Genomic DNA, 144,179 nt, shown 5'->3' on the forward strand with positions numbered 1-144,179 from the left:
AGGAAGCTAAAGGGATGCAGCAAGAAGGTGGAAAATGTTCTGGGTCCACATTGCACCTGCCCATGGTTGAGGACCCTTGTCTGAGGTCTGTTTGTGCCCTTTGGGGAAATAACCTGGGTTAACCCTGGGTACAATTACCACACTGAGAGAACAGCAAATTGTCCTCATTATCAGTGCAGAAACAGTCAGGGAGCAGTGAGGGCAGAGACCAGCTCTCAGAAGGCAGAGAGGACGATCTACTGACAGGAGATTTCCAAGACAGCAAGCAACAAAGGTGACTTAGTTACGCTGTTTGACACCATACTGTACATTTTACTTTTCACATGCTTACAGCCTGACCCTTTCTTGCTTAGAGGGAGAGAAATAAAGCCTAATTGTCTCGAAAACAGAAAGCTTAGTTGGAAAAAGTCAGACTCGCGGCATGTGACTGCCTGTTGCTTCACTTTTTGCTGAAATCTGAATCTCCAGAGCAAGCAGGGTGGCAGCGACCCTGTACCTGTTTTGCAGCTAAGCCCTGTCCCTGCAAGCCGTGGGGTGCTGCCCTGTCCAGGAGGGCAGGCTGGTGCCAGTGGTGCACCAGGGCCTGGAAGTGCTGTGGCTCTGCCTGAGGGTCCTCCGCCTTCTTTCTCCTCTCCTTAATTTTAACGTTTTGCTCCCCTCTTTAATTAATTACTTAATTAATTAATTTCTAGCATGGCCTCCTGCCAGGCCAGCCCTCTCTTCAGGGAGAGCTGGGCAAGGTCAGGCCATGCCCTCTGCAAGTGGCCATGGGAAGGCAGTGGTGGGTGCCAGCAGCTAATGAGTGCCTCGGGGAGTTATCTTTTGTTGATTTAGATGCCCTAATTATATTCTTGGCTCTGCTTAGTGTTCTTGGCCGTGGGCAGGAATGTGAACAGATACGAGCAGATCCTTCCTTCAGCCAGGGTGTCACCAGCCAGCTGCAGGAGAGCAGGAAGGGACAGCCACGTTGTCCCCAGCCCATGCAGGGGCCTCTGAGGGCTCCCTGGACCACCCCACACCGAAGACCTGGTGAAACACAGCTGCCGCTCCCAACCGCACTGCGGATGAGACAGTGCACACCCCACAGAGAGCTGCTGCCCAGAGCAGCCTAAAGTTGAAAATAAAACATAACTTGGGCGTTTTGTGGCCCAGCATGAGGACAACAGAGGCAGCAGAGTCCTTGGTACTCAGCCACAGGTGTGAGCAAAGCCCCACCACCATGCCTGACCATGAAAATTCCATATTAGCAAGTCATGGAGGCTTTGTAGAAATAAAGAGCTTGTCCCGCGTTGTTTTATGGATACCCTTGGATTTCATTAACTTCAAGTTAAAGCCTTACAGTTGGCAGCATCACACTCATGGTTCAAAAACATCTTGTGTGTTGAATTAATTTCTCACCAGGAGGTGTATTTTGCTTGTTCCACATGAGAAGAGTATTTTAGACCATGTTAGATTGCAAGAATTAATAACACAGAAGCAATCAGAATCATATGCAAACTGTTAGAACTTTACTTAAAGTAATTAGAATATGAAAGCTATTGGACAGTATTGGAGCACAGATCTCTCCGCCCCCCCTCCAAAAAGAAAGCATAGGACATTCTTTTTAACAATGCAAAAACATACATCTCTGTTAAATACATAAACAGCACTCATTTTTAATGCAACACGTATTTTTATACCGTTGACCATAGCAGTCATTTAAAAATGTACAAAGTTTTTGCCTTCATTGGTTTCTTTAGAGTTTACAGAAAACCCACATGTTTAAAGCAAAGCAAAATGTCCGTTAAAAAAACAAACTGGTAGCTTTAGTAGGTGTACAACTTACAGAAAACAATGCTTATTTTGAAAGGAATCAGTTGGAATTCTGTAAGCATGACAGAAAATGATGCATGAGGTAACATTTCTTTTAAAATCTAGGATCCCTGTACTATAGTTCCAAATAGTGCTCTGACTTGACACATACAGTCCTTGGAAAATTGACTTGTTTAAATAGTCAAGGATTGCTATGAGGAACGCTGCTTTGTATAAAGACTGCTTTATCCTGAAAGACACTGAAAGAATCTGAATCTGATAGTGAAAGATATTCAGAAAGAAATGAAAAGCAAGCGATACCTCTAAGGTGGAATATCCATCTGCCTAGTTCTCAGATATACCTTCAAATTATAAAAACAAACTGAAAAAGAAAAAAAAGAGAGAGAGAGAGACAAGAAAGAGAAGGAGAAAGAAAAAAATAAAAAGAGAAAAAAAGAAAAAGATGATGAGAAAAAATGAAATGAAAAAGAAAAAAGAAAAAGAAGATGAGAAAAAAAAGGAAATGAAAAAGAAAAAAAAAAAAAAAAAGGAAAAGGAAAAGCTTTTGCTTTATGCAAAGTTGGCCTTAATCCCAGTGCAAACACAGCATTCCCTAAAAGGTGGCCAGCTAGTGCTCTTGTCTCTTTCTACGTTGCAAACCTGCCAAGAACAGAACAAAACTTTGTCCTACAGAATAGGGGTCTAGGGTCTGGTGGGGAAAACACGAGGCCCCCAAACATTCTCCCCTTCTTTCCCGAGCAAAGATCTTCAGATGTTGTGCTGCCCTTTTTTAGGATGCTGCTTCAAGACACTGCTCCCCACTCCCAATTTCTGAAGTATTTCCATGAAACCAAAAACAAGTCAATTTTAGAGAACCCAAAGGCACAATTAGAACATGCAAGTATCAGTTTAATAGGCATTTATGTGGCTCTGTTCCCTGCAGTATCCAAGCATTTTTCACAAGCATCAATAAATCCTATCCTTAGAGCATCTCTTGGAGATCAGAGAACCTGCTATCCTTGTTATTATTACTTTACAACTGATGCAGTCTTCAACCTCACACGATGTGGTCAAAGCCATCTTGAGCCTCTGTTCTGAAACGGCATCTCCTTTGAGATACTTTCTAGGGGGTACTTGTATTCAATCTGGCTCTCCTCCAAGATGATTCCCTGCTGTGAAGACAAAATAGTTCTCATCTTCTGCTCTGCCCTGTAAGTTTTGCTCAGCTTTAGAGTTTCTTTCTGGAGTGACCTTGTGGCTGGCCCTGCTCAAATATGTGACAATGAGGAGAGTAGGATGCATGAAGCTTTCTTCTTCATCCACTGCAAAAGGTGTGACAAAGTCTTTTGTGTTCCTAGCACTATGAAGTTCAGTTCTATCTAGTGCCAGCAATGCTGCCTGGGAACTTTAAAGGTGAGTGAACTTTTCACTGAAGATGACGAATGAAGGAGTCACAGTTCTGGCTGCCCACTCATATGGTCCTTGCAGGATAATGCCAAGTGTGTGGTGCTTCAAAAAGACATCTCAGTCATTTGTTAGCAGCCATCTCTCCCCACTTACACAGGCTCTGTCACTCATTCCTCCATACTCACTCACTCACTCATGCTCCTCCTTGGGCACTTCCAGAAACTTCTTGTCCAATATAGATTCCGAAACAAGAGTTTCTCAAAGCTTGGGAGGCTGCTAGGCTGTGCTGCCCAAGCACTGTTAAAATGCATTTCCATCTATCCCACCAAACCGAATAAAGCCCTTGGTCCCCAGTGTGGATTTCTGCTGCTCATGGTGTTAAGATGCGCTGCCAGCGTCACAGCACAAATAAAAGCAGCACTGGGGGATCAGACACTGGCTTCAGTCCCATCTCCATGTCCGTCAGCAACAGGCAAGGTCTATTTTTTCCCCCTTGGAAGAGCCAGCTCTAGGGAGGATCGCTGCTGCCAGCTCACTGGTACTGGTGGAATGACAACCTATCTGACAGCATCTTTCTAAAGGAGCTTTGTGCCTCCTGCCTCGGGTCACCCTCCCACTTGGCAGGCAAGCTCTGAGGTCCTCCAGCCATGCCTGCGCCTCCTACCAAAAACCCGCTGTAGGCTCTTGGCTTCAAGAAAAAAGGCAGAGGCAGCAACACCAAAACCTGATCTAAAATATTAGAGCAGTGAGGCCAATGCTCTGAATCACCAAACCTTGACACGGTCTAAGCTTGACCACCTTTATGGTGGCAGTGGGAGATGCTGTTCGGTTTAAAAGCACAGGCTGAGTCCCCCCCTTGTGCGTTTGCTTTGTAATAGTATACAGAGTTGTGCACGTAGATTTTTATTAAACCTAAAGTAGGTGAAGCGTGCTTCGAACTGTGTTATTTTAATAGTGATTAGGTTTATTTAGAAAAGCTTGTTCATGTCACCTACAAAAATGCATATGCACCTTCAGCTTTTTGGAGCTTTTGCGATTTTGAGGCATTTGCAAGATCTGTGAATAAAATCAGCTAATCTAAGTAATCAGTAAATTTATTGCCTCTAGCATACTAATTGTTTCATTACAACTTACAAAGGACTCTTCATTTATTGTAATAGCGCATAAAAGCAGAGTTACATTAGTGCTGTCTTGGAGAGCAAACTAAAAAGTTCATGCTCTGTTTTCTGTATGCATACACATACTCTGCTTTCCACCCAGGCAGTATACTCTTTAAAAGCTAATGCGCTTTTTTTTTTTTCCTTTTTTTTTTTTTTCAATTTTTGTTTTGTTTTTCTCTTGTGTTCTTGCTGAATTATGAATAAAGCTGTTGCTTCAATTTTAAAATACATCCTTTCTTAAGAGGGGATTTATGTGCTCTCATTTGTAGATAGGCCAAGCTGTTTTATTACATAAATTTATGTATTTACTCTGCATTACCTTGATTGCAAAGGGGAGTTATCAGAAGGGATAGCTTTTTTATTGTGCTGAATGATGCACATGAAAAGAGGGATAGGAGGAAATGTGATGTATGCAGCTGCTTGCTGGTTTCAGGCTTTTGTATTTAGAGAGTTAATTGTAAAAGTGCAGTGCAGTACTCAAATATTTTGTCTGCATATACAATAGCTTATTTTTGCTCTGCCCTCACTGTGGGCTCCCAAAGGGTAGGAGGGTACTTTAAAGTTGGCTCTACAATATGAAGGTTTTGTCATCTGCAGAAGAATCTGTGAAGCTCAGATTTTGGCTTAGCTATCTGCATTGTAGAGCCCTGGTGGGCACAGTTTCTCAGCCCTGAACCGAAACCCTAAAAAAAAAAAAAAAAAAAAAAGAAAAGTCTCAAGTCCCTTAAGATGAAGGGACCTTACTAGCTTCTATCTAACCCCAAGGCAGGGTCATTTTAGACATCAGATCAGGTTGCTCAAGTCCAGCTGAATTTTAAACTTAATAGAGCGTCTCTGTTAATTGGTCTCTCCAACGCATCAGGCTATATTTTTAGGTTTGAAATACATTGTCTTACACTTGTCATTGCTTCAAACTATCACAGGCTGCAGTGCTAGTTTTGCTGTAAGAGTTGGGATCCTGGTGCTATGAAATCATTAGAAGGACGAAAAGTGGCCCAAGTTAAGTAGTGAACTTGAATTAATTCTGTTAATTCTTGATTTTAAATAAAGACCACCCCCCAATTCCTTCTGTTTCTTGACTCTCCTTTTCAGCTTAGCAAATGAAAAATAAAAACAGTTCATCAACAAAGTTTTGTTTTAAGCTACTTTTTAATCACTGCATTACTTGACATTCAGCATGAAGATTACAATTTTCTTCTCAAAACGCCTATAGACAAAATAAACCTAGCAGGAGCCTTCAGAAGGAAATAAGGAAAAGTCCAAAGATGCTGAACTAGGAATGAGAGAAAAAAAATGATGAGCTAAAAGTAACAAGTTGGTATGAGCAGTGACAAGGTTTGGTAATGCCAAGGAAAATTTTCCCCTTGTGGTTGCAAAGACAAAAAAGCACCTAAAAATACACCACAGTCTTTTTGTTCTACTGACTGAGCGTGAACACCTTGGTTATGGCATATTGAGATGTAAGATCCCTCTTTAACCATAGAGTTAACTTGCACAAGCAGCAGAAAACATGCCCTTCTGCTTGTGTACGTGATCCAAGCTGAGGTTAAAGCTCAGCTCTCTGCCCCTGTATTTTGTCTTTGGCCTTTTTGTTCAGAATGTGCAAATCATCGAGAAGTCTGGCAATGATTTTGCTGACGAGTGTATCCGCGCACTAAAACGTGAACTTGCATCTCTGAAGTAAACCCACACAAGCTGCCCCCAGATTACCCGAGCCCCAGCTCCCTAGGCAGCCCGCATCCTCTCTCTGCTCTGTCACACTCTTGTAGGTCAAGCCCACGCTTGGCCTGAGCTTGTTCCTGAGCTAACTAACGTATGTGCCTCATATCATGAGGCTGCACCAGCAGGCAGTCCCACAAAGTGTGCTGCTGCACATTTGCAGAGCAAGCGTGGAGGCCACCCTCCTGCGAGCACCCAGCAGGAGGCTGAAAACTGCCTGCCTGCCCCGGTACTGCTTGAGGGACCTTGCCCTGGCTTGCAAATACCACATTCTGCACGTGCACATAGTTAGGCTGGAATTTGGGAAATACCAAATACCAAAACTGTGATGATTTCCTCTTTGTTTAACCAATGTTTGGGTGACATCTGCCCAGTTGCCCAGTTACTGCCAGTTACTCAGATCCAGTAAGAAGTGTAAAGCCTCCTCTTTGCATGTCATAAAACCTGCATATTGGTTTATTTCTGCTGGAATAATCCTCAAAGACGTTTTCATACTCCACTGAGGACTCCTCCACTCTCAGAAACCAAAATACTTAAAAGCTGTGTCTTATTTACACGTTACTTCTCACCCTTCGGTTCCTCTCTAGTGCAGTTATATGTCAGTAGTCACTGCTCTGCTGTTTTCTGCTGATCAATCGTGTTCCACACCATGCTGTTGGCTTTAGGCTGGATATGCCACATCCATAAGCTTTTCCAAGTTTTCCCCTTCTTTCCCATTTTAGCTTACTGACTGAAATCCTGGTTTATCTTACTGGTATTGTGCCCGTTGAAAGGTTGTTGAAATTACTCTTTCATGTAGCTTGAAACTGCAATTTTTCACACAGCCTAGTATTAGTCCCTCATTAAGATGTTTATGCTTGAATCTTTGTTCCAACAAACTATATACAGCCAGTAATAAAAATATGTGCATAAAACTCTCATACACACACACACACACACACATATACATACGCTTATATATATAAGATATATATACATATATATATGCATGGCTTTCTAAGACACTAATGGCTACTGAAACTATGCTCAGGTAACACCCAGCTGCACTCAAATCCCTGCCGACTGCACCACATCCACACAACCCCAGTGGGAGACAGAGTCAATGCTGCTGCCTTTCCAGTCCCCGCCCTGCCCTGCATTTTGCCAAGGACCCGTCTGTGGGCAGCGGGGTGCAGGACGCCCCCCGACACCCTGCAGAATCGCACCTTGCAGCCCAGAGCATGGCCGTGCCCGCTCCAAGCGCCTTGGCCTGAAAGCATCCTTTCACCCTTCTTTTTAAGCACAAGGCGCCAGCCCACAAAAAAAGGAGCTCTCCCCTTCAAAAGACTCCTGTCTGTGCGCCATGGCCTGTCCTGAATGCGCTGCATTCAGCAGCTCACCCTCTGTCTCCAGCTGCTGTCTGTCTGCCACGATTCGGCAAAAACCGAGCAAGAGCCAGGTATAAATCTCTCCCGGTCAAGGGAAATATTTAGCAGCAAAAATTAGTAGGAAACAAAAGACTTCTGTTACTCACCCAATCCTCTCGCCCAGTGTAGCTCTAGCTAAGGAGCAGGCAACTTAGCGCTCGCACCCCGGGCGGCCGTGCAAGAGGGATGGGGAGGCCTGGGAGCCAGCTGATGTGCCCGCGCAGCCTCAAGCACTGGCCAGGACATGCAGAACCTGTTTCATCGAGTCCATCGCTTGGTAAGTGTGAGAGGGGAGGATAAAAGAAAATAGTTTTCTCAACAGCTAAGTCTGCAAAAGGAAAGCTCGGACAAGTTAACACAATTTTAGGTGTGCATTAAGGGTTTAGGAACATCAACCCACAACTTATCAGTGTCCCTTTTACTTCCTGCTGTGTGGCATGTTCTCCCACGGTCTAAAATTTAAGATGTGGGATGCAGATCAACTTTGTTCCTCTTTTTATTGTCACTTCGTTTCTATAGTTCAGAAATTCTCAATAAAGTCTGGATAGGCTAAGCTGCCACATGAACTCACTGAGGTGACCACGCTCTGGCTCTCTGAAGCAGGAACTTATCAGGTATCTGTAATTTCATAATCCATCACACAGATAGCAATTTCAGGAGCAGTCCTGCAGAGGAGCCAGCTAAGCCATTTTACAGTAATTGAGGACATCCCTTTGGGCAGGAAGGGGAAAGCACGTTCACAGGGACCCGCCTGGCAGCGACACTCGCATGGGCAAGGCTCCAGCACATTGGGTGGTGGGTTCAGCTGAGCCAGGTGAGGCAGCATGTGCCCTGCATCGGCCCCCCAGAGCTCCCAACCTGCCAGCCAGCTGAACCTACCCCTGGAGAGGTCACCAAAGACCTTGAAGATGTTACCCACAGGGAGCACCAGCTGATGCTGGGGTGCACGGAGCTGCATGTGAACGCGCCTTCAGGCTGAGGCTGCCACCTGCAGCAGAGTGAGCATCGCTCGGGCACTGAGTTCCCACATGGAGCTGCTCGTTGCTGAAACATCAGCCTATTTGGCAAACCCAAAAGAGCAATGTAAAGAAATACACAACACACAGGAAGCAGAAGTAAATGTTATACAAGCATCCTCATGGGGCTGCCTGAATATCTGCCCAAATCCTATCACTCCTGTACTCATTTGTTATTTTGCAAAATACAGGAATATTAAATATTACCCATAAAATTGAAAAATTGACTTTTACTATTCCATTAGTTCAGTACTCTATGACGAAAAATTTATTTTTTGATGTTCAGTTTTCTATCTAAAACAAGTTTCAGTGTTTCACCTAATTTGTTTTCAAATTCTTACTTTTGGGTAAAATAATTACCTTGAAACCAATGGTAATGAAACGGTAATGCTTAGAATTCTTCAAAAATACTGCTGTTTAAATTTCAGTAACCTATCAAAAGAAATATTACACAAATATAGTTTCTTGCTTTATCTCTATACTTCCTGAAAATCTGTGTGTTGTGGATTTGGATACAAATGTGCTAGAGGAATCAAAATGATATGAATAGAGAAGACATTAAATGGCCACCGTGATCTGTAACAGTCTACATACTTGTTATATACACATGACCATTTGAGAGTCTGTATTCATGAATGCTTGTGTATACAGTCTGCATACTGCAAAAGTTCATTTGTCTGAGGGTTTTTTTGTCTTTTTTTTTATTTTATTTTTTTTTTTTTGGTTGGTTGGTTTGTTTAATCTACTGTGAGAAACAATGAGAACAACCTTGTGGTGGCACAGAAGATGTGAGGCTACTAGGTTTAGTCTTGCCTCTTAGTGCCACTGCTAATTAACCACAAACTGATTTTTCAAGTCTGCCATTCAATGTCATCACTTCTAAGTCTTTTCTCACCGCATTTCTGCATGTAAAAAATCGGTACAAATGTTTAAAATAAAGCTCATTGATACAATGCCTTTCATTATAGCCATACCTGGTTACTATCCAACTCTGTAGTGTTTTAGAGACATTTTTAGCTGAACTTGGAAAAATAGGAAATGTATTCTAGCTTAAAATAAATATACATAATATACAATATATATATTTATACACATGTGTATGTATATATACACATATATTGATACAACATTGAAAGTAATGCCTAGTTCTGATCAGTTCTCTGAGTGCTGGGAGTACCTGGCAAATAATCCAGAAACTGAAGTTGTCCACAATTAAATAATCATTCCCACAACTTAGAAAAATATATTTTTACTTAATAAAGTTTAAATTAACTGACTTGCAGATATAGTATGTAGGATAACGGTATCCAAACTCAGGCATGGTTACAGCTGAAAGAACCCAAGCTACTACAAACTGGTAACAGGAATGCTGCCCCGCAGCCAGACACAAACCAGCAGAGGAGTACAAACTGCTCCTGCAGCCACCATTGGTGGCACCCAAACCATCTCTGGTTCAGTGACCTCTTAACACAGGCTTCACTTCCACCTGACACAGATTGACCATCCAACCTCATGCTCTCCTATTTAAGGCCCAATTAAACTGCACAGTGCCTGCCTTGTTTGCAAAGTGCAGTGCTTGCTGGTTTGAGCAGCTTTCTGCTTCCATGACACTGCTGTATTGAGAGCTAACAAGCGATCATGGTCCCTAATTAAGGACTTGGAGGATCATCAGTACATGAGCTTCGCCATACTGATTTTGATCTACTGCATAGGTAAATACATCATAGCAAAACATACATAGAAGTGTGTGTGTATATATATACTTATATATATATACATGTACGTGTGAGCATGTGTACATAACCAAATAAAGACCTTCATGGAACTATGTGTAGTAATGCAATATACCATGGTATCCTGCATAAGTTATCTGTTGTTTGTTTTTAAATATATAGGCACCAGAAATAAGTCTAGAGTAAATAATCCTTTAAAAATTAAAGTTAAATCAGTGGACAAGAACTTTGGTAAAGCTTGTCAATTTTTTATTTTTTTTTTAATTTAAATACAGTCAAATTCTATCATTTGCTATTACCCTCTTCACAAGAGGAAAGTGCATTTTTTTTTCCCTAAAGAGACCTATATAACACGGTGCTTAACTATTCAAGAAGACTCTGAATTATAAATTTACATTTTTCAACAGATTTCTATCTTTCAGACGGAATGAAAGGTAAATAGAGTTCTTGTCCTGTGTGTATTTTATTTATTGTATGCATATATATATAAATATATATATGTATGACTCTGTTTATGTATCTGTGTGTGTATATACACAACCACACACTTTTAACAGGAGAGAGGAGCCTGTTTTTCTCCACTTTCCATGCGGAGACTTACACGTTCCTCCCTGTGTTGTACCCTGTGCAGTATAAGCTCTAGTGACGAGGCCAAACAAAAGATATAGTTCACCATAGTATATTAGTTTATGTAGCAAAGTCATTTTCAAGCAAGTAAAATAAAGCTCTGTATTCCAAACTTCTTTTCCTTAACATTTCTCATGAAGAAAAGGAAGGAAAAAGAAAGGGGAGGGAGTAGGATTATGGCAGTAGCACTGAGCCAGTGGCACTCGTGTGCGTGCACACACGCGCACGCATACACACACAGCAGGGCTTTGGTTGACAAATGCAGATTGTCCAGAGAAGGTGGATGCATAAGTAAGGAAGACTCTACAGCGATGCAATTGTATCTTTTATGTCTGCATGGAGTGAGAAAACAAATTCAATTGAAAAAGAAAAAGCAAAGACCTCTTTTTAGGTCCCTCATCAGTGTGAGCATACTCAGTATGCTAGAGAATTTATCTGAAACCTTTTAAATCAAGGCCTCTTTATTACAAAAATAAAAACAAACAAACAAAAAAGTATGAGAGACAACAAGATGCTGAAGTATCACTCCAATCGTCCCTGTAGAGAACAATTGCATCCCATTTATTATTCATTCTCTTCTCTCATTTCTACGATGTCTGTCATTTCCTCCGTGTGAGGCATGTCGGTCATAGCAGAGTCTTCGCCTTCTGCAGCTGTTTCATTCTCATTCCGCTTCTTTTTCTAGATTGAAACAACCATGCATAAACATACAAATATGTTGTTTGTGAACACAGGCTTACAAACTTTGGGCACCAGGAGAAGCAAGGTAGGAGTAATGTATTTTTTAGAGTATACTCTAAACAGCTAGAACACTTGTGTCATGTTCCTGGTTTGTCGCTAACAAGTTGTCTTAACTTAGAAGGTTTCCATAACCTTTCTGGGCTCAGCTTTCTCCTTTCTAACATGAATGCAATGATGGAGGCACTTCTTATGCTAAGTGACATCCAAGACAGGCTTCAGTGTGACTGGAGGGAAGAAAGCATCTGGAATCTTTTACATCACAGACTTTTTATTATAAAAAAAGAAAAGCAAACAAAATATCAGAGAAGATAAGTTGCTTTAGGGGGAAAGAGAGAGGTGGCTTCTTAATTTTTCAAATGTCAAACTTCAGGAATTTTTCAAGAAGTGAGCATTCTGGCCTTTCTTGCTATTGCTGGATCCACTGCGAGTCCCCACCCCAAAGACTAGTAATATTAGAATATTTTTGGAGAGCAAGAATGGGAGGGCATTCAAGAGTCCTATGATTCATCCAGGATGTCCTGGATTAGTAAAGCTAAGAGGTATTTAGTCCCGCTACAAAACAAATTGAAGCATCTGTTCCTTATTATACATTCTTCAGCAGGCTGACTAGTCTTACAGACAACACTTGTAAAACTGACAAAATAAACCCCACAGGTATTACTGATTCAGCAGAGTTGCGCATATCAGAATTACAAAGTTTCAGAGGTGTCTACACAACACTTGGTTTACAGCTCTCAAATGCTGCCCATTTATTGCCACTTTAGGTGAAAACAAGTTGAGCCGTACAGCTACTAATTGGCTTTGCCACTGTCACATTGGCTGTTGAGATGATGGTGTCAGTTACATACTAATTCCAATAAGGAAATAAATTAGGTTGGCAGAGCAATTACTAGTACTGCCTGCAAAAAATTAAGCACAATGTCCCTTGCCAGAAACACTCTTTGAGCTACCGCTGTAACAAACAATCAGAAGGTCAGTCTGAACAAATATATGGTGTGAAACCACAGGCCAAGAATAGCTTTTTCAAAGTGTTCAGGCTCTTTGGTGCTCAAGAAAAATGTAACAGACTAATCATGACAGAGATCAAGGTCTTCTATTTTCTTATGCACCTTGTGCAGGATGGTCAGTAAAGAAAGTGGGGATGCTGGGGAGTTACATTTCAAAAATGTACTTTTAGTCTGAAATAAAGTCCACCATCAACTGCTTTCACCAGATCCTGCAGAGCCTACTTCTCACCTGTTTCCGATAGACGTAACAGGCTGCTATTGCAACCATGGTGGATTCTCCCACAAAACCTGCTAGAAGGGATCCTACTCCAAGAGTGGCTCCATGAACTCTGTCGGTAGCACAAAAAAAAAAATAAATAAAAAATTAGTCATGATTGTGTGACAACACCTGATTCAAAATTGTATTTCCAGTGGTATATAGAATCAATCTGTTGTTATAAGTATTTCTTTCAAAGACATAATGTACTGGCAAAGAGAGTGACTAGTATTTTAAAGGACTTACTTTGTTTATTAACGTGCTTCACTATTTAGTAAAAGAAACATATCCTGAATCAAATTTTGGAGTAAGAAAAGCTGAACATAGAATTTAAAGTCTGTGTACAGAGTGCACAGACTGCTACAGAAAGGATCCTTTAACATTATAAACAAGATATTCTTCTATTAGATTTCTTAACAGTGCATTTAATAGAATGGAAATAAATTCTCGTAGGACAGATTTTTGCCTCACTGACATTTGTGCATTTTTTCAGAAGGGGCATCGATATCTTGACTGCCTACAGCAAAGTATCACCTGTAAATTTGTAGATGTTTCTTTTCCAGATATTGCCACTGTTTAGGCTTTATATTATACTTAGTATTTGGGGAAAATGTTCTGAGTTGGACAAATTCAGCTACAAAGTGATAGGAAACAGGAACGAAGAGAAGAGCAATTCCATCATCTCTATGGAGAGGAGAGAGATTTACCCCAAGTAAGGCAGAACAATGAGACTAGTGATGAGGACGATGATCCGCAGCACTGAGCTGGGTGCCAGCACAAACGTCTTCTTTAGAGTCATCAGCCAACCAGTTAAGTGTGCTCTGACTGTCACTGTTCATGAACAGAGGAAGGGGAAAAAGGGACACAAGAGTAGCAATCGTCAGTCATCTCATGTGAAAGTTTTTTCGTACAGAGAGTACTGTTCAGAAATACACGTCATGAAACTTGTTTTTGGTAACTCTGCACACTGGGAAACCCTACTAGAAATAAAGAAGATTTCATGCCCAAATTGCTTAAACTTTCTGATTTTTGAAAAAAGCCATTTATAGACAGCAACCCTTCATGGGAGCCATTCCCTTAGAAACAATTTATTAGGCAGTCCATTTTGATCTATGCTACACTACATCAAGTAGCATTTGTTTACAGCAGTTAGAAATTTTTTGAGGGGATACATTTTGAACACTGCTGCCAAGCTCGTCTCTCTCCTGAATAGGGGCATTTACTTTTATTCTGTTTATGCTGTGATGATATCTGGAAGTGTCACTCAGACTGGCAGCTGAAGGGGAGACTGCTGGAGGCAATGCTCTTGTGCAGTTAGTCCTTGATGCCATATTGAAGTTACTCACAGCCTCAGTAGCGGAACCACGGGTGCTTGTATGTGCTATAGCACCGTGCTGTTGATGTGTGTGTTCTTGGTCAACCCCAATAGGCAGAATTCAGGTTTTACTTTGGACAGTCAGAGGTCTGCCTAAGACAGACTGCTCTTACTGCAACCTTTGTAGCCTGACTGCTGATGGAAATAGTCTTGGTCTATACCGACTTTGATGAAAATGGTTCTTATTATGTATGCTGGGTATGCACTTAGCCACTCTTACATGTACAGCCAAGTCAGACCCTATGACCACACCTCAAAGTTGCATTTGCTTGGAGTTTACAGAGTATTTGTTTTCTTGTTTTTACCTGGAACTGGAAAGAAGGAGAAGATGCGCAAAGGAACGACGCATAGCTCTGCAAAAGCGAAGTCTACTCCGATTATGTCAACTAAAATCTTCTCTGACACGTTTGGTGTCCAAAACATCACAAAACAGAGCTAGGAAGGAGAGCCAGAAGAACAAAATTAAGAAAGGTTTACATTTCAGAACAGAAGTACAATAAAAGACAGGATCTTCTCATCTAAAACATTTCTTTACTCTACTGATGAATCATTTTTGGTATTAAATGAAGGAAGAAGATGGATACAAAGTAAAAATAATAAAAAAAATTAAATTTACCTTTCTACTATAGCATGAAAGGATTAAGGTTTTCACCATCACTAAATCAGGCATATTTTATCGTTAACTTTTAATCACCCTCTTCAACTGTTATCCAGGGCTTTTGCCTCTTTGCACAAAGACCAATGAAAGAAAATAAAACTTACATGTTAAGCAACAGTTCTGACTCAACAGGTTATGAAGCAGACACAGTAAAAAATAACACACATATGTAAGCCTAACAGAATATTGGTTTGCTGTGCTTGGATTCTAATGATTCAGATGTTATGGTTCAGTCTGACTGTCACCAATAAGCAATTGGACATAGGGTTTTAAAAGACTCTTCAGAGAGCCACCTGAACCACCACCAATTCCCGACTTCAGCTTAAATCGAGGGTGCTGAACCCTACAAAACTTACAACCAACTTTATTGTTCTCAACAAAAAGTGGAAAACAGATTCTTACTTATCTCAGATCAATCAAAAATAGTAGAAAATAAACAATAGCATACAAAGCTCATAAACAGAATGAATTTGTGTTAAGAAATGTATTCAAAGCAATGTTTTTGCAACAATTTAAACAAGTTTTCAATTATTTAAATTTAGTAAGACTCTAATGTACATACAGTGTATGTATGCTCAGTTTGCGTTCAAAGACACAGACCACATAAGTGTACATAAGAACCATGTTCATTTCAGAAGCATTTCATGCTCTTCGGGTTCCTCCCATATGCATATATACTTTTTTTTTTATGGTGCCTGCAAATAGTTGCACTTGAATGGTCTTACAAAAACAGTAACGAGCTTGATTTTTACAGGACTTGTGCTGGTTGAGATACTCATACTCCTAAACAGATTATCAAATGTTTTTGTAACTAGAGATTTTAACTACTCCGACGTGCAGAGATTTGATCTAAATCCAAGATTAGGAGGTTAAACACAGTGCTGATACTAGTACCATTAGTATGTAATACACATAGCCATGCAGACATGGTGCCCTCAAGGCCAGAAATCCACCAGATCCTGTCATTTGGAGTGTGCTGTTTAGTCTATACACGAAAGAAAACCTCCATAAAAAGCCTGCAAGAAGTAATACAGCTGTAGTACGTGCCATTTAATCTTTGGGTCAATCCTAGGTCCGTGCTTCAGTCCAGGCTGAGGGACCTCTTGGCAGCTGGTGGTTCCAGCTTTGGTTTGAGGCCCTCACCACGGACCAGTACCAACAGCCCTTGCAGGACTTTCTTCTGCAAGAAGGGATGCCAGAGTTCGAGTATAAATCCCTACTCTTTGATATTTAATGCGTTTTGCCAATTAAAAAGCAATTTATTCCTGTTATTTTCCCAGTAAAACAGATGTTAATGAAGCAAGTTGAGTGAAGAGGGCAAAACTCAGACTGATAAATGCTCTATTATTCCTCTGTCACATTATAAGCCAGTGTACCAGGTAAATTATGCACATCAGCACTCTTATTTTTAATCCTATAAACTAATATCATACTATCTAGCTCTTTTCTTACTGTCCAGGTGTTACAACCATACACGTTCAGATGGCTTTTAAAGCTGGTCTTTGAAATCCTACCACCTCCACGACAGCTGGTATTTCACTCCTGTTCTTTGGTCGTATGCCAGAGATTGTCCTCTCTGTTTAGCCTAAAAGTATCCAGGCCACAGAAGTTTCTCAAGGTCTGTCACGGAGCAACCTGTGGGAGGTCTCCCATTCTGCCAGCCAATGCAGTGAACAAAACACTTCATGTTCCTGCCAAAACAGTATTTAGCTTTTCTCCCTATTTCTTAGGGTAAGAAACAATTCTTATTCTCATTTTACTTTATTACTTTGAAGCTATCTTGCAGTGTACTTCCCTTGCCTAGCCAGAGAACAGTATGTGGAAGAAGGTAAGAGTAAAAGGCAAATGAGCTGAGCAAATTTTTTTTCTTCAGTCAGCATTTCTCTCCCCCTGCCAAACTACTGGTATAGGGCACAACTGAAGTGCAGGGGACACTCCAGAGCAGAGAAGGTTGTATGGTTGAGGATCCAATTATTAAAAAGTAACTGTATAGGGCAGAGCAAATTCTTTCACTGCCACAGACATCATTAGGCAGATTGCAGTCATTTACACAAGCTACCATAGAGGGAGTATTTCGTCAGATCTATTTACAAAGTCCAATTAAAAAAGAAAATAAATAAATAAATATGTCCACTCTTCAACTGCAATTTGCTGTTTTCATGAAAACGAAGACCTTTATGCTGCTTGTACTACCCTATGCCACTAGCAACCTACCAAGCAGTGTGGTTACCCCCACTGCAAGACTCCATACATTTATGCTAAATAGCTAAGTTTGTTCACTGCTAGCAAACAGCAAATACAGCAGTCCTTCCTTCTTTGAACAGGTATTTGAAACAGCATGTGTGGTTAGGCCAACAAACAAGTGACCAAAAGCATTACTCTCCATCCTGTTTTCTTTGAAGTTAAAGCTTGTTTCTGGCCTCTGCAGGAACAGACTCAGTCTGCAGCCAACTCAGACAGAAGGAATGCCAGTTTGCCAATCAGGGGTAATGACTTACACCCAGCTGGTATGCAGGCATCCCGCCTCAGCTGTTGCAAACTACAGTCCCACCCCCATCAGCAGAGCCAGTGCTGGTAAATGGCTTCAAAGAGCACTTCTAATACAGCAGTTGGTGGGTAAGGATCATAGTGGTTGCTACCCTCGTGAACAAGCAGTTTCAGAAGGTGAGCTAAGGTAGCAGGAGGGCAGCCTATCTATTTCTCAGCATGCTTCTATTTGTTGTTTTTTTTTTTTGTTTTGTTTTTAATGTTGATGGCTAATTTCACTTTGCTAAGAGATTCCTCTATGTCATCTTATGAGCAGATGATTTCCTCATTACCAACAGGGAACAAAGCTTTAAGAAAATAAATTAATGCTGTGTATTATGGAAAACCTCTGCAATTTTTTTCTAGAACACTTGAAGTCTGGGAAGTTTCTGTATTATATCAAAGACATTCAAAACATAGTGCAAGAAATTAAACCCTGCTTCAGGTAAACAGTAACACTCTATATACAGAGTAGGCAAGGTATTTTGTCTACTCATTTGTCTGCAGACAAGATATGTTAAAGTAGGATGGAGTCATAGTTTTTTTGTGATGCTGGGAGTTGTGATTATGTTGGTAAAGAGTAAATAATTCTCAGAAAGCAAAGTGGAGAAGAGAGCCGTATAATAAATGATGCAAGTAGCCAGTGAAACAGCGTGGTCCATCCAACTGGGGATGGGATCTTCTGGAGGAAGCAGTTACAGCTCCTTGGGGCTCAGATCAGGAAATACTTTAGGGAACAGATTTACAACCTGTATTTCTCCCATCCTTCTCTTAGGTAAGCATTCTGGTTAACTCCTTCCCCCCACCCCCCTTATGCCTCTCTGTGTATGTCTGCAAAGTTAAAAATAGAATAAACAGGCTTGGGTAAGGTTACATTTATAGCTTCATTTAATCTAATCAAGAGGTGAAGATGAAACATTAAGAGCTTTGGCACAGACTAGCAACGTCCATATTTACACCCTGCAGCTTCAGGCTGTGACGGCAGTTGACTACAATGCCTATGTACAGTAATGAATGTCGTACTTAGGAACTTACCAGCTGAACATCTTAATGCTTTGGAAGTAAGGATTTTTCTTGTGGAATTCTAGCAATGGAAATGACTTCATTTATTTATTTTTTCTCTTATGGTATGAGCAAAGGATGATATTAAAGCTTTTTATCATTTAAATGGACCTTCAACTAAGAAGTGACAAGCACTTCAAAAGTATAGGAAAGAGATACAGGCAGAAGCACAGAACACTAGAGAATATGCAGGTCTGAGTACATGTGGTAGCATTTATTATGGTATTATCTCTGTATGAACATTAGTCTGAAAATTTCTGAAAATGTTTTAATCATTTGAACCAATCTGAATGGTTGCGCTATTGGGTAATGTATCTTTAACTGGTCTAGGGCGGTGAAATTTGAAAGACTCGATTAAAAATGTCAACTTAGAGCTGCCTGAGAGTCAGTACAGCTGTTCTAGATGAGATCAAAGTTCCAGCTAGATTAGTGTTGTCCTCTGGGTTAAGTGTTGCTGGGGGTTGCCTGAGGAAAGGGCACAGAGGGTGGGGAAAGAGCAGAATACATGTAGGAGATGTCCTTCCCCCAAAGTATGGTCTGAGCTGCTGGCAGCTACAGCTTTAGGCATTCCTTACTTAGGCAAGGTATTTCCAGAAGTACATTTGACAGCAGTGATGTACCTTTATCCCATGCAGCATTATGTTGTGTATACAAAATACCTAATATTGGTGGTTTTTTTTTTTGTTTTGTTTTTTTTTTTTTTTTTTGTTTGTTTTTTCAATTCAATTGTGCATTTAAAAAAAAAAAAAAAAAGGACAAGCAAACAAAAATCAAGCCCTTTCAGTAATGACTTGGACTCTCTCATTAGGCACCTGTGCTTATTTCCATGTGGAACCTTGCTCTTTTCAGCTTGCAAAATCACTGTCCAGGCATACTGGAAGATGACACATCAAAACTTCTGCTGTCAACAAGCCTGACAGAATGCATGGAATTTTTATTGCAGCAGGGGGAGTACAATGCTGCTAGTGCCCAAACTTACCTTTAACCTCTTCTTAAGCATGCTACATGTATGTGACTTGCATAAATTACTGACAAAAGACTGTTTATGATACTCTGTCAGATGCTGCGTGCACAAGTTCTCTTGTTTTCAAGAGCTACCAGCATTTGGCCTTTTCAGAGGTCTTATGTCTCCTGGAAGCTATTTCCGTTCATTCCTGTTGCTGACAGGGGCTACTAAACCTCAGAGACCCACTGCATAATGCATGATAATATGTTATGTTAATACACACTATTGCCATGTGTGTAGTAATCTGCAGGGTGCTAGATTAATTTGCTTTTAGGCATTTGTGGAGAGCTGTGTGTCTTTTGGGACATTCACTGATAAATATAAGGATAAGAGTATTCTAGTGAGCTATGAACAGTATAGTACTGCTAGGCTTCAGTGCAACCTTTAGTTGGAAAAAACAACGCTTGATGACACAGACATAAGACTCTTTCTCAGAAAGAGGCTATGAAATCTAAAATAAGTATTTTTTCAAAAAATGGATTATATATACACCAGCCTGGAATGAGAAAGGAAACATCTGCTCAGTGTTGTTTTGAAGCAGAAAAATGAATTGTGTTTCATCACGGAAGTATGTTTCGCAGGTTAACTATTCCATCCCCGGTTAAATATGTTATCCCTATCACTTTCTTGAACTTGATATGTTTGCAGAAGTGGGGCTGTCTGAGGAAGGTGTTTAACTGTCCAAATACTGTTCTATGTATATTTTGAAGATTTAAGGAATTTAACCCAAACCTTGTTCATGACCTCTTGTGACCTCTTATGGTACGAGACACCCAGTGAGGGCTGAATAAATGTACTTTACAACTTATTATGCATTTCAGCTTTGAATTGTATCTTTGATTTTTTTTGGACCAATATTAGTTAAATTTATCAATTTTATTAATATGGAAGAATGCCACATGTTTTTTGACTTTTGAAGTGTGCAATAAACAGATCTAAAAGGTACCCAGAGTCTTACATAGTCCGATCTCCTGAACTACTAAACATCTCCATGGCCTCTGCCTTTCTCATACAAACAGAGCTTCTATAATTGTATCTCATTACAGAGCCCGTATCACTCTTAAGGGATGAGCTGTTCTTGTAGATATGTTTGCAGTCAAAAGAATGTCCTGTTCCAACTCGAATCTGTGTGAATAAACTGGAGTTGACTCCTCTGATCAACATTTAATTTGCAAGATTTTGGGGGGTAAAAAAAAAAAACAAAACAATTTTGAGCTTAGTGCTGTTCTTCTGGCCATTATAAATCTATACCTTCACTGACCTTGAAACTTTAGTCCTCTAAATGACTGTGTACCAGGACTTGTTTCAAAAATTAACTCTAGCATCTTAACATTACAGAAAATAGCACTCTTCTTCTGTATGTTTATCATGGACAGTAAAAAAAAAAAATTAACTACTAGTACTGAAGCAATGGCATTAGTTACTGTTAATTAGTTACACCCATCTTCCAAGCTATAGTTGGAATGTGTTTTCATGTTGAATGTAGCTATGCAACAGAATACAATTTCCTAATACCTCCTGAAGCACTCATTCTACTATGCAGTTTCTCAAGTAGTTGAACAACATGAAAAATATTCAATGGGATTCTTATAAAGAAAAAAGAAACCCAACCACTTATCGATTTACAAATAAAGACTTATAAAGGTTTTCATGTTTTACTGTGGTCAAAACATTTATATATTTCATTATAAAGACATTATTCCCTGTTGACAGGAAATCATGAGTGAGTTTAAGATGAAAATAATGAAGTGGGAAAAGCCTCCTGTCTTTACAGGCTTGTTTTTCAAGCATACAGCTACAAGCCATCATCAAATTCTTTGGAAGTTGTGCAGAAATTTCTGTGCATGGTACAAGATCAGAGGCCAATGTCACTGGCTTGCTATGGAAGCTTGTTGCATACCAAACCTGGGCTCCTAACAGAACAGGCCTGCAGAATCCTATCCCATGCGGGCTGCACGTCATGTTAGAAAGCAGTTTTCACCCAGCCCCTGCAGTTTTGAGGGGTTCTCTGATGCCTTTTAGGAAAAAGAAAGTGTGATCAGTCCAAAGGGAGGTGATTAAGCTTCTCTTTTTAAAACAAGCTGTTGGGATACAGCATGGTGATATGCTCACATGTCTTTTAATTCTGAAGTGGACTGGAGGGTTGGTCATTTTCTTCAGTATAATTTTCAAGCCCTGATTGGGTAAAGCTCGAAGGAAGATCTGCCCTGACCTCACAGCTGACCTGCTTTGAGCCAGAGGCTGGGCCGGATGAACTCCTGAGGGCTTTCCAACATGACTAATCCCGTGATCCTATGAAGCGAAAAGCCTCAGATCTGTGTGCAGTAAAAATGTCAGACCACAGACATATCTGAAAGCTGTTTATCAGAATGGTAATGACTTGGATCACAAAGACATTCCCTTATAGCAATTACCCCTCAGGTACCTGCAGGTCAGTATAGTTTTCTGTGAATTTTGTTTTCTGTGAAGGGTGTTGTAAAGCAGAAATCAGCTGTCATAAAATTTGCCAAGCAGCAGGGGGAGCAAAAGAAACCAGACCCTGCCTGCAGGAAAACTGTAACTTCACATCTAACCCTGGAAATAATTGATTTCTGCAGATTTAAGTCTACCCCTGCCTCCCCCAACTTTTCTTATAATTCAGAGCGATGAAGCACATCGTTCTTCAGAAATAAAGCTAGGTCCAGCAGCTGCACAATACACTGATCCTCTGACAGCATTAAGATGATGGCACATGCACTTCCCCACCAACTGCTGCTGAAAATACTTGGGTAGTATTTTTCAGGCAGGGTTGGGTCACTGCAGCATTTAGGATAGTCATTGTATCGGCCTGTTGAATCCTGCTGTAGTTTTTACAGAGTGCAGAATGATTTACCAGGCATAGCGACGCTTTAAGAAAGCTTGAACAAACCAAAGCTGGCAGATTCCTAGACTCTCTGAATACTTTTGACACAACTTAGCCATTTTCTTCTGTCCGAAATTTTCTGCAGCACTTGCTGCTTCCTATCATGGTTACAATGCTTGAGCAGAAACATGCTGCAGGGACAATTTTTGACCCTTCCTTTTCTGCTTGCTCCAGCCATTCATGCAGAATAGACTCTTTGTGTGAAACCTGAACAATGATGAAGAAGACATCAGTCTCCACTTCACTGAACCAAACAGAAATCCTTTGTTCCAGAACAAAAGCTCAGTGCGGTACCATGGATGGGACAAGGCCCTTGGCTTGCTTGTGAGGATTTTATAAAGTCAGCTTCTGGTGGTCCAACATCTTCCTGAGTAGGCAGGAATGCTTCTGTTCATGTTGTCTGAAATGATCTTTACTGAAGCAGGAACTAAACCTGACTGAAAAGGTAAAAACCTTCTTGAGTGACTGTCAGCCAATATGTCATTTCCAAATTGTTATATTTGTGCCAGCAGCCTGAAGATAAAAAAAAAATCTGGGAGTTCAAAGATCAAAATTAAAAGCAGTGAAAACAAACTCATTCACTGGATGGATGGCATTATTCTGAAAGCTGTCCTTGGCATGCATATAATGGTTGATAGTAAAGTAAAAAGAATGTGGATTTTGTCTTAAAATTTGTCTTTTTTTTTTTTTTTTTTTTTTTTAGTGTAAAGATCCTAGATAGGATATGTGATGTTTTCTCAATATAATGAGGCTGTAATTAAGCCATTGATGAAATAAGGCAGGGGAGTGTGGGGGAAATCTGTTCCTTTTTTTTTTTATTGCCTTTTTTTGTATACTCATTAGAGATAATGATGATGAACCCAGTCACCCAGAGAATTTCAGATACTGGCACTGTCAGCAGCTGGGGTTGTGTCCTCCGAGAGGGACCTGGTTCTTACTGTGACATTTCTTCCTGTGGATTTTACTGCCTCAGTTCTATTAGCCCATGACTCGTAGTAAAGCCCGGTTGCAACCGTTGATAAAAAAGCAATGCAGAGACTTAAGATGAAGGCCACCAATAAAAGATAGGAAAAAAATGAATGAACCTTGAACAAAGTGGCCTCTACAATGGCTTAAACTTTTGGCTGCTTTTCATCACACTGGAAGTTGCAGGTACATACAGTGGCAGCAAAATGTGATTCTGACGTACATTTCCCTTCATTCATCTTTAAACTTGGGATCAAAAACTAACTGGAAAGTTGAGTAACACTGCACAGTACTTTGATTCTACAGAAAATGTAATGTTCCTTCAAGCCACTCACTAACCATGACTAAGTCCTGGTTTGTTATAAGAAGGTACTCCTGAAAGCAAGCAATAAAACATGGGAACAACTATCCAGAATGGAGAAAAACACTGCAGTGGCTCTTTAGCAGTATGTAGTGGCAATTAATTATTCTCCCAAGCAGAGAAGAAGATATCTGGGGAAAATCTGTTAAGGAGAGTTGTAAGCATGACCTTGGACAGCGGAAGATGAACCACTACTTTAATCTGGACAAACCAGACAATGTACTATGAAGTGCAATTACTGTACATTTTGTGCAAGAGGAATAGGGATAAGAAATATTAAACTATGATTTGATAGTGTGATGCATTGAAAAAAAATAATTATTTTTCAAGCTATCTACAGTCAGCTTCTACAGAGTAATTTGTGCTGTGTAATGTTATAATTTGGGTCAAGCATAGCGGACACTGATAATCTCACAGATTTTACTGCCTGCATGAAAGAAATCAACGTAAGTGACTCCTGTCTTCCGTGGTGCAGCCAACCTGTTTCTTCTAGTAAGACAGAAACTACAGAGTAGTCAAACCCTAATAATAGGAGAGACTAATATGGTTTGTAAATGAGTGTCTCATTCCGTTCCATTTTTTCAGGAAGAATGTAGAGAATCTAAAAGGCCAAGGAAGTTTAACTACTGTATTTTCTTTTCAGACTCTGGTGCTACTCCCTCAATCATGACTCATAAACTCATGAAAAAATGAGGCTTTGTCAACTTCGGTCAAGTTGGAAGTACCTGTTCAGCTGCTGGGCTCTCTTGCACCTTCACTGCAGAAAGACTACATCCTTGTCTTTCTCTTTAGCATTAAATATCTTCATATCTTCCTTCCCTCCACCTTTCTCAATTCCTCACTTGGCCCTAGTGGGCCATCTTCTGAATGTCTCACATCAGTCAGCTACACAAGAGTGGAGATGGGCTAGTGGGAAGGTTTCAACACTGCATACAGGTTAGGAGTAAAGCACTAAAAAGGAGGAATGCCTAAAATAAGGACCTCAGCAACCACGGCTTTGTTCTGAAAATGCTTTCTTCATCTTGTGAACTGAAAAAACAGCATTAGGAGCCTGGAATATATGTAACTAATAAAATGATAGAAGTTGCAATGACTGGGCAGTTTTCTCTGGTAGTAACCCTCTGCCAAACAGAGGAAAACTGTGGCATGAGCCTCAGAGAAATAGAAACAGTAGCCCTTGTATTCCTTTACAGCACCTGAATCATTTGAAACCATGCCAGTGAGGCATCAGATATTTGCCTGAACGACTTTTGTGTGAGAAGGATGAAGGAATAATGGAATAAGAGCCCTGACAGTCTCTTGCATTGGTCAGAATTTGCAAATCACTTTGCTCTACTCCAGATTGATCTTTACCAAACTTAATCAATTGTGTATATGGAAACTTCCTCACTCTGCTAAAATGCACAAAGGTGAGGGCATAAATTCCAGCATTTCTGTTTCTTTTTGGTACCTGACAGTCTAATAGTGATTTCACAAAAATGGTGGTAACTGACCTTATCTTCTTTAGGAAAGGGAAAAAACAAAATAAAACAAAACACATTTTTGGTGAAAGTATGTTCCATATACACTGCTTGTAGCAAATACTATTTTAAAATACTTCTTTGCACACCCTCTGGCTACAGTGATGATGCCTGAGGCAGCTAAAAATTAAAGCTAATCTCCTGCGAGGTCCTGAATGCAATTTACTGTCTCTCAGCCTTGAAATAAGACCTTTCAGGTATTTGGTCTTCAAAGATGAAAAGAAAGCAAAGTTCACAATGCTTTTGTGGGTATCGTGACTCATTAAATGCATTCACAGTGGCTAAATGTCAGTCTTTGTGTGATTCCAGACATCAAGCACCAAGAGATGCACACTGCAGGGAACTGCAGCGCAGTTGTACTGAACTATGGACACTCCTCTTCTGCCTCCACGAGGTTTCATGAGTGAAACTTTTACATGTTCCTTGGTGTTTCTCGATATACAACCTTAAGTCATGTTACCAGTAACACAAGCTAAGGATGCCTAGTAAGACATCAGTCAGTCTCACTGCAGAGACACAAATGGCTTTAACTCCTGTCCTTTACCAACAAGTGCTTTATGTTTCACAGTTTAATAGGAAAACGTAGCTGGAAACATCAAATACACTAGTTTCTTACATATACAAGAGCTCTACTCTGTATACTTCATAATGTGGAAAATAAAAGGTAAAAGCAGAAGCCTATATGAAATGGTGTATTTATTAAACTACAGATTGAAAATTTGAGAAAACTGAAAACCAGGTAGTTCTTGGTGCACCTCACAGGAAAAGATCAGCTGCAGGACTGATGCCTGGGAATCCAACTGGATATTAAACATCTATTAATAAAAAAAATCTGGTATATGCAAATAATCAGAGTGGGACCTGGTCAATAAAACAATACTACTGCAGTGATATACTGAATTGGTATGAGTTGATATGAGCCCACTGAGTTCACCCACGTGGGCTCCAATTTTATCAGTGCCTACGTTTTAGTGGCTGGTGAAGCCTTGCTGATCAAGGACAGTGGAGTCAGCAGATGGCATCTACTTGGCACTCCACAGTTCCTAGATGGGCAAAACCAAATCCAAAGAAGAGGACAAAAAGTTGGGCATCTGGAGTTTCCTTTTAGACAAGGCTTCTCAGCTTGAATGAAACATGGCTGCTTCTCTTCCACAGCAATTGGTTCCAAATCTTTCGGAATTAAGAGAGAAGCAGAAAGCAGCAACTACTGAGTCCTGTATTCTGTACTTTAATTCTTTTATGTAGGGATTTTTTTGTTGTTACACTACCTGCCTTATTCTTGATTAGGGTTTTCTTCTTGTCTCCTAGGTGCTTGTTGCTTAATTATGATAACCAAGAAGATGATGACTGGAGATTAGTCAAATGATAGGACAGTCCACAATAAACTGTCATCAAATGGCACAGAGAATTTCTTTCTCCCCTCTTCAGAGCTGAAACTACATTATCCCATCACAGGGACCTAGCAAAAGAAATCCTGTGGAGCCCCTTCTGCCGTTTTAAGGGGTCTTTCTACTGGATCTTGCAGTTAAAGACCCTGCGGTCCCCAGAGGTCTGTCCCATTTCTCTGTTCATGGGCAGGGTGGAAATAAGAGATGCACAGGCAAACATGTTAAATGTTGCATTTTAAAACCTCTGATGGCTATGTCATAATATCATAATATTTATACTTATAATTGCATATAACTACAATTCTACATATAATTATATTGTATAATTGTATATAACATATAATTATATACAAGAAATACATATTTATAATTATATGCACTGTATGTTACATTACATAAAAAGTGAAGAGAAGTACCAGCTGATGGCAGTTTATGCTGCTATGCTACCAGTTATGAGCACTAGAGAGCGGACACAATGCTTGCTGCTCTTCCTAAGGGGCTCCTAACTTCCAGCAAATGAAAGAAACAGACAGTTGCCAATAGTAGCTCCTTAAATTATAGATGCTGATCAGCAAGAGCCCTTAGAGATCATTAAGCATTTTTCCCTATCAAAAGACTAATCTCAGATACGAATCTAAATGTTACGTTTTTTACAAAATTAATGAAATATTTTATTCTAGAATACAAAAAAGGTGGCCTAGTATATGATGTAGAATGTAATACTGAAAGTATTACATTTTAAAGCTATTATTAGACTCCTCAAGTATGAACAAACCTGGCTGTTCAAACAAAAGGTGACATCCTGACATATATTGATACACACATCTTCAGCTCTCAGGCCCAAGCATATGAGCCAATAACCCAACCAGCCGTTTGCTCCTAAGTATACTAAATTTAAACTTCCATCACAATTTAAATCTAATGCAGGTTACCTATCATTTGAATTTGGTTGTCATGACTCAATTGCTACATATCAATTTGTACAGCTTAAGTGCCTGAGCCTTCATGAAACTTCATGGCAATTTTTTCCAAAATAAAAAATGGATTTAAGAGTTTTGTTAGTTTGTGACTTATAGCAAGTAAATCTGAAATGTGTAAGCTTTGCATAAAACACAATACATATATGTGTGTAAATCCGAAAACTTCCTCCCTCTATCTTTTAGCCTCCTAGAACAAAATGGAATGAAGAACCAAAGGTCAAGCTTAAACATCAGAATTGTGTTTCTTAAGTGGTGACTGCTAATTAAACATACTATGGAGTACTTATGCGATTAGCTTCTCCCCTTACTCGCCCTTGTTATTCACAAAATCTACTGTTTTCCCTGTTTGTCCCTATCTGCGTCCACATAAAAAAATTCAAAGCAGCACTGACATCATTTTTATAATAGCACTGGTGCTATTATACTTAAAGCTGTAAAGAGCTGTGAGCTGTTTCTAATAAAACAAACGTTAAAACTGATACTGCTCAGCTCTCCTGCTGTGCATTAATTTGGTGACAGACAGATGAATGTGGCATGGTGTGCACAGCATGCCACCCTTGGCACCTTAAGCCTGTAATATTGGTAAGGAAAAAAATGAGGTAAAAAAAACACATAAAGTGCTCAAGAATGTAAAGATGCAACTGGCAGTATGTCTTAGTTAATGGGAACCATGCAGCTGCCGTATAGGAACCATACTGTTGCTATTCTGAGAAAAACCCTTGCTGAAGACTAGTCCATTTGCTGTTACTACTGCTGTGTAAGTCAGGGTTGCTTTAAATAGCTCACTTGTCACATAGCCCCCTCTACACACATCTCACAAGAGAATGCTCTCTCCGACAGAGCAAAGCTTTACTGCAGTGGAGAAGTGCAGTAATTTACCACTTGGAAAAAATATCTGGGGATTTCTAAATGTACTGAGGCTGACACATCCTACAACTGAAGGATGTGTGGTACAAGTGGTTCGTTCTCAGGGGTCTGTGTCTTCACTTAGTTTACAATTCTACAGTGACCTCAGAGCTGACGCCTAGGGTCATCTAAATAGGTCAATCACTAAATCAAAATGTTCAGCTCTTCAACAGCCTTATCTAGCAATGGCAGTAAGACTGGTATTTGGAGCAATAGCTCAAATACAGAAAGAGGCATTTTTGCCTGAAGTGTCTTATGACAATGAAATAATAAATAATGGCACGTGGTGAGTAAATTATGAAGCATATCTTATCTTCTAAAATAAGAACCAACCACTTAACTGTATGAGCAAAATTCTTCAGCTGAGTCCCTCCCATCTGATACATAAATTTTACATTCAATTTCATAGCTGCACAAAATATGACTGTTGGAAGGAGTCACTGCTTGCTTACAACCAAAACCACATCAATATGACTAATCATATCAGCTCTCTTACATATTGGAAGTCCAATTACTTCTATTTCCAGCCTTTAAATAAAATGGCTTATCTAGAATTTTTTCACTAAGCAATACAGCTATTTTCCATTTTTTTTGAAAAAGCACTTTTAATACCAGCCTGATGCTTCAAAATCACAAGACAGTACATATGATCACACTCAGCAGAACACATTTGCACGCTGCCCAGTCAGCTTGGCTAGGCTCAAGTGCAGCCTTTCATATCCTATGAAGATTTAATAATAAAAAAAAAACAAACAACAAAGTTATGTTTCTTAACAGAACTATGCATATTTTCTTCTTTCTGGACAAATATTGTCACCATCAAGGGTCAAATAATGCATCTGCTGTAGTAGGTTTGGAGTCTACAAAATAGCAGGTCTCCAATGACTGGGAGGTTTCCCAGGGTTTTACACTGCATGACTGCTGCTCATATTAAAAGTTTGATTACTATCCTTTTATCTATTCATCTTCTGGAATCCTTCTATAGATCATCCACTGAAGAATGGATTCATATGACAAGTCAAAGTATCAGTCTTGTTTTCATCTCTTGGCCAGTCTGGATGCCTGTTTCCCACTTTCCCTCTCATCCTGACCAACAGGATGTTATTAACAGTGATGCCACTAGTCTGACTGCTGTCCATTGCAATAGAGCCTCTTCAGGAAAACAAAGTAATCACTGATGGTCATGGGAGCTCAGCTATGGTGGTCATCTGATCTAGTTGTAACAGAAAGAAATTTGAAGTCCAGTTCCTTACAACCTATAGCACATAACTTGAGTCGTACCAACTTCCACAGAGGTTGTGCAATGAAGCATTTCTATGATTCTATGATGCAACTCCCGGCCCCTGAACCAAAGTGTTTAGAGCTCCTGTGTCTACTTTTCCCCTCTGTCCACTGACAAGTAATCCTATTAATCTGTCACTACTATGCAAAAACAGACAGGACAGAAAAATCTTGGGACCTCAACAGCACTTCTGGAATTTCAGTGCAGATGAATCTCTCAGGATAAGCTTAAGAAAAAACCACCCTTGAGAGTAATATGGAGAGCTTTTGAAAAAATATCCTGTAAAGTCATACAAAAGCCTAACAGTTGTGATTAAAAATTATTCTGCACAGAGAGGTGCTGGTAATGTGAGAAGCTCATGACCTACCAGAAGTCAAGTATGTTAAGTGCCCATAAGGGTTAAGAAACCCATCAGTTCAGAGAAGGCTTTGAGATTGAAGTAGCATTCTCAGAAAAAAAAATATATATATTAAGAGGAAAGCTTTCCCCTTTGTGATCTCTGGAAACACTAACTGACTTCCAGGGAGGCTCCAGCTATAGAGAACACATCTTTGGCCTGGTCCACCAACAAGAGAAAACCTCAAGGTGTGTGATGGGAAATGACACAATAGCTCCACGAAATCTTCAGACAATGGCCAGTTCAGTGGAGAAATATGCCTTTGTCCATTACATGCTGTAGAAAATGCAAGTTAGAGCCAGAGCTATTGCTTTCTAAGCTAGGTGAAAAAAGAGTCAAGCTTAACTCTAGGAAATGGACAAAGATGCCATATTGGCTCATGCCATCCTGTGTTTGATGGGGGCCAGCTGTAGCTGGCTGGGGAAGAATATAGGAAATAAAGGACAGAAGAAATCTCTGAATTCAGCTACTGATGGATTGAGTTGCTTCATTTCAACTATGAAATGGGCACTGCCCACCAGCCCCATCTGAACCTGCCAAGGCCCAGGCTCCCACAGCAGCCCCAGGGCCACCAGCCCCTGCCCCAGTGAGGCCGCAGCAGGGTCGGGATCCAACTCTCCACAGCCCTGCCCTGCCCGGCCATGGCCCCTGCCCAGCTGGGCCCATGCCTGGACCTACGGGCCTGGCCTCAGCCTGGTCCCAGCCCCATGGAGGTGCCCCTTGCCCAAGGCTGCAGCTGTCCCAGTGCCCCCGATGCCCTGGTTCTGGTGGGGCACTGGGCTACCCAGGGAGACCCTGATGTCCCTGACAGCCTAGATCCATGGTGCCCTGACAGGAAGCAGTTCAGGACTTCCTAGGACACCATGCACAGATCTGAAATCTCTGTCATGGACAGAGGTACACAAGTCCAAGCAAAGAGGGAAGGTGATGGCTTTACTAGGTACCAGTACTAATGTAAATCTATCCTTGCATTACTATGGTTATCATCTGCTCCATTATTTGCTGTTATACTCACTCACACACCCTGTGTGGTTTTTCTTCCACAACTACCCATTTGTTGCTAGACTTGTGCAGAAACAGTTTTCTTAAAGATGTACTATGTGACTGTGCACAAGCTGATCATTTGGAAATGCTGCAGATTCAGCAAAATGTCATCCTTAGGCCTAAACACAACCCAGGCTTGTGGTCTGCACATATTTGTGTCTGTATTACTTCTCATTTAACATGAAAAAAACATCCCTCCGATCCTCCTTCAGAGCAAAACTCAATAGTCGTCTCATGTGATTTTCCTTCCTCTCGAATTCCACAGCAATCTCCAACAAACTGGCAGCAGGCGCTGATTTCAGCTGGCACTCTCAGAGCATATGCAGCAGTTCAGCATTCTGCTGTACCTGTGCCCAACTACAGACTTCACAGATGAATTAAACAAAAAAAAAAAAAAAAAAAAAAAAAGCCTCTGATTTCCTACCTCTAATTCTGCACATACATGGGTACATAGCACCTGACAGACCCTATTCATAGGATATCACAGTTTAATCTATATGACCTGAATTGGATAGATTAAAACAAAACAACAAAACAAAAACTGTGATACTGTAGTAATTTTAAAATGTTTGGTTATTTTCAACTTGCTTGTTATAAAGCAATGAAAATTGAATGGAAGGTTTAAAGGAGGACTAAAATGAAAAGGATTATAAATATTCCCCATAGTATTCAGGCCTTGAGTTATGGTTACAGAATCAATTTCCCTTTACACTTTTTTTAATGTTAGAGTAGGTACTTCTAACTGAAATATCAGAATTGATCTCTCTGGATGGAGTATAATCACCCACACAAACCTAGCAGACTACAGAACTCAGACATCAGTTCTTGCAATTCTGCCCAGCTTAGATATGACTTTAGATCCTTTTGACAGAGTCAGCACCATCTCTGAGATTGCCCTTGTTAGCTCATTTTGAGAATAAACAAAACCAGCTTGCATGAAAGCAGCCCTAGCGTGGAAGACTAGTGCCCTGTGAGACAGCAGGGAATGGCTACAGTAGTTTCAACATATGCTGCCCTTCCCATTATTCACAGCCAATTACGGATGCCAGGGGACAGGCTTTCATGCCATTTCTCAAGAGACAAATGCATTTTTTCATTTTCCTGATGAGCCATTTATCAAAAGTTTTGTTCAATAGAGAAAAGGAAAAAGAAAAGCAGATCTCTAGTATCTCTTTGCATATGGAGGCTGACGTGAAATGAAAAATAGTGAGAGGAATTAAACAAAATATCTCTAGCCCATAAGATACCTACTCTGAGTTAATGACAGATGATTTTCTTAGTACTTGAGTATTATGATCACATACCCTCGCCCTGATAAAAGCAACAGACTTCATCAGAAAACTCACCTTTCTTGAACTGTTAGTGCTTTTATCATTAGATATAGGAGATAATTTCCTGGTTTATATGAAAGACAGACAGTTGGAACAAAGGTTTCTTACCGTTAAGGACAAAGCCATGCAAACAAAAGTGAACTTCTTGATATGTGTCGCTGTGACAGTGCTGTTGGTGTTCACCAGTTTATTGCTGGGGTTATTCTACGGTGAGAGAAAGAGATAACAAGCATTAGTGTGGCTCCAGACTACTGGGAAGCTGACAGCACCAGGGTCATTCTGTTGTATCTGACTGTGTGTATACACGTCTTTCTTTGCTTGTTTGCTTTTTCATCTAGAGCTTTCTGAGTAAATATTTTCTGCTTAAACTGATGGTAACTCCTCCTATGGTCACTGATGGCTGAGTAATCTCCCTAGTTTTCTAAGGAGTAAGTCCTATTTAACAAATCCAGCTTTGGAAAAGAATTGTAACTCTTTCTAAGGAAACACCATGTGATTTTTTTAACCTTAAAGTCCATAGCATGTTTTCACAGGAAAAATAGGATTCCATTCTCTTTTACCACAGAGTGGTACCAAATCCATATACACGTGTAAACACCCTTACTGATCCAATTAGCCAAGCAGGTAATATAAACAAAGCTTCTGGAACAGCTGGCTCTGTTAATGTAGTTTAATGAACAGAACATAATTAGGACTATTAGATGTTCCACCTTGAACGTGAGCCCTGTACTCATGTACACATGGCAGCTAAGTTTTACTTACAACAACAAAAACTCTTCTCCAAATGTCTAATGTACCAAATGAAGCTGAAGATTTAAAATTACCCTCAGGGAACACATTAACACAAACCAGATGGTCTGTGAAAGAAAAGGAAAGGATATCAAAAGCAGGGCACCATTAGGAGCCCTATAGCAATAGGTTGTTGGGTCATGTACCTGCATTTATCCCAGGGATGTTTGAGACACACCTGGCCGTGACCAAACGGGTAAGAATGGTACTATGAGATGTAGTACCACATTTATTCATCCTTAATGTAGCTCAAGTAGAACAGCAGTACCTGACACATGGTCATCGTACCTTACTAAAGTTACTTGTAAGAAATAGGAACTTGCACAAACACATCTTGGGAATGGACAAAATGAACATAAGCTCTGTGAATGGTACACCATTTCATACACATTTGAGTAGTTGATGGAACTTCGAAACGTAAAGCTATTGTGGCGATCAGTGCAGTGATGGCACATGACAACTTTACCATCTCAACTAAAAACCTGCTTGGAAGCTTCGGTGCATGAAAATGCTTGACCTTTGCATAGAGGCAAGCCAACTTAGAAGGAAGCTACTTCCAAGTCTTCCCTTTTTGGGAACAAGTTAATAAAACTTTCTGTAAACATTTTTTTATTACTATATGATTATTTCTTGTGTTTTTGAAGAAATACTTTCTTACTGTTAGCTTTTATGTAAATGAGGATGGGCCTTGCTTACTTCATTCATCAAGGTTTAAACAAACTGCTGTTTGTTTAACAGCTCCTTTCTCATAAGGCTAAAATGACAGGAAAAAAAGGCACATCTCAATCCAAGCATGTAAAAAGGCTGTGATGAAGGAGAAAGAGCTCTCATTCATTTCTATCTTGCTGCTTCTAACACTGTCCTTGTTTGGCTCTGCCCTTCACCCTAACTCTTAACCACATACTCTTTATTCCCATCTCTTGCACGCTGCTTAGTTCTTGAAACAAAACACCATGCAGATTACAGAGTAAAGAAGTATCCATTCCCATCTATTCATCAGTTCAATAGCGTTCACAACTCCTCTCATAGTCAGTCAACTGTTCGCTCTGAAACAAGTGGCACAGTCCTTTAAGAATAATGGCATTATCACTACATAAAATAGCAAACAAAGTACAGAACTAGAGCATTCCTGTTTCGTTTTAGCAAATCAGGAGAACCCTTAAACTGAGGGCAACTACTAGGCCATGAGGTTGCTCTGGACACAGAGTTGCATAAAACACTGAAGCATGACTCAGAATCTCTTGTAGAAACGTGATCTCTTACAAATGTGAATTTAAAAGTGAATTTCCCTTTGAAGACAAGAATCTCACTTGTCCAGTATAGGCATTGAAGAAGGGCATACTTTCTGGATCCCAAATCCCATCAGTCTGTTAAGGCAATTCAGTGTGCCTCTGATGGCCATCTGCATTACCAGTTTTCTGAATGACTGACAAAAGAAAACGTTCACATACATGCAAACTGTTTCAACATCTGAGAATCAAAACAGGTTTTATGAAGTCTGAAAATAAAAGGAGGTTCTATCTCTGAGCAAAGCTTAGTTTAAGGAAACAAAGCTTGTGAAAGGCCTAGTGACACATGAATGATGCATGACCAGGTGTGAAACACTTCTCACAGCAATCTAGAAAAAGCACTGTTTCTGGTCTGGTATTTATTGTCTGAAAGGCACAAGTGACTGCCAGAAAGAGATACCCTTTATACTGTTGCTACTGCAGTTAGCACATTTTAAGCCAAGTTATTCTTAAAACATGCAACTAAAACCACTATTCCATACATTTTTGGCAATTAGATCATTGGCACCTATCTGTGCCTTATCCTAACGTTTTCTTCCTCACATTTATTCCTCCAGAGCAGACAAATAACGGTCTAATCCTGCCACCATCTAAGTCAGTAGTGCATTTTCTACCAGGTAAGTGAGACCTGCATTTAAGTCTCTTTATTACTGTTAATTTCACAAGGCAGTAGTTTGAAAGAGATATGCATTTGATTGTAGCTCTTAACACATGTGGTCAGCAGCTGTGTTTCCTGTTCCAACCCATTTTTACCTTGCAGTCTATTAATTCAGCATTCTGCAGTTTCTTTTCAGCAGCATGACCTCTGAGAAGGTCTCTGTGTTGTCTTGTACCTGAGATGTCAATTCAGCTGTATACAGGCAAGTTAGGAACTTATGACTAATGCAACTTTTTTATTTTATTTTAAATTTTCCTTGGAAGTACTGTGGATCAAATCAAAACGGTCTTGCTTCAGCTAAGTATATTCCTGAGCAAGCAAGCATTATTTTTTCATTAATATTTGGAACCAGAAAGTTCAGTTGACATAACTAATTGGTAAATAAAGAGAAGGAGGGAAGATAGCATTTGACATTTGAACTAGACTATCATAGGACATCACTGTTCTTCACACAACATATGGGCTAGTGAGTATCAATTTGAAAACAGAGCAAAACAGAGTCTAAACAAAATTAACTTTGGTTATATTTTTACTCAGCACACAATTCCAGAAGCAGTCCTTGCATTCTTATGTAATTACATGATTTGGCAACAAAAATCTTCATAGACTTGGTCAGCTAAGTCAATACTTCTAAAATAAGAGATTATCTGTGTTTACTGTTATTGGAAGGAATAACCTTTTGTTAAATATTAATATAAGCAAAAGAACCCAAACTCATGTCAGAGATAACACAGAATCTAAAGAACAGGCTGTCTCTGGAGCAAAGACATGAGCTCTTGCATTTTGTATACTTCGTGAGACCTCATTTCATTAGCTATGAAGCTATGTCACAGTAAGTGAGGATTTTTTTTAAATCCTTAAAACAATAGCATCTGTCTATTCAAAAGGTAGCTTAATACCTTGCAACACAGAGTTAAAGTTAAAATCATAAATTAGACAACAGCTTGAAGCCACTGAAAAAATAATTAATTTAAACTAGGATTTTAAGAAAACCTTATCAATGGGACAAGGAGCAATAGGTATCAAACACAAAAGTAGAGAGAAACAAAACTATAGGTGACCATTAGTACAGCCCTATTTAATCTTTGGTTGTTCTATTTTTTTTTTAAAGAATCTATTACACATATTTACAGAGACATGAACTATCTTTCTTCATCTTTGTTTGGCAGAAATTACTCTGATATCACTGAAGCTTCCCTCAGATTAAAATGTTGTAACAGAGAGAAAGAGGAGGATCATGGATGTGAAATCACACTAGTGGTATTTACTACACTCCTAACATGGGCACTCACCTTGTCAAAAGCTGGGTATACTGCTCTAATTTCTGTCAGCCAGCCGTACGGCATGTGTCCCACAGGATAGGTAGCTGTCAGAATTGCCACTGCCTATGAAAAATTACAAGGAAACGCAAACTTCAAATCTTTGAACAGAACAGTTAAACTAACGCGGTATGCTATTTTCCATGAATACTGCCAAATGGACCTTGATGCAATGAGAAACGATGCAGGAAACTGTAAGCTCTTTGCTTCAGGACCACTGTCAGAGCAGCCATCATTCTGCTAGGCACTTGAAGCTTAGGAAATATATCATGCAATAGCGCTACATTACTCAGCTTTGCCATTTCACTGTCATGCTGATACTCTGGGATGATAGCTACCTTGAGTTGGTGTGTGCCCCTCGTTCTGCTGAATACCTCCCTCCCACATTTCTCCCAGGTTATTTTATCTAGAGACACCTGAGCAGCAGAATGCATTATGGCTCATATTCTAAGAGCCCTTCATCATATTTCATAAACGTAGATACATTTGACTTGGTTATTTGTATGTAAAATGCTTTAAGTATGACTGATTCTAAAGCAGTAGGTCTCCGTGGCTGACTGACTGGGTTTCAAACTGACTGCTATGGGGTCGGAGGCACTTATAAGACAAACAAAAACACTCTCCCAACTTTGGTGCTAATCAATTAAAAGCAAAAAACAGACAAAATCAATTCCAGATGACCATTTTGATAATGAGAAACAACTCACTATCTGCAAGTTAAACTAGGTTCCTTTTGCATTTTCACAAGTACAGACAAGAGATACATCAGACATTAAAAAGTCCATATATTCATGCAACAAGTTAATTTGCACCCTGTGCTGTTTAAAAAAACAGCATGGTAAAAAACAGTCAGATCTACAGAGTGGACCGGAATAGAGGCGGAAAGATATTCTCTGCTAACCTTCTACTGTAAATGATGTTTAATGAAACTTGAAAGAGTAATTGGTTCAAAGAAAATAAATTGGAATTTTAAAACTGTACCCTTTTAAAATGCAATTTCCCCTCCTTATTGCTCTATTTTCATCAGAATTTCTATCTATATGAAAGCTAATGAGATTAAAATGAGGAATAAATAAAAGAAGAATATGAAAGATACTGAAGTTTCATTTATTTACATGATGAAGTCCAATAAGACTGTGTAGATGCAGTAACCATTAAAGAAAACAATAATTCATGATCTAATTTGGTATGCTAAATTCCACTTGGATTAAATTACTGAGTTTTTAACACTGATCATTCTTCTTGTAATTTTCACCTGATTGATGGAATCCCAAACTACATCCATGAAAGTTTTTCTAAATGTCTAGAACAGAAGTATTTGACATGGAGAAGAAAACTCCCCATGAAAATCAACACCAAAAAAAATCACCATAATTGTGCTGGCAGTCTGAAGAGGAGCTGTGGGAGTAGGTCAGTGCAAGTGGACTTAATGTCCTCATGAAGATGCTACAGCCCAGCTCTTCAAAGGCACATCCTGGACACACTGAAATTTGCTTACAGCGTTGAACAGGAGAACTATAAAACTCCTGTCTATAGTGATGTTCCAGACACTGATGTTATCTGTGTTGCCTGTACCTCCTTTTACAGAGGCAATTAGTTCATAAATCAGGGAAAGCTGAAATGTGACAACTAATGTTAGTGTATAAAGACCAGCAAATCACCAACTATGACATGTATATGGAGACAGCCTAATAGCAACAAAATGCAACAGGCTAGTCATGAAACATGATGCATCTAAAGTCAGGTATCAACAAGAAATGCACAATTGATCTCTGCTAACCTGCTCTGCCTCCCCTTGTACCAAGACTGCTACTTAACACATAGACTAATCCCTGATTTACACATGTCGAAGTGCTAGGTTTCCTAAATTTTCTCTCCACAGTTGCTGTAGTCACTGGTAACTTTTGAGTGAGTGAAATATGTGGTATCATGTATAACAAATTATTAGCTTTGCTGAGAAAATACTTGTTAGGCATCAGCAGTTTCAATTTTCCTTTTCATTTAGTATCTTATGGCTTTGTTTTTCATAGAGAAAAAAGGTGAGAGATTTGCTAATGGCTATGTGGATCTACACCTCATCCCACTAAAACTGGCAGCAAGGGTCCCTCGAACTTCTTAAGAGAATAGGTCAGCTCCTGATGAGCATTTGGTGAAGGCTTTGCATTACAAACAGAAGTCCTGCTACCATCAGCTGTAGGAGACCACATGCTACAGCTGAATATCCTCCAGAGAAACAAGGTACACTGCATATCCCAGCCACGAGACAGATGTTCTTTATGTGCTTCCTCATGTTTTCTGCCCTATTCTGTGTAATGCACTGGATTCTAGCAGCAGTATTGTTTCACATCTATTTGCATAGCCGTAAATATATATGACACAGAACAGCAGCACATGCGACTACTGATGACTGTCCTAAAATCTCTGGGATTTGAATGCTCCAGCACATACCCATATGTAGAGCTTGAAATCATGGGATGCCAGAACTGTTCAGTGAAAAAAATCTACCGGTCTTGTTAAGGGTGAGATGCCTGGTAAAAATGCCCACGTTAAGACTCTGAACAATCTTCTTCTAAGGATAAAGAAATCACTAAAAAGCAATTTATTTAGGACATTTTTTTCTTGCCAGTATGGCTGAGAAGAGAAACACAGAGGCAACTCCATGTAAATGATCGTTTACTGACTTTCTCACCTCTGTGGCCGAAGAACTGCCACCTAGGTCCCGGGAAACAAAAAGGTTGACAATGGGCCTACTTATTCGCTGAGTTGCCAAAATTAATGCCAAAGGCCACCAGAAGCTCAGCATCTTCCTTATTGTAGCCTCTCCCTGCAACACGGGAAAACAAACAAATAAACAAAAATAAATAAATAAATAGCTTCAGAAAGAAATAAGTTGAACTGAATCAAAAGTACAGAGAAAGCATTTCTGCTTTTCCCACCCACCATCAGTTTGGTACATTCATTTCAATACGCTTCAATAGCAGAAGGCTAAAATATTTCCTCCTTTTCACCTATAGAAATATTGATTCAAAATATATATCATATATATTATATTATAATATAATATAATTCTGGACAGGTTGGAGAGCTGGGCGATCACCAACCGCATGAAGTTCAATAAGAGCAAGTGCCGGGTCCTGCACCTGGGACGGGGAAACCCTGGCTGCATGTACAGACTGGGCGATGAGGCGCTGGAGAGCAGCCTAGAAGAGAGGGATCTGGGGGCTGTGGTAGACAGCAAGTTGAATATGAGCCAGCAGTGTGCCCTGGCAGCCAGGAGGGCCAATCGTGTCCTGGGGTGCATCAAGCACGGCATCGCTAGTAGGTCAAGGGAGGTGATTGTCCTGCTCTACTCTGCGCTGGTGCGGCCTCACCTCGAGTACTGTGTGCAGTTCTGGGCACCACAGTATAAAAAGGACATGAAACTGTTGGAAAGTGTCCAGAGGAGGGCTACGAAGATGGTGAAAGGCCTTGAGGGGAAGACGTACGAGGAACGGCTGAGGTCACTGGGCCTGTTCAGCCTGGAGAAGAGGAGGCTGAGGGGAGACCTCATCACAGTCTACAACTTCCTCGTAAGGGGGTGTCGAGAGGCAGGAGACCTTTTCTCCATTAACACCAGTGACAGGACCCGCGGGAACGGGGTTAAGCTGAGGCAGGGGAAATTTAGGCTGGACGTCAGGAGGGGGTTCTTCACAGAGAGGGTGGTTACACACTGGAACAGGCTCCCCAGGGAAGTGGTCACTGCACCGAGCCTGTCTGAATTTAAGAAGAGATTGGACTGTGCACTTAGGCACATGGTCTGAACTTCTGGGTAGACCTGTGCGGTGTCAAGAGTTGGACTTGATGATCCTTAAGGGTCCCTTCCAACTCAGGATATTCTATGATTCTATGATATATTTTGAAAAGTATATTTCATCTACAGTAAGACTGATTCAAAAGACTGTGTCATGGATCTCAATAAACAATGCATAAGGTATCTGCATAACATGTTCTGGCTACTAGACAAAGGAACGTGAAAGCCAATGTAACATTCAGAGAAAATGAGGAGTTTTGAGACATTCTTCCCTGTGAAATAAAGCGTCCACTTAGTTCATTCTGTGCTGTCTCACAGCACCAAAAGGAGAGAGCTCAGCACTGAGATGCTAAGTAGACAGCGCATCAATAGCACCTAAAGCACTGCCTCATGTGCTCCGTAGCTGTAATGGTTTCCATCATGCCTGTTTAAACGATGTTTTTTCCTTGCAGGATGGAGAAAGCAGGCCCTTCATTCACAGTGGTTTAATAGAGCCTTATAACACAAAAAGAAAGTTTATTTAATCAAAAAAATCACCATGTATTAAGCCATACCCCCATTTCAGGCCCACTTCTGTCAGGAATGACATCATGTATGTTCCTGTAGTATCCCAGGCATAGTGTGGTACATCGGACAAGTGCTCCCATGTAGAGTGACAAGATTGGGATCAAGAGAGGCTCCCTGCACTCCAAGTGACTGTGAAGCAAAATGGCTACAAAAACAACCTGCAAAACAAACAAATAAAAGATTAGTAGTTTGTCTGTCTGTTTCTTCAGGGCCAATGTGTCCCCTGGCTGACTCCATGCTAGTGCATTTGAGCCAACAACCACGCGTGACTACAGTATCTGACTTGTAGCATTTAGAAACTTCAGTTCCCCCCTGCATTCAGTCATACAAATGAGAAGAACAAGAGTTAATATTATACAGAAGTTATATAAAAAGTACTTGAAGGTATGGGCAGGTGTCAGACTAGGGGCCATAAATAGGAGGCTGGCATGCAAGCTTGGCAAAGTCTGGCAGCAAGCACATGGTTGAGAGTCACTCTTCCCAGGAGAATGTGGTATGCTGATACAGACTGAGGCTGGAGACGTCCTTCTAGGTTCAGCTTCCAAGCCCTGCTTTCTTTTTTGGGGGCGGAGCAGGAATTAAATAGCCAGATGTCTTAAAGTATTCACTTCAGCATTTAGAAGCAGTCTTAATTTATCCTGATTTTGTACTTTTTGAGTGCAATTTCAGTATTTCTTCATTCTTTCTTGAGCTAAGTGCCATATTGATGTAACCAAAAAGGACTTTTTGGCTCATGAACAGCTTATAATTCAAACATTTAAAATTAAATGCTCAGTCCAGAAAATGAAAGGAATTGATTAATACAATATAATTCTTTTTCATTAAGTAAAGAGCTGACAGTATGTCTGTTAAATTCCAAGTGTCTCTGGATGATGGGCACAACTGGGAAACTAACTGTGTACAGTTTTGTGAACAGCAGCATCAGGAATAACGCTGCCAGGACAAGCCGGCATTCAAGTGAGTTCCAAGAAATACATTGTTCAGGGGCAGGTTCCCTCTTTCATTGCTAGAGCTTAAGAAATACTTAAATCACACTGTGAAAATGTTTATTAGGGAGGCCACGCTGTTTGATAGGATTTGCAAAACAGCTCATTTGAACTCCACAAAAGAATCCTTCTTCATTAAACAGAAGTAAAGTCAGCCACAAAATGTGTACATGAAGCTATCCAAGGAGAATTATCTACTGCCTGTGCACCTATTGCCTATGTAGGGAGTACATGTAGGTGTAGGCAGCTCTGGGCTAGGGAGAACCACAAATTTTTGTCTTCTGGTTTTACGCTTGCTCTGTTGCGATATTTTATTACAGGCTGGAGACAAGATGACAGGTGTCTTATTCTTCACAAGTTTGGCACCCCACTCACCAGCCACCATGAAAAGGGCATGCGTACCATGGCCAAAATAGGAATTCCAGCTTCTGTATTTAGGTGTAAATGACCTGACATGCATCTAAGGTCAGCAAACTTTGTAGGTCACATCAGAAGAAGAGCAGAGCCTGGGTGTTAAAGTCATTTAAAGTAATTGGTATTATCTTCAGGGATTTAATGCAGTATTGTAAAGGGACAGACATGCCAAACATAGAATAGCAGCTGACTGAATGGTTTAACCCGGTTTATAGTTTGCTCCTACTTTGTGTGAGGGAAATGGTACAGAAAATTGAACTAAGTGCTGTTGACTTCTTATTTCCTTTGATGTTGTCCTATTATTATAGTCTTTCTTGCCCAGTTATTACCTCAGCTGGTAATGAGGCAGCACTGTAACTGCTCTGCAGGCTCTGGGATCTTCCATTCATAACATGGTCATAAATACTTCAAAAAGAGGGCTCTGTGTTGGTTCTCAAATGGTACAACACTGGCCATCAGCAATGCATATGAATATTGTTTTACAAGCATGTCCCATGCAAAGCAACAGGACATTTAACACCTCCCTCACAAACGTAAATTCAACATTGGGTCTTCCCTCTATCACCCAGAGAGTATCACCACAGATATAGCTTCTGCTTCAGATCCAAGTCTTCAGCTTTTGGTCCAGTAACAAGAACAGTGCTATACCGGCACTCAGAAGATGGTTTACACCCCTGCATTTCAGCAGATTAGACATCATGTGCAAAACTGACAAGTGGGCTGGAGAATCAAGCCTTAGCTTCCCTGCCTACACTCCCCACTCCAGATTTCATTGCAACTGTGTGAAGTGTGGGGGAGAATGTACACAGGGGAGAAAGGTCTCTATCAAAGTACTGCCTCAGTTGGTGGCAGTCATCAATCCTTCTGGCTGACTTCTCTTTCCCCCAGGTGTACATGTGTATATATAGCTTGATTCTCAGCCATTGTAGCACAGTGTCTGGAAGCGCCAGAAGATATGTCCCTAACCCAAACAGTCCTGGCTCCTTCTCCTGTCATTGCTTCACGACTGACTTGATCCAGTCAAGTGAGACCAGCCTAAATCACAAATGTCAGCAAAGAGTGGGGAAACTACCAGAGAACAGTGCACAAGATTATTTTCTCTGGTGTGCTGTCCATGACAGAGAGAGAAGGCAGTCTCTGTGCAAAAGCATTACTGTTTAGGAAAGCATCGAGTCCATAACACAATTGAAAGAGTGACTGCCAAGAGGAGGCATTACCTGAGCTATGACATCTGAGATGGAGGCACATCCCACCAGGAAACTGTACTTGTGTTTCAGCAGAATCCCAGCATGGGTCCATGCCTGAAAAAAAAAGGCAGAACAGAATGTGTGATTATGGTATTTGTTAAGGATTTCAGGTCCCAGAATGATGTTTTTTATACAAAAAACTTACACAGCTTTTTTACACCAGCAGCACCTGGTGTGAACCTGGGCAAATGTTAAGCAAGTAGGGCAGAGAAAGCACTACTGCATTTAGTTCCTCTTTGCCCGGGCTGGCAGGAAGAATGGGAATAATTTTACAGATTGCATAGACATTTCTGAGCAGGATAGCCAATAAGAGTGTTCCTTCTATACAGATGCTGCAGAGGTTATCATACTAAATATTCTAAGGGAAAAATGTTTCCTGTCATTCACCAGTTGAATGCACCTCAGAAGTGTATTCATACGCTATATTGAGCCCTGTCTTAAAAAGAAAACGATCCAACTTCTTTTCACTGTCAGCTACTGTGTTAAGTGGAAAAAGCAGTGGAGGCATGCTATGAGAAGGTTATCCTTTCTGACTTTTACATAGAATTACTGGAATTAAAGAGAGCTGCCATGTCTTTGTTTACATTGTGCAGGCCACATGCAGTCAGCCTGGTGATCTGGAGAGCAGCAGCCCACCCACACATGTGGCTCTCTTCCCCATGCATTTGAGATACACTGGACTAAGCTGCACTTGCAAAAAATGCTGGTAACAAATATCTTTTCAATAAATCTGCTTTGAGAAAGTATTGATCTATGAGCTCTGCAAGTGACTTGGGAATGCGCAGCAAATTGAAATCGTGCAATACAAATTGTATTGAGAGGACACATACAGACAATCTGTGCAGCCCATCACAAGATGACCAGTGCTTTCTAGCATGCATATACAGTAACTCTGCTAAGTCAGCTGAGGATTTTTACATTTGTCATGATCTCTGGATGTTCAACTCCACCCAGATGCTTTTTCCAGGTAGCAGAAGATGATGTGTTCATGTACATCCAGAGCTATTGCTTGCAAAGGACATGCCTTCCTTCTGCAGACCTTCAGCTTCCCATCAGGTAACAGACTTTGCAAACTAAGGTCACCAAAGAAAAAAATAACATTGATATTAAAATTCAGTTCTGAATCATGAACTCACCATGGCATCCATAAAAGGGAAGGCAGCAAGATAAAGGAAGGCCCTCCGAGTTTTACTTCCCACTGATTCATCCACATGGTGTAGCTTATTAATAATGTAATACCCCAAATCGCTATATGCTGTAGAGATACAAGAATAGGAATGAATAATAAAGGTTACGTTATGGATTCTGCATAAGATGCTCAGAAGTACCCGAAAGAGTAGGATGCCTACAAGCTGTGAGATATACCCACTCAGCAAACAGCTGCAGGGGCTGCAGGATGTCACAGCCTCACCAGCTGCTGTTTATTACTAAGGAGTGCTCTCGCAGCCCTTTTTCAAGTAACCTTTGGCAGAGGAGTGATAACAAATGGCCGGGTTGGGAAATGGGTATAGTAAGTGCCACATCTGTTTCCTAAATGAACACACTGGTACTCCAGAAAATCTACTGCTCTTTCATTAACTCAGGGCTCTTTGTTAGAAAAGCTGTTTTCACCAGACACTGTGTATTTCATGGGATATAGTGCCGTATAAATTCTGAAACCACCTATTGCCACTGCATTCTCATGACATTACCTGTAAACCTGCCCAGAGCTGTAAAAGGAGCACTAGGATTTGCGAAGACATGCAATAAATCACACTCATTATGCTCCAGTGAGTGACTCTCCCTTGCTCTGCCTAATGACCACCTCTGCTGGGACCTGTCAGGGCACAGCACAGCTCACTGCATGTTTGCTGGGCAGCCTCTAACAACTCTTACTCTCCTTCCTCATTTACAGCTGGCATCTCAGAAGCCACAAGTCTGGAAAGGGTGCTTTGCACTGATGGAAATCAGGAGGTTGCCGCTTCCAGTCACCAGTGTATTTGCTGTCCAGTTTCAACCTCTGATGAGGAGTTTTTGAGAGTTTTTGCGTGAGCCTCAATCCAGACAGCCATGACTGCCCCAGATATGTAAAAATGGTAAAAACTCCCCATTTCCCTGTGCTGGTCCCTATCTACTACTGCTAGGCTCAGTCTCTCACTTCACCTAGTGATCCCCAAGCTGGGTAGCTATCCTTCTGAGCCACTCCCAGATAATTTCAGTTGTGTCCTTCCAAAGGGACAGAACTTTACAACTGGACTCTAGCCTTTTCTGCGTTCAGGGAGGCCAGCTTAGCTCCTTAAGTACTCATTTAATTGCTGCTAAGTTCAGTCACACATGAGCCACAGCCCCTTCTTATTTTTGTATGAATATTCATACACCAATTTTCACTCATTATTTTGAAACCACTCTGTTACATATGGATTTCTGTGTGGTTACTCCTTGTAAAAAGCTGCTTTTATGGCAGGCCAGTATGCCCATTTATCTGAATTTACTTATTTGAAGAAACAAGAACAAGTTCGGAAGGCATGTGAGGCAAGTTGCCTCTGAGGGCCAGATTTATTGAGTTCTCTTTTAGGTCCCATTGACGTTGCTTTAAACTTCTCCTACATAAAAGATTTAAAACTTTTGCAGGAAACACACCGGTCTTATTCGCCATATGGGGAGTAACAGAATCCAAGTCTACGTGCTGAGGAACCTCCTCTTGGGGAGTGATCTCCATCAGCAGTGAAATAGGGGGAAGACACCATGCTGCAGAATTCATCTGTGCTCTCTGTGCACTCTGCCCTCTGGTCTTCTCCTGCTTTAAAGGAGATTTTTAAAGTGCTTAGAAAATAGTAAGTAATGAAAACTTTTTTTTTTTTTTTTTTTTTGGCTCTTAAAGCCATTATTATGTTTAACTTTTTTTTTTTTTTTTTCCTTTAAGTTTAAATAAACAGAAAAATTCACAGAATTAGAGAGGTCAGAGACTGCATTACTCTCACTTCTAGGAACAGCCACTTCACCATAATTCAGTTGAATGGCAGGGCACTCTCAATGGACTTAAACTACCACAGCCCACAGCACCAAATTTTTAAGATTTCTAGGGATATCAGCACTGTGCTTCTGTAAGCTTTAAGATTTGTCTTCCTCTCCCCCATCCACAAGAAGTCTAATCGCAGTTTTTAATGTGGCTTTTATTTTAAAATAATAGTGGCTAAGCTTAAAAACTAGTTTTAAAATTCTCAACTATTTTCTTCAACATGTCAGTGAAAGCACACAATCACTGTTACTGGTGTCAATGAACGTTTCCATCCTCAGAAAGAAGGACTCAGCAAGCTGAGATTTACTGACAATTATACAGGCATGTGTCTCTGAGCTGTGAATAAAGCAATTGCTGATGCAATTAGAACTTAACCTTGGCAAACCTTACATACTTATTATGAAGCACAGAACAAAATTAATAACAGACAACAGAGCTGAAGAGTATTACATGAATCTAAAGCAGATGGCTATTCCCATTCCTTGCATCATTTCAACCAAAACAGAGGAGTCCAACTCCAAGACAAGCTGCCTGTTTACTCTCCTGGAATAACTCACTTATTTTGATATCTATGGATCAGTTTTGCTTCTGATATACCAGCATTTAAGCAGGAATTCTTGCTTCTGTCTTTTCTAGTTGAGTCGTAAGACCTGGGTGCATATGAAATGACAATGAAATACTGTGCACCTAACTGGATCTACTCTCTTCTACACTGATTTCTCTAATGAGCTGATTATAACCACATAAATTTCAGACATCCTTGAAATAACTGAACACACGCTTAATGATGCCAGCAGTCTCAAAGAAATAGCCACACTGTAGTCATTTTGGGGCTATCTACTATCCAGTATGTTATATATACATTGTAAAGAAAACAAAAAGAAACCCTCACAGGAAGTGATATCACTTACTTCTAGGTACAGAGCTGCATATGTCAATATTCACTTTACTGGAGTAAAAAATCAATAACGAAAAAAACAAACAAACGAAAACACCAATAATTTTTTTTTGGGTTAAGTATGTGGGTTTTTTTAGAAGCATTCCATATTTATTCTTTGGTGCCAGTTTTAAAAATTAACTCACTTGAGAAGTAAACATCTATCCTGCTGCTAGTCAGAAAGATACCTCACAGGGCCAAAACCAGCTAAGTGATTTAGGCAGATAAGAAAAGGACAATTTGCTAAAAATACAAAATTATAATGGCAAGTCCGCAATTGGAGATGGCACAGGTTACATAGATTTTGTGATGTCTTTGATTAGCCTGACATAAAACAGAAACAAAAGCCTGGGTTCCCCATGCAAAAATTCAGATGATCAGGGCGTCTTGGGTACTGCATTTCTTTTTTTTTTCTTTTTTCTTTTTTTTCTTTTTTTTTTCTCACAGCAATGAATGAATAATAAAACCAGCTTATGAACATCTCAGTGAAGACTGATAATTGCAGTTATCATCTTCTGTGATCAGCTGTAGTTACGAAATTCAATTAGTTAATTTTTCCAAATTACCAATGTCCAATGGTCTCTTTGGGTAGGCCAACATCTCGTAAGTCTCAAAATTTGCCTGTTTTAATTAAAAAAAATATATCCTAAAATCAGCTGTGGTTGTAGGCTTTCTTCATTCTTCCTTTGTCCTGAACAACTTGCTGAAAAGGAACTGCCCTTGTTGTGGAAGAAGAGCTGGAGCAGCTGGGGAAGCAAGTTACTGCTTTAACAACAATCACTTGAAGATGCTGAGGCAGGACATGTTTTTAATAAATAACATCATCTCTTAGTAGACAAAAATAAAAAGTAAGCTTGGATTATATTCCAATTTGTGTTCCTGTGCTTTCATCTTTTTCCAGGGCAAAAAGTGTAGTACAAACCAGTACAGTGGCCATGTCAGAACAGGACTGACTGGAAAAAAAATAGCTTGGTTTGGCATAAGCTCTACTATGATTCCTAGTCATGGAAAATATCCAGTAGTGTTACACTGGAAGCAGTTGGATTACACGTATACCTCACTTCTTCTGCAGATCATTAATGTATATGCAGTGACCATACATGCAGGTTCAAAAAAATTACTAGCTACTGCTGACATTTTCACCTGTGCAGGGAGGGGCCCTTGCCCACTAGGAGATCAGTAATAAACTGGCACAAACAACAGGGTCACTCATACTTATTGGCCATCCAGTCTGCTATGTTTGCCTTGCTACTAAAGTTGCAACCTTTTTTTTCTTGGTGATGCCAAATGATCTACCATGGAATTTTGGTCAGGTGCAGGAGGCACCATTGAAAGGTGTCTACTTAAGCAAAGAGGCTGCTTCCTCTTTGGAAATAAACTTTTGCAGTATAGTATTTCTCAGTAAAGTAGTGAAAGGCTGAACAATGCTGTTTTCTTGCCAAAGAAGATGTGCATATCCTTCATGACACCAGTGTTAAAAGGACTCGCACAGTATGGAGGACGAACCAGCAGCACCTATTAATGCATTACGTTAGCATACTGTTCTATAATTTAATGCTCTATTCTCTTCTCTGTCAAGCTGGTAGTTTATTAAAATGTCAAAAGTATGCACAGACAGGTTTATCATCTTGAATTCCTTTTCTTATAGCCCAATATTCCCACTCAAAAGCCTATCTCTGAAATAACTAGATGCTTTAGACTCCTTCCTACAAGGAAACTCTGGTGGCAGTAGCTGCTCCCAGAATAGCACAAGAGAAAGAAGGCAGCCTACTATCTTCTATTTCCAGATCACAAGTGAGACAGCAAAAGCAGGAATAACATACTGACCAAGGCTTACAGCAGCACTTTAAGAGAGAGAAGAATAAAGTTTCAGTTGCCTTTCATCAAGTCATTTCTTGGTTCTTACTGCTACCTGCACAGGAGAATGATAGGAACTATTGGTGAAGATACTGTGGATGTTCATGGGAATGTAGTACAGTGATGACTTAAGGACCGCATGCTGTGAGTTTGAGTGGTTTGGCTCAGCCAGTCACTCCCAGAGAGGACTGTGTTAGCCCCTATGGGGGAACAGTAGTGGGGAGCTGATGCTGAAGAAATGAAGGCAGTTGAGTGAAATCGTCTGTTTTGATATTTCAAACAAGTAGAGGCTGCTGTCTGTGAGGCACTGTGTGTACAGACTGCAAAGAGTCTCTATCACAGTTGGAAATGTGGTGTTTCATTGTGGTCACTGTGTTTCTACCACCACTTGTTTTCTTCCTTCTGACCTTCTGTACTCCTTATTTCTTTGGCTTTTTTCTTCTTTGTTCCTTCTCCTGGGCTTCGACATCCACAGCAAGCAGTCATGCCATCTTCCTTAGCCCCATACATACGGCATGCAAAAGAAATTCAGTCCCTTAAGTGGTGCTTGTCTCAGTTTTTCATCTGTCAAGTATCAGTAACCTGAATTTCTCTCTCCTGTAGATAGTCTGCAACAAGCTCGTGGCTGTTGGGGAGTAGCTGCAGATCCTCAGAAGTTGCCTGTCTGCCACTGGACTCCTTCTCCTCCTTCTGCTAGGAAGACTGTGCATCTGTGGGTCAGAAAAGAATAATCAGGATTTGAAACATGTTCAAAGGAAATTTTAAACACAAAACTTGGCACCATCACCCAGGCAATTGGTGCTAGAATCTGACTAACTCCATTCTCTCGGGCGCTCTGCCAGTCTCTGCTGTGGCCTTTGCATATTTTCAGGCACAGACAAGTTAAAATACTAAAAAATATTTTGCAGTCTGCCACCATAAGCAGCTGAAAGATTGTGCAAAGCCCTTTAACCAATGGCTTTAAGGCATGGAAAGTACAGCCTTCATATTTTATTTATTTTTTAATATCTGCAGAGAGGGCATTTCAGAAGTTCTGAACTCAGCAGGGCTCTATTTCCAGGCAAAACCAAAAGACTTATCTGGCATGTTTTCAAATGGCTGCCCAAACAACTCTCCTCAATAAGAAGTCTCACATGGAAAATTCAGCTGCCTTTCACCTGGATATTTGATAGTTATACTTTAAATGTTCTCAAAATCTGTAATAGCTTAAAATGAAATTTTGAGTGACTAGAAAATATTTCTTTTATCCAGTTGGCTAAGACAAAAACTTTGACCAGGACTGGTGGGGAAACAAGTGTGCAACTAGAATAGCAGCTCTGGGGGCTGAAGAAACATTCCAAGCAAAGAAACTGGAAAGCCAAACTTACAAATGGCCCAAAGCCTTTAACACCAGTGCAGTGAAACAGCCTCAACTGTAAGCACATCGAGGAAGTGACCAGTTGATACTGGTGAAATAAATTAACTTCAGCATGGATTTTTATCGTGGATTCAGCTTACAAAGTTAGCAACTACTTAACCCTGCCACAGACTTGCCATGGCTAGTGAGCCATTACTGCAAGCATTTATTATGACTGTAACATAGAGAAAAAGTAAACAGTATGGGGCTGCTGTATCAGTGGAGGAATAAGAAACACTATGGTGAAACAAACTGGAGTGCTTGGGAGGCACGTAGGGCCATTAAACACAGCTGGCATCCTGTTAAAGGGTAAGAGCAGTGGGCTTCATATCTGCCTGCTCTACCCAGACAGTAGCAGTATGCTGAGCAAGTGTTGTTCTTCAGACATGTTAGTGTCTGATAATGAATGGTGCCCCGCTTCCAGGCCACTCCATAATTTCACAGCAATTCAGGAAATTGCCATCACACTCGCTTTTCCCATTCAGCTGTCACAGAATGACCCCCTACTGCTGGTCAACCAGCTCCATCCTACTTCCCATCAACCAACATGTGCCTCCACAGGCTGTTGTGTTACCTCCCTCCACCCTCTTCTCAGAGCTCCCAGCTATTCGGATTGTACCTGTAGAACGAAATGTACTCTGCTTCTTCCTCCAGCGTCCTTTATTCCTCATTGCCGAGCTACAGAGGTTTCAGCTCCGTGGAATGAGCCACAACATGCAGAAAATGTGGTGCAGTTCTTGGAGAGGATGAAGTTGCAGCCTTCCAGGTCATGTGGCTTTTTTATTGTTGTGGTGCTGGTTGATCCTTGGGTTGATAAGACATTTCTCCAGGCTATCAGCAATTGGCAAATCCTGCGGTTGCCTTACTTGTCATGTTCAGTTCAGAACTGCTTGTGTATTTCCCTTGTTTCAGAGTACATTGAGAGAGCTGACCTCAGTTTGACATAAAGTGCTGTTTGGAACTGCTTCTTCTTTCACAAGTTAATTACTCAACAGAAGTGAATGATGACTAGCACTAGTAGAGAGTAATACCTGATATTTCAATGATGTTGCTGACCTACTGACTTAAGAGACTTGTACTGCATGATAAGTAGCAAAGGAACTGGTACAGAGGGAGTAACTAACAACGCCACCAAGATCTGGCAAAGAGCTCTGCCTTCAACATCTTGAAGGCTGGCTACAAAGTGATGTGCCAAAACCATTTGGGCAGATAGTGCTAGGTGCTACCTAACAGTAACACTGAGCTATCTGCTTCAGGCAACCTGCCAACCTTACCAGAGTTTTGCTCACACACCTGATTAAAAAAGATTAGCAGCATGTTGAGCAGCCAGGCAGGTGAGCCCTGGAGGTGGAATATACCACTTAACAACCTGTTTTAACAGTATTAAAAATTGCATGGCTTGGGCATGCTACCAACACAAGAGAGTTTATCCCTTCTGCATTTCCCCTTGTACTAACAAATGAAATCTTAAACCTACAAGTTAATATGTTTGAAGACTAGTTGAAGGAAGCAAAATAAAAGATGTGTTAATTAGATGTGAAGTAACCTTACCTATTAAGGTATGAAATACAGCAGCTACAGCGCCAGCCACAACCATGCACAAAACTGCTTTGGTCCTGTCTCTCTTGCTGTTCACAAACACCAGACCTACGTTTTTGAAGTCACTCATTGGACCTGTGAAGAACTTCATCAGGGAGTACGCCAGCCCGTAGCTGGCCAGCATTTCCACAGCATCTTCCTTAACTGCAGCGATGCCCCTATTCAAGGCCTGTTGAAACACAAAAAGACAGAGAAAATACTGCAGCAAATGTGAAAGCATAGCAAAACAATCTTCTCCAGACGGTGTCTGAAAGAACAAGTTCAGCTCTCACTGTTTACACCCTGAGTTGACTTTTGTTTCTCTGGGTTCAGCAGCAATAAGCGATGTGACATAAGCAACTTCATAATTGCATACAGCCTGTAAGTTCAAGTCATATAGATTTGAAGATAAACTGTGTTTTAGAAACTAAGGTAGATATCTACTTCTAAAGTATATCATGCAATTCCTGCTATACCAGAAGTTAGTTTTTCTCCTTTTTAGAGTAATTGTATGACCTGCTAATATTCATAGATGATACAAGACCCTTTAAATGCCACTTCGAGGCCTTAGGTCTGAATTAAACAATGGACAGTCCTTGTAGGCATCTGCACAGGTAAAAAACAAAACAAAACAAAACAAAAAAAACTCTAACGTTATTAAATGCTGAAATTTCAGGAGCTCAAAGGTTTTTTTTCCTGTGTAATGAGATTTTCACTATATCCTATGATTTGTTTTGAATAATGGTACTGTGCCATGATGTTTATTATTATAAAACTAGGGCAAATATGCACATGACTAAACATATCTGTTCTGCTTTCATGTATTTTGCATTTAGGTTTAGATTGGATATTAGGAAGAATTTCTTCACAGAAGGGGTGGTCAAGCATTGGAATGGGCTTCTCAGGGCAGTAGTGGAGCCCCCATCCCTGGAGGTATTTAAAAGAAATGCGGATGTTACACTAAGAGGCATGGTTTAGTCATCTGACTTTGTAGGTGAGATTAATGGTTGGACTTGATGATCTTGAAGGTCTTTTCCAATCTAGATGATTCTATGATTCCACAAGGTTCTGATCCTATATTTATTTATGACTCGTTCTAACAAATTTAAAAAGAAATGCAGCACATGTATTTCAAGGCATATTCAGGTTCAGATAACCTCACAAGTCATTCCAGGTCTGTATTTAGGAAATGTTCACCAATGAATTGCTGAGAATTAAATGGATTATTTTTATTGTTATGGTAAACCACAGCAAAAAATGTGTAACATTGCTTCAGATTCCAGCTTGTAACAAAATGCTTCTAAAATTTCAAATACAAATGACAGAATGATAAGATTTATTTGCAGTGTGACAACATCAATCATCTGATATATTCAGAAAACTTAAAACAGGATTAGTTTCAAAAAGCATGAAGGATGAAACATGACTTGTTTTCACAAGTATTTAGTTCCTATGGGTTACAGCTGTTGTGTGCTGACAGGGCTGCGCCACTTTGGCCAACCAGGAATATCTCTCCAAACCATGCTGCAAATCTCAGTCTATCCACTTCCACAGTACTTCCAATACTGCTTTTTTTTTTTTTCTTTCTTTTTTTTTTTTCTGAATGAACAAACCACAGACAGCGTATCATCAGGTAACTGTGGTGAAGTCCATAATTCGAAGTTCCATTTCAAATGTAAGCATGGACTTTCTGTTGCAGTCTTTTTCTATTTTCTTTTTCTTTCTTTCCTTTTTTTTTTCAAAGACCCTATAAGCAAGCAATTTCCACTGACTTCAAAAATCCCACATCCGCATAGCAGAAATTAGCATTTTACCTACCATTCTTATCACTCTTTCTGTAAGATGTGCTTAATTTTTGAAGCTAAAGCTGCACCACCAGCATAGTAAAAAGCTGTAGAAAATGCCAATGTCTCAATCCCTGATATCTGCCAAATCTTTATTGCAATGTGCGCTGCCCTGAACACTTACAGTTCCAATGTTTTCATTTGTCTTGCTCCATTTTATCCCCTCCTGAAAATAACCTGTGATAGGTACTGAGTATCTGCAGCTGCTATACACAACCTTTTCTGCAGTACAGATACTTCCATCTGTTGCACTGATAAGAGTTCAAACTATATTAAAATCACAGAATCGTAAAATATCCTGAGTTGGAAGGGACCCACAAGGACCATTGAGTCCAGCTCCTGGGTCCACACAGGATCACCCAAAAATCAGGCCATTTGTCTGAGAGCATTGTCCAAATGCTTCTTGAACTCCGGTGGGCTTGGTGCTGTCCTGGGGAGCATGTTCCAGTGACCGATTATTAAATCTGCAGATGGCAAATACAGTAGTGGGTGCATAAAACTGTACTTGGGCAATCTGTGGAAAAGACTGTGGCCTGTGAAATAAATAGTTAAGTTTAGCTGCGTTTTATGATGATGGTAGTAATGATGTTGCTTTTCATATCAAGACATACAGTTACAAACTGTTCGTTTAAACTTCCTTAAGATGCTATACCTCCCTGTTGCTGTTGCCAGTAATAGGGAAATACATGTAACCTTAGATTATGCCATGCAAAGGGCTCCTTCGTTATGGCTATTTCCTCTCTTTTCTTTTGCCCACACTGAAATATTTCTAGCAGCTTCAATTTAAAGAGAAGCTGTTACCCAATTTCAGGTGATCTGATTTAAAAGCTTCCTGTCGCTTGCAAACAGCTCAGTATCTTTTCAGCACAGCTTCAAAAGCACAAGTGCTTCCTTACCAGTTTGGACAACTATGGACTATCAGAGTCTGTGGAGGAAGACAACCTGACAAGGTCCCTGGGATAAGTGTGGCTTTAAGAAATCACACTGTCAAGTGGCACGGCAGTATGATCCCTCCCTAGGGACACAAACCTCTGTAGAGCACAGTGCTCAAGCCAGTGACACTAGCTCTGTGTGACTGTGGCCCCTGGGTACCTAAGTTTTCCACCCAAGTAGGACAGACAGGAAGCCTTGAGTGCTCCAACCTCTCTTCCTCTCTGGTTTTACAGGCTGAACTCTGACCTCTTTTGTACCAACAAATGACAGCCAAGTAGATGCTTCTGAGTAATTTTCCCCAGACAGACACTGTGTACCAGGTAATCTAAACTGGCAAAATCCAAAAGGGACTTTGTAAGAGGTTTGTTGCCATTGGTTTATAGTCCTGTGGAACAGTTGGCTGACATGATGAAATACTCTAGAGGCCACCCCTGAAAAAGCAATGCTTCTAAATGTTTCTTTGGAAAGATCCTGAAGAAATGAATAGTCAGTGGAGCAGTATACAGTTGGTTTAACTTCTGTAACTTTCTTTTTCCATTTCCACTTTCAGATGACAGTGCAAAAAGTTCTTCATCCCCAGCTTCCAAACACTCTACGAGAACAAACCTATTTGTGCCACTGAAACTGTAATGACGTATTTGATATCCTTAAATCCACAAGAAATCCCAGATATTTGGTAAAGCCAGTTTGGGGTGCTATACGAAAAATACAGGTAGTTGATAATCTCCCAGTCTAATTTCCTGTTAGATTTTCAATTAAATCTTTCACAAAGGAAGAAAAATATAAACCAGGGCAAGGACTTATTTTTTTTTATCTGATTGCATTTTATACACTTTCTATGTGCAAAAAAAAAAAAAAGTAATAAAAATTGATCAGTAGCATGTGTCCCATTTGTTTCACATAGAACACAGCCTATCTCTGTAAAGCTTTATGTGGCTTGTCAACAAAATCACACTGAACTAGGTAGTAATAATAATGACAGTGCTTATACAAGAAGTTAGCTTGATCATACATATTGCAGATGTCATTCTACTTTCAACTGGCTTATCACACCTAACTTGAAGAGAGAACTATGAAATCCATATGCTAGAAGAAAGGCTACTGGGGATGGAACATCCTCCTGAATTTAATGAACAGCTAACCTGGTGTGTCAGTTCATGAAAACACCACAATAAATTGCTTTTCTTCAAAATGATTACAACAAAACCACTCACTGACTTGCTCACTCTTCTTTTAGAAATACAAAAACAAGCATAGAATACTTCCTGGCTGATCACTACCTAGTAAGAACGTGAACCAGCCAGTCAAAATAAGTCATATTCCTGAAACACTTCTCAAAAAAACAGGCATCCAGATTTACAGTTAGTTTTATGCAATGTCTTGTATAACACAGTATGTTATTACTAGAAAGATGAGATCTTTGCTAGAGGACATGGAAACAACACCTTGAGCCCTTTTTAATGAAAAAATGTGTGCTGCCTCTGATGTTTGCTAAAGTCAGAGAGGGCTAGTGTTTTAAAATTCCCATCCGAAAGATTCAAGTCAGAAAAATATGAATACGCTTAATGACATTTCAAGCCAGTAACCACATCTTCAAAATTGGGTACTGTTGCTGGCTTTATCTTCTTACAAGGAACATACGTGACCTTTATCAAATTTCTAGGAAATGCATAAAGGATGAATCCAACAATCTTTTGCATGGAAAGGCAGTGATTTAAAAAAACAACTGTGAGAAAAATGTCAAAGGTCTAGCTTGTCCTATTTTGCATGGGTTTTCCGCATTATTCACTAATATTGGCAGAAAAAGTTTGGTTCCTATCAACAGCTCCACATTTCTGTTGCCAAAAATTCGAAGTTGTGTCTTAGGCTGGTTCTAAAGTGTTTGATTACTTCTCACGATCCTCCTATGAAATAGCTCAACAAACATTTGTAGGATGTTCCCCCTCCCATTGTCTTTCTTCCAACCTCTCCTCTCCTAAGACAGAGGAAGAGAGCCAAAGTATTCAAAGACCAAGCTAACATAGGGAACGGTCCTTCTCTGGTGTCCAGTAATTCCTGTTTTGATAACTGTTGGCTGAGTTTTCATTTAGTAAATCCTGTCACACTGAAGTTTTCAGTGTCAAGTTTACCAGTTGGCTCTGGCTATTTGGCTTTGCCCTGTCACACCTGCATGAACTGCACTGCCAGAATGGCATGTGACAGACCCAATACATATCAGCATGAAATGACCAGACTACTGTATAAGTGCTGAGCACTGTCCTATCTGTAGCTTTGTGTCTTATAAAGGCAGGAGTCAATGGTAAGTAATTAGAGGGAAATATCTAGTGCCCTGTGGTTAAGACTTCCACATACATGCAAGTGGGAGAAAATGGGGTGAAATGGCTCTCAGGTATTTTTTCTGTCTCAAGAAGGTTGTGCAAACATCGTGTATGAAGAGAGAGCCCTGAGGGGGTAGGAGTCTGTGTAGTTAGAAAATGACGACTGATGAGTGTTCATCGTAATGTGCTGTTTTGTTATTGTTGTTGTTCTTTTGCAATGCTTTTATCCTAATTCAGCCTCTCTAGTTTTGGGCTGGCATCTGCTGTTGATCATGCCTCAGGTGACTGAAAGGCCACCTGAGGTCAGCTCCTATTAGCCCTCTGCCGAAACACCTCCTCCCTCCTCTCCTACAGCCGCTGCCAGTCCCCACCACCGCTAGGCCTTGCCCTGTCCACACCGCCGGCAGTGCTGAAATCGGAGGCTGCAGCCCCAGCCCCCAGGCAGAAAGATGAAGAGACACCCACTCGGGGAGAGGGACACCTGTCTCTGGATGACTATCAGGGCTGTCCCAAAAAGGAGAGCTACATTTTTTCTGCCTCTTGCTGCCTCCTATTTCGAAAGAAACTGGAAATGCAGGGCATGTATCAGGGCTTTATCTTAAAAAAGAAGTTGGTGTACTAAAATTTCAACCAAATTTACTCTGCCTACCTAAGTAAGGAGAACATGGCCTAGAAATGAAAAGCAAGAACAAGCATTTTTGCAAGACTCTTACTCTAATCTTAAATGCCCGCTACTCTGTGACCATCACAAGGCTCTCAGCTTTACTTGTTGACACTATCCACTCGCTTCCCAATGTCAAAGCTGTATGAAAGTATGCCCTGGGAGCAGTTTAAATGAAGACTCTAAATCCAAAATAACATAATTTCAGAGCATTCAGCTTTCACTTGACCCAAGATGCACCAAGGAACGGTACTTTTTAACAGGCAGTCAGGAGGCATATGAATAATTAGGACAGCAGTGGCAACAATGAACTCAGTGAAAAAGGGAAATCCTTCCCATTTCAAAAACTAATGCAGAGGAGGACACACGGGAGGGCTGGGAGACTAGCTATGGCACACTACCCTTGGGCACTTAGTGCCTGTATTCATGAACAACAACCAGCATAATAAGGAAGAGAATAATACAAAAGCAACAAACAAAGCCAATAGGGGACTCCAGGACCACAGGAAAAAAAAACAAAACAAAACAAACAACAAAAAAAAACAGACTCAGAGAAGCCAAAATGCTCCCCAGTTAAAACATTTGACAAAGTGCCAGAATATTGACAACAGGAAGCAACCTTGGAGGGGTGAGCCGGCTGCTGCAGATGGGCACTATCCCAGGGAGGTGGAGAATGTGGATCCTGAAGCCATGAGAGCTATGGAGCATGACAGCGGGAAGCCCTTTGGGATGCATTCCCCAGCAAGTGCCCATTGAACGGTTGTCACTCACACCTGTATGAAGGAGATCTAAACCACTGCTGTTTCCATGACTGCTGAGGAGGAAGACATTCCCTAAGGTGGGACCACAGCCATTACCTTTATTTTACCAAATTCTATTTTGATTACTTTTAAGTGGAAGAAAGCACGGAGGAGGTACAAACTAATATCACATGTATATGCACACAAAGAACATTTGCCTTAATCACAAGTGACACAGTATCTGCAGCACTGCTCCTCCTTTTGTTTTTCACTTCTCACAGAAACAGCTGTGGCTACTGCTTCTCTTCCTGCGTTACATCCCCAAAGTAAAAAGCAAGCTCATTTACTATCACCACGTATTTCATAAAACTGTATCTTCTCATTTTTATAAATTAAATCTCTGCAAAGACTGTTATAACACTTGTTTGTATGCACACAGCAAATTTAATCTATATAGGTCCCATGCCTGTCAGTTTGGCAGTTCTGTCATACTGCCTTTTTATTAGCATTCTCTCCATCTATGCTGAAGCATTCCTCACAGATCTTTCCTGAAATGGATATTGCCACTTTTTCCCTGATCAGATCTTCTCACTAGGCTCCAAAGTGTAGTCAGCTTCAGTCAGGAAGGGACTTTTGGGGGCCGGCATAAAGCAGGTTGCCCAGGGTTGCAACGGGGTAAATACTGAGCACTTTGGAGGAGATGTTGCAGAGAAGACTCCACAGCTTCTCTGGACATCCCATTCCAGTGGTCGCAAAGCCACCCTCACCTGAATCTTCACATACAACAGGAACTGGATCAGAAGATCCACGGCCATCTCTCCTGCACATTAGGGCCCACAATCCCAGTTTGAGTCAAAATTTCAATTTTCCCAGATTTCACCTTCCTTTTCAACAGCCTCTTTTGTATCATTGCTTTGTACTACCTCTCCTTCGTGCTGTCTTTCACTGAAGATCTCGTCAATAATTTATCTATATTTTCACCTCACTGCAAGAAATTATTTAGCTCTGCTTGCCTTTCAATTTTCACTCTTCCCTTTCTGCTGTTATTAGCTTTAGCACAGCTATAATTCACCATACAATGGAATAGTATTTTTCAGTTATTTGTTTCTTTTGTGTTTCTAAGTTCATACATTGCATATGAAAAGCTGGGCTACTCCTCTCTCATTTTTTCATTTATTAAGAGGTATTTTTTCACATAACGTTACCTCCCATTCCCAATTACAAAACCCTGTATTTCATCTAAGTCCACTTTTTTTTTTTCTTTTTTTTCTCCTTAAAAAATTCAGTCTAGGCAAAGACCCAAATTGAAAAAAAAAATAATCCAAACAAGTATTTTAACATATCTGCAAAATACTTTTGCCAATTGCAAGAATAAGGAAAATTAATGAGTTTTGTTGATTTTTAAACCATTTTTCTTGAACTTCTCATGCCAAAAAAAAAAAACTTAATATATGTGGAATTTGGTGAAAGCTTCAGAAATTTGGCAGAGTCTATCTATCCATCAAAAGTGCCTTTCAAACAGACCAAAGTTTGGCCAACCATCTGCCACCCACCAGTTGCACTGGTTCAGCAGAACCTGTTAGACTTCTTCAACTGCACACAAATCTTGCCTATATTCCAGCTGTATTGAGTATGCTCCTGGGTATTAGGCTCGGAGCACTTAAGGTCAAGCAGCACATAGCAGAGACTGGGTAGGTTCATGTCCTCAAGGAGAACAAGGAAACACTACCTCTATCATTAGCTCGAAGAAAAAAGAAAGCATTTCTCTTTCCATGGGTTGAAAAAGCAGTACCCTATGAGATTTCTTTCTGTATGAAACAATGAGGTGATTTATTCTCCTATCTCAGCTCTTGTGGAAAGTATACGGAAGGCCAGATCCATAAGATTTACTGCTTTAGCTCTCTTAGTTCTGTACACTCCCCATTCTTTGTTGGTGATTAAGATCCCACATCCTCCTACTTGGAAGACAAATAATTGGCATTTCCTCTCAATTCCCTTTTCACATGAAATTAAGGGATGAAATAATTATATACAGCAAATTGTGACAGCCAACAATTGAATTCTGGGCTGTCAATACAGAAGCAAGATATTACAGTATCATCACAGGTATTACCCTACCACTTCATGGCTACTGTAGAGATTAACCTACTGCTATTTTTGTTTAGATTTACTAATTTTGCCACTGCCAGAACTGGCAATCAGTTCAGAAGGGTGAGTAACTTAGCTGGAGAATGGCCATGCAAACAGATGCTTTGGTGTCTGGTGCAACTCCTAAGTGGAAGCCTCCTTAAATGGATCTCATGCTAGGGGAACCTTCTGCAGAAATAAACCTTTGAGACTCTTAGTTTAAGTGGTAGGTGCCCAGGATGCTTAGATTGCAGAAGACAGTGAAGTTCAGCCCCTGTGATAATGTGCAGGATGGGACCAAAATGGTTTAGGATTATGGATCTGTAAGGGTGGAAACTCATTGTGCAGAAATAGATTTTTGCCTTAAAACCACTTTCGGATGTACTGAAGTGAAAGATAGTTACTCAGAAGTTGATAATGTCAGAACTGTGAGATGCCTGCCTTTAGTTGTCTGCCCCTCTCTTCTTCCCACAAAGTAGTTCAAATTCATTAACAGCTAGCATCAACCCGGAGTAAACAAACTCCAATCCTTCCATTGTCAGTGGAGTTTCCCTAGTCATTCAGAGCTCCCTGTAAGCTTCGTCACACTTGTGTGCTAGTCAAAATATGTAAAGTGATTGAGCTTCTGCAATTTAATGAACATTACTTGCACATGCTGAAAGGTTAAAGCAAACTGAAGCAAGTGTCTGCCGACTTTGTTCTTTGTTCATTCAGCTTTGGTAAATGTACTCTCTCTCTCCCACTGGAGACAGAAAAGGTAAGGAGCCTGCTGAGCAAGTGTACAACATTCTTGGCTTGTCATATGGGTAGACTTCCAAAGAAAGGCAAATAACTGCAGGTCTTTCATTGTACTCAGTACTGCATTATGTCAGAAAGGAAAATAAAGAAAAACAAAACAAAACAAAACAACCTATAAAGTACATGTCAAAGATACTACGATTACAAAAAATGCATATAACCATCAAATAAGGCTTCCGTCTCTGACTCAATATGTGGGAGCCTGTCCAGCTGTCCCTGAGCACACAGTACAGCAGTACCTTTAGGTGTACTTGGTGCACTATGCAATTATCTGCTCTCTTTTATCTCACTCTTAAAGCATTTATCTCCCCGTGTGGCCCAGCATGAAGTGGTTACTTATGTGCCAAGGCTCTGCCCAACTTCAGCTGAGCAGAACCTGTCTGAGGGCTGTGATTTTCATCAGCTGCTGTGTCAGGAGAGGGGAGCAGGGCTGGTTAAGGTCTGTCACGAAGCAGCTGTTCCCTCCAGCACGCTGCCGGCTGCACAAAGCACAGTTTGTTAGGTGTGAGTGTGGAGCCGCAGAGAGCTGCCAGATTAGCTCATGTCTTAATTGCTTAGAAGAGAGAAACAGAAGGCACCCCGATGACCAGCCTAAATACAAACTTGGTGTTTCCGCTGTTGGAAACATCTGCTGTAAACCAAGTCCATAACATCAGTAAGAAAACCTGTCATTTCTATCTGTTTTTCTTTCCTTTTCATTCTTATTCTTCGTACTAGTTATTTACTCAGATGAGATTAAAGTTACTCAGTTGAATTGGAAACAAACTCTGGATGGTGACAATGATTTTGTTTCTCTAGGACTGGTGAATTTATTACAAAACATGCTTTGAAGCACTTCCAGTTATTACAGCACTTTCCGATACTCCAGTACCTGCAGAAAGCAATGCTCTCACCACACCAGTAATTCTGCCTCCAGACTTTGACCTAATGTACCTGTTTAAAATAAATGGGAAGTCGGTGGAAGGGATGTGAGAGTGGAGAAAGGCAGAAAGGTAAACCGGAAGAGTTTCCGCAAAGTAAATTTTTTCTTTTAGAAAATCCAATCTTCTACGCCCCCAGCCTAAGTTTTGAGAACCTTGAAATTTTCTGCCGGTTCTTGCAGGTGATGTTTACAGGATTGGCTAACATTTCCTTTTAAAAATAGCTTGACTATTTCTCCCGGTATTCAATGACATGAAGTCAACAAGTTAACTCACAATGAAATTATTGCACACGTCTTTTTGCAGTCAGTGTGTGTGTGGCACAAATAACTAAAAAGCTTCTCTTGAAATCAGGCACCCTTTTTCAAAAGCCCTATCTTTCACATGAGGAAGCACGGGAGTATTTCCATGTGAGCAAGGCTGAAAATACCCTCTCTGACAAAGGAGAGCAGGAGACCATGGGCGAACGTGACTGCTGTTTCTTATGTGATTTTATGGCAGCTGGGAGCCCAATTGCTGCTGTTATAATAAATGACCTTCCACGATAATGGAAGTAGAGGTAATATGCCAATTAAACTGAAATGCAATCAGGCTAGATATGCTCGGTCCTTACTGTATTCAATAGTAAAGAGGAAAAATGAAAAATACATCAATATTTCAATCTTTTCCTCTGCACCTCTTGGGAACACATAAGTTACAGAGAGACAAAAAAAGCTTTCCTTCTGAATATACAGGGACATATTCTAGTGCCAGGGGTTTTCTGGTGTACCATCTAAATACCTGGCAAAATCCTCTTACATCTTCAGCAAAGCCTTGGCTTCTTCTATGAAGAATTCCTTCTGTGGTACCCAGGCAGTCTTATTCTCAGGGAAGATGAGACTTAGAAACACCCTGGGAGTTGTAGCAAGGCTTGTAACTTTTATTTCTCTGTGTCTGGCAGGGATGGATTTTAACAAGTGCAATCACAAGCTGCTTTGTGAGTATTGCTGATTATGCCAAGTATGTGATATAATTTGATACCTAATTTCAGAGGTGTCTACCCATGGGTTCAGAAAATGCAAATTTAAAAATACACGTATCTTAAAATCCCTTCCAGCTCAAGTGGTGATCAGACACATAGTGGGTGGGTTCCTCCACTGACTGAAGAACTGTCAATGCTGCTGTAGTAATTCTTAAACAGGTTCTGTTGTCTAACAGCATCTCTACAGATACCTTCAGCAGTGGAGCACCACCTATCAGGAGACATTTTATGCATAAGCTGAATGATCCGCCAGCCCTGTGCCTACACCAAGTTTAGCTCAAAGTATAAAACTATCTATCTTTACTGACCCCTTTTCTCACATTCATTTTGACCTCATGCTATCATCCCTTATTAATAAAAGTCACCATTTCAACAGTAATGATAAAATTTGCCTACTAACCCTCTCCCTCACACTTCTCTACTTGAACCGGACAGTTAACCTTATAGCTCATTTGCATTTATCTTACACAAGCACAAGACCTTGACTTGCTACGTTCAGTAAAAACACTGACAGATTTCCAGAAGCCTAAGTAGAGATAACACTGAAACACTGAAGGACAGCAGATAATTTTGTCTAGCAAGTTCTCTGAGTGGCTGATTTTAAATCATGCATTTCCTCCTGGATTTCAAAAGTGGCAACAAATGCACTGAAGTCAGACTACCTACCATGCCTTCATGAGTACTCTACATTGTGCAGAGGCCTGACCCGGAGAGCAGTCTCCTGCCACAGTCCCCCCACTCCCAGACCATTTCTGTTCTGCTTTGAGTCATTTAACACCCTGTTTCCACAAAATCAGAGGAAATGCAATCTCTTTTCCATCTCGTCCTCTCGCTGATGTGCAGGGAAGTAAGTTCACAGGATGTAAAGCATTAATTTAGCACAGCTAAAATTTATCTCTGAGCTGCTTTAATATGAAATGCAAAATTGGCTTTGGGTAGGCATCCTGCCAAGATGCTTACCGAGGGGAAAAGAGTTGAGTCTGACACAACTGCAGTTGCGGGGATTGGAAAATTGAGCTGGCTCGCTTTGATAGTGTAGTATAGACTATTAGCTAGTTTTAATCAGTGTATTCTTCAAGACACTGCTCTGTCTGCAAGAACAATGGATTAGAACTTATCCTTTGCTGAAATCTTCAAAGCCAGAGGATAAAGTACAACATAAGGTACAAGGCTGAAAGAAAAAAGACTCTCATTTGCAAAGCCCTGGATGCACGGATAATAAGGGGGCTGGTGTTACTATGGGCAAGTCAACAGTCTCTGTAACTAGGTGTATTTTGCCTTACCAAAACTTGAAAACTGTGGGGTGGGGTTGGTGCCCACAAATCCCAAAGCGGCTTATTTCTATGATAATCTACCCAAATCGCCTGCGTTCTGTCTGGCTATACTGACAACTCAGACAGGGCAATAAAGCAGAAAACAAAGAGTGGGTTTCGTTTCAGCTTTGGTTTCTGAAACTGTGCATGTAAACAGCTTATATTGTGTGCGCAGGTCTTCAGAAAAGCATAGCAGAAGAAACCTTAATGACTTCATTGGGGTTAAACCCACTGGGGTTAAACCTTGGGGTTTAACGACAGTTTTATTACCCTTCTGTCCGCACAACTTGCACACATATTCTATCCTCAGTCATCTGTTTATTTAGAAGCACTGTTTGTCTACCTAGAACAATACCCACAGTCGATACATCCTTTTTAAAGCATGATGAGAAAAGACTGATAAAAAGCAGTAGGTGCTATGCTCGTCACCATGTTTCTACTGACTCCAGCTTCTCTGCTAGTGAAATCCTAGCCTGTTTTGCTAGGCTGCTGGGCTTTCTTTGTCCAGTCTTGCACAGCACTGGGGCAGAATCATGAACGCTCCCAAAACAGCTTCCCAGGTGTCATAACACTAAGAGAACCAGCTTGGACTACAGTGGGCATACCAACTGGGGGTAAACATAATGAAAGTCTTGTAGGGGTGAGGTGTAATAATAGAATACAAACACTGCAGAAGCTAGCATGAAGCCAACAGTACACAGTGATCCTGGCAGGACTCTCTTTTTTGACTTATGTGGAAATGAGGATAACCACAGTGACTGTGGAACACTTCTGGGAAGTAAGAGCCAGAAAGGCACAAAGGGTGTTGAGTCTCAAGGTGGAGGTCAGGAACAAATTAGTCTGTGCTGGTTTTGACAAATAAATTCTTTTGGTCTTTAGGAAAATGAGGTTCTGGAACAGACCTTGTACGGTGGTAGGGCGAGCAAACATCTGAAATACTCTGAAGTAGCCAGTACTGGTTTACGTCTTGCAAAAAAAAAATCTGGAAGGTATGCTTGCAAAGAAAATTTAAGATAACGCCACTTGTTGGTTTTAATCACTACTCCCTCCGGTCATGTTCCTGCTGTTAACCTGTTTGTTTTGAGCAAGAGAGAACAAGAGATTTGTTCACACTAGTCACAGGTCTCAAAGGACAATTTTTAACTGGAGCTAACACTTGCTTGTATTCTGCTGGAATGCGAGGCGCGCTCTAGCCGAGGAGCTACAGTCTTAGAGCTGTAGGAGTATTGTGGGACGGTCCTCCAAAGCACTCTCATTTCGAAGTGGTGATCCTAAAGAGAGGTTTTCAAAACCAGATTACCAGAAGTGTAAAAGCATAGTTCTCTGCTCCAGGTGTTTAAACACTTCAGTGATGCTGCACAGCTCATATCATTTCTGATCTCTCTGTTTGAACTCTTTGCCCCAAAGAGTCAAAAACATGGCTGCGGTAAGTGCAAAGTGAAAGCAGGTGTCATGACACCTCTCTTTTCAACAGTGAATCTTGGACAAAGGTGTTCTTAACAATTGCCTGAACCTAGCTGAGCGTTCCTGCTACTTCCATAAAATTTAGGTTAATTAGGCTTGAGACAGCAAAGCAGCTGGATATGAAGAAACGGCGCATTTAAGAGTTTGGTGCACCAAGGAAGTTATCTCCTCTTATACCTCCTATTTCCAAAAATGTTTTATTGTCTTCACAGTATCTGGTACCAATTCTCACAGACCGTGTAAAAGCAGGCAAGTGCTGCTACTGGAACTGAATTAAATAGCCGAGGAGGACTCCTGAATTCCCTCAGTGTGACTGAAAGTCACCAGTGTCTAGAAGCGGTCTGGGCTCTCCTGTAACCCTGTGTGCAATGACAGGGAGGTCTGCACTGTGAAGCCATTCATTAGTGGCTTTTGAAACAGGGAGAAAGGTTCCCAGAGAGAGCAGAGGGAAAATAATGTGTTCTTCAGCAAGAGGGAGGTTAATCTGAAACCATCTTGACAAAGCTTACCAGCTCCTCTTGTAATTTAGGGGAAAGACAGCTCTTTTGATGGGGCTCTGAATCTGAAATAATCTCTTTTTCTTTCAGGTTAAATGATCCAAAAAGAGCCTTTTCCCTCAGATCATCCTACATTTACTGTAAACAGTGAATTTCCTGAAATTGGTTAGTGTGCCTTGACAGTGTACAGTAGAGATCTTAGCCCTCACTGAGCACCGGAGTCCAATCCCCAGAAAAACTTCTCCCTAACACTGCTGCTAGTGGGTAGCATACAAATCCCAGTGGGTTTCTCGCTTGTGGGTTGACCTAACTGATTCAGCTTTCTTTAGGTCACCATGCACTCTACCAAAGGGCAGTAAATTGTGTCATAGAAAATAGCTACTCACAGCTTCCCACACTCAGATGGTTTGGACCTTCTTCATGCTTCCCTTCCCTTCCCCCTTCCCTCCTCCACTGCTTTCCCCTGCAGCTCTCGCTCAGGAATGGAGCAGCTGCTTACACGTTGCCCTGCTGGCATACCCAGCCTGCCCTTTGCAGCTTCCAGCCACCCGTGAGTCTTGGACCTCACCTCAGACAGCTGAATTAGCTTTATGAGCACTGCAAATTACCTCCTACCTTGCTGTTAGGTAAGACCAAAGTGCTTTAAACATAACAAAAGGATGGCATTTTCGTAAACGCAGAAGCAGAAGAAATCATTTCAGTGGAACTTCTCCTTTGTGCTTTTATCGACTCATATAAACTTCCTTATCTATAAGGCAACTCCCTTACCACTTGTGTTCTCTTTTTGGAAGAGACTTTATGCTTAGAAGAGACTTTATGCTTCAATCTAATTTTAGTGTACAATATTGGGGGAAAATCTTTGGTGATGTTAAAGTGGAGGAGAACTGCCATCACTTCAAATTCAAGCTGCCAGTGTCACTTACTTGTCAACACCACACTACAGTGCCAAAATCTCATTCTATAACAGGAATTGAGCTGCAATAATTCTGTGACTCGGTTAACATCTCAATTGTATTCTCAGTTAAACAAATACATTTAAAATCTGGGTGAAGAATTTTTTTTTTTTTACATGACTTACTTCACTCCAAACAAAAGACAGGGCCGCTCAAATACATACTCAGCTACTACAAATTCTTCATTGCAGACAGCAACAGATCTGCTGATGTTGATCAAAAGGCTTTAAGGAAAATAAGGCATTTCTTTTTATTACAGATCTTTTGTGATGTCTCTCCCTCAGGAGGCTATCTTGACTCGTTTTAATAAAGATGCCTTTGAGGAAGCAGATGCTTGTCACAGTGGTATCTAGTGGATTAAGCCTTTTCTCCCTGAAAGCTGGGGGCTTTGTAACTGAAAAGCCTTGAATTATAGGCATTGTAAAATTAAAAGGCAATTCCACTCTGAAGCTCTGATGTGTGCTTATCTTGTAACCCGAGCAGTACAGGACAAAGAGGAATAGTTCTAACCTTTTTCAGTCGTGGCATTTATTTGGGGATCAAATTCTGAGTGCCAGTTTGGGCTAGCACGACTGTGTTCCCTGTCTGCTCTTACACCTTTGGAGAAAGATCCATGGTGCTAATGAAGCTACTGTCAATGATGGTAAAGCATGAAGTTTTCTGCTAAACGTCAGATGGCTGTGGCAGGGTGAATTGGCACTGTCTTCAGGCTTCATGCTTTTGTAACAAGACTCGCAATGCAAACATTCAGTCTAGACTGCCTCCCAGCCCTGGCAAGGACCATCCTTGCCTGTGGTGGGAAAATACTCGCCCTTGCAGCGAGCCTAAGGGCAGGTGCTCACTGATGGACAAAAAGTGTCCCAGTGGAGTTCATGAAGCAACATTAAACATCAAGCCATGTTGTCAGAAGCATACCTGGGAAAGAAATAAATGCTGTAAGGAAAGTAAAGGGAGGAAATATTAAAGGCCTTTTGAAAAAGCCATTCTATTTTTTATTAAAACTTTATAATAGCCACAAGGACTTACGGAATCACAGAATCACTAAATGGTTTGGGCTGGGAGGGACACTTAAGGATCACCTGGTTCCAACCCTCTGCCATGAGCAGGGACACTTCCCACCAGACCAGGTTGCCCAAAGCCCCATCCAGCCTGGCCTTGAGCACCTCCAGGGATGGGGCATCCACAGCTTCTCTGGGCAGCCTGTGCCAGTGCCTCACCACCTTCTGAGTGAAGAATGTCCTCCTAACATTTAATCTAAATCTACCTTATTTTACTTTAAAACCTTTACCCCTTGTCCTGTCACTGCAGGCCCTAGTAAAAAGTCTCTCTCCAACTTTCCTATAAGCCCCCTTTAGGTGTTGAAAGGCTGCAATAAGGTCCCAGACTTTCTGAGATTAGGCTCAAACTGGTATCAAAATACTAATAACTGGAAATGCAAGCTTCTTTTTCATGGTCACATTTCATGAATGAAAAGTAAACGTATACAAAACACTACTTTATGCATGTGGTAGGACCTCATCTTGTAGCCCCTGAACTCAACGCAAAGTAAAAAGTAGCTTTTCTTTGCAGAAGAACTTTTCTTGAGTCCTTTTGTTACCCACAGGTATCCTACCAGAAGACATGGAAGACTGCATCAAGTTCTGCGACCTCCCCCTCTGATCTTGTCCAGCCTCACAAACTCAAGCAGGTGAAACGATATCAGGAAGGGGAAGCAGGAAATGGCACGGTTCTACATGAAGTGGTACTGCTAAGCTTGGCTTTGTTGAATATCGTTTTATTAAGAACATGTTTGTCTTACGGCTGTCTTGCTAAACATTCCTGAAGTTGCAGTTAAAAATCAGTCTTTGTTTTCCGTCCTAAATTCTCATGTTAGATATCTGAAAGCTGTTCATAAAGGTGCCATAATCTTCCAGGCAAGTTTACATTGCACAGCAATGTTTATCTATTTGGAGCGTTATCAGTCAAGGTAGTTCTATGATGAAAGAGTTGTGTAAGTGGTATTTATTTATTTATTTCATCTGAAATGCTGGTTCAGATTAGGATTACAGTTCTGCTCCGGAGATTTGAAGAACTAAAGTGGCTTAAAGCATGCATGAACTTAGCAGGCTTTGTACAGCATTACTGTATGCCGTGTAAAGCAAGCCCAGGTGCCACGGCTGCGCTGGGTGAACGTGCAGGAGCTTTGATTCAGAAAGCCTTTGCCAAGCCCTCGCCAAGCAGCTTTTGAACTTTCTGATTCCAAACTGGGGAGCTCTCCCTGCACGTTGTTTGCCCAGAGCAAGTGAATAAACTACAAAACAAGAATACTGTGGAACTGCACAAAATACCGTATCAGTCAAAGAGGGCATTTCAATAATTTGCCTTTAACCAGAAGCCTTCTTTTTTCCTGCTCCTAGAGAATCTGATATTAACAACATTACATCTTTGCTATTTATTTCTTTGATAGCATTATGTTGCATCCCAGAAGATTATGATTTCCCTTCAGTACAAGGTAGTTTGAAATAAACAGATTTTCAAGGAGGAAAGAGAAATCCAGTTACTGCAAGAACACTCATTCCATTTTGAACCTGCACGCAGAGCCTAAGTCTCAGTGCTTCATGTCATTGAAAGTGTATTTTGGCCTGAGCATTTTTTTATTTGGTAGCACGTCAGTCAGCTCTTCAGACTACCTGGATATATGAATTCAGCATGCTTACCGAGCTCACCGGCTTGTCAGGAGCTCACTGGCTCACCTCCAAGGCAGTAGGTCACAGTTCGTTGCTAACTGGAAGGCAGTAAAACATACAGAAACATACATGAGGTCATACCTGGGGTGGTAGATGTGAAACGGAGGGATAGTACAGCTTTGGAAGATGCTGTGAGAAAAGGATCATTGGGCTTACATAGGAAGACGCATCAGGACTTCAAAGCAAAAATTGTTTGCAAGGCATGGCTTGGGCAGAGAGTCATCATCCCCCCCTTTCCGCTGCAGCAGCGATAGCTCTGTATCTCTGCCAGCAGCAGCAATGACAGCGGTGACCATGAAGGCAACCAGGGAAACAGAGCTGCATGCATATTGCAAGCATCCTCTGGACGAGCCTACTTGGTTGTGCACGCACATCTTATTTTCTGGGCAGCTGCGGATCTTGCGGCGGAATGCCACCGAGTCAGTGGGAAGAAGGACGGCAGGTTTCAGCTCATAAAGCCCCCCAGTCTACTGTAGATGCCTTTGGACGGCTCTGTGGGAGTATTCCTGGAACTGTTTCTCCCTTGCACTCCAGCCATGTTGCATACTTTGCCCACATGAAGTAAACAACCAAGCTTGCCTATTAGAACAGTGAAAACAAAAAAAAATGGGAGAAAATCTTCAAGTGGTGACTGCATGGGAGAAAAAGTCACGATGAACTCTTCAGGATGGCCACCGAAGCAGAATATTCTTCTCCTTTAATTATTACTTGAAATGTTGCAAACGGTAACAAACATAAATCCAAAACAAAAAGAATCCTTCACCACTGTATTTTTCGTCAAATACAGCCATGTTGAACAAAGGAAAAGCTGAGGACAGAAGCTATAAGCTGTAAGCTTAATGCAGGGCCCAGACAACAACAGCTACACAGTCTACATTTCAAACCTTTGAAAGAACCAGTGCATGTAATTGCAGGGGGGTTAATTAATTTGTCACACTGGTGTTTGTACAATCTGATTAGGTAACAGCATCTGATATGGTATCACATAGGAGAGGATTCAACAAACTGAATAATTACATGGATCAGAAGCAGACTTCTGAAATGCTTACGGGGCTAGCTCAAAGAGAAATGCAATCAGCAATGTCAAATGGGGATGTACCGGGCTCAAAGGAATTTAGTGATGGGACTCCTTAAGACCAGGCTGATAAGCTTTAGTATTTTCATTAATTTTCATTCACGCCATCACAAAGAGTATGAATATGCATTTACATATGTTAAGGATGCAAATCTATTAAGCACCACCAGTACAGATGACTTTGAAACTTGTGTAATAAAAATGGGATGAAAACAAAGTATGAAATGCCAAACCAAATACTGGGGACTAATAACAAAAATTTCTGCCACAAGCCAGGAGCTCGTCAGACTGGGTGTATGTGTTGCCAAATGACTGACTGGCAATGTGATGCAGCCATGGAAAAAGGCAAATGCGATTGGAGGATGGGCCTGGTGAGGCATTTCTGGTAGAAAATGAGAAATATTGTTGCCATTGCAAGGCTTCACAGCAGGAATAACTGCACCAGATCAAGGACATTTTCCGAGCATCCCCAGTGCAGTGGAAGGTTACTGAGCTGATCCAGGGGTACAGAGAAACCTGATCAAGTGAGAGGAAACTAGAAGAGCTTGTTTTCCACAGCAAAGAGAAGGCTGAGAGGCTGCTCTGTTTCAACATAACCATGATGGAAAAAACAGGGAAGAAGAGCCATTTCATTTAGAAGATGGTGCTGGCATTAGAACAAATGGGTATAAACAGGACATGGATACATTTTGGCTGTAGTTTAGAAGAAGGCTCTCTTACCAATGAAACAGAAAACTGCTTTTCCTCCACAGGTACTAAAGGCAAAACGGTATGTGGCACAATCCCTCTCAGCAATACGTAATTTGTGCACCTGAAGGCACACAAAAACCATGAACTGGAAGACCAAGGGAGTGCCTCCACCTTATTTGTGACTTATTTCCACTGGTACAAATGTCCTGAGGATCTCTCACCCCCTTCTCAACTTATCTCCATATAACACATAAAACGAGGACCAGAAAACACCCACAGAAGTCAGTTTTCAACCGAGGAGACCTTCCTCCATTTGCAGAGGATGGCGTTGGGGACAACTTCAGCAGCAGGCTCCAGTTTAGATGATCCAGTTCCTATACCAGACACGTTTTCCCCTCTTTCTCCAGCTGTTTTCTAACACAAAAAAAGCAAGGCCAGCCTCTCAGGCAGCATGTTGCAGTGCTGCCGAGAGTCATGTATGTTACGTGGGGAGGTTGTTCGTGGTTGTGGGTTTTTTTTTGAAAACCCTGCTTTTTTTCTGCCCACCACACCACAGCACAGCTACAGCTTCCTCTTTCGTTGCTTTCCTGTTTCTTCTTTCTCTTCTTCAAGCAACAGGGCAAATTGAGTCTTCTGAAAGAAGATTGTGAGAGATGGATGGTGACAACCACATTGCCCCTCTTTCCTGTGCCCTCACCTACCACTGCGCCTGGCTCTCCTTTCTCTACACACTGCACTCACGTTGCACCAGCCTGCCAGCAGCATTCAATACTGTGTACTTACAGGTATCGCTTTCTTTCTTTAATCATGTTGGCTTCAGTTTTTATTAGCTTTGCCCCAAGCTATCTCCTTTAGCATCAGTAAAGCCAATATTTTATCAGTGTCTCTGTTTTCACCTGAGTGCACATACAAACAGAACAGATGAATATATATTAAATGATATAATGGAGATAACTATATATGCACTGCAAGCCCGGACAATGAGGAATCTGATTGAGGAGTTTATGTGGTATTTTTTAGAAGTGAAATATCATATGAGGGTTCTGCATTCAATATGGTGCTCAGGCTTGGAAGGGTGCAGGCTCTGAAGCATATTTTCACAGAAGAGTCACAGGATCTGTGTCCTACCCCTGTTTAAATCTTAGAAAGACTTTAAGTGCATACAAAACAAGGTAAGGCGTGAAGACACCTGCTGTTACTCCGTGCCTATTATCTAAATTTGCAGAAGGGGAAATAATTTATAAAACTAGGAAGCCTCAATCTTTTCCAATTTGTGGCATGCCTGCCTTTCTTTATCCATAATGGCCTGCAAGCTGTCTAGCATCCATTGTGGAAGGGCCGTCATCAAGAGGTTTAGATACAAATGACAGACATTAAAAAGAAAGCAGAGCACAAGTATAGAGAGGTGAGTGAGAAAAGCTTGAGACAGCATATTGTAATTTATAGCCTTCCTTGTCAGTGTGTTTTCCTTACAAAGAAATGGCTTGGGGTCAGATCAGAAAGCATGCAGGTGGAAGTCAGGCAAGTACCACAGGGCTGAGGTATCTTGTGAAATGCACCATGTTATGGTCCTAGGCAAGGAACTGGAAAGGCCCTGGTTAGTTTGGTACCTCTGTCCACTGGAAATAAATATTTTTCCTAAAACCTTCCCACCTTTTTCTCTTTTTCATGATTTGGTTTTGCTTGACTTTCTTTTGTTTACATTGAACTTTTTGATCTTTGAGGGCTACAGAGCCTGGCCACCTGAAAACACAGTCCTTCTCAGTATTTCTAGCTGCTCTAAAGTAGTACTTTAAGAAAACGTATATGCGTTTAAGAAAATGTATAAAACTTAGCGAAGGGACTGATTTTAAGAGTGGCTCTGTTTGTTTTCTGGAGCAGCTGCACAGGCTTCAGGGGTGAATTCCAAGTGTCCTCTGTGACTCCAGAAATCCCTTTGAACAAAGTTCTGCATGAAGAACTCAGTATTATGAAGTTTCAAGGACAATTCTTCACTGCTTTCTACTTTCTATAGGTATTTTCATCTGGATAAACTGCAAAGAAGGAAGGTTTCCTCATGCGGTTATAAGATGGAGGAGAACTGAAATGGAAAATGAAATAAATCACTCTGTTTTGACTTGTGAGTAATAACTGCTGAAGCCAACCTTTCCACACAAAATGCTCCACTGGTTTATGTGGCCAGGATGTTTTGCCACCAAAATCTAGGTGGAGTCAATTGAAATCTGTCCTGTGGGTTTTGCGGTACGTTAATATGTTTTCTAAATTTAATATACTCCCGGGCAGAAAGCTTGAATTCCTGAAGATAGCAACTCCTGTGTTTTTTTCCTTTCTCTTTTTTTTTTTTTTTTTTTTTTGCCAAATAGACCTACATGGAAAGGTCTCTTAAAGGTTTCACTGCTTCCTACCACAGGTTAGTCAATGAACCTACATTTAATCACTTTGTCCTTTAGTGAGTGGCATCCTTCTGTGTGTCTGAAAGAGTGAATGACCACTAAAGTGAGGATAAAAATCCTGAAAATGAGTGGATGAAGGAGGAGTGATCTTGGACATCTTTTGGATGTAAATAAAGACCATGTGTTGTCATCTTCTGGTGTCAATCCTTTCAAGAAATATGACTGGTGAGTAGCTCACCGGAGAATCATGAACTTTATTTCACTTCATGCATTGCTGAAAAACTCATCGGCACATGAATAGTTCAAAGAATCGTACCAAAAAGTGACAACAGGAAAGGCAGAACGATGATTTGTCTGGCAGCAAACTTCCTGATGACTAAGTTTTCACAGCACACGAGTGGAAAAATCTGATACTTCACTTGAACGCCAGAGGCCATAGTCCAAAAAAACAATCTCCTGTAACAAGGAAAAGGTCATTGAGACTAAGATTTCATTTAGCCTATGAAAGTGTCTTTAGTTTTTCATGGGCACGAGGACAGGCATGACTTCAAATGCCAAACATGAAACTTTGATAGAGCAAATTTGGCTAAGGATGAATGAGAACTTACTCTTCTATTCCCCAGAGAAGTAAAGCCTAAATAGCTTTAAAAGATATCTGACACAGAGAAGAGAGTATTCACTTCTAAGTGAAGATGATATAAAGATCTTTGTAGTCACATGGGTTCTACAGAAAGAAATTGCTTCTGCCTTTGGTTTGAGAAGTTCAGTATTACATTTCATCTATTCTCAGTCATTGTAACATACTAATAGCCGAGTGTAAAAGAGACAAAAGTACGACATTAATTCTAAAAAATCCATATGTAAGTAAAAAGTCACAAATAATTATATTATGGATTGAACAATGAAAGTTTCAAAGTGTTTATCTGGGAGTCAAACCAAACAGTGGGGCTTAAACCACTGCTCCGAAGTTCTGTTTAACTAAGGCCAAAACTCAACTGAACAATCTGAGCCACCGCTGAACTTCAAGGAGATCTGAAATTGAAAATGGAATGGTTTGCCTTGCTCCCTGGTAAACACTCATACCTTTACAGACCTTTCTGTTAGAGGTTAACCTCTCAATCCTCTCTCCATTATTTGTCAAAGACTGGTAAGGATATGAACAATTCTCTAGAAAGCCAGTAAGTCTTTTAAGGATGATAAAAAGAAAATAATGCACACACACCATTTAACTCTAAGGAACTGGAGGCCAGACCACAGATTTATTTTTAGATACTGCAGTGTTTTCTCCTAACCTACTTGTTCCTCAAGGATGATACCTGTAAGGATAGGGAACACCTCCTCTACATTTAACACTGTGTTCCAAATACTGCTTAGCACCACAGCACATACTTGTATTTAATAAAGACATCAGGATAACAGAATATACTGTTCTAATGACGGAAAGGGTAGAAAATAAACTATAAGATGACTTGCACTGACTGAAATTTGGATTTGTGAAGCTGATGATTCTATAACCAGAGATGTATGTGAATAGTTTCACCTGCACAGTAAGTCCTTTTCAACTGCTTTATTTAAGGTGTTTGTAGGTTCAACACCTATCATGACTTTTTCATCATTTATTATTTCCCTCACCTCAAAATAGGAATGAAAAGTGCCTAGATAAAAACAAAACCTGGGCCACCATAGCTTTCAAAGGTAATTCCACCTGTTTTTTTCAAAAATGCTTATCTGTCACTTATCTACTATCCTATTCTACAGTGAATTGTAACAGATAACCTGTCAGTTTCTTAAGACAGCAATGAACAATTGAGTTCATCTTAATTCTCCAGTACTGCACTGTTAAAATAAGGCACAAACAGTTGCTATGTTTGAAGAGCAACACACTGTGATGAAGCAAATATGAAGTCCTTCCATGCAAAGAGCACTTGAGCCATAATTGAAATACAGGGCATTCTGTGCCCAGTGAAAAAGACAAGGTACTTGCCAATGAAACTACCATTATAATTCACTCAACATTGTTTTCCTGTGCAGCTCTGGTAAGAGCAAAGCTGGAGACGGAGAAAGGGGAAGTGATTTTCTTTTTTTATTTATAAGCTCAGCCATGCATGGAGGAAATGGTTTTACCAAGTTTTCTTTCATTTTCTAATCTAGTAACATTCTTCTAGCAGCATTATCTTAAAATAACCCATACCTGAGGTAAAGAAAAAAAAAAAACAAAACCAGGCCTAATGCTCTATAAGCCCTGAAACACTAAGAAAAAAGATCTACAACTCATATAAAAATATCTGTCAAATAACTTAAAAACATTAAAGCTTTTTTAACCCTCTTAAGTGAGTTTTTTCATTCTTCGAAACTGGAGTGCTGTCAACTTTGCAAAACTGAGTCGCTGGTAAAATCTGAAAGTCAAGAATTAGAATTTTAGGAACTACCAAATATAACTAAATTTGATTTCTGTGAATGCCCAAACAATTTTTACATTCTTGATTTTGTTGCCAACAAAGCACATGTATGACATATCCCTGTATTTTTAATCAAATTACTTCACTGTTTTCCTTCCCTTAAAGGCTAAACTCTAGTGCTAGAATAACTTTATACCACCCTACTGTGCAAAGACCTATCACTTTTGTATTTGTATTTAAGTGAATTGGCTTATTTGTCCCATGCCAAGACCTCTCTTTCAATCTGCACATCACATGAAAAAGAAATCGTGTACTCTGGTGCTATTACATCAGCTGGACATCAGGTCTGGAAAGGCACTTTCCTTCTGCTTCAGATGCCTTCTTATCTTGGTTCCAGCCACTTAATTGGTTTCAAAGGTATCTAGCAGTCCTTAGGAAATCTAACTTAGTGTGTTTTAAGCTGACTCTTTTGATGTGCTTCTTAGCAATGTGCTCAGCTGGTATTTTTTTTTTTCTTTTTCCCTGGTTATAGCTTAGGTGCTTGTTAGAGTCAGCTCACTAATAAAGAACTCAGCAATATCATTACTTTCTGCCACTGGTTCACTAGGTGATTTACCTTACCACAAGAAGACAAACCAAAGGATATAATTACTTGACATTAATTCCCTTCAGTGAAACAGGCAAAATACAGAGGTTGAAGGGATGCAGATTTGGGAAGTGGCAGCCATCCAAGTGGCTACCACTGCTGTCATTTCCAGATTTCTTTAAAACTACTGCCTTGGTAAAAAGCAATGCCCTGAGCAAAGCCATTGTACGCACTCTATTAGGTATTGTGTATCAGATGTCTGCCTGGTGGATATAAATTTTCCTCCTGAAAGGAATAAATCTTCCACAAATAAAGGAAAGAGGAGATATGGTTTCTAAATGAATGATTCATTGTTGGAGGGCGCCGCTGTGATTTGCTGGAGTTGCTATGATACCTCAGTAGCAATGCCAACTTGCAATAGTCCCCAACGCTTTCTGGAAGCTCAACAAGCTGAAAAGGCACTGCTGAGGGGCATTATTTCTTTATTTTTTTAAACAGGACGTGTGCATTTACCATGAAACTACTTTTCATCTCCCACCTTTCTCCATCAGCTGGCTTGAAATTAGTTATAGCCTTGTTTTCCTCTGGAGGGGACTCTGGAGAACTAAAGGTTATAAACAGGAAGGCAGCGTATGCTGAGAAAGATGGCAGGATGCCCCAAAACAGTAATTGAAAAAACTCTCTCACTGTGCCTGCCAAAACTTGGGTTTGGGCCTTTTTTTGATAAAAAAAGAAAAATATTGTCAACAACTTTCCATTGCATTGGAAGAATATGTGGCTTTGCTGATTCATGTTTATCCAGAAAAAGAATGAGGGTGTATATTCTTTGTGAAAAAGCATAGCAAATCTGTATGAGAATAAAGTTGAAATTTCTTTTGAGAATTCTCACCTTTAAAGCTGTAGCTGCAGTAAAATCTGTCTTTGAGCAGCATAAAAACTGCATCTTGCACAAGCTGTCACCTTAATAGGGCTGGCCCTAAGTAAAAAATGGAGCACCTTGCTAAGTAACAAAAACTGATAGCAGAGATGGCAGTGAGGGAGAAAGAAATTAACTACCAGCATACAAATTTGTGACACACTGAACTGTGGGGAAAATTCTGAACTTAATTACTATTGTTGCTGAAAGAAATTTGGCTTCTGTTCTAAAAGATTTTGTGAGTGTCCTAAGAAGAGGAACGACTAATGTCACATCCTTCTCACAGATTTCAGACTTTCAGAGAAAGTGAAATAACATAATTAATTTAATAAATAAGTAATGCCAGAGAATCATTTCACAAGGATCACTGATGATAAGAAGTTAACAGTCACTAGATGAAGACTACCCAAGTATACACCTCTCCTGCGTTGCAAAGCTAACTTGATTTTCTACAAAGAGCTGTGGCACATGCTGCCTTCTTTCTTTTGAAGTTCTCATTAGTCCTTTTAAATCCAGAAGACAGATAATGCTATGAAAGTGGGAAGTCAGAGGGGACTGCTACTAAAATGTCTTTCTCTCCTGCCAAGTCACAAAGTGCAAATAAAGAAAGTGGGATGGAAAAATAAGAGTAGGAAAATTGCTTAAAGAGAATAGCTTAGATAACAGGGGGATGGATACCCAGCCTCTGCTACTGACAGGAATAGAAATAATTTTTAGTTAGTCTTAGTTTCATTTATTTTTTTTATTTATTTATTAGTTAGAAGAGTTAAAGTTTTTAGTTTAGTTTTAAAGAAAGGACAGATTCCTTTCTGAACTGGTGATGGATCTGGCATGAGAGCCACCTTTGTGTGATTCTTCAAAAAGCCAAGTCACTCAAGTCATTCTTGCTTGAACTCAAATTTAGTCAAATAGTGTGCTTTTAAATAGGTTGCACTTTTAGACTGACAGCCATGTCACTTTTCACTTTTAGTGCCTCCAGAGAAATGACCAAGATTGATGAGATACCACCTGACCTGTTTTTGTAGAGAAGAGCTCCATTGTAATATTTTTTTTTTTAATATTTTTTTTAAGTTGCCAGTAAAAAAACTGTATCACAACTAAAAAGTCTGACTAAGTTACAGTAGTGGGTTCAGAAGTACGTTCATGAACTTATTCATATAAATGACTTCTAGAGAAGTAATGCACAGTGCCTGCCTCCTTTCTGCCTGTTTTGTAAGCTCATCTGTGCAGACTACCTTTAAGAGATTTAAACTATGATGACCAGGACTGGCTTATTATGTAGAAGTATCTATGAAGTTAATACTATTACTACTCAAATTCATACAGTGTTCTCGTCTTTAATTCCATGGGTCATTCCTGAGCCCTAACATTACTGTATTTTGTTCAAAATAAGAGACTTTTCTCCCTTTATTGCTGTTTCCTACCAGTGACTGACTGTTAGCTATCTAATTAAAGCCATACAAAATGACCCCAGCATTACATGATAAGAACAGATAGGCTTCAAAAGATACAGCTTGAATCTATATATATGAAAACTGTTGATGAGTTGGTTTGTCATTTTAGAGTCTGCTTCTGAAGCTGAAAGAGCAGATGTTTCATCCTTGGGCTACAGGCTATTCTTTATGTTTTCAAGTCATATTCTTCTTAGTGTTTCCTCTTGGTATTGCAATTTCTGAAGAAACCATGGTTCTGACTTCTATTTCCTTTGTTGCTTGGCAGTAGCAACCCAGGAAAAGAGAGAGGTTAAAAAAAAAATTATACTTAGGAGAACATAGAAGGGAGTACCAGCAGTCAGGAGGAAAGTATGCTTTCTGAATGAACGCAGTACTTCCCTGCATCATTTTTAGCCTTTGGCTAGGCCCAGCCCCATGGATGGAGACGCTTCAAAGAATCCTAAGGGCTAGACAGAAAAAGGCATGAACTGATGAGAGTCTTCCCAGATCATCTTTATCCTTTCCTTCTTCTTCAAAAATTGCTGTATACAACACTAACAATAGAGATGGGGCTACATTTATTATGGTGGCTATTCTGTTGGATTTGTGTTGCCATCACAAGGACTGAGTTGCATAAAAGAAAACCATAACATTAAAGAGGGGTCATTCCTCAGAAGTCATTCCTTGAAGTGTGTGTGAAAGGAAGAAGGCAGCTCTCAGGTAAAGCTATACCTGTTGTTGCTACACTTTTTCTAATGCAGACGGGGGGAAAACTGCACAAATAATGTGAGTGGGAGACCTGAAAGACTGAACTAGGAGAAAAAGAGATCTTCCTTCCTTTGCTGCTAGTATTGAGAAAGAGCACCTTGCATTTTTCCCCCTAGTTGGTAATTGTTATTGCTCTCCTCTGGGAAAGGAAAGGAAAGGAAAGGAAAGGAAAGGAAAGGAAAGGAAAGGAAAGGAAAGGAAAGGAAAGGAAAGGAAAGGAAAGGAAAGGAAAGGAAAGGAAAGGAAAGGAAAGGAAAGGAAAGGAAAGGAAAGGAAAGGAAAGGAAAGGAAAGGAAAGGAAAGGAAAAGGAAAAGGAAAGGAAAGGATTGATTTGCCTGCACCAGCTGCTGAAATACAAGTTACAATGAAAAAAAAAACAACAGCACATTCAATGCAAGCTGCTTGAACTGTAGAGTTTATACATAAAGGTAGCTCAGTCTAGGAACAGCTACTGCTGGAATTTATTACATTATATCTAGCTTAACAGGAACATCCTCTGACAAGAGTGGAGATAAGAATCATTTTTTCACTGGGGATATGACAAAGGAGAGGCAATAAATGACGATAGCCATGATATCAGCTGTCCTAGAGGAAAGAGTTGTTGCAGCAGCAGTCACCCTGGCAGGAACCTGTGCCCATGCCACACCTGCCAAGGTGGCTTTCGGTGACCATGCGACTGCCTGTGTCCGCTGGGGCAGGATGCAGGCCGTGGCCTCCTGCCACTGCCACCGCCTCTCCCTCCTCAAGTCCGTGCCACCAGCCCTCACAGCCTCGTTACGGAGAATATCTCGTCAGGTCACCATGCTTACAGTTGGTACCTTTCAGCCAGGTGTCTTAGATCTCACCTGCACACATCGCAACAACTTTAAGCATGATGCCATAAGAAAGGCACGGTGTGAGACCCCAGCTGTGGCTGACACAGGCTAACGCAATGTGCCCCTGGGTTCCTGATCTAAACACCGCGTAGCACAATGGCATATTCATATACACCGAACCAGGCACCACATGAAAAGAGGAGCTCTGTATCCAAGGGCTGTTCTCCATCTGAAAGTGACACCCGATGCTCTTAAATGTAATTTAAATAATATTTTAAAAGGTAAAGGACTCTGTAGCTCTTTCACTGCTGAGAGAAACAAAGCCCCAAATACAGGCCCACAGTTAATACAGGTGCAGCAAACAGAGACGTGCCTGTTTGTATGAACGCATATACCAAGTCTGCAGTGGGATGAAGCAAAGGCTATGTTAAAAAGAAAGGTCAGCAAGTGACAGCATCGTGCCAAAGGCTGAGGTGTTTAACAGAGAGAAACAGGACCTGGAGATCTTAAGGATGTGTGAACTGAGGTGTAGAAACTGGGTCCCCAGTCTTGTCCAGCCCTGGACTACTGTGACCTTGATTATAATAGTGTCTTTGCAACATGTGTTGGGAATTTAAGTATACAGAAGGCACATAGTGGAGAATAAAATACTACATAAATAAAGAACACCCTATGCTGACCCTCACTGTGTGGATTAGGATACCCCATTTTTATACAGAAAAAAATTGTGATTTTCAGAGAGTGTAATATACAAACCTAAAAAGGTTGTGTAAGCCTCTGCAAAATACAAGCTTAATGAAACTAAAGGTCATCAGACTTAGATCTGAATCCTAAAAATCTTTTTTTTTGTTTCAACAGAATAAAAGGAAACTGATACTTATCGGTATCACTAAAGCCAGAGCTCTTACACAAATATAATAATTTTGTGTATTTTTAGAGAAAAGTCAAATGCACAAAGTACATGCCTAAGTTTATGGGAAGTAATCTGTCTTCTGTGCAGTTTAGGTATTTAAAAGACAACTTGCATATGGAATGCTGGTGTGCTTAAAAACAGCAACAAAAAGTATGACAAGCCCAGGCCATTCAGCATTTGCAGGGTTAAATATTTTTGTAACAACAACATCGTCATGCTCTTATATCTGTAAACCGTCAGCTGGTTTCCAAGACCCACTTCTGAGATGACCAACCAAATAATTTCTACTATATGCATATAGGAATTAACAACTGACATCAAACAAATCGCACTAATTGATCTCCTTTTTTTAATATATGCTCAAACTGACATTCCAGTTGGTGGTTTTCCCTCGTGCAATTAGGAAAAAGAGTTGTTTTTTTCTAAAACCTCTCCAGACAATTAGGCACCCAGCTGCTACTGAGTCTCAGCAGCCACAGGCAGCCTAAATCCCTCAGCTGATGCTAGGCCGGGTATTGATTACCTTCCCAAGCTCCGCATTATCACCCCTCAGTTAAACTGTGAAATTTCACGGTGAAATTATTGTTGCGTGTCTTGTTGAACACTTTTTTTGGCAAATGGCAATATAGTGTATGAACAACCATTGCTCTTCTCTTTAAAACACAGATTAAGAACACCAATGGTCACTGAGAAGATGCTGGAAGGTGTCCTCACTGGCAGCCAGCTCACGGGGCCACAGCCGTGTTGTTCCCGCTGGCACTCCTCTGACAACCCAAACTCCATTTAATCAATGGAAACATTTCTTTTCTGTAAACTGGTACTGGACCAGGTTCTATACCACTAAGAGAAATTGTTTTCTTCTGCAGCAGCTTCTGCGGTTGCTTACACCTGAAAAAGTGATCACAGTAAGCCTAGGCTGAGGTGGAAAAATAAAGGCACGCACAGCTTTTCCCTTCTGTCAGGGAACAGTCCACAGCACGCTGCCACTGCTGGCAACACCAGTATGAAATGGTTGAGGGACACAAGCCCTGAGTACCTCTCGGGCCGGTGCAAGAGAAGGCCAAGCACAACAAACCCAGTGTATGCGGAGGAGGGAAGGAAGTGGTCTGAGCGGAAACATCTCCATGTGTACAGCGTAATCAGTTTTGGTCCAAACTAAGCCATGTGTACAGAAGTAAAAGAGCAAGACTAGAAAAACACATTGCAGAATTATGCTATGAAGATTTTGCACTAAATCAATCCTAATGCGCTCCTTAAAAATAGCAACTCCAAGAGCACTGCATTTGGCTTAAGACACTTACAGAAATACTTATGTTTCTGAATGAAGAAGTGACAAATACTCTGAAAGACATCCTAACAAGCACTCTTTTCTCTAAATCTGCTTATCTTTTCCTAAATTGAGTGGACATGCAGTTAACCTATTAACATGGTTGCATACTCCCACAATATTTCATTAAGATGTTTACTTTATCTTTTTGAAGTATTTTCATTAACAGACATGCAAGAATGTTTCATGTCCTCCAGGGGGAATTTATGACTTGTTATTATTCAGCTTTAATAATTTAAATGCCAATGTAACAATCCAGGGATGGAAACTTAATGTTCCAGGAATGTTTCAGTGAATTAGTAATTGTGATTGGCTTGTAATTGCTGATTATCCCAATGAGTTTTACCCAGACTAGTTAGGTGAATGGCATTCACTGAAGAAAAGAAATTTGGGACTAGTATTAACTTAATGAAATTCAAATGAACAGTGGACTGAACTTTCCAAGAGGCTTCTGAATCTCTTTAGCAATTGTATAAATAATTGCAGAGGTTCAGCACATGGAGCAATAGACCTTACTTCCAGAGCAGTGCAAGGGCAAGAGCAATGTACTGCTGTACATGTAAATAAGGGACTCTGTTACCAGGCACTTACATTACAATGTCAACACAAATACTGTAGCTAGGGAAAGGAGAAAAGCAAGCAGGGTTACACGGGAAGTAAGCTGGAAAGAAGGCAAGGTAGCAGAGTGACATATCCTGGGCAGTTTTTGTATATACTAAAAGATTTGAATGTCATATGGGACATGCTGCAAAGTAATATGTTAATTTGGTTGTGATTTTCCTACTGATTGTCCCACCCTGCCTTTTCTCTTTCTATAACAATTGTTTCAAGGACAGAATTTGTGATTGGTAGGAAGTAATAAATACAGAATCAGTGTAGATTTGAATGAGCAGATGCTGGGTTTCTTGCATAGCAGGCTGAGAGGTCAGATGCAATCATCAAATAGTACCAGTAAGAAAGCCTGTGAAAAGAGGTACAATTACACAGGAAAATATAAAAAGAAGAGGCCAAGATAACAGATGGTTAAAACAGAAGATCAATAAACAAAACTGGGAAAGACACCTAACAAAGGAAAATATATGTAATAAAGAGCAATGAACTGTAATGCAGACTAAAGGAAAGATAAAAGGTAAAAGGAAAGCAGAAAGGTAGGAGGAAAGCAAAGGCCCTAAGTCTTTGCCAGGGAGTAGTCACTGTAGATGTTGAAATTAATTTCACTGAAATGAAACGAATGTCTGTAGTGAATTCAAGAGATGATTCATGAGCTAAAGACATTAGATAGGTCAGCTCTTGCAGATGAGCAGGTCGGAGCACTGTCAGGCCAGGAGCTGGAAAACAGTGTTTTACACAGGGAAATAAGAGAGAGGTAGCTGAAGGTGCTGAAGGAAGGTGAATGGCAGCACACATTAGTAGGAAGTATTTGGGAAAGGCTGAATAGAAAAATAAAAGATCACTTTAGTAAAACTCACTACAGATCATGTCAGACAATACATGCATTTTGGCATCCCAAGCTGTGACACAAGAAGACCTACACTTGGGACGGAATCCATAAAACACGCTCAGTGACTTTTTCTATTCTACCTCTGAGCCAGATTCAACCACACTTGACTGGCACTGAGTGTCTTCATGCCTCACCATGAAATATTCTCTTGAGGCACGCACAAATCTGCTTTGAAGTCAGTGGAGCACTAGATGCATCTGCTCATATGCATCAAAATGTGCAGGACCACATGTGCATACAAGGCTCATTCTTCTTGTGGAATTATGAATCTTGTTTTTCTATTTTCTTCCACACAAAAAAATGTTAATACTATTGGAGCAAGAGTGAAGCTATTCACACACCCTTCTTAACTGCTATGGAAGTGAAAAAGTTAGCTTTAAAACATCCGTGTTTAGACAGGATGAAGTCTGTATGTCTATGTCACTTTGCTGTCATTCAGAATCAGTTTGGCAATCACACAAGCAAAAGATCTTCGTCTTTTCCTTGCTCTGTTATGCAACTTATCATTTTTGCCTAATCCACCATTCAAATCAGTGTAGAGGTACAACATATTTGGTAAGACTAGGAAGCCACTTTTATTCCAGTGCATACTTCTAAGTGCAGCAATCACTTAACCATTTCTATACATATTTCTCCTGAAATACCAATAGTGAGAATTTGGTGTCCTCTAGAAAGCATAATACTGTCTGGCTCATTGCAGAACTGAAGAGAACTGAAAAATATGAAGGTCATATTTTTCTTTATCACTTTTCCAGTCAGAGAAGCCTCGGAGGTAGATATGGGGAAGTAGCATGACAGCAAGGTCTACAAAATTAGCTGCTATGAAATAGAAAATGAAGTGGTAGCATGGAAGAGAGAGCTGCTTCGAAGTTGGAATATGCATGAGTGCTTCTGAAGGGAAGGATTAGGTCAAGAAATAGGTGAGGCCACAGGAAGTTGTCCAAGAGAAAGGCAGGAAAAAATCACTCCAGGAATAGACATGGGAAAGGATGGACTTGGTGTCTGCCAGTTAAGGGGAGAAATGACATATCATTTATCAGGTTAGACTTCGTGGGCAATGTTAGGAGATTCTATCTGAATACTGCTATACTTCTGCTATTGCAAGTGGTTTTCCTCATTTGTATGGAGATGATCAAAGGTATCAAATCTACTGGTTGCTTTGGGGCAGGAATTAAAGTGGTTCACAATAAAGAATGCTTCCATGTTCTTGGAGATGAAACTTTTAAGTTTATACTGAATGACCGAGTTTTCAGAGTCCTAAGATAAAAAGGAAAATTGCAGAACCTTGCCTGGCAGACTCTAATTCTGCTGCAGCCTGTCCAAAGAGTCAAAGACAATGGAATGGGAATTAAGGTAAGGTAAGTTGGAAGAAATAGTGTGGATAATATCTCTGTCTCCTAAAACCAAATTTCACAAGAGGGAGGAGAGGAGATCATCTTTAAGTGACGTTAACAACATGTAAGTCAACCCATGCTAATCATTGGTTTGTTAATTGTTGAGGATGATTTGTTATTTGAACATGCAGGTTTACACATTAACAAATACTAAGCTAAAACTGAAGTATCAGTAATCACTGCTAACAGAATGGAAAAGAAACAACACATGAAAAACTGGCTATCACATTTGGATCTGCTTGTTGTCACCCCACAGCTCCTGAGCGCCCAGTCAACTTTAACGTTTTTTGTTTTTAACTAGATGATGACAGAGAGCATTTCCAGAGTCCTATGCTTGACAGAAAACTGCTTGGATAGGGACCTGTATATACTTATTTTCCATTGGCCTAGGGTACCTCCACAGCTGAACCTTTCTCACTGTTCTGGTAACCCCAAGACATGCTTCTCTCACACAAATTCACTCTGTTAGCATATAACAGAGTAGAACTTCATGGTCTAAGTGTACAGTTGGAGCTATTCCTCGCCCCGTCCAACCCTGCGTGCTTGCCTTTACATACACGCATGTGCACAACCCTTCACGTTTGTTTAAGCAATTGACTTTCCATTTTCTTTGCATTTGCTGGTTGGTGGTTTGAAAGTGCAGGAGCAGATAATGCTTGTGATATAGCACAGAGATTTTGCAAAAGTTTCCTTTACAGTTGCACAAGAAATAAATAGAATTAGACAAAATAAAAATTTCTGTTTGCATTTTCCAGGTTTAGAAATTTTCCTTTTGATCATTGTTTGCTAGGGAATTTGGGGCTTTTGGAGTATTCAGGGACCTTCACTGATAAAGCTTTGCCTCCTGAATCTCTTTTTTTTAAATGGCTGGCAAGATAAGCTCTCCCTGATAACAAAGGGTCACTGAGGTTTAGTGACCTTCCGCAGACACCCTTGCGACATCACTGCTTGGAACTGCAGCCAAATCTGAACTGTGGATATAGTTAAGATAGCAGAAGGAGGGACAAGGCTTACAAACAAAACTGAGCTTACTGTATAATAAAGGTGTTTACATGGAGTTCATAACCTCCAAATTGGAGCTCACACATTGCATTTGCCCCAAACAGCCAGAAGTGAGAAGTTCTTTCTCCAGTCTGCAGCAGTCAGTATCCATGTTTGTAACAGGGAAAGAACAGACACAGCAGTGATGTTTCACCACATTTGTCTGCCACAGTCAGATGCAATGCAAACACCAACCTTTCCTTCTTTTTGGCGTTGTGGGTGGAGGGGGGGAGGAGGCTTTTTACCTCACATATCACTTGGTAAGCTTTCTTTTTAGCCTGGGTGAGCCCCTCAACAGCAACACAAACACATCTTCTGAGGATCACCGGCGCACCACCAGGCCTGCAAATCTGGGGTGCAGAGGCACTACAGCCCTGCCTCTGCCTGCTACAGGTTGGCCAGGACAAAGCGCCTGTTCTTTGACCATAGTATCTGCAGAAGGTGGCACATTTTCTTAATTCACTTTGGTTCAAAGGCACGGACCTGAATTTTAGCAAAGGGCAGTTCTCACTACATCAGTGAAAAGCAGGAAACTGGCTGTGAAAAATCATGAAGAGAAACTTAAGGGGAAAAAAAAAAAAAGAAATGACACATCTCCCCGTGCATGTTTAAAATATCTTATTTATATTCTGCCTCACTTCTGTTGTCAGATACAGCCTCATTCTGCTAGCAGCAGCCAGACACCCAAAATGGCCTGGAGTTCAAAGCAGGAAAAATCAATACACAGATTTCATTTTATTTCACGTGTACAATGATAGGCTAAATTTGCTCCTCTGTACCTGCCTGCAGCTCAAGTGCACTATTTACATCCTAAGTGTCATTTATTTTCAAATACTTTTGGACTGGGGAGGAAGAAATTGAGCAGAGTGGCAAAGGACTTGCATCACACAGTACAGTTCCAGGTACTAGACAGAGCAGATGAAGCGGTGACAGTAAATTACTAACAAGGAAGAGAAACCTGAAAACTGAATTTTTAATCATTACAAGCTTTCAGAAACAAACTATAATTATCATTCTGTCTGCTGAAAGTACTCCTGTCTGTGACTTTTAAGTCCTCAGCCAGCTCAACTCATTAGGCAAGAATTAGTGTTAACACTAACGAGCTTATTCTAACAGGAAGTACCTGGAGGGGACTCTGCCATCACCAAGTCCTCCTCCGTTTGTCCTTGCACCCCAGTTCACAGCTGTAATATGGTTTGCTGCACACTTACAGTCAAGTTGCCAAAAACAGTTTTGGGACGTAGGTGAGAGCAAGTGTCAGCAAAGTGAACGTCCCTCAGTGGCCCCCAGCTGAGGAAGGAAAGGAGAGAAAGCCGGGTGCTGTTTGAACAAGAAGTCCTCAGATCTGGCAGGGCTGAGGTGTTTCTTGTGGAAAAGACAGAATTTCCTCAGGACTGTGAGGTTCTTTGAGACACGCATTTTATTCACATTCATCTTAAACGATATTGACCACACGGCTATAAATTACTGGAGTGCTGACACCTACCCTGAGACTGCAGCAGCACTCCAGCTTGTAGCAATCAGCACTACCCAACTGTGGGAGGCAGTGAATAGGTGGCAGTTCAGTGGAATATCAGGTCAGCCTGATATTTAGAGAATTCATTACATATTTCCAAAAGAAGCATGACTCAGATACATGTGATCAAGAGCATCTGCACAGAAATTGGAGACTGATGTTTGCTAGCAGGCAAAGCACGAGCTGTAGAAGCAATGAACTCAGCTGAAAAGGTGGCTCTTCAGATAAATGGAGGAGACAATCTTTTCATCTTTCTGACTATGGCTGTAACCATAAATAAGGGATTACAGTTCCAGTGTCAAACAATCTAAAGAAGAAAAAAAAGAAAGAAAAAATAAAAGAAGAAAACAACTCGTACTTTCTACAGTTCTTTTTAAACAGAAGATGCTAGGTCCTCAGATACTAAGACACTACAGTCTATATGATCTAGAATGAAACTTGGCATTAACATTCAGAATACTGTCACTGATCTGCATCAACGCTTATTTAAACACAGAAACTGCACTGTCTTCAAAGTCTAAATTCTCTGCATACAGACACAGTGAGCTGGCCAAGATATCATAATGAAATAATCCTTTCCTCTGCACAAGAGCACTTAATAATTTTTATGTTAAGCTTTGCTTTAGTATCTATAAATCTGCATGTTCACTACTTAACAGGTACTGTAATTCTATAGTAAAAGAAAAGGCTGAAATACACACTCCCTAGATGTGGATGAATCAAGAAGATCACTAGAATTGTATAGTGGAATTATTTTATTTTTTAGTATAGGACTGCATTTACTCAGGGTTGTATCTTTTCATCATCAGCAACTTTTTCTTTAATCTTTTTTTTTTTTTTTTTTCTGAAACATAGTACTACAGCTGATCCTGTTTGCTCTCTACAGCTCTCATATTGCCTTTCTGACTTTGAGCTGTCTGAGGTTTGTTCATGACTTGTTAGTAAATTTGGCTGGACTAATCCTGTTTTCTGTTCCTGTGATTAGTTTTATAAATATAACTGAGGCAATAAAATACTGAGACAGAGTTTCTTTACTCATCCTCAAGAAAGAGGAGGGGCAAAATGCTTTCTATAGTTTCAGTGCATGGCCCTCATTTGTCCTCTTTTATTTAACATTGTTAGGAATGGGTATAGTTTGTAGTATATTTTCTTGCTCTTCTGTAAGTAATTTTTATTTGTAACATTTGTTTGCACAGAAAATTGTGGAAAGGAGAACTACTCATGTAGACTTGTTCTCAAAATAGAATTTCAAATAGAAACTCACCTGACTCACTGGCTTAAGTTTTATTTTCCTGAAACTAGCATTACAAAGGATTGGCTTTATCTGAGCTTCACTCCTAGCCAGCATCTCATACTTGGGCATACTGAGAAGTAGCCTTTTTGTTGTTCAGCAGGTCTGAGCCTGTTCTTCCCAGCTGCCTCCACCCAGTCCCACCAGTGGGCAAAAATCACTTCTGCTGAAGGAGGCACTGCAACAACACGCTGTGGAGACCCAGTGACGGCAGAGCCATCATTTTCTGAGAGCTCTGCATCTTACTATAATGATAATAGTGATTTCTCCCCAGAAGTAAATTTCAGTAACAAAGAAAGGCCAGGCTGTTAGACCAGTAAAAACAAAGAACATCCTTTGCCTTATTTGTCACATTCATTAAAATCTGTGAGATTTTGCAACTGTTTTCTATAATTGACATCCTGCAACCTCATTAGGATGATCTGCTAACAGTTCATTAGTAAAAATGCCTTTTCACACATTGCTCCTGTCTCTTTTTCTGCCAGTGGTGAGTGCTGGCTACCTTTTTTTTCATTACTGAGTTCTTGGACTATGGCGAAAAAAATCCTGGTGACAGAGTTAGTACAAGACAGAGGCATTTCCAAGGCAGCATTTCAGCTACTGTGGGAAAGGAATTTGCAGGTGGCTTCGCGCTGTTTCACACGTCCCTGGATTAGAGATAATGAGGAAACAAGCGGTAGAAACAAAAACCTGAGCAAGGTTGAGATAAAGAAAATTGGCTGCAGTGTTAAAGATGAGCTTTAGGGCAGTGGCCAATTGCTGGCTGGCTCCAGGCACGTGTCTGAGGGTCTCTAACTGATTGTATGACAGATTTGGGCGCGTGGACAGCGTGTGGGGCTATGGGGAAAGCACATGTAGTAGTGAAAAAGGGCAATAAACGTCTCCTGTTTAAGAGCCATCAGGAGTCTGTGTCTTGCATCCCTTCAAACTACCATCTTCTTTATTCTTTCCTCTTCTCTTCTGAAACACCATTAATATGCAATAAACACTTGGTAGTCATTTCAACTCTACACAATTGGAAGTAAATGAAGCTGAACCATATTACATGAAGAAATACAACCCCCTCACTCTTACTACAACACAAGCTTCTGAAAGATGGTGCAGAGCTGTTGGAGCCAGTGGCTTTGATTGTACAGGAGAAAATGTAAGGGAACAGATGGTGTTACTACCTGCAGGTGAAAAATGGTGGACCTTCATCCTCAGTCCACATTCATCTGACTGGTTAACAGACTGCTGTTTGAAGCCTTGCATTTGTTCCTCTCGCCTGATCTTTTCTTTTTTTTTTTTTTTGTCTGAGTAAAGAGAGATTTGCTTATTGGCATATCCAAGACACTTGAGTTTTATTTTGCTTTTTACATAATAAGTTCTTTGTCCTGAAAGCAAAGAAATGTGATGACTATAGCTTTTGTTCCAAGATCTGGGCTGAGTTTTGGGCCATTAAGACTCTTTCCAATTGTAAGATCTCATTCCCTCAGGCTTTCTATGTAATGGGTGATAAAGGAGTTGGAAAGCAAATTTATTGCCTCTTTTTCTTAAAGGCCTTCCTTTTCATCCTCGACAGTGGTAACGGGACCTTTACGCTGATGCTATTGGGTTTCTCCTGAGTGTCTTATTCTTCAGTGTCATTAACAAGATAAGTTATCCCTTCTAAAATCTCCTCCTCCTGTTCACTTTCAAGGTCATGTTTTTGCATGGCTTCAGTGCTAATGTGCAGAAAGTTCCCACCGAGCATATGGAAACTCTACGGACTGTTTTGGAGTAGGACTGCATTTATTTGTCACGGATCTTCAGGTATTTTTTCTGTGGGTATCAGACATTACAGACAGTGAAAAATTTCCAGTGAGCCTAAAAGAACTCAGCCGCTTTTATGTCATATGATATTCCCCTTCTTCCTTTTTCCCACATTTCTGCTTCTCTGTCTGCAGTTTGGAAGCCCATTTGCATGGCATTCATGTTTCTAGTGAGAATTATTTCTGATGATTTCATAGTTTCAATAAGGACTTTGAGGAATGGCTGAAATCTCTTTGCACAGGCTGAAGCAATTTCTATTTGTAGACAGTCTTTGCCTAGTTAACAATGATACAGCAAATTCCTAATTCGCTGCCAATAGTGAATGAAAAAGATCAGTCTTTTTAGAAGACTTGAAAAAATCATTGTTTTTTTTCACATTCTAAGGACTTTGCTGTCAACCTATGGCTTTCAAGAGCATAGTGCCTCTTCAAGGAGGGGATGTATTCAGGGAAATGCCAAAACTGCACCCATTTTCCCATGCATGTAGTCTAGCAATGAAGAGTGATCGACCATTAGAGGTGAAAAGGGCGCACAGCTACACTGCAGAAAGATTTCAACCTTCCTGAGTCTAGGATGTAAGCATACGGTAAACAGATTTCCCACTTTATTTGTGGAATAATAAACTCTGCTCCGATTAAGAAAAATATAAAAGCCAAAAGTCTTCGTACCTCCTGAGGGAGGACACAAGCTCAATGCAGCTGGATCCAGGTATTTTCCCCCTGGAAGAGTATCTGCCCAACAGAGTGCACTGTGGGGATTCCTGCTTTCTTCTCAGGCATCCACAGCTGGGGATGGCTGGAGACAAAGGCTACTGCTTTGCAAAAACCTCTGAAGTGCCAATGCTAATTAATGCCAATGTGTTCTGGGGACAGGAATCCTCTCTTCGTTGTACACATCCAGTCCCCGTGCACACAGGCCAGGGCCTACAGCCAGTCCTGCAATACAAATGTCCCTTCACAATCATAAAAGCATGGGATTGCAAAACAGTCCTTGAGAACAAGAGTGGCAGGAGGATTCACCTCTGTACTCGTATGGCAGCAGGCAGCCCCAGCTATTGCCTTGCCCTCTCCCTGGCCACTTCTCCTTGGCAGTGTTGAACAAGGAGAAGGGGCAGAGCACCCAGCAGGTCGAAGCAGGCACCACGCACCTGATGCTCTGGCTGCTTGCTTCCCCCTGCAGTAAGAAGAGTAGTTACACTGTGCTCAGTCAGCACTCTGACACTCGCATATACATGGTGTAACTAAGAAGAATACAGAAATGCCCTAGCACAACACAATTCCTTTTCCCTCAACCATGATTTAGCCAGATGAGAATGCTAAATCTCTGAGACACAGAAGTAAGCCTCTAATGCTTCATCATTTGCTCTTCTCACAGGATGCATTGTCCTATTCACATCATAAAAATTTAAAATCATGTTTTTAATTAACTAGAGCAACACAAGTATGACTTCTTGGTCACTGCATTTATGCAGAAGCCAACATATTAAATCCGCTTGCTTCTAAAATACTAAATTTCTGAAGGTACTGCATGTTACAGGACTTGTGATAGATAGATTTTCCTTTAATATATTATTACTGTGATAGCGGTTGCTTTGCCTTCAGAAGGACCAAAGCAGCATAATTCAGATGGATGGAAATACACAGACTGTGATTTTCAAAGTGGCCTAAGGGACTAAACATCTCCGTATAGGCTGGACGCTTTCCCCTCCAATGTTCTTTTGGCACTTCTGTACTTCACTAAGAATATGCTATCGCAGCGATGTTTAAAAGGATTTTCAAATCAGAAAGCTAGCCTGCAATTGGGAATGCTGGGGGAACACATAAGCAAAGGGAAAATGGGAAAGTATTTCATGTTTTGAGATTGTCCTAAATCAGGCTCGATGGCAATGACAAAGCAAACACTGAAGCTTGGCTTTGGTTTATCATTAGCATGCAAAACAGAAGAAATGAACAGATAAGCTACCCTGTGAGCAGTGATAAAGGGGCATTGCCAAACCCTTGTAAATGTTGTTTAACGTGTTATCTTTGAAAATAGTTCTTTATGAACTTGAATCTACATTGTCTTCTCTCATTACATTTTTCCTCATTTGACTGAGCAGCCTCCATCCTTGAGCTCATCCCTCTTCTGTCACCCCCCACCCCCACGCTCATTCTGCTGGAGCATGAAATGAACAGAGCTTCATTTGTTCACCCGCGCCGGCACCAGCAGTCATGTCAGCGCAGCAGAAGCAGCAGCCCTGCCTCCACAGCGCTGGGTGAGGGGACATCTTGCGTTTCCGGGAATCAGGCATCCTAATTAACCGCTGCTCCTCCGAGAGAGCAGCTACTGGTTCTGGGGAGGTCTCAAGTAAGCAGGGATTTCATTTTTTTTTAAAGGAAGAGGCACTGAAAACAGTATTTTAGAACTGCTGCATATTCAGAGAGATTTAAAAGATGTGCTATGAGAAAAGAAAAGCGTTCAAATTAGGGCTTAAACTGCACTGGCACGTTCTCCTACGTAATCGCTGGTACAGCCTAAGCTCAAGCCAGAGCATCTGCTTTCTTGAAGCTCCACCCATGGACTCCCATTCCTTTGTACCTATGCACACGTGGATTACATATTGTATATATTTATGATATATAAAAAATAATAGGTGTCTGTGCCAAGTTCTGCTTTCTCTCTTGCTGTCATGCAACTTACAAGAGCACAGGCTTCAGTCCTCTGCTGTGCTCCAGGCACGCATGCAAGAGAATGGCTTTCATGAGCTCAGTAGTTCAGCTGAACCATGCAGTTCAGCTTGCCTGCCCCTGATCTTTGCAGATCCTCATTTTTCTGGTAGCCTGGAGCCTTCTTCATTTCCAGCTTAAAAGTATTCACTGTTTACACTCAAATGTCACTACCCAGTTTGCTCTTGTTTGTGGGTGGACAAACACCTTACCTTACCTACTTACAGAGGAACCTTATTCATGTTCTATTCTTCCTTCCTGGGATACAGAAATCAAGCTCTTTCAGCTTCTCCTTCCCAGATAATAAGAAACAGAGAAACCAACAGTTGGAGGGTTTTTTTTTGCCTAGTGTTTTCCACAAGCTTGAATTGACTTGCCTTGAGTATGCCTAGCCAGAACCGTGCAAAGTATCACAGGTGAAATCTCAGTTGAGGCATGTATTAATATTTTCTTATCTCTGCTGGGAGGCAGGCCATCAGATAAATCCTCCAAGACCTCCAATTTTCTCTCCTTTATGTCATCCTCATGTATTTCATATCCTTCTCTTTTTTTTTCCCCCAGAGAACAGTAGCCCTTTGTGGTAATATTTCAGGCAGCTTGCAGTGCCTAGGTAGAGAAACACCCATTCGTATTCATGAGGAGATGAACCTGCCTTGGTAAACATAGAAATCTGCAATCTGAACTCTTGAGAGTGCTACATAAACCAAATCTATCTGCTTCTGAAGCTGTTATTACACTAACTTTTTTATTTGGAGTACTTTCTCCTAGTTGAATGTTCTGATTGTTGCCAGTACAGTTGTCAGCCTGGTTCTTCCTTACTCTCCTCCCCTCTTCTGCTTTACTTTTTCTTCATTGTAAACCTCTGTAGAAAGGCTATCATCAGTTTCTGTAAGGTGGGGAGATTTTCACAGAGTCTTAAGATCAATGTAAGGATTAAACCTGTTGTCAGAACAGGTTTAATTTAGAACAGGTAATGGGTCTGACTCACACCATGCTATTCATGTAATTCATCCCTGATTTGGAACAAGCTTACTTGTTTACTTATGACCTGAAAATGTCTGAAGCCAAATTATATATATAGCATTTTAAAAATATTTATAATGTTAAGAGTGGTTATAAACATCTCCAAAGTCCCTCGAGATGAAATTGTGATGCACACATTCACAATGATACATTTCTGCCTGAAACCTGTACTGAACACCTACTTCACAACACCTACAGTGCTGCACGCAATGCTTTCATGCACGTGTTCAAATGGCTGACTGTGGCATGCTTCTCCCAGGTTTTCAGAAAGGATTGCTTCTAAAAGAATACACCAAAGAGCAGAACTACTCTGTGATCCAGAAGAGGCTTTGGTGAGATTAGATTCCTTCAGCACTTCAACATCTTTATCTCTGACCTTGCAGGTAAGAAAACATCAGTCGTCAGCTTCAGCAATGAGACCTATATGGCAGGATGAGCCGGCATGTGAGGAATGCGCGCAATGTTATTCTCGTCTGTGATCCAGAAATTGGCTTTAAGACTTAGTGAGAGAATAATCGCCCTGACCTTCGTTTGCAACATCTTAAAAAAACAGTCAGGATAGCAGGTGTCTACCATGTGCCGTCAGACACCAGCATGCAAGGAGAAAAATTTCACTGCTTCCCCTACACAGCACTGTGCTGAGCAGGGATTCAAAACAAGGAACCAGGGAGAGACAAAGAGGGAGCCACACGTCACTGGCAGTGTCAGAGCAGTCATAGCACGTCCTGCCAGCACTGCAACATGCCTGCTAGGAGGGAGGAAGCCTATCTCAACCACAATGACCCGGAGCTGGCTCTGGCGCAGTGGGATGTGGAAGGAGGAATAAAGGTAGCTGGACAGCAGGTTTCCTGGTACCACAACTGCATGTTTGGGGAAACAAGAAGAGGCAAGGATGGATCATTTGCTAGATAAAGTCTTGCAGCTCTGCAAAGCACACATTCCTAACTTGAAGCCTGTCTGTCTCATACGAGATAAATACCAGGGCATGGCTTAGCTTAGACCTAAAATCAAAGCATGCAAACATAGAAAAGATGGCAAGTTAAGTGTTTCTCTTGCAGAGCTGGGCCTCTCATTTACGAGGGGGTGAGCAATGGGAACCTTGCTGTTGTCACCACGGTGGACAGTGCGCCTGCAAGCACAGGCTTTGGAGGAAGCCCCTGGAACAGGCAGAGAAAAGGAAAATGACATTGAGGAGAGGAGAGCAGGTCAGCAGATAGCTGACGATTACAGACTGCCCTGGAGAACAGGACAGCAAGACGGTGATGCTACAGGAGAGTCGCAGCAGCAGAGGAGCGGCCGCGCTGAAGCGCTCAGGAGCTGTCCAGTGCCGTCACCGCCCGGCCCCGCGCCGGCGTGCTCAGCCTGCAGCCGAAGCCAAGTGATGCAACGCAAACCACCACTTTTAAATAAACATCTATGAGCAAATAAAAAGTCAAAAACGGGCGGTTAAGAATGAGACAGAGGATGCTTGATCCTTTTGGGTTCAGCTTGGCAGGCTGCAGGTGCCAGGCTGTTAGTACTACATCTGTGCGCTACCATGCAAGGGTTCAGTAGAAGGGAAAAAAGGACTGAACGATGCGCAGGGCTCCCTATTTTTCTATTCTATTTCTCTTTCTCAATGGGATGCTTGCTTTCTTTCACAAAGGAATTGCAAAGCAAAGGGACAGATACAGAAGACTTGGGCATTATAGAATCCCATCTAGTCAAAACAGAACGTGCAGAGGTGTTTGATGCTGTACGTCATGACACAGAGGCACTACTCCTCAAGAAGAGCAAATGAGAGATGCTCAGGCTAGGAGCTGACTTTGAAACCAGCTCCCAGAAGTTGCAATAATAACCTCTTGCGACATGGCTACTAATCCTTTTTTTGTAATCATTCCAAGCTATTTAGGCATCACTTCCCCCTACGCTGTGTCAACAGCAAAGTGACACGGTGTTTAGGGTCCGTAATACTATAAGCCTGTAAAGAGTAAAAAAAAAAGTCACACCCTTTATTCTTCTGGCTGTAGAAATACACGGGCAGCTTGCTTATTTCTTGCCTCAGTGCTCCATACTCAGAGTTCTCAAGAGATAAGGCGAACTCTTCTAGATATCACCGTATTCATGTGTATTGGTTTCTTTTGAGGTGCAGCTACTATTATTATCAGAACGTGAAAAAAGGTCAAGGATATTAGTGCGTCATGATTTTTCCTCCATGTATTTCTACAGTTCAGTGCAGATTATCCTTTATCGCCAGTTGGACTTGTATTGCTTAACATTTTTCTTGGTACCGGTCATAGAGAACCTGATGGCCTTGTTAAGCTAAATTTATACTGGCAAGACTCCTTTGTCTACTTCTGACTTCCAGCAGCAGGATGAGGGAAGAAAAAATGTCTAATTTGTTATTTAGCAAGATACAAGCTATGAAAGCATGGCCCTGCAGCCACTTGGTATGTAAGCAACTCAGTGTTTTTTTTGGGGGGTGAAAAGCTTTCTCAACTTAAGACAGGTATTTTCTGGACACTGGTACCTCTGAACCAAAAGTTGCCAGGCTTTTTCCTTTCCTGCAGCTTCCCCCTTAATCTAAACTGTTCTTTCTTGCCACTCCCTCATCCTGTTTCCCCTTTTAAATCAGTGGATATACACCAAATACAACAGGCTCCATATCTGCACGCCACTGCAAGCCTGACTGAATCCTCAGAGCTCAAGTCACAAATATGCAGCTTAACATGAGGTTTCCTGACTTGGTCCTCAAGCAATGGTTGTGCCTTTGCTAGCTATTTTCTCTTTAGTGAAACAACTGCCCACAATGTGGTAGGATCTTGCAGGTGACAAAAAAGGCAAGCCATGATCTGGAAAAGCTAGCCCACAACTCTACAGACCTTTTCCGAACAGTGATTCAAAGCTCACCAATAGGTCAACCCTAAAATAAGAAAGTGTGAAGCAGGCTACCTGCAGTGTTTTCTCATAAACTTATTACAGACAGAAACATTGGCCTCTGCACAGTATCAGCAGAAAACAAAACAAAACAACAACAACAAAAAGAACAAACATTACTTATACCAAATCCAGAAGGCACTGCTGAAGAAAGCTCCCCTAAAGATGATTACAATGCTGGAGCATGTCCTAACCAGCAGACCATTGACTGCATCTCAGAAAGCTCATATAAGAACAAGACGGTGAATGCTGAAAGGTCGTCATGCTTTCATGCTTAGAAATAAAAAGCTCTGAAGCAAAATGACTGCTCACAAGTATATAAAGAACACTAGTGCAGTGATGAGGAGTGCTCTCAAGGTCACATTCTGAAAAGGTGAGATCCATGTAGAAAACCATTTATTCAAAAATAAAGCTGCATTTGCACATGCAACCACCACAATAGCAATGAAACCAGAGGTGTCTCAAACGGCAAGGGGCGTGCCACACACACACGTGAAATCACCTAAATAGCTCCATGCACAGCTCTCACCCTTTCTGTAACCACCTTGCCTTGCATATAAGCCAGTAAGTAATCAGGACAGTACTTAGCACTACTTAGTGAGTAATTTTTCTATAAATGTGCTTTCATGCTCACAAATAAGACGCTATGTACATTTATATATGTATGTATCTTTTGTGTTAGAGAAGCAATTGAGAAATTTATTGACCTGTGGCAAACAGAAAGCTTGCTGCGTATGACTATCTTCACTGTCTTAAGGATCTGAGAAATGTTTTGTGGCTTGGACTTCCTTTCTCATCTAAAGCAAATGCTTAAGACTGTGAAATTCTCATGACTCAACATAAACACAGGGGAAATTGATAGTGCTGTCTCATTGAATTTGGGGCGCCGTGTTACCAGTTGTCTTTTGCTATGAAAGTGCAGAGAAAAATGGCCAAAGATGTCTCTGTGACTGTTACAGGACTGGGGTTATCTTAATGGGCTTCAAAAAAATATGAGCAAGAGGTGGCAAAAATTAAAATTTGACGGAGAGGGTGATCCAAACAGATTGGAAGATTTATTCCCTACCACCTGTGAGGCAGCCCACAGACTGCACTAGTGCTAGTAAAAAGGAAAAACCAACCATCCTCTCAAGAACATCCCATGGTACGTTTGGCTCTGCCAGCTATCATTGGTAGCAGGTTTTAACTCCCCTCCTTAAGCAGTCTCTTGGGTTATGGTCAGTGGATTGCAAATAATCCTAGTGTTCCAAGCCATTTCCAAGATGACAGAGTGGGTGAGGAAGTGGGATGGATTGATGCAGTAAGTTACAAAAGCTAATAACAACGCTAGGGCCAAATGTGCTGACTGACTGAGGCAATTGTGCTGTCAGCCCTCAGGGAAGCCAAGAGTTTGAAGGGGAGGAAAACCAGGAGAGAAGTGCTTGCCCACACATCCTTTCCAGAGGCTGAGACTGGAACCAGGGCTCTGAGCCTTGCCATTCTTCTATTACCAGCAAATTAACTGGGAAATATACAGGCACAGGGCTTCTCTATGATGCCCCTGCCTGCCCGAGTCACGCAGGGGTTTATAGCTACCTGTAAAGAGCTGTACTGCAGGTTTCAATCTGGCCACGAAGCCATGCTGACGCCCGTGTAACTGAACTGCTTCAGTATTTAAGAGACAACCAGGCAAGGCAAATGACCCACAGGACTGAACTGAAAAGACTACTGTCTTTCAGGAAAACAGCACATGTGTTTCATGTCATCACAGGACCTGAAAATTGCTTTGTGTTTGCTGAGCGTCTTCTCATGGCAGCTATGCCTTTAAGGTCTTTGAAACACTCAGCAAGCCTCCACTGCAAAAGGAGAGGTAAGATCTCTCTTACTTCCACACTGAGGGAATCCCAACACTCCGCGTCTTCGCACTGGAGAGCTTCTTGGATTTTGCTAAGCTCAAACCGTTTGCATTTTTCTCCCCAGTTCTGTCAGCAAGACCCCAGAGTTGCATATTGCTTACCCAGGTAGCAAAGGATATGCTGTTCCCATTACACGCTTCTAAAATGAACATGACAGGGATCTCATGGTAAATACTTTAATTAAGTACGTAACTCTGATTTCTCTCCCTAGCAAGGCATCTCTGTACATTGAACTTGGAGTTGTATGACATGAAAAATGTTATCATATAAGAAAACTGTGTCATAATCACAAAATCCAAAGTGGCTGAAATTAATACCAGAAGTCCTGAAGCTCTGAGTTGCAGCTTTTCCATACTCTACTTTGGTATGTGTAAGATCCTAGGAAGAGGCCAAGTTATCAGTCCGTAACTGCATTGCCCTTCTAGATTGTACTGAATGTCTTTGAGGAGAGTTTGCCAAGTTGCTTGTCTCCCTCACGAGAAGATGTGGTCTTTAGGCTTGACCTATCACATGCAGTATGTTACTTTAATCATAACAGTCTTTGCTTTCAGTGATTCAGTGAATTTGGAACTATGTAAAATGTCACCACCATCTAAAGCCCAGCACTCTTCATGCCAACATATTTTTGAACGAAGTGTTGTATGAGATGGAATGACTCTTGCTTTTTACTTGGAAAAATTATCTCAAAGCCTTTTCAGTCCAAATTGTGTTTAATTGCCTCAATCCCTCTCATTGCTCTGAGCCACATTCTTCTCCACAACACCAACCTAGCTAATGCTGTTTCCTCTCCTCCACCATCACACTGCAGTCCATGTAACTGTAGACGGCTATCAAACTTCTTTTTTTGTCCAAGGTACACATGCTTCATATCTATAATATTTCCTCTTATGTAACTGACATTTTATTCCAGGTTTGCAGAACTGAAAATGTGAAGCGTCTTCCTGCCCTGTAATGTTGCTAACTATTCATTTTCTCTTCAAATGTGCTAAACACTTTTTTATTGGTGACAGTGGGAATGGTAACGATGGACTTGTGCAACAGTCTGTCTTTCTTCTGCAGAGCTACAGGTTCCAGATCAAAGGATCCCAACTTCTTGGCACACACCGGAATGCCACACCAGTGAAAATCTTCATAACAAGCAGGGAGCTGCCCGAGGCCTACTCAACTCACCTTACTTGGCCACGGCTACAGAAACAGCAGCTGCTGCTCACTGACAGAGAGGTTATAAAAATAAGACACTGGTCACTGAGCCACAGCAGAATGAAAGAGCAGCAAACACGGTCTGGGTAGGAAGCAAACAGGGAAAAAGAGCCTAATAAAATATAAATATAAATCCTATATTTTCAGGGAAGTAAATGTCAAATACTGCCACAAAAAAACAAACAAACAAACAAAAACCAACAAGAATAAAAGAGCGCAGGACAAGAACAGTGGATGCAGCAAGGTCCTGCCCCTGGTACCTACACATGCTACCCATCTGATCCTGTTCAGGAAAAATTCAGTCCCAGTTGAGATACATCAACTCCTCCCTAGGCCTATGCAGGTCAAAGCAGTGCAGCTATACAAACTTCAGGCCAGCACAATAAAGTTCAAATACTATCTTCATCTCACTTTAGTCACAGATGAAACACAGATGAGAAGACAGAGCACCTCCCTGCCAAAAGCCTTTCAAATATATCTGTCAGCAAACACACAAACCTGCTCTGGTGTAGTGAGCTTTTAACAGATAGCCAACAGTAGCCTGGACTGCACCAACAGAGGTGAGGCCAGCGGGTCAAGGGAGGGAGGCAAGTGTCCCCCTCTGCTCTGCTCTCATGAGGCCTCACTTGGAGTGCTGCAGCCAGGTCTGGGGCCCCAGGCACAAGAAGGACATGGACCTGTTGGAGTGAGTCCAGAGGAGGGCCACAAAGATCAATAGAGGGCTGGAGCTCCTCTTCTCTGAAGACAGGCTGAGGGAGTTGGGGTTGTTCAGCCTGGAGAAGAGAAGGCTTTGGGGAGACCTCATTGTGGCCTTTCAGTACTTTCAGGGGGCTTATAAAAAAAGATGTAGAGTAACTTTTTCCACAAGCAGGTAGTGACAGGAGAAGGGGGAATGGTTTTAAACTAAGAAAAGGGAGATTTAGATTAGATGTCAGGAGGAAATTCTTTACTCAGAGGGTGGTGAGGCACTAGAACAGGTTGTCCAGAGAAGCTGTGGATGCCCCATCCCTGGAAGTGTTCAACAGTGGTAACAGTGATCACTCTTTCTCCAGCAGTAACACTCCTGCCAAATAAGAAACAGTGAATTATTTGCATCATCTTGGGGAAAACAATTAACTATGGTTTCATACCATTGTAACGCTACACTTTATTTTTAGCTAACTGCTGTTTACTCTCCAATACTTCTCCTTTGTCCTTTCCTAGCATGCTCTTGAAATGGGTACGGAAATCAATAGCATTCACAAATAGCAGTGCTGTGCTTCACCACACTTTGGAACTTGAATATTCTTAGTTAACATTTCACACAGGCATTTTTATTTAGTAGTATATCGGAAAAGAACTAGTCAATAAAAACTGCATATGCAGACAAATTTAAAGTACAGTAACAAAGTTCTGTGGAAAACCTTCCACGGGAGTGATACCACGGAGCAGAGAGAAGATGGAGAACTGCAGAGCTTTGCTGTTTCAGACACTGAAGTTCATGGGTCATTCAGATCTCCTGTTGTTATGGCCATTCTTTTTTTAATTCTCAGGCTAAAGCTTATCTGAAAAGGCAGCAGCAGAGTCTAAAACCATAGCTACAGGAGCATCATGTCGGAGAAAATCAGGCAAGCAGAAGGAAGCATAATCTGACATTCTAGCTGCATACTAACACTCCTGCTTCCCCCTCTTCAGAATCCACAGATTGCCAAGTACAGAAAGGATGAGGTACCAATACCTACTTAGATGAGCTCATTAAAATCTGAGGTCATTACAAATCTGCTGTATTTTTTTTTTTCACAAACACATGTTCTGACATGCCATTTAAACTGGAATCGAGCTTTGCAGTAATACATGTTATTTAAGAACATCACAGATTTCTGAAAGTAGCTACAAAGCAAAATCTGTTTGGAATTGCTCAGTTTTGTGCACCAAGGTTTCTGCATGAGTTGGCAGTTATATTTACATTTTCTATTTATACAGCAACTTACATCCATGTTTTATAAACATGAAGGAATAAACTTTGTAACTGCCTTGTGAAACACATCACAATTTTAGAAGTGACAAAACTGACACAAAGAAAGGGATAAATGCCTGGATAAATGCCTTGTCTAGGATCAAGATAGCAAGTCAATTAATAGCAGGCATTTATACTTTTAGAGATGAAGCCTTGCATCTGTGCCTTCTTTGCATATAAAAACAACCACTTATCTTCAGTCATAAGATTGGCTGTGTCATACAAGCTTTTATATAGCACCAACTTATCCATGCAGCAACAAAAAGAGCAAAGATGAAAAAGAAATCAGTTCAGGACAAACCAAATGCAATCAGAAATCGGCTTTCTTGTTTTTGTATGAAGGCAACCAAAATAAATGAACAAAAATCTCAAAACAAATCAAACGGTCAGTTTAACTCCAGACCCAGAAGCTATACTTTTGGGATACAGTGGCTCAAACCGCTTTCAACATCTCAGTTTTGTAACTTATGTTTCAAAATTAGGCTCAGGGCATTTCCATCCTTCCTTACTGAGGCTGTTCCCTATCTCCCAAAGAAGCAGCTGAAGTGCTCGGCCACAGCATGACCCTTTTCCAGTGAGGGACCAGAACATCTCCAGAGAGAGCCCTCTGCCCTAGGGACTGGGACTCGGGACCGCTAGGCAAAGTGGTAAGTACCCCTGGTCTCCCACCACGTTAGCTGATTTTCTGGTAGGGAGGGTTGTTTCCACCCCACAGACTAGAAGTTTTACTTCACAACAAACTATTGGGCAAATGCCATCTGCATTCATACTTCTGAGATGAACTAAACTTCCACAGAAACATAACTGCCTGGCAGGTGTTGATTGAGCTTGTTTCCCCCACCCTCCTTCAACTCCTTCCTGGAAATAGGTTAGCTCTCCAGCTACACAGCTAGCCAACTACTTCAAACATGCCTAACAGGCATCACCAAGTACACAACCTGCCAGTTCTTAACAGTGAAGTTTTACGAAAGCCCAGAGAAACCATTATAACTGTGCTAACACAGCCATGTGGGAAGCAACAGGGGTGGGAAGCAGGGAACTGATGGATTTTGTGAAGGAAGAGCAGGGTAGGATAAAAAAAAAAGTTACTGGCAAATGAGGTGTATCACCGATCCCCGCTTTGGGTTATATATTCTGCAATATGGTAGCGTGGAGCACTGCAGGGGACTGGCTTCTCATCCCAAGGTTCATTCTCACAATTTCTAGTACTGTCCGAAACCTTCAACAGCCCCACTGCTCTTCATTACCTGATTATTTGTATCTTACGTGCTACAAAATATGAGAGTATGTGCCCTTGTTACCTTTAAGCACGTTAACACATTGCTGAGATTGGGCTTTTATCTGCTAATGGTTTATTAGATCTCTGACTTCTTCCCAGATATCACCGTGTGCTGCTTGCTGTGAAACTCCAGCAAGTACTCTGTCTGGCATCTAACGCCCATCACAACTCACGTACACATAAAGCATAATTAATCACTCAGGAATTATACATGTGGTCTGCAGACCACTTAGCACTGGCTTAAAACCCCCTCCAGTGTTTAGCAGAAGACTGTTAAGGAGCTAGGGCTACAGGGCTCAGGCTGGCATGTACAATGAAGTAAAGGTGCTTTGCTTAGAAAGAGAAAGAATCTGGAGTCGGCTAAGGATGAAATACTGAAAATTACTAATTTGTGTGTGTGTAGTTCAGGTTTTGATTCTATATGGTACCTTCAGATAAGGCCTTACTTGCATTTTCTCACTTTGAACAGAGAAGACAGATGTATCTCACTAATCATTCTTAGGAGACTCCCTGACTATTTGACTTGTGAATTTTGTAGGAGAAATTAATTCCTTCAAAGTATTATCACTGAAACTTAAAGTTAAAAAAAAAATAAAACACAAATATCTGTTGATGTTATACTCTGGAGATGTGTGCTTCTGCAACACAATTTGATCTAAATTAAATATTAAGAAGATTAAGTATCACGTAGTTCACATTGATTTATAACAAATCAGGCATTTCCATCAGTGTACCATACTAATACTGTGGTTGTGGTAATAACATGCAGTCACTGTCTACGTCAGTTAGTAAGACCTTGCTGGGTTCCTTGTTTATATGGTACTAAAGTCCTACACGATCTAAATGAGTCACTGACCTCTTACAGCAGCAGTAACAGGCATACTTTGCACTCGCACGGCTCCTTTCATCTCAGGGCACTTCTGAAACACGAATTCTCATTACGTTCCCGTGACACACAGGTAGGCAGGTGTTCCTGCACACTTCAAAGCCAGGTGGACTGTGTGCAGCTCAACGAGGTTATGTAACTTGGCCCAAATCCCCCAGGAACAGCTGGGAATACGAGCTCTCCAGTTGCTTGTTCTGAATGTCCAGACAATAACACTTACCCAAAAAATGAGCTTCATAAAGCATTAATCAAAATGTTTAACCCCCTGCCAGGTTTGGGAATGGCATGGACAGAAGATAAGCTCACTAATTCTTTTTGATACATTATTCATGACTTGTTCTGCTTTTCTGGCAACCCTCTTTTTTTTTGTTTTCTTAGGGAAAACAAACAAAAGAAATCCATTCAAATACAATAAGAAGGTTTGTTTTTCAAGCACTTATTGAAAAAAAAAATCTAGTATGTTTAGCACCTCCCTTATGGCTTGGCTGTTTGAACCCAGCTACTGAACTGTGTGCAACATACAGCAGCTTCTCTGCGGGACAAGAACACGCCGTGATCTCAGCAGAAAGCAGCAGTCAGACTCCGCTTGGTTAGGTTCAGTTTCCAAGCAGCTGCATGCCACTGAACATTATGTCTGCATACCTAATAGTTTTGTTTGTAAATAAAATTGCCCAACCAACTGCTAGTGACATCGGTTGAAACGAATGGTTCAGGGCCTGGTGATACTATTCTGTGATTGTAGCTAGAAAGGAAAAAACTTACCGTTTCAGTGGATAACTACGGGACAACTGCAGATAGGCCTGCACTGAGGGTTCAGACTATTTTCCAAATACTGCTATTTGTCTGTCCTTTGCCATTCTGTGAGCAGCAGTTATCAGCCACACTTGCAAATAGCGTTTCATCCTGCTTAAGGCTGACCGTGCATTTGTGAGAAAGTTCTTTAACTAATTTGCACCTTGTTTTCTCCCCTTTATAATAACACTAATGCAAATGTACACATAAATTACAAATTAGGCCATCATAACCTACGTGAGCAGCTTTGACACTGTTTTAAAAAGAAAATCAATGGAAGTGGTAACAAATTTTTGAGCTCACAGGGTAACAGCAGTGTTATTTGCTGGGTAAGTTGTTTGAGGTTGTGCTCCACTCCACTGCATGGGAGCAGTTAATCTATTTACTTCCAAGCAAGTACATCTAACAAAATTTTCCATGGGAGCCAGGATTTTTAATGAAAACTCTGATCTACAGCAACCAATTATAGTGAATCTGGGAATAAGATGTTGAGAGCTGAATGCTCTCACTAGCCGAATGAAGGGGAAAATCTCTCTTCTGGTGGTGTTAAGCTCTTTGGATGAAAAACTCTGTTGTGTCTATTTGTCTGTATGTGTGTGTATACGTGGAGATAAATACATATCTGCATGTGCATGCCTACATGCACACATTCGTGCAGAAAAGGAGAACTGAACCAAAATATTTGGGATAATTTTCCTGAAGGCCTTACTCTCAGCAGAAAACTTCCTAAAAGCTTTGCTGTACTGTACATAAATTGTAAGGGAAATGGTGGATTAGAAATGGTTTACTTCACTAGACTTTTTAGTGATTTACCTGGTCACACATCAGGAGTGCTTTTTCTGGTAGGAAAAAAAAAAACAACAGGTATTTGTCTAAGAAGGTTTTATGAGGTGAACAGATGAGGTTAGATGACTAGACTGGAAAAACTCTGTCATATAGCCTTGGCCTAAAGCGTTATTGGATTAGGGTCCGAGGGTCACCAGGAGACATTTCACTGCCTATAGTGGTGCTGGAACAGACTGCAACAGATGAGCTTATCAGTTTTCATGAGCACTGCTCCAGCATTTTTTACTTTCCACAAACTAAACAAAATTGTCATGGGAGATGTATCATATAGGGCAAGGATGACAATCACAAACTATGTTCTGCAAATATTCTATATCCTTCCTGTAAATCTCCCACAAAGAAGCAAGATATCTAGAGACAGCAGCATACCAAGGATCTGGCAGCTTCCTACTGATGCTGGCTGTTGAACAAAACTTCAACACCTAGAAAAGTCTCCCAGATAAAAAAAAAATTGAAATTCTCTGTTTCTCATTTTTCAATCCCAGGCTACTATTACTAGGTTTTGTTAAGAAGGCTCTGCTTTGAACGCTGCTTCCAAATACTCTTCCCCTTTGAGAGAGCAATGTACGAATACAACTTCTTAAAAGGGTTTATGATTTAGGGTATTTTTAAACACCTCTTCCTCCCTTTGCAAGTAAGGCATGTTCTCTGCCCAATTTTCTACAGTCACCTCTTACTTCCGACCTGTAGTTCCTGTCTCCTTCACAGCACTGTCCAGAGGGGGTAACTTCACTTCATGTTAATTTGGCTGCCATGATCATTCCTAGAAATCTTTTTTATCTGAAGCATACATTCACAGAAGGATGTACCGTAGCCTTTTCGGAGCTATCTGTTGGCACACCCATTCTTTTATGTTGCTTCCATTCAGGCCTGTTATTAAAATTATTACAGTTTTGGAGAGCAGAAACGTGACTGGCTCAGCAAGTCAATGTATTTTCAGCAATGTAAGTCTAATAGTAATGTCCTATAGGTGTAAAAAATAACTCCCTGTATTACATACAGGAAAATAAAATTACTGTGCTTGTTGTCTGTAAGGGGATCTCTTCAGATGTGGAGTAACTTGTCCCTGCCTCAGTTTCCAGATTTCCTTGGAGGTAAGTCTCCCATCAGGCTGGTATGAAAACCATCTTTCCAGTTTCCATTCCTGACTAAAGGTTTTCTGCAGTAGTCTCCCTGCTCACTGTTTTGTTTTTTTTTTTTTTCCTTTTTAATTAAGCACCTACCCACCCAGTCATCTGAGACAGCAGATACCCCAACTCCCCCAGAGGGGCCAATCCCAACCTATGACATGGCTATCAAACAAAAACCAATTTCTGAGACATTTTCTCCATGATGCTGTAAAAGTTAGATAAGATAGGTAAATAACATCCACATGTTAACATCCCTGCCATGTAACTCGTTCCAGGTCAGACCGAAGGGCCCTAATTTATAAAATTGCAATCTCTTACTTGCTAATTTTTCAAATTCTACTCTAGAGCATTCTGAAGTTGATGGGACGTTTTTAAGAGCTTGACAAGGATTTTGAACCAAGCTGACCTTGTATGAAGTAAACTGCATACATGCACCTGTCATACCACATTTGCTAAATAAACTGCTTTCAATTGAGCTTCTGTTATGTTTTTAATATGACATAGTTACCAGCATTTAAGCCCCGTTTTCCTTGTTGTCTCTACCTTTTGTTTCCCTTGTTTTCCCCCAGCTGTGATTTATAGAAGACTGGCTTACTAGGAAAGTACATAGTTGTTAGACAAAGATGGAATTGCATTTTTTTTAATATCATGGCTTACTCAAATTTAAAGGGAGCAAAATGATGTTAGGACAGCCATGATAAACACATGGTTGATGTTTACTGCTTTTCCTACCGCAATATCTGTCCTTTGTTTTTCCTCTTTACAAATCGGTGAAAGTACGTGCTCGGTTTCCGGTGTCTTTGCTTACAGAGCAAGGGAGCATGTGCCTATTCTGGTTAGAGAGCAAGAGCTTCTCAGCAAAACTGAGTGATTTAGGACAAGGCAGAAAGTGACACGAGATGCAATACTTACTGTGGCTGCCCATCTTAACGCTTGTGCAGCAGCATCAGTGCATTGTGCCCTATAATAAAGGGAGCCCCTATACATGTGCATGCCTGCCTGACACAGGACCGGGCCCTTACCTGTCATAAGCACCCAAGGGAGCGACCAGCGAGCTCTCCGCATCGCGATGCTACGCCAAGCAAGCATCCCTACGGAAAACCTCGGGCCAAGGGGGCGAGGGCATCAATCCCAAACCTAATCCGTGCTTCTCCCCGTGCTCTCCCTCACGGCGGGGGCCCTGTGCGCCAGGGGGGAGGCAGGGAGAGGCTTCACCTGCGGCCCCGGGGGGATGCGGAGCTGCCCCCCCCCCCCGGCTGCCACCTCCCCCCCGTCGGGAAGAGGGGACCCCGCCGCTGCGGCACCGCCGCGCTGGGGCTGCGGTGGGCACGGGGAGGGGAAAAATAGTAATAATAATAACAACAATAGTAAATAATAATAAAATTATAAATAAAGCAAGACCCGGCCGAACACATTATGTAATTTATTATATAATCTTGGGGAGAAAAAATATATATATATTTAGGTGGAAGTCGCCCTCCCTGTAGCCAGCTCCAGCCCCCGGGCTGCGCGCAGGGGGGAGCCGGGGGAGGGCGGCGGGGCCCGGCCCGGCCCGGCTGGGCTCGGCTGGGCTCGCTCGGCTCGGCTGCCTTACCTGCTCCCCGAAGTCGATGGCGATGTTGGTGATGCCCAGCGGGACGAGGAAGCGGATGAGGGGCCAGTAGTTAGTGAGCGCTGGAAATTTCACCATAGTCCCAGCTGCGCGGGGGCCCCAAGCGCATCTGCCGCGGCGGGAGACGGGCGAGGGGGGACGGCGGCGAGGAAGGATGAAAGGGCGCAGGAGGAGGAGGAGGAGGAAGAGGAGGAGGAGGAGGAGGAGGAGGAGGAGGAGGGTGGCTGCGTGTCGGTGCGGCTGGGCGAGGGGGGAGAGCAGCGCCGAGCCCCCCGGCACGGTCCCTCCCTGCCCGGCGCGGCGCAGCGCGGCGCGGCCCTGCCGGGTGCTGTCTGTGCCGGCTCAGCAGCACGCCCGGCAGATCAAGTCCATCCCCGCTGCCCTCCTCCCACACGACAGCGAGCCGCCGCCGCCGGAAAAAAAAAGAGGAGGGACACCGCCGGCCGCTCCTGCGGGCAGCGCTGCCATCCTCGGGGCGAGGGGGCAAGGGGAAGGGCGCGGAGCAAGCCCCCCCCCTCCGCCTGACGCTCGCCGGCGGCAGGGCGACGGCTGCAGCGCCGCGCAGGGAAACGCCGCCCTCCTCTTCCTCCTCCTCCTCCTCCTCCTCCTCCTCCTTCTCCTCCTCCTCCTCCTCCCCGCCGCCCCGGGGGGCCCGGTGCGGGGCGGTGGTGGCGGCGCCGCTGTCCCGAGGCACGTGTGTGTGACACACGGGCTGTGCTGCCGGAGGCTCGGGGGGAGAGAGCGGCACCGAGCGGCTCCTCCTGAGGAAGGAGAGCCCGGCGGGCTGCCCCATGCCCCGGCACCTGTCGGATAGTGGGGCACGGAGGGGGCTGACCCCCCAAAAACGTCGCCTTCCCAGCGGGTCTGCGGCCGCCCTACGCCCGCCCGGTGCCATTTTGAGGCGGGGGGCACAGCCCGGCATTCGTGACCCCAGCCCGGGTAGAAACAGAGCTGGGGGCTCCTCCAGGTCCTTCAGGCTTCATGCCGGGGCACTTGGAGAGCTACAGGAAAGCTGGGGGGCCGTAGCCAGCCATGCTCGTGGCTTTTGTCTGATAAAACACCCGAAATAAATAAATGGAGAATGTTTGCCAGCGTGATCTGTTTGCTCTCCAAAGCCTCTGCCTGAGATCTGGGCAAGGGGAAAGCATTCGTGGCCCAGCCCTGCACGCACGAGGGTCCTTGATGGCTGGGTGCTGGCATGGCTTTCTGAGCCACGGCCTTGGGAAACTGAGAGGCCCTTTCAGTGCAAGGTGTGGGAGGAGGAAAACAAAGCCCTTCTGAACACTTTGCGGAAGTTTTTCAGCATTTTAAATCTCGCAGGGGGATTTGGGGGTTTCCTTGTAATAGAGTTCCTCTGTAGCGTTTAGCCTGATGATATCACCTTTCACATCTCAAGACGATAAAGCTTAAAAAGGAGGGTTGGCAAGTATCTCAGGAAGGCCAAAGTCACGTGCAGCCTAAAATGTCCCTGTTCCTCAGGAGGGCGGTGGCCAGCGGGGGAGTGGTGGCAGCCTTCCTGACCATAAGACTTGTGCTAAAATGTTCACATGAGCTAGAGCCATTCCACATATTTTGGAGAGTCAACAGGAGGCAAGCTCTGAAGATCCTTAACAGGCAGATGGCTTGCTGTGGGGTGGGGTTGGGGCAAAGCCAGCCTCAGCTGTTGCTGGAGGTTTTATCCCTCCTACAGCTGGAGTTTGGCACACCTAGTAGTAGCCCATATGCAGGCATGTGGCCCAGCCTTCCTTGTGGACACACAAGATCAAACTCAAAATGTTTATGAGCCCTGTGAGGGTGCAAACCTGAATTTGTCTTGTAGATCAATTAACATGCCACAGGCATGGTGTCATGGGGATGAGGCAGTGGAGCAGTGTTAAGCAGAGGACAACAAACTGAGAAGCGTGGAGCAAGAGTTGCTTGTAATTGTGTAAGTGTGTCTTTGAATTAACAGCATGATAGTCTTAGTCTTCCAGAGGAAGATCCCCCTCTTTATCCTTCGGCAAACAGTATGCCCCTGAAGCATCAACAGGAGAATAAATTCAGAGCTCAGTGCCCCAGCACAGCCTGTGGTTGCATCCATATGAACGTTGTGTGATTATTTTTCAGGATGGTGTTGGAAAGTGCAAACTAATTTGTTTTCCAAAGAAAGTAAACTGTAAGCCCTGTTCAAGGGAGGTATCTAATCATCTCTAGACCTTGCTGGGGATCATGGGGTTTTGAACTAGTGGCTGATCCACAGGACAGCTTCAGACTGTGGCTGTGATGGGGAGCACTGAGTCCAAGCAACCAGGCTTATGTTAGGCTGGAGTAGAAACTCCAGTGTAGAGATAAAGGCCTTAGTGCCAGCTCCTTTGCTTCACTTGTTCGTTCGCACCAAGCTGGATTACCTACCTGTCAGTTTAGACAGAGCCTGTGTGTAGGCTTATGTGCAAGGCTGCAGAAGATCCATGTAGGTGGGCCCTTTCTTTGGACAGTTAATAGCTTTTGAAGACAAAACTGGATATATTCCAAAGCATTAATTTTCCTGAGATTGTATTTGGTTTTAGATAACTCTATTGTCAGTAACTAATTTCTTTGTGATAAGACTGGGTTTTATCGTGAGTGAGGTCATTTCTCATTGGCATGGGTCTGAGAAGAACCTGGAGCTGAAATTGTGGAACAACATTGTTCACAGCTCCATATTTTTCCATATTTTCTAGTTAAGTTTTGCTATTTTGTTTCAGTTTAGAGCGGTGTTTTTTGTTTTGTTTTGTTTTGTTTTAGGGGAAAGAAACATTTAGTGCTGTTCTTCAGCAGAGAAAATTGAAAGGGAAACCCCCAAACCATTTGTAAATATATGACTTTAACTTGCCATTTGAAATTTTCAGATGAGCTGATGTTTGAGGACTACCTCCTCGCATTCCTGGCAAAAACAAGCCACCACAAAATTAAATCAAAACATTTGAAAACTGAGCACATGGCTTACAGTAATAGTTATAAAGCATACACAGTGATCAATTATTTTGTCACAAAATTATGTTCAGACCTGGAAATACTAAGACACCTGAGTAGTTTAATGGAGTGTAACAGAAGCATATCCATTTGGGGATTTATTATGTATTTGTAAGGTAGTTGATCAGTGGGTAGTGGATCAGGCTTCTTACATCTGTAATTAATTACCATCCGATTAGGTCACATGAGAGTTCTGATTAACTTTTTATCTTCCTACTGCTTAAAGCAATAGAATAGTTTTAAGACTTGTTTACATTTACTTCATAACCTGTACAGGAATGTACTAAGAAAATGTTAACATAACTGATGCTTTCCAAGTCCCAGATATTAAAATTATTAAACTGATTTAATAAACTATTGGACTATTTTTTAGATTTGTCTGTCTTCTCATTCATGTCTTCTGTTTATGGGATGAATGTAGTTCTTGTATGCTTCTTTTCCAGTCCAGGTCATATTTACTGTTATAGAACTTAGTCCTTCAAATTTGTTAAAGAAACAAAATTGTGTTTGGAACCAAAGAACAAGGATGGCTTCTTACATCTTGAAGTCAGTAGTTTGCTCAGCTGATGAGCTGAGGAAATAGGTCATTTTAGCTGTCTTGGGCAAAAAACAGTGATTAGTAATCATTTCCTTTCTAGCATATTTTCTGTTACACTACATTCTTACTCATATACCAAACACTGTCTGTTTGTTTAATGGAATAATAAAGACACAGAGAGAACAGCGGGAAATAATTAGACATAATCTCTCTGCTTTAGATAGAAAAGATCTAGTCCAGGGATATCTCGAAACAGGGCAGTCACTGGAGATGGAAGTCCATGTGGACTGTGTACAGTTTTGTAATATATATTGCATACCATAATTCTCTGCAGTGGTTTATAGTATAAACGATGAAGCGATGAAGCATAGCAGCAGAAAGCTTCTTTGTGCCTGGTAGTGAAAGGTGCCTGTAATTTCTGCTTAAGCAACAGGGTCGAAGTCTGAAGATGTCCCCCCAGCAGACTGTATGAGGCAATCATACAATTTAGCTTTACTCATGCTATCAGAAACCTAACATGCAGGTCAGCACATGAGCTTTAACATGTGTTAAAGATTCACGGTCCTTTCCTGAACTTACAGCAGGCCCCTCACCAGAGCTACAAGATGGGTATCTTGAGAGGCCCCTGCTATGGTACTGCCTTGCTTCAGAAAGATGCCTCTATTTCGTTGTTGAGACTACTGCTAATTAGCTACCAGAGAAAATGAGTCTTGTGTTTTTTTAATCACTGTGCTTGGTCTTTCCATCCCCAGCTGGCTATTTAGCTGTCAACCTTGCTTTGTGGAGTTGCTGGCTCTCTTCCAAACCTTATCTTCTACCTAGGGTATTATTTTTTTCCCCCTTACAGTCTGCCAATTGAGAAACATTCAATGTATAAGAAATTCAGACTAGCGGATAACAAAATTTGTGAGCCAATTATTCCGTGTAGGATGGACAAATTGGGTTTCCCGGCCTACAGCATGGCCGATGATCCTGGTCTCTGAATGGCCTTGGGCTGGAAGAGAGCAGATGGCAACTGTCTTCTACTGTCTGAGAAAGCAGAAGGACATCTCTACAGTCATGTTCTGCTTCTGTCCTCTGTTGTTCTTGCAACGGTTGCTTCTTGCAGACACATCTTTTAAGTTGAAATTGAGTCTGATGCATATAACAATAATTAAACCGGGAAGTTTGTCATTTTAAAATGTTGTCAAACTATGACTGAACGTTACTGCAGGAATGCTCAGAAGATGCATTTATACTTAGTGGAAAAAGAACCATTCATATTTAATATTGAGGAATAAAAAGTAAAAATCGTCTGCCCACTAACTTTGTCTGGGGACTGGCCAGACCGAAAGATCGGTTTTAAGGAATTTTCACGGCCCAGCATGATGCAGCCCTTCTTCCCCCAGGACTCCAGTTCTGCAGAGAGCCTGTTTCACAGGCCTTGGAAAGAAGATTGTCCTTTTTCCTGAAAGGCAAAGGAGAGTCATATACACAACACCTTCTCATCTTAATTGTAAACTAGGCCTATGTCACTGCAATTACTGAGGGCATTGTGTTCTTGGGCTGCGTACCAAGCTGTGACTTCTGGGCTACTGAAGTTCATAACTAGAAAGAATACAGAAATGCTTCAGGAAAAGGCTATATATTTAAATAACATTTTATTCCATGAAGGGCTAGAACTGAAATGAAAGATCAGAAAACAGGAATTAGGGTTTCCAGTCAGACAAGTGCCCAAGTAATCCAATTCAAATTTAACTACAAGCTCTGTGTGAAGAATAAAAATGATCTTTCCAATTGTCCCCTCCCTAAGGCCAGTCTGCTCTGGCCTCAGCTGGCTTGTCAAGTTAGATGATAAAGATGGGGGCCCTGCAGGAAGCCCATGTCTTTCTTTTTTGTCTGACACAAGTGCATTGGGAGCTTCAGGCAAAGCTATTTCCCAACTCATGAAGCAGGAGAAGCTTCCTATTAATACTTAATAGACCAAGATAAGAAGAATGGCAGTTTTCAGTGGCGCAAGGAGATCTAGGTCAGTCAGCTGGCCCCTGGCTCGTTTTTCAGGTAAGAATCAAAATGCTGCAGGAAATCTGCAGCAGGGGACCAGCACCAAACATGCCTCTATCACAGGGCTTCTAGGAATGTTTACTCTGTACCCCTTGTCTTCACAATGGTGTTTCCTCCGCTGCTCACTCAAACCCGATGCCTAGGGGTGATCCCAGCTGTGTGTATGATTTGTGGTCCTGGACTTAAAAGCCTAATTTGTCTTTTGGGCTTGTGTTCTGAGTCCAAAACTGTATCTTCTTCTGAGACATCAGGCACGTGACTCTGCAGCAGCTCCAAAATGAGGGAACTGGTGGGAGCAGCTGGTTTTAAGCTGTGGGCTGTCAGCAGAGATACTCAGTGATGCCCAGCTGCGGCTCCACTAAGGCGACACTGTGCCATGTCTCAGAAGATTAATCCCAATGGCTCTGTTCTCAGTGTTGGAGTTGCATAAATACAGCATTTCAGGAAGCTATCTGGACCAGGCTCTGCCTGAATTAAAGATTTCTCTCTTTCAAATGTGTGTAGCGTGGCATCTGCATTCCGTAGGGACTTCAGTGCTTATGAACCTTGTACACTACAAAGGGGATTGCATTGTCCTTACATCATGCCTGAGGCTCTGGCATTGTTTCATGATCAGAGTGAGAGAAGGAGGAGAGAGATCTCTTTAGCTTTCTCATAATCAAAGCAAACATATACAAATGTTGCTTTTTCTCACCACATTAAACCTTTCGACAGGTTTTTTTTTGTTGTTTTTTTTTGTTTTTTTTTTTTGGGTGGGTGGGAGGTGTTGTGTACAGGGTTTCACTCCTATAATTTATAGTTACTGGATGAAATTGTGGGATTAGAGTTTTATTTTTAATAGGTAAAATCATTTAGATTATACATCATACATTTTTTTTTTTTTTAAAGATTATTATCTATGCATCATAAAATCTTGAAAGAAATGCGAAAAATCATTTAAAAATATTTCCCCAAAATTATTTATAGTTAATAAATTGCAATGCACTTATACACTTAACAAACTCTGATTTACCTGGAATTCAGAATCTGTTCTGATGTACGGTTAGCATCTGTGATCCAAGCATTAGGGTTTTTTCAGCCTGTTTGCTTCTCTCTGAAACATCTATATGTAATATCACTTGCTGTGCTATATATCAAATATCATGAGTACACAGCCTTACAAATACTGTAAGAATTGCAAAGGTCAATTTTTATGGCGTTATGTATCTTTAAAACATTAATCAATATTAAAACTTAGCTGTCTGTGGAGGTTATGGGTTGAACAACTTTAGCTAACACGTTTGAGAGGGTGTTGAATTTACGTTCCAAACATTCAAATTCTATGCCTTTTTATGCTATTGAACTCAGCAATTAGATCGACTGAGAATATGTTTAAATGTTTCAGATATATGCATTTATAAGCTTTTGATATTGCATGCTCCCCAGTTCTCTTTAGAAGAGACTGTCTGTCCTAAATATGTGTCTTGCCAAGTACAGCTTCTCTGTTACTGAAGCAATTATTAAAATAGCCTTTGTATAGTATGTATAGTAATGAGTAATTTAACATATTTGTAAATAGATTTTGTGAATATGCAACTGTAATGCAACTGTGAATATGCATATTTGTGAATATGCAACTGTAAATGCATAAGCATTATTTATTAGTGTTTGTATGACTTAAAATACTATAGTATATGCATGCTTAAAGACAGTATTCCCAGAGTACTCTAGGACTTAAATATATTAGTAAGCTTTACCTTTAAAATGTACAGTACTGCTCTCTGATATCTTAGACACTGCTAGTGTCTAGCCATTTGACTATAATATTTGATAAGATGTGCCTATTTTAGGTAAACGTGATTTTGTTGCTAATTTACTTTCACCCTCTATGAATTTTTAATAAATATTTGCTTTTCCTTTTTGGAATGAACATTCTGAACTTTTATGATATGGATGTTATTAAACAGGATATAAGGAAGTGTTAAGATGCCAAGATAGCCAATTTATGAAACTATACAAAACACTTTTCAGAGCTTTCATTGCCTGCCTGCCAGACCCAAAGTGCTCCACATATTTGAGGTTGTCCTCATGTGATATATGTTGCAATACCAGAAGTACCGGGACAAAAAACATCCCTCTTGTATAGATACGCAAAATACAGGGACATGAATGACTTCTGCAGATTTGGTAAGAGGATGTATCCCAGATTTTTAATCAACCCTTTTGCATCATTTGGTTTATTCAAATTTTTCTGATGAACTTAAGGAAAAAAAAAAAAAGTTTGCTCACAGACAGAGTCCACACTGTCCAGTTAGTTCATTAGTATTTAGAGAACAAGCAGAACTTAAAAAACAAGTATAGTCAGTTATTTGTGTGTGGATAATGTTCTTATCCAAGGTCTCAGACATTTGTTGTTCTTTGTTTGTCTCTGTTGTATCATTGTCTTCTACTACAAAAAAATAAATGAAAAAATAGAGAAGCAGCTTCATGTGAAAGCTGAAAATATTTCCTCCAAGGCCTGAATATCAGGATATTTGGGATTCTTAAAAAAAAATAAAATAAAATAAAAATGGAACAGAAGCCTGTGTAATTGACAAAACAATGCAAGCTGCTCTCACAGTTTAGTTAGAACCTTATATGACTTCTCAAAATACTTACCATTGAAAAATGGATTGACTCTTTATCATCTCTCTTCTGTCCTTGTGAGCTGTTTACCACATCTTTTAATAAGGGAAGGATAGATACAGGGTAATTGAAGGTTGCCTGTTCAATTTTTAGTCTCTGGTTAGACAGACAAAGTCAATATTGCCCTATCCAAACAAAGGCAATTGGTAGATAATGGTGAATAAATAAATGGTGAAAATCTAAAAGCAATTCAACTTCAGATAATACAAAAAAAATCATCTTTATCATACTATTTATAGCTACCCAACAGAGTCAGGATGGTCATGTCCTCTTAAAAAAGGAAGCAGTGATGGAAAGATGAAAGAGAATTCATTTTACCTGACCCTACATTACTGGAATTGTCTACTAGCTGACAAATTTCAGCAGAAGATCTCTCAGTGATAAATTCTGTTATTTTGGTCAAATGCTTTCCAACAAATAAAAATGAGTTTAAGATTTAAAAAATTTCCTCTATTTCCTTGCACTTTCCCAGTGAACTTGTTAACACATGTAGAAATCTTATTTTATGCTGATAGAACTATGTTGAATAACATAAAGATTGGCATTTTTCCTTCACTTATCATTTTCACTGTCATTTTTTTCTCCAGTTTCAAAAGAGACAAAATTAAAGACAAAAGAGACTAGGCCCAGCACTAGCTGTCATTTGGATGCAGATATAAAGCATCTTAGGTTCCCCTGAGATTCACTCAAAATTCCCCAGCTTTCCCTTCTGGAGATTTCATTAACAAGATTCACATTTTTTTCTAGGACATGGAAAACTAAACATTTCAAGTTTGGTTATCAAGCTTTTCAATTGTTTGCTTATTTTTTAGGTACAATGCAATCAAACTGCCAATCCCCTCAGACTCATGATGTATATTTATTGTGTAAACTAGGTATCCTTGTATTTGGATACAGCCAAAGACACATTTCCCACATGCAGGTGAAATGAAACTCTGTTAGCTGAACCACAGAGTTCTGTGATTAACTTAAAAAAAGAGCACTATGACATAGTCATTTCTGCCTATGGGAATTCAGATTAACATGCTATTCTCTTCAAATGTGCTTGTGTGGCAGGAAACATTTGTCATATGCAATGGAATAACACAGAATTAATCTACTCAATTACTACTCCTGTTAGAAAAGTAAAATTTGTAAGCTGAATGGTTTCCTTCCTAAAACTATCTAACATGAATATTGTCCCTACTCACGATAAAACACAAAGAGTTTGGTGTAGGCCCCGAGAGAAACCCCAGACCCACCAGTATATGCAACAGTTGGTCACTAAATCTTCCTTTCAAGAAAAGAACCTTCCAGCTGTAAATAAATATTTCGTGAAGAACTGTATTAGGTCTGGCGTCATCTTGAACAAAGATTGATTTTGTTAATGAAATTCCATAGTGATAATCAATCTCTCTCCCATCCAAACTACATCATAATCTCTGCTTAAAATGTCACAATATGAGATAAACCATGTGACTCAAAGCTCCCATAAGCAGAATTCACAAGTCTGAGCTACTGGGGCCTGGTCTGGAAGAAGGGGATTCTTCTATCCCTAAACCCTAACCCTAACCCTAACCCTAACCCAAACACCAACCCTAACCATAACCCTAACCCTAACGCTAAAGACCCTATCCCTAATGACCCTAATCCTAACCCTAGAGTCATAATTAGGTTTAGGCTAAGGGTTAGGGTTAGGGTTTTTTGGAAAGAGAAAAAGTGCAGAGTCCTGTTGGGGTTCAATAAAGGCTGCCAAAGGGAGTTCAGGTCTACCCAGAGGCTTCCATTGGGAGCACTTCTTGATGGGAGAAATTGCCCTAGTCCTGCATGTGTGAAGAAGGAGAAAGGCGGAGACATGCTGTTCCTTTTGGGTCATGTACTGCTCATGTATCAGGTCAAGCTGGCCAGCTGCATCTCACCCTGCAACACCACAGCTGCACAGAGAGCAGCCACACTGCTGTGGGTACACAGGAACTGGGATCTGCTCAAAGTGGCGGTGCAGAGCAACGAGGGAGTCAAAGCAAAGCCTTTGGAGGGAGCAAAGCCTTGCATTTGAAGCAGTCTTGCCTGCTGCCATTTTTTTTCATTTTTTCCCCAAGTTAGCCTTTTTCCAGTAAAGTTTGATTTTCTTGCAAGGAGAAAGCTATTTGTCATTCTTGAATACCTAGAAAATAAAATTTGTTTTATCAGATGCTCTTATGATCCCCAAAAGACTATCTGCTGGTCCTGGGAAAACTTGGAACTTTTTTTGAGATTTTTACTCTGTCAAAGATTTGTTGAAGATGGTCAGATGGCTTGAAGAGTGTCAAAGACAAATGGATGGACCAGCAGAGAGGCAGACTGCCTAATGTGTTTAGTAAACACATCTTTGTGTTGAACGTGGCCTGTAACAACTGTGCCTTTTGCCTGAAAGTTTTATTGGTCTATAAAATAGAAAAAAAAAAAAAAAAGGAAAAAAAAAAAAAGGTAAAGTATTTTGCCATTTTTTCAGATATTTTATATCTACTTATTAACTTATGCACAAGCCATTGGAAAATTTAAGTTAGGTTTCTATAAAGGTAGAATGGATCCCTAAATCCTATTGATGTAGATAAAAAGCATATCCCCAAGGCTTGGTATTGCAGATAAAAGGCATATAGGAAAAGAAACCATGATCATTGATTGGCTTACATGAATCACTGGGAATACAGTGTTAGAATCAATGCCAATTGTCTAAAGATTAATCTCCATGTTAAGTTTAAGCACTGTTTGATTCACAGCATGCACACTGCCTAGGCAATTTCATTTAACTTAGGGCTTTGGTAGTGAAAGACATTATAAATGCAGTGAAATAACTTGCCAGCCCCAGGTTCCTGCCATGTGATCTTCCAGCTCTGGGGGTTCACATACCCCTTGGGCAAAATCATAAGGTTGTGTTACATGCACTGAACTGAAATCATGTGAATAAAGCACAGTCTTTAATGTTTTAGAGTACTGTGTTTATGTATTTTGACAAATTTAGTTGAATCTTAATTACTTATGTAGCTTCAGAATGTAAATTTATTTATTTTTGCGAAAATAATTGCTTTTGTAGCATGAGAGTGATCACATCATTGTGCCGTTTGTAAGCCTCTGTGACAAATTAGGACCAGTCACCGATAAGCTGGCAATTGCTGCTCATTTCCACTGGGGGGTATCTTAGTTTCCATACTGACCTTACGTATTTTATCATAGAAAAATCACTTATTTTATCTGCATGCAACATTTTAATTACTCCCTTAATAGTTACCATGCTACAATCACTTCTCTGTGTTTATTAATTAAGATGAGTGGATGAAAGAAACACAGCTCTGTGTGGCTGCAGTCTGTTAAAGTCCTGCTGCTGATCAGTTCTGTGGCACCAGTGGGGGTAAGGACGAGCAGAGTGAGTGTTTCTTCTGTTGCAGGTTTGCATACATTTTCTAGGCTTTCAGCATTTCTGCTGGGCATAAAAATAAGAACTAAACTGGGCAATGGCATGTCTGCTCTATGAAACAGCAGTTCCTTATTGTGTTTGGTAACTCTAATGTGACAGAAAAGTCCCTCCAGTAGCTTTGTGCTGAACTTCTAGGTTGGTGAGAGGCAGTTATTTGCAACGTTAAATTTGGGACTGATCACTTGCTCATAGTGTGCTGATGTGCAGAATCTATTTTAGGATTCTGGCTGTTGAGATATGATTCAGTGCAGACTAGTTTGGCTGTTGTGAGGAAAATCCATAATTATGTAGCTTTGTTATTTCTGTGTATTTAGGTAATCTTCAGACCGCCTTCCTACTTGATTGCAAAAATTGCCTTCTGAGGACAGATCATATATTTAACTTTTTAAATGATTGATCCAGAACTCCTTATGTTCACAACACATTATCACTGAGCTTATTGGAGTTATTGGTATACAAATCAGGCATAGCTGCCATTTTGCAGCCACACACCAAAAAAAAAATTTTTTTGACCACAGGGTGCTTTACTCGGCACCCGGCCTGATAGCTGCAGATGGGTCCCACCTATCTCTAAGGGGAAAATGGATCCTAGCCCAGGAGCTGGCAGGGCTCATTGAGAGGGCTTTAAACTAGGTAGGAAGAGGGACAAGGATGAAATAAGACTCGTTAGAGGTGAGCCGGGAAGCAGTCTGGAGAGCATGGAAGATAGCTTCCTGACACAGCTGGTTAGTGAGCCTACCAGGGGTGGTGCCCCGCTAGACCTTCTGTTCACAAACAGAGAAGGACTGGTGGGAGATGTGGTGGTCAGGAGCTGCCTTGGGCAGAGAGACCATGAAATGGTAGAGTTCTCTATTCTTGGTGAAGTCAGCAGGGTGACCAGTAAAACTGCTGTATTGGACTTCTGGAGGGCAGACTTTGAGCTGTTCAGGACACCGGTTGGCAGAGTCCCTTGGGAGGCAGTCCTGAAGGGCAGAGGAGTCCAGGAAGGCTGGGCACTCTTCAAGAAGGAAATCTTGAAGTAGTCTGAGTGGTCTGTCCCCACGTGCCCAAAGATGAGTCGGCGTGGAAGAAGACTGGCCTGGCTGAACAGAGAGTTGCGGCTTGAGGAAAAAAAAAAAAAAAAAAAAAGAGGGTTTATGACCTTTGGAAAAGAGGGCAGGTCACTCAGAAGGATTATAAGGATGTTGTAAGGATGTGTAGGGGCAAAATTAGAAAGGCCAAAGCTCCTCTGGAGCTCAATCTGGCTACTGCTGTTAAAGGTAACAGAAAATGTTTTTATAAATACTTAACACGAAAAGGAGGACTAAGGAGAATCTCCATCCTTTACTGGATGTGGGGGGAAACTTAGTGACAAGAGATGATGGAAAACGCTGAGGTGTTTAACGCCTTCTTTGCTTCAGTCTTTAGCGGCAAGACCAGTTGTTCTCTGGATACCCAGTACCCTGAGCTGGTGGAAGGGGACAGGAAACAGAATGTGGCCCTCACAATCCATGAGGAAATGGTTGGCGACCTGCTACGGCACTTAGATGTACACAAGTCGATGGGGCCCGATGGGATCCACCCAAGGGTACTGAGAGAACTGTCAGAGGAGCTGGCCAAGCCACTTTTCATCATTTATTGGCAGTCCTGGCTAACAGGGGAGGTCCCAGTCAACCAGCAGATAGCAAACATGATGCCCATCTACAAGAAGGGCCAGAGGGTAGACCTGGGAAACTATAGGCCTGTTAGTTTGACTTCAGTACCAGGGAAGCTCATGGAGCAGATAATCTTGAGTGTCATCACGTGGCACTTGGTGATCAGGCCCAGTCAGCATGGGTTTATGAAAGGCAGGTCCTGCTTGATGAACCTGATCTCCTTCTATGACAAATGACACGCTGGGTGGATGAGGGAAAGGCTGTGGATGTGGTCTACCTTGACTTCAGCAAGGCTTTTGACACCATTTCCCACTGCACTCTCCTCGAGAAACTGGCTTCTCTTGGCTTGCACTGGCATATGCTTCATTGGGTTAGAAACTGGCTGGATAGCCGGGCCCAAAGAGTTGTGGTGAATAGAGCTAAATCCAGTTGGAGGCCGGTCACTAGTGGAGTCCCCCAGGGCTCAGTACCGGGGCCAGTTCTCTTTAATATCTTTATCGATGATCTGGATGAGGGGATTGAGTGCACCCTCAGTAAGTTTGCAGATGACACCAAGTTAGGTGCGTGTGTCGATCTGCTCGAGGGTAGGAAGGCTCTGCAGGAGGATCTGGATAGGCTGCACCGATGGGCTGAGGTCAACTGCATGAAGTTTAACAAGGCCAAGTGCCGGGTCCTGCACATGGGGCGCAATAACCCCAAGCAGAGCTATAGGCTGGGAGATGAGTGGTTGGAGAGCTGCCAGGCAGAGAAGGACCTGGAAGTATTGGTTGATAGTCGGCTAAATATGAGCCAGCAGTGTGCTTGGGTGGCCAAGGCCAACGGCATCCTGGCTTGTATCAGAAACAGTGTGGTCAGCAGGACCAGGGAAGTGATTGTGCCCCTGTACTTGGCTCTGGTGATGCCACACCTCAAATACAGTGTTCAGTTTTGGGCCTCTCGCTACAAGAAGGACATGGAGGTACTCGAGCATGTCCAGAAAAGGGCAATGAAGCTGGTGAGGGGTCTGGAGAACAAGTCTTACGAGGAGTGGCTGAGGGAGCTGGGCTTGTTTAGCCTGGAGAAGAGGAGGCTCAGGGGCCACCTTATTGCACTCTACAGGTACCTTAAAGGAGGCTGTAGCAAGGTGGGGGTTGGTCTATTCTCCCACGTGCCTGGTGATAGGATGAGGGGGAATGGGCTAAAGTTGCACCAGGGGAGGTTTAGGTTGTATATTAGGAAAAACTTTACCAAAAGGGTTGTTAGGCATTGGAATGGGCTGCCCAGGAAAGTTGTTGAGTCACCATTCCTGGAGGTCTTTAAAAGACATTTAGATGTAGAGCTTGGTGATGTAGTTTAGTGGGACTGGTTAGTGTTAGGTCAGAGGTTGGACTACGTGATCTTGGAGGTTTCTTCCAACCTAGATGATTCTGTGATTTTATTTTTTTTTTCTATAGGTCTGACAGTTCTAATCCTATCACAATTATTTGAAATCTTGATAGTTCTTCCTAATGTTTCATTATCCTCGTGGATATTGAGACATCTCTGGAGGTCAGGAGTGAAAAAAACAAAACCCTGCATATTTGATTTTTATTATTACTTGCTTATTGAATTGAATTCCTTCTGGTACCTCTTGTATCTCAGCAATAGCACAGATTAACTGTGGTTTCTGTTCAATTGTTAAATGACAAAATAGATGATGCATAGGTGTTTTCACCTGAGGGATGCTTTTGCTTATATTAGCATTAAGGTAAAGTTTGATTCTGCTGTGATCAGCAGTTATGTTGATTTTATCAGTGTTTTTGCAGCACAACCAGATAGAAAGTATTTTAAAATGAACTTCTTTTTTCACTATTAGATTAGCCTCACATCTAGAACAAAATTATTTTCTTGAATTATAAATACCTTTCTAATTCAGTTTATTAATGTAGCATCTGTGAAGTTCTGTATTAGCTGGTCTCCCACTTGACCTGATAGCAACCTTCCAGTTTTGGTTGCAGCCCTGGCTATGGGTGGAGGCTAAAGCTCTTGTGGCTTTTTGGACCAAAGATGGTAATCTTCCCAGGATATGGGTGAACACAAGGGGTGTGGTCCTTCTAGTCCCTGAAATTATCCCTTTATCCAAGAGATACCATAGGCTGTTAAAACTGCCATGAGGACATTTAACCTGGAGTTGTCCTTCAAGTCCTGAACCTACTCCAATTTTTTTCTTCAATTTAGGTGTTGTTGGCAAAACACAAGAAAGCATTGCATTTTTTGGCCATTTCTGTAGTAAAACAGGCAATACTATTTGTTTAAAGGCAGAGGTGTCCGGTGGATAGGCCACAGAGATGATCTCCCTTAAGGGGTGTCCTCTCCAGTTTCTGAAAGTTGAGGTCCTTCTTCACAGTCACAAAAATTGCCCCCAAAACTGCTAGATTAGTAGAAATTTGGTCCAACTGAGGTTGGCAACCATTTTGTGCTGTTGATTTCTAAGGCATCTCTAGGTGGTTTCCTAGATAGGAAAAGATGCTTAGGGAAAAACAGAGATAAGCTTAGCTTGTTTAATGAGTGTAGCCGTTCGAGCTTCCGAATGAAAACTGCAGTGTTACATGTTATGATAATTTAGAGACTGTCACTCCTTAAGCACACAGTGATAAATGGTGCCTACATTGCTGCTGAAAACAGCTGATGGCAGTGGCTGCAGCACCCGAACATGCTGCCTCTGCCTGGGCAGCTAAGACATTTGGCTTTGTGCAAAACTGATAGCAAAGATCTCTTTGTAGTAATGGTGTCAGATAAACACCTGATGTGGATGGGAAGGAGTGTTTGGCGAATGTTGCTGCTGCCAGGGCCACCAGTATGGTATATGCCGCTTCTTTCCTTGCTCTGGAGACCAAGAGGGTTGGCTCACTTACCTACTATTTCTGTGGTCAAGTTGGGCATGCCTCCAGAGCAGACAGATAGAGGGCTTGGGGAAGAATATGGAAAGCTTGTGCAGCAGCATGTTAGTGTTTGACTTACAAGGGAATTACACTGCCTGTGCTCATTTTCGCTGGGGCCACTGCTGGGGCACAGGCAGGTGAGTGCTCCCTGCCCCTTCTCTGTCCTTGTATGCTAGTGCATGTTCCTACTCTGCAAATAAATTGCTGCAACGTAGCTTATGTAGAGAGTCATTTATTTGCTTCACATCTCAAAATAAGTGAAAATATTAATGAGCAGTTGCGGTGTAAAAGGTAATGCTCTCATTAGCGGTGTTCTTGTGCTGTAGCAATAGAAAATTAGGAATGTTGATTTTTTTTTTCCACAGAGTATCAGGGCACCATAGGGGCTCCTGGGGTGGGTCAGGCAGGGCCCATCCCAGCAAGCCCCCCATGAGCAGGGCACCAGGGGCATCAGGGCAACCTCAGCGCTGGGGCAATGGGCACCTCGCTGGGGCCAGGCCCAGGCCGGGCTGGGCTGTTGGCCTGCTGGTGGCCCGGCTGAGCAGGGCTATGGCCTACAACATGGTGGAAGCTGTAGTTCAGATAGGGGCCAAAGGGCAGAGGCCTAGTTCAAAAGCAGCTCCAATTGTCAGGGGTTGGCCCTGCTGTGGCTCTGCCACTGTCCCCAGTCACTCAAGGAAGGAAGGGGACACCCCATGGCTGCGCTGGCCCTGAGCCAATCCTTTGGGAGGGGCCCTGACACAGGACCTCTTCCTTGGCACCAATTTATCAGAATTAAGTATACTTGAGATTTTCTAGTTACCGTACATGTGTTGTGCACATTAATTTTTTGAATAGAGATTTAAATGTGATGTTCATTTTTAATCTGTTACAGATCTCTATGAATCCGTTCTGTTTACGCTTCAACACTCTTAGCAGAAATAGTTCTTACTAATCAATACACTGTTTTTCTGTTTTATCTAAGAAGGAAGCAGGGATTTGCTGCCTGCCTGCTTTATGCACAGCCACTGGAATCCTGTGAACCTGTATTGGAAGGCATCTGGAAGCTACATGAGCCTTGTGGTTAAGCAGATTGATGATGATTTCTTTTCTGGCAGCAGGTGTCTGTAACTGACTCTGTGCTTTGCAAGATTATACTTTATCAAATAACTGTGCTGTCAAAGTTAATTAGTTCAATTTTATTCTACAATTCACCTCCTTGATAACTACCTGTCAATAGTGAAAAGTTCTCAAAAAAAGGTCACTTGTGCTTTAGCTAGAGGATTTCAAGAACACATGAAAACAGACTTTTGGAAAAGGAACATGAAGGCTTTTTGTTGAATTTTGCTTTGTTGGTTGTTGCTGACAAAAATATATCAATATAAATGATACTTAAAAGCTTTTGGAGATTTTGACCATGCTGGCGTGTTTCAGGAGCCTGTCATCTGTCTTCATTTGAAGATGTCTCCCACCCTTGTAATGAAGTCCTGAATGCATAGAAACCTATGAACTGTGATTGAACTGTGATTATCACAAGATTGACCATTGCTGCCATGTACCATTTGTGATGGTGTGGAGAAAAACTGTTCTTCCAAACAATCAGTGAAGCATGCCAGAGTGCTTATCTTGCATTCTGTGAAATTATATATAAAATTTGGGCTGAAACAATGTCAGTGAATTAAGTTAAGGGGTTCATCTATCTGCCAGATACCATTTCTAACAACAACAATGTGCTGACCACTTAGTTCATAACTGCCAAACTGCTTGACAAGGGGTTCAAGACAAATACCTTCATGTTCACAACACTTTTGGCCATCTTCCTAGAGACAGAGACCCTGTCAGCAAAAGGAGATAAATAATGTGCGTAGGAAAATTCTCACAAATGAAGCAGACTGTTCTTTCCCTTTCTACCCCAGAACACTGACTAAAGACAGGATTTATCAAAACAGTCAACAGCACTGCAGAGACGGTGAATACATGGCAGTAATTGCAAAAACAATTGTAGCACTGCAAGGATTATACTGGATGGTATTTATCTCTCAGAAAAAAAAAAAAAAAAAAAAAAGTAGAAATGCCATGTTTTTTGTATGCAGGATGTAGTACTTGGTCAAGATAATTGGTTCATTTTCTTTACAAGTCTGAGAAGTATCTTATACCTATAATCATCACCAGCTGAATTGTCAAAGAATTGTGTTGTGCTTTTATCTGCAGCTAAAATTGGGTGTGCCATTTTACAGTTGTGAAATCTGGATATTATGTATTCTGCCAACAAAGGCTCTGTGATATTGCAAGCCCAAGAGGTTATTCCTTAACAAAACAGCAACACGTTGATGCAGATAATGTCAAATGATAATAGATTGTAGGAAGTCTTGTATGATCTAACTTCATTCCATTTCTTTCAGTGGCAGGAAACACCTAGGCAACTAAATGCCTTGCAAACATAATAGTAGGATTCATTGAAAGTTGAGCCCTTAGCTCTCTTATGATCCTCGTGATATTCTGGTCAGAAAACTTCAGCATTATTGAAGTGGTTTTTGAAACGATACTTTTCCAGGAGACATCTGTACCTAAATATCTCATGTATCACTGGCACTCACATTTAAAAGTAACTGGGAAGAGAATCTAGACAGTGCCTGACTGTTGTGTCAATATGGTATGTCGGCTTCCTTCCACCTGGGATGCCTATCTTCAGAAGAAAGCTGTTCTATCCTCCTCCACAAACAGCAGAAGTAGATAGGTGATTCCAGGATATGTCTGAGAAGGGCTGAATCACCTTTTTGAGGTTCATGCTTCACTCTGATGATTATCTGGGGAGTCTAGCCATGCTAATCATTAAGGATGTAGTCATACCTTTCATTTTGTAGTGGGACATTACACCTACAAGCAAAATCTAGAGCTTCTTTTTATTTCTGTTTTTAGACAGCAAGTTGCCATGGGGGTAAAATTGGCTGGAGAGGAGGAAGAGGGGAAGTTATGGTATACCTGCCAATTCCTTGAGGGAAATAAATTGGGTTCTATGGTGCATCTCAGTAGTTTGTCACTGCTTCTGGGAAGTAGTCTCAGTCAAGCTGACAACTGCCCACCACTTTCTTATTTAATGGGGTAGCCACATCCTCCCCATTTACCCCCCACCGCCTTCCTCCCTTGCAAAACTGCTGTGACAGGGTAACCCACAATTACCAGAAAGCAAAGACCCATCATTACATTTCCATCACACTGTACAAATACTTATTTTAAAACACAGGAATGTGTCCTTATGTTGTTGCCTAACTACATTATTTGGGAAGAAAACAGACAGACAGGGGTTAAAATGTAGGTGATTGATGCTACTGTCTTGACAAGGATAGTTTCTTTACTGGTAGCTTTAAAAATGCAATACAACTGTATCCTCCTGCCTCTCCATGGACAGTGAGGTAACCATCATGATGATCAATGTTCAGTAATACATGATTGGGCTCATCCAAAATAAGCTGTAAATTTTGTTCTCTAGTTTCAGTGTTAAAAAATCCTTTTATAGTTCCTAGAAGGTCAATTTCTGTTGTCATGATTGCTCTCTACATGTGTCTTTAATAGTCAGCACTGAAATACTGAGTCAACGCCTTGTAGTTAAAGTGAATACTTTCTCACTGGAATGTTTATTTCTCCACTATTTTTTAACAAAAATCTTCCTTTGCAGATCTGTCAGTCACCAACATATGCCTACAATTAGCTGTTTATTTAGTCAGCATTGATGGGTGGGTTTCACTAACTTCAACCTCGAAATTGGAGACAGAATCTGCATTAATATGTCTATTACAAGATGCATATAATTGCAGAAACCTTATGACAGATTAAATTTCTGAACATGGTGCTTTACTTTATGCTCCACAGTGGCCAGAAGCAGCAGTTCCCAAAGACACTGATCTTTCAGTATTTTGGGTTATTTAAGCTGAAAAAGCAAAGCATGTATCTTAAATTGATTATTTTCTAATAGAGGTGGTGATTTTTTTTTCTTTTTGCTACATTCAACATTTTTTTTTAAATTAAAAATAGTCAGGAATACTATCCACTCTAGCAAGTCTGTGAGATTAACATCTGCTTGGTTCCAGTAGATGCATGCTCCATACCTAACAGCTCCATAATTTGCAATAGTAGTAATGAAAGGATAATCATATGAGGTGTATAACCAGGGGACCAGGTGGGACAGAATAGCCTTTCCTGAGCTTGGCATCTCAGAATGTTTTCTTTCCCCTTTTTGAAATGTAATCATGAGTCTAAACTTACTACTGATCTAAGCATGTATGTTTTCTGAAAATATGTGAAAGCATTTTTTTGTGTTCTTTTTGGTGATGAATTTTCTCCAAGACCAAAAACCATCAACAGCAAGGAAAACAATCCAGGCCAGAACAATGGAGTGGCTGGAGCAGTTGGTAGAGCACTGTGATCAGTAGGTAGAATATTATTTTCCTTTGGGGTGTAGGCGTGGAAGAAGAGTAAACTGTGTTTTTCCATTGTGATAAATTTTCGGGAAGACCTGGGCTCACAGAACTTTTTTTTTTTTTCTTCAAAGTCAGTTCTGGTGATTTACAGTAAATTTAGCAAGCAGGAAGTGGAGTCATCCTTCCTGACTTATGATGAAGTGCAAATATCAGCTCTTTATTCTCCTGAAGGTCATATGGCTTGAAAATTTGCTATGAATGTTGATATCTTGCACCAAAAAGAATAGGAGAGCATTTTCAAATGAAAGGCCTCTAGATTCACAAGACACTTAAGCTCAGAATGGAGCAACAAATGCTACGCTCGGGTCTCTTTGCACAACTGTATGCCTCACAACTTCTCTTAATACCTTAAACACAAACATTTTATTAGCTGTATACTGGTATACCAGTAGGAAACACAAATCAAAGACTTTGTATATGTACAAAATACTTTGTATGGCAGTACTTCAGTAGTTCCTGATGTCTGGAGTAAGAAATAAGGGCAGTATATCTGATAAGATCTGATACATAAATGTTGAGTTCTTAATGGTTACTATTGTACCATCATCTGCTTCATCTCAAAGACTATAACCTTTTTACAAGTAAACCTTTCCTAAGAGGGCCAAGTATACAGCTCCATCTAGTAGAAGCAGCAAAATTCAGTGGTAACTTGATTGCTGTGTAAATGTCTGGCATTTCCTTCTATTCAAGGAAAATTGTATGGTACACATTTACTCTGAAGACAATCCATCAAGAGGCCTGCGTAGGCCGAGGAGTGTATGTTCATGTCAAATATTTCACCCATAATTCTTATTTTTTATCTTGAAGTTTGTCTAAAAGTCGCACAAAGTGGATGTGTGTGGGTGCATAGGGCAGAGAAAGGCTTTCTTAGTTAAGACCCACATCTGGAGTTCTCTCTCCATAGTCATCAACTGGCCGAGTAAATATCCTGTGTGGGATCCTTCACAGCAAAGCTCAGGATCTCTTCATTTTCCTTTTATCATAGTTTCCCTATAATTGTTGCTTTGTGTGGTTTTGATATAAGAGGAAAAAGGGACAGTGGTTTGTGTTCAGTGTTTCGTGAAGTGCCACTCTGAGATTCCCTAGCATAATTGTCTTTCTGTTACACAGTTTGATTAGTTTGAAGATAAGATTCTAAGCATTGCTTACTGAGGAAAGAGGAAATTTCCAATAAAAACTTGTTAGATGTTTAGAAAACTAACAGTCTGAATTCACTAGATTTTGAACTGCCAGCTCAGTAATTTCACTTGTATTCTGATTCCCTGAGGACATCTGGGGAGTGTCAGCTGAACACGATTTCCTGCATTTATGCTGACATAAATCTGAAGTACAATTGCTGAAGTCAGTGCGTGTTTGTGCAGTCAGTTTGTGCAGTTCAGATTCTATTTCTAAATGCTGTCTTCCATGTCTATTTACTTTCAATAGGAGTACAATGGGATGAAAGCCTTAATATTTGAATGTTTTCTAGTTTACTGTGTGAATGATGTTAAGACTGGGCATTTAAATGCTGACCTGGGGTTGGCTAGTTTTTTTCCTCTTGTGATGAACAGCCAAGATGAGTTTGTACTGCCAGAAGCAGAGCTTCAACACAGGGAATGGACCGAGACAGATCAAGATTTTTGTTTTGCAAACAGGCTAGACTTATTTTTGGTGGCTTTGGTTTGGTCGTGTTTCAGAAACCTTGTTCCATAAGGGCTTTTCCTGCCTTCAAAACCTCAGTTGTTTTAACAGTAACAATAACAAATTATAAATGACTCCATCTGCAAGAAATCTAACTCGATCAAATTGAAAGGCTCCTGTTATACCAGACATAGCCAATAACGTGCTTGAGTGCCCTGCAGATGTTGTCCAGAAATGCTGCTTGTAGGCCCTTTGGAGGTTTCTGGACAGCAGAGTACCTCTGCATACAGAATTTCACAAAACAGCTGTCTTCACAAGTAATTTGGGAGTAGGGTTGTTACTAGGCTCTTTTATTAAGGGAAACAATCTCAGATGAACTGCTGTTTTTGGTTTCTCTGCAAATGGATAGATAAGTATAAACCCGACATTTCACCTGGCATACCAGCAAGGCTGTGGACTCAACATTTCACCTGGCATACCAGAAAGAGTGGACTGTGCTACCATTTATGGTTTACTCTCAAAAGTGATCCACAACTAGTTATGTAGTTCTGTAGTTTCTTTCTTTCATATTGCTGTCTGGTTAGCCCATATACCACAGAACCTGTGTGCTATGGTATAATGCAACTAAGCCCTCAACAGCCCTTAGCAGTCTGTTTTCTCTTGTTTACATCATCCTGCAATGAAACTGCATTTGCTTACAGGGCAAGAAGAGGAGATGTTTCAGCTGAGGCACACAACTAATATACCTCGAGGAACAAAACCATTTCTATGGCTTATAAATAGAAGACTTCGGGGTTAAAACTTGTCAGACTGATATTCATTTGTAATAAGAAAAATTGAAGTTAATTGGTTTTGCTTATGTTCATCGTAGAAATGACTACTACAGCAAAGCAGCTGGTAGAAAAGGTAGAGAGGTAAAGTATATCTCATATTAGAATAACAATAAAAATAAATACAGAGAATACTTACTTCTGGAGCTTTTTTAAAATTTTATTTTGCTGTCTCATGAAGCAGGAAGATAACATGTCATTGTATTGGAAATGTAAAGTACGTCCAGATGTTTATATATGGTAGTCTTACTAGAGTCTACAAGGGAGCTTGTTATCCTCTTAGATTTATTCCTCTGAACACAACCAAACAACTCATGCTGAGTAAGACTGGGACTTCCGTTCAAACAGCAGTGGTAAAACTGTGGGACTGGAATCTCCTGTATGAAGGGAAAATTTTAAGACTAATACTCATCAAGTCTGTGGAAATGTAATACACAGGGCTCTTTGTGCTTTAGAAACATGAAACTTTTTTTTTTTCCTTTGAGAATTTTGTTGTGTTGCATTTATAACTGTGAGAAAGAATTTATATTAACTCTATCTAAACTATGTGCACCAAAACATAGGCTGTGAAAGTTGTTCACTCTCTGAGAAAAGCTTTTTCTTGCAATTCCACCTGGATGGGGTGAGTGTTTGTCTTTTAATCAGGTTTATCAGCATCCTGAGGGTCCTGAAAGCTGGAGACACCTGACAGAAGAAAACTGTTTCCTTACAGGAAGAGGAGACTAAGATTATTGAGTCTGGAGCTTCATTAAATAAAGTTCCCACCTGTTACCTTTGCTGGCACAGACTTTCATCCCTTTGGAAGATATATACTTCATGTTTGCAGGGATTGAGCTCCCTGTGTGATACTGAGGATTGGCTCTGTGGTTAACCTTGTGACAAGCCAGTTCTGAAAAGAAGTGGCAGGGTCCTGCACCTTTCAGAGTCCCTACTCGGGGCAATCACAGACAGGGAAATTTAAGATAGCCTAAGATGTGTTTAAAACTGTCTGAAAATTCATCTTTAATCAAATTGAACCTCATAGATTAAAGGAGGAATTTATCAGTAAGAGAAGTCCCACAGTCTTGAGCCTATGTGGTGATAAAGTGAAAACATCCAGTATAATCTGTTATTTGTAACCTTTGATTCCTCTGACCCCTGTGACTTTTTGTGTGAGAGAACATGGCAGTTAAGCTATTTGAAATGTTATAGTAAATAAAGTCAGTGGGATAGGAACAGAGGTGTGGGGACTGTTCAGACAGTCTTTTTCCATTCCTGTCTGCAGTTCTAATTTGGTTCCTTGATTGTGTGCATTGACACAGTCTTTAATTAGATCACCACATCCTATTTTTCATTCCGAGGCAAGACTGAGGATCAAACTTCCAAGACCGCTAAGATACAAAAGTGACTACACACCATTGTGTCTGAGCCAGTGATGAAAACTGTATGATGTATTTATCTATATTAGTGCTGAATCACATACTTTGTTCAGATGTTGATAGATAATGTCCATAGGAAAACACTTTCCAAGCAGAAAAATGCCAGCAAGTCACTGAAATAAATAAATGCATTAAAAAACAAACAAACAAACAAACAAACAAACACAAAACACCTCTCATTGAGGCAAGGAGTTCTTTAATAGCCAGGCAAATTATGGGAGATCATCCTAAAAGGTATCTCAGTGTAGTGGCAGAGTTTGCAATCACCTGTCCTCATCCTTCTGTGAGGTCTGAATGAGGAGCTGACACAATGGCGTGAGGGGAAACAGTGATATCTCCCAGTGGCCACTAGCAGATACGAAGGGAGCATGCAGCAAGATTTTGAGATGCCTATCGGGAACTCAGGGCTTGCAAGAAGCTGTTGCATAGCTGTCTGAGGTTCTCTTATTCTTGTTCCCTTTATAATGCTAGACCTCCATTACAGCGCTGTACTGCACCTGCTGGCAGGATCTTTATGAACATTTCTGCTGTGTACTTTAAATGGTATTTGCTCCACAAACATGAATTCTCATAGACACCTGTATGAGGTGTGCAAATGGTACTGTCCTAACTTCAAAGGTGATAATCAAAGCAGAGAAATTGAAGTCAAAGACTTTTTCTAAGTTTGAGTACTTTGTCTGAGATGCCTACTAGCTGAATGTTAAAGAGCTCTTATATACTATATGATATGTTTAAAGCATGGCTCCCTCTCTACAACTTCATTTGTAGCTATGTGTGCTCTGAACATTTTTAAACCAGACTAAAGGGTCTCCTGTGAGTGCGTGGAATTTACACTTTTGAAATTTTTAGCTTGAATGAATGTCCTTCATCCCGTGGGGATTGTGTCAGAGATGGGCACATCATTTTTTTCCAGCACAGTATTCAGTTGCCTAAAGCAAAACCACTCAGTCTCAGCATGATTTTCCCTGCAACTGCATCTTCTGACTGCTCATCATTCTTATTTCCAGGAAACAAGAAGAATCACTAGATATGTCTCTGAAAGGTTTGTTGTACATAGCACAGATAAAATCTTTGGGAAGATAGGAGTTTTACAGTGAAGTAGTCTGCTCTGAATGCATAGATTGTGACTAGTACAAAGGCTAGCATTTTGGCTAAATTTCATAGAGATTGTAAAAAGTGCATTCCTTTTACCCCTGTGACTGTAGTCCCATTCCAGCAGACTGCAAGTTCTGCTCAAAAATACCAAGTAGAATTTTCAAAAAGGAATAGTTTTCTTGTTAAATCAGGAAGTTTTCTTGTTAAATCAGGAAGTTCCCTGCTTTTTAGGGATCATAAAATTGTTCCTAATTCAATCTAATGTGCTAATGCCTGCAGGAAGAACCCAATATGGAAGATATAGCTTTTATTTTTATTTATTTATTTATTTATTTATTTAGCAAAGGAAAGAGTGATAAATGGGAGATGTTGTCTAGCTTTCTAGCTATATATCACTGCCAGTTGCCTTACAGTACCAAACAACACTTGTCTCTATTTAAGATCTAGAAAGTGGTGTAGTCAAGCCCAGAACATCAAAGGATATTTCTCATGCTGTTTCAACAGAAGTATGAAAAATAAAACAAACCACGAATCAGTTGATAGGAAAACAGAAGGAGGCAGAAAACTTACAAAGATCAAAATATAGTGTGAATAAGAGCTCCACTTATGTAGTAGGGATAAATTGAATTAAAAAGTGTGCCCTACAGATATGTCTCTTGCAGTTGACTTACTTTAAGTTTCTTTTGCACTATGATGAACAAAATGCCAGTGTTTTGATGTTAAAGAGACATATGCTCCTTTGTTTTCACATATTTTTATGCAAGAAGTCTCATTCAAAGTTTACTCTAGGTCTGAAAGATGATTTGACACTGATCAGTGGTGTTATTTTTGATTCTGCTGCTGGTTCTTGCCCAAATCAAACATATCTTACTTGACAGATTACACAATAAATAGAAGATGACTCTTTCCTTCATTGGTAAACAGAAGCCTTGTTTCTTCCACTCAGCATGCTCTTCACTACCCCTGTTTTTCATGCAGAATTTAAGTAATTGGTAGTTATGTTGCCCTTGTCCCCCCTACATCCCAAGACTCTTTCTGCTGTGGTCAGTGCCATTGCATAAGCCAGTCATCCTGTCCTCCTTTTGGAAAATAGGCCTGTGACTTCATCATATTGTGTAATAAAAGTTTAAATTAGTGCATGAAAAGATTGTACAAAATAGCGTTTTTTACTTCCCTAATTAACTTCATAACCTGAGTGGAAAAATAAGAGGTTGTTGATATAAAAAACAGGCTATTTGTAAAACAATCTACATAACTGCTTTAAAATACTGAAGTAACTTTATCTTAACATCAACAGTTCAGTAGGTAGATTAGTTGCATATAGCATTTTCATGGCAAATTAATGTTCAGTATCTTACAGAGTAGTTCAAAGTGTGTTGCGAACAGATATATGTTCACATATTTCATCTGAGAAGAAGTTATTTTTTCAGAAAAGGTGGCCTTTATTTTAAAGTTGCATTCAACAAAATCTCATGCAAGGGTTGGGAAGCACTTTTGCAAGTTTTGTAACAGGGCCACTATAAAATACCTCAACAGGTAGACATTGCAATTTGTCTTAGGAAAGGGTAAACCGGTTCAAGAAGTTTGAGTTGCTTTCATGTGATTGCACAGCAAGTTAGTCAGCTTCATGAATACAACCTGAAATGTACTTACAAAATGATATCTGTTTTTTTTTTTTTTTTTTTTTTTTTTTTTTTTGGAATTCATATGGATCTAAATTTACAACTACTTTTTCTTCATTTGGGAATTAAATTAGTTTTCAGATTTGTATCTCTTACATAACGTTCCCATAAAAAATAACATTTTTTATGAGTCAAGGTCTTTTTGACAGTTATACTGGTAAGATAGTGGCTGATGGCCTGCCATTTTATTAAAATCTTATTTTGGTTGTGTAGAAGTAACTCTTCCATCAGTAATTTTTTATCTTTGGACAACAGTTCACTAAATCTGATTTTGATTGAGAAAACTATTATTTACATGTGAGTTCTACTCATTTCTGCGTTCATGTTGCTAGCTGCTTTGCTTGCAAAGGAGATGTCTGTCCCTAAATTGTGTGCACTTTTCCAACATCAGAACTACAAAGCAACTTCAACCATAGCTTCAACTAAAAACTTAACACCTATATACCTGTTATTTTTTCTTCAGCTACTCCAGATTGTTTAAGTTAAATTCTGGGTAATTCTCATGCATTGACTTTCATTTACCAGCAGAATGGTTAGTAAAATAATTTGTTTTATTCCCTATTCAGGGCAGAAAGACTTAGTTCCACATCTGGGTCAGTCAAGAGTCTGCTAGGCCGTCTATGGCAAATTACCTACATTACACTTCAGGAAATGGTCTTTCACCGAAACAATGTTTGGGCATTGAACCCAATATGAACAAGCGTGACTTTTGGTGTCATGAGTTTCTAAAGTTCATTTTACTCATTTTTTCAAATGTTTGCTGCCTTCAAAAAATTAAACCAAAAATGTCTAACATGCATAAAGACATGTGATGCATTCGGGAAATGCAAATCTATCCTGTGCTCTCCATGGGCACAGGAAGAGGACAGGAGAAACGATCAGTGGAAATGTGCAGGCAAAGACTTCTCAGTCCCTGCCTTTTGCTCTTCCCAGGAGAAAGTATTCTGGCAGAACATCATCTTTTGATTGCCTTTCCAAAAATAGGCATTATACCTACTGATCATGCCTGTGCTGTGCACACAGATTGTGTCAGGGAGGAGCAAGATAAGGGCTGCTCTCTAAGGGAAGGGGAACTGGAAGCCAAAGGGTGTCCCAGGACCAGCAGGACAGGGGCCACACCAGACAGGGCCCATCCTCTGGAACCCCCATCAGCCAAGCAGAATAGATCTGGAGATGATGGCCAGGTCCTACCAAGATTTCAGATCATAAGGCAATATCATGAGGCAGGGTGAAGGTCAAGCCACGAAGTCAGTTGACAGGTTGGGGTTAGGATCAGGTCCAGTGATTGCCCAGTGGGTTCATAGCAATTAGGCTAGGCTGAGATCAATCCAGGACGTCAGTCTGTGGCCCAGGGCCTGTATTAAGGGAATCTATGGCTAGAAGTGACCTTAATGCTATGGCCAGACATGGCCACAGAGACTAGCACTCCTCTATCATAGCTCAGGCCCTTTAAGGTAGTGAAGGCCCAGGGCTGAGCTTGAAGGGTGCTCCAGAGCCCAAGGGTGTGGGAGCATCCTCAAGTGAGGCTGGTCACAGCCAGTAAGGCACAGTAGCACACTCAGGGCCCTGACAGACTGGCACTATTCTGTAATGTGCTCCAGAATATTTCAAGGTAATTCTTGGCATGCAGGAAAGATGCAGGCTTTGCATTATTCCTTTGTTTTCCTGGGTGCCCTTGGAGCCACCGCTATATTAAAATAGTGCAGATAAGAGATTTTTCATATTTTAGTGTGCTGAATTTTTAATAGAGATCTTTCTGATGTATTTTCGTTAGAGCTTCCTTTTGCCATACTGCTAACTTATTCCTTAAACATAGCAGGAAGAAAACAAACAGATATAGATAAGGTGCTTTGTTATGAGTTGAAAATGGCTTATAAAAGCCAAATTCTACAGTCTGCAGAGCATCAGCAGAGCAAAGACTAAACTTTTTATTTAGTTTGGATGCTTCTTTTTTCCTAAGGACCTCTTAAAATTCATGAGGGAGGTGTGTGTGGAGGGATAAAAGTAGATTTGCTGTCATCTTACAGTGAGCTGGTGGAAGAAGAGTCTTGACTTCTATATCTGAGGGAAGACCAAGCAGGAAACTTTTCTGTTCTGTTAAGCTAAGACATTAAATGTAGCCTTGAGCCGCTGATGAAATGCCTCACAGAGGAAATGGGAGAAACTCCTGTTTCTCATGATAAGAAGCTTCAGGCTGAGCTATGAGCAGCTAAAATGGAAAAATCCAGGCTTATGGTACAGAAATGCTTGCCACGAGTAAGGTCAAACCCCTTTGTAAACAGAATCTCTTTTCTATAGATGTGGGCCAAGTACTTCTGTAGATTTTTTTCTTTGCTTGAACTTGGAGCTTTATGTGAAACCCCATGTGGCATTTTCTTATCTTTTGTTTGCTGGCCTGCTTATCCTTGTGTCTTAATAGCGACACAATGGGTTTAACGTTACATTAGTGTTTGACTGATACACACATACTCCAGTTTAAACCCTACCTTCAGTATGCTGTACAGTCATGAAGAGGTTTTAATAAAGAGACAGTGAGCCTGATAGAAACACATGAACAAATGCTCGGTGGGAAACTAAAATAAAAACACGGTGCAGAGTTGGAAAAAGGGGATTCCATGAGATGCTGAGCAGCTGCTTGGGAAGAGAACCATACATTAGCAATTTGTTGGTGTTAGGTTTCTGAATCAGTTTGGTGCTTTTGTGAATATCTTTTGTGATAATTTCCATGCTGATAATTTCCTAGCTTAACTAAGAACCTACACAAATGCCTGCATTTTTTAACAGAACCTCAAAACGGTCTCTGTTTCTATGCTGGTAAACATTAAAATACAACGATACATCTTTTTATCTGCAAAGTTTTCTGGTTTATTACTTTTAGTGAGTTGACTGTACAGTTGGATTAATATCTGATTTGGCAATGAATTGCAAGGCATATTGTGTTTTTCCAACCTCTATTTTATTTCTCACCTATATTGTGAAATTTTCAAAGCAGGGATACATGCTGAGAACACAGTTTGCCAGCCATCAAACTCTTTGAAATGTTATAAGATTTCCCCTTACCCTCAGGAAAGAAATTTTGTTCTGTTCTTAATTGGGGTTTCCAAGGCTCTTGTGATATCATCTATCTGCGTTGGTGGGGACATCACATCCCAGTTAGCTTCTGTCACCTTGGTTACCTTAAAAATGATGCCAACTGTCTCATTAGTATCCTATGAGGAGCTGGAAAGTTGCTGTCCAGAAATAGTGCTGTTATTAGCCTATTATCCTGCACCATCACTCATGAGTAACTGTCTGAAACTCCTTCCCTGGAAAATACTGTTCCATTAACATCAGAAGACCAGCACTAGAAGGATAGTACTCATGGTGATTTCTGTCCTCCTGACTTGTCTCCAGAACTCCCTCAACTCAATGGAAAAGCAAGGGAGAAAGCTTGCCGTGTAAAGCACTTCATGTGCAGGGCCACTTTCCTGGTCCTGTGAATGCCATGCAATGCTGTGCACTTGCATTGACAGTGTGTAGTTTAATGGTTTACTGTCTATCATTTTGGGATGATCTGACTATTAGTTCCTTCTCCAGACCCAAGCCCTGCTCCTGGTAATGTCCTGTTCCTCATGCTACCCTCTTTCTCTGTTTCGTGTTCTAACCTGTGCCACATTCCTTTGTTTCTGTCTCTGGTGGTGTGGCCCTGCAACCAGGTGGGCTTAGCAAAGAGAAAAAGTAACTTCTTTGTTGTAGGGAGCAAACCATTTAAGAGAATGAGGTTTCAGATTGGTCAATAGTTTCTGGAATGGAAAGAAGTCAAATACCCAATGTTCTCAGGTCTGTTCTGCTGAAAAGCAATGATAGAGTTGTTTGAAGTGTTGAAATAAAAACCTTGAAACTAGAGAAATTATTTAATTCTGAAAAAATGCATACAGAGGATGAGAAGTAAAAACAGACAAAAGTGGTGATCTTTACACTGAGCTACTTTTAGCATCTATTTCTTGTTCTAAACATGCCAAGATCATTTTTATTGTAATTCTGAAGGTACAGCTGCATTTCTAAGTCTCATATTTTATTAAGTACTGCAGAGTTTTTCATGTCATTGCAAATGGTCTAATTGGAGAGGGAAATAGCAGCGATGCTCACTTCAAATGGCCTTTGGTTTTCCATGTTTCTTTTCCTTCTAAAACTAAGGAATGACTTCCTTGTTGGTGTACCATTTATTGTAGGTGAATATGTGAGTATTCCTTCAATTCCTGTTGCTGTTTGGGAAGACATTTGAATCTGCAGAAACAATACTTAGCGCATTCACGAACTACATTTATCAGCACTACGGCCTAAAGGAAAGTCAATTTAGTTGCACTAGATTTCTAGTTCAGAATGACAAACTGCAGAAGTTTGGCTCAGTATGATAGATAGCTTCTTGTAGAATAAGCCTCTCTGATTCATTTTAGATATTTCATATTATTATCTTTGCGTAAAGAGAAACAGGTTTTCATTGAGACAAACTTTATCACATTGGGGTTCTATTGTAGCTGACTCACAGATGACGTTGTATTGGACTAGGATTTCATGTGTAGTCAGCTGTGTTGCCTTTTTATTTTTTTTCTTCACTTGACACTTGAATACAGTTGATAATCAAATACAAGCACAGAACTATCCTTATCACTGTCTACTTGATACTATCAATATTTGTGATGATATCAAGTAGATCGATACTTTTGATACATATTTTGCTTCCTGCTTATCAACCTCTGCTCTAAAAAAGGTGACTTTTTAGTTTTGAAGTTGCTTTAGCCACATAGGCTGACACCATTGGTTAAGCTGAAAACCAGCTGCAGCCCTTTTGAAAAGTAAACCAAATCTTTGATGAATTGATTTAAATAGCAATTTAGGAATCCTGAAGTCTATTCTGCAGTCTCAGCACAGAGTGAAGAACACTTAATTACCTGAATAGCTGCTTTGTAATCTGCAGCTGTTCAAATCCATGGAGCCTTTACCTGAGCTATGCTTCAATGCCTCTTCTAGCTACCTCTGCTCTGCATTCGCTTGCAAGCACTTAAGTGTGTCTGCTCAGCACAAGCATGGGTGACCTTGTAGGAGCCTGTCATTCACTGTTTATGGGGCAAACTGATGTGACCCAAATCCCCCTCCATCCGCTAATTTGGTGCCTCTGCTGGCAGAGCTGACTGATTACACGACTGTGCTCTGGTTAGGTGAGTGGCAATTGAACTAGTAAAGCAGTGGTTTAGCCCTGCTGATAGGAAGACTTGTTAGTCAAAATCATAGTGAACTCCACTGAAGGAAGAGGATGGCAGTGAATCACAATTTCTTGTGCCATAATTTCTGTCTAGAAGCCTTCTGAACACTGACCTAGGTAAAAGAAAGTAGACCCTCTGTTTGCTTGTAGGTCACATCTCAAATTACTTTAGATTTAGGGTGTTTTTCAGCATCACTAGAGGGATAACGGTGATGATCAACATTTCCCTATTTTCCAAAGGACCAAAACTACTTGCATAAGAACATTTCTATCTTTGTAGTAATTGTAAGTACTGTGTGTCAGGGCCCTGAGGGCACAAACAGGAATTAATGTCTCTGACCAGCCTCACCCGAGGCCTCCACCATACCCCCTACCCCTGGACTTCCTTTAAGCTCAGGCCATGGGGGTTGTGTCTCTCTTGCCCTAGGGAAAGCTAGGTAGGGCTAGTGAGCTCTGGTAGTGCCTTCAGGATCCTGACAGCATGAATGTACTTTTTTTTTTTTTAATAGATGTATATATATATATCTAGTTCTTTATTTCTGAAGGCCTCATATAACTATTTTGGCTTATTTTCTTTGGATTTATTTTTCATTTTCAGACTTGAAAAAAATATTTTCATAGGAAGGTTATGGAAGTATTGAAGGACTCCATTTGGTGGCCCTACTTTTGGTTTTGATAGTGATATGTATGCTGTGAAATTGGAGTAATGTTAGGAGACAGGTGTAACAACTAACATTTGAAAAACATTTGAAAGATTGAAAAAAGGGAAAAAATACTCTTATTTCTGGCAAAAAC

General features: G+C 40.9%; 1 protein-coding gene across 1 annotated transcript; it reads right to left on the reverse strand.

The window, feature by feature from the left end:
• Positions 1-10,895: 10,895 nt before the first annotated feature.
• Positions 10,896-111,444, reverse strand: ANKH (ANKH inorganic pyrophosphate transport regulator). The gene is made up of 12 exons (XM_082754245.1): positions 110,820-111,444; positions 52,366-52,582; positions 44,763-44,881; positions 43,597-43,680; positions 40,967-41,137; positions 39,312-39,446; positions 36,596-36,688; positions 32,676-32,771; positions 14,544-14,673; positions 13,571-13,694; positions 12,837-12,936; positions 10,896-11,540 (listed from the first exon to the last, which is right to left on the reverse strand). Exons 1-12 carry the CDS (start codon positions 110,913-110,915, stop codon positions 11,424-11,426), a joined length of 1,482 nt encoding a protein of 493 aa, XP_082610371.1. The 5' UTR covers positions 110,916-111,444; the 3' UTR covers positions 10,896-11,423.
• Positions 111,445-144,179: the final 32,735 nt, after the last annotated feature.

Source organism: Aythya marila (assembly GCF_965140915.1).
Source record: "Aythya marila genome assembly, chromosome: 2".
Classification (NCBI taxonomy): Eukaryota; Metazoa; Chordata; class Aves; order Anseriformes; family Anatidae; genus Aythya; species Aythya marila.

What these genes read in the sequence shown, in the direction of transcription:
- ANKH (XM_082754245.1), bottom strand. Translation starts at nt 110,915, where the DNA reads ATGGTGAAATTTCCAGCGCTCACTAACTACTGGCCCCTCATCCGCTTC. An exon ending in CCATCGACTTCGGGGAGCAG is followed by an intron (nt 52,583 to 110,819) that starts GTAAGGCAGCCG and finishes GTGTTTCAACAG; the next exon opens with GCCTTGAATAGGGGCATCGC. An exon ending in GTTACGTCTATCGGAAACAG is followed by an intron (nt 11,541 to 12,836) that starts GTGAGAAGTAGG and finishes GTTTCAATCTAG; the next exon opens with AAAAAGAAGCGGAATGAGAA.